The sequence below is a fragment of the Nothobranchius furzeri genome, chromosome 2 (assembly GCF_043380555.1).
Source record: "Nothobranchius furzeri strain GRZ-AD chromosome 2, NfurGRZ-RIMD1, whole genome shotgun sequence".
NCBI lineage: Eukaryota > Metazoa > Chordata > Actinopteri > Cyprinodontiformes > Nothobranchiidae > Nothobranchius > Nothobranchius furzeri.
The window spans coordinates 75,829,619-75,946,799 of NC_091742.1; the positions used below are offsets into that span (position 1 = coordinate 75,829,619).

General features: G+C 43.6%; 4 protein-coding genes across 11 annotated transcripts; 2 read left to right on the forward strand and 2 right to left on the reverse strand.

Annotated features, from left to right (window-relative positions):
- Positions 1-6,541: 6,541 nt before the first annotated feature.
- LOC129160147 (spectrin alpha chain, non-erythrocytic 1-like) lies at positions 6,542-11,274 on the forward strand. Of its 3 annotated transcripts, none has more exons than XM_070547972.1 (9): positions 6,546-7,038; positions 8,271-8,670; positions 8,755-8,859; positions 8,935-8,967; positions 9,900-9,947; positions 10,060-10,151; positions 10,232-10,496; positions 10,637-10,849; positions 10,932-11,274. In XM_070547972.1, exons 3-9 carry the CDS (start codon positions 8,827-8,829, stop codon positions 10,980-10,982), a joined length of 735 nt encoding a protein of 244 aa, XP_070404073.1. In that variant the 5' UTR covers positions 6,546-7,038; positions 8,271-8,670; positions 8,755-8,826; the 3' UTR covers positions 10,983-11,274. The 3 variants fall into 3 exon arrangements, with proteins under 3 accessions (XP_070404071.1, XP_070404073.1, XP_070404072.1); XM_070547971.1 differs by having other exon boundaries at positions 6,886-7,038; positions 10,232-10,542; positions 10,932-11,270; XM_070547970.1 differs by having other exon boundaries at positions 6,542-7,038; positions 10,637-11,274.
- A 4,068-nt stretch (positions 11,275-15,342) lies between these two features.
- LOC129160140 (putative nuclease HARBI1) lies at positions 15,343-16,306 on the forward strand. Its single transcript, XM_054737312.2, has 2 exons — positions 15,343-15,945; positions 16,032-16,306. The coding sequence occupies exons 1-2, from the start codon at positions 15,343-15,345 to the stop codon at positions 16,206-16,208; spliced, it is 780 nt and encodes a 259-aa protein (XP_054593287.2). The 3' UTR covers positions 16,209-16,306.
- Positions 16,307-19,144: 2,838 nt separating this feature from the next.
- Positions 19,145-25,141, reverse strand: LOC129160148 (spectrin alpha chain, non-erythrocytic 1-like). 6 transcript variants are annotated; one of them, XR_011519060.1, is made up of 8 exons: positions 22,707-25,141; positions 21,401-21,523; positions 21,112-21,330; positions 20,596-20,688; positions 20,381-20,485; positions 20,276-20,308; positions 20,156-20,191; positions 19,880-19,947 (listed from the first exon to the last, which is right to left on the reverse strand). XR_011519060.1 is itself a non-coding variant. In XM_054737323.2 (6 exons), exons 2-6 carry the CDS (start codon positions 20,659-20,661, stop codon positions 19,870-19,872), a joined length of 318 nt encoding a protein of 105 aa, XP_054593298.1. In that variant the 5' UTR covers positions 20,662-20,688; positions 21,112-21,201; the 3' UTR covers positions 19,145-19,869. The 6 variants fall into 6 exon arrangements, 1 of the variants encoding a protein (XP_054593298.1); XR_011519061.1 differs by lacking the exon at positions 20,156-20,191 and having other exon boundaries at positions 19,145-19,947; XR_011519058.1 differs by having other exon boundaries at positions 19,432-20,191.
- Positions 25,142-25,456: 315 nt separating this feature from the next.
- On the reverse strand, positions 25,457-75,820 carry LOC129160143 (zinc finger protein ZFP2-like). Its single transcript, XM_070547962.1, has 2 exons — positions 75,185-75,820; positions 25,457-28,652 (listed from the first exon to the last, which is right to left on the reverse strand). Exons 1-2 carry the CDS (start codon positions 75,351-75,353, stop codon positions 27,319-27,321), a joined length of 1,503 nt encoding a protein of 500 aa, XP_070404063.1. The 5' UTR covers positions 75,354-75,820; the 3' UTR covers positions 25,457-27,318.
- Positions 75,821-117,181: the final 41,361 nt, after the last annotated feature.

Sequence of the window (117,181 nt, forward strand, 5' to 3'; positions counted from 1 at the left end):
TTGGATTTGTTTTAGAGAGTGGACGGTTGAGGGCGGATCCTGATAAGGTCCAAGCTGTAACGGAGTGGCCTACCCCTACCACCAGGAAACAGCTGCAGCGGTTCCTGGGCTTTGCAAACTTTTACAGATGGTTTATCCGCAATTATAGCCAGACCGCAGCCCCTTTGACAGCCCTAACCTCTGTTGTCAAGCCCTTTTCTTGGTCTCCAGAAGCAGAAGCCGCATTTCGGACACTTAAGAAGAAGTTCACGGAGGCTCCCGTCCTCTCTAGACCAGACCCCAAGCGACAATTCACCGTGGAGGTGGACGCCTCGGACACCGGGGTCGGGGCAGTGCTCTCTCAGGTATCGTCGGAGGACCACAAACTCCATCCGTGTGCCTTCTACTCTCGGCGCTTAACTCCCACTGAGAGCAGGTATGACGTTGGGGACAGGGAGTTACTGGCTGTAAAACTGGCTTTAGAAGAGTGGAGACATTGGCTGGAGGGGGCTGAACTACAGTTGTGGTCAGAAGTTTACATACACTTGTAAAAAATATAATATAATGGCTCTACTGAGTGTCCCGTTATTTCTAAAACTCTGATTTTTCTCTGATAGAGTGATTGGAACAGATACTTCTTTGTCACAAAAAACATTCATGAAGTTCGGTTCTTTAATGTCTTTATTATGGGTTAACAGAGAAAAGTGATCACATTTGCTGGGTCACAAATATACATACAGCAGTGCTAATATTTGGTTACATGTCCCTTAGCCATTTTTACTTCAATTAGGCGCTTTTGGTAGCCATCCACAAGCTTCTGGCAAGCTTCTGGTTGAATCTTTGACCACTCCTCTTGACAGAATTGGTGAAGTTCAGTTAAATTTGATGGCTTTCTGACATGGACTTGTTTCTTCAGCACTGTCCACATGTTTTCAATGGGGTTTAAGTCAGGACTTTGGGAAGGCCATTCTAAAACCCTTATTCGAGCCTGATTTAGCCATTCCTTTACCACTTTTGATGTGTGTTTGGGGTCATTGTCCTGCTGGAACACCCAACTGCGCCCAAGACCCAACCTTCGTGCTGATGATTTTAGGTTATGTTGAAGAATGTGAAGGTAATCCTCCTTCTTCATTATCCCATTTACTCTCTGTAAAGCACCAGTTCCATTGGCAGCAAAACAGCCCCACAGCATAATATTCCCACCACCATGCTTGACTGTAGGCATGGTGTTCTTGGGGTTAAAGGCCTCACCTTTTCTCCTCCAAACATATTGCTGGGCATTGTGGCCAAAAAGCTCGATTTTTGTTTCGTCTGACCACAGAACTTCCCTCCAGAAGGTCTTATCTTTGTCCATGTGATCAGCAGCAAACTTCAGTCGAGCCTTAAGGTGCCGCTTTTGGAGCAAGGGCTTCCTTCTTGCACGGCAGCCTCTCAGTCCATGGAGATGCAAAACACGTTTGACTGTGGACAATGACACCTGTGTTCCAGCAGCTTCTAATTCTTGGCAGATCTGCTTTTTGGTGATTCTTGGTTCACTCTTTACCATCCTGACCAATTTTCTCTCAGCAGCAGGTGATAGCTTGCGTTTTCTTCCTGATCTTGGCAGTGATGAAACAGTGCCTTGCACCTTATACTTACTAACAAGTGTTTGCACTGTTGCTCTTGGGACCTGCAGCTGCTTTGAAATGGCCCCAAGTGACTTTCCTGACTTGTTCAAGTCAATAATTCGCTTTTTCAGATCCATGCTGAGCTCCTTTGACTTTCCCATTGTAGCGTTTGTGGGCGTTTGTATCCAATGAGCCCTATTTACCTGGCCTAAGAGAAGTCACCAGCTGTAGTCACTCATAATCACTCACAAGAAGTTAAGAGGCCATGCTATGAAGCTCAGTTCACTGACACGTTTCTAAGTCACCAAAATTGCTAGTTCATGTTGCTGTATGTATATTTGTGACCCAGCAAATGTGATCACTTTTCTCTGTTAACCCATAATAAAGACATTAAAGAACCGAACTTCATGAATGTTTTTTGTGACAAAGAATTATCTGTTCCAATCACTCTATCAGAGAAAAATCAGAGTTTTAGAAATAACGGGACACTCAGTAGAGCCATTATATTATATTTTTTACAAGTGTATGTAAACTTCTGACCACAACTGTACCTTTCATCATTTGGACTGATCATAAAAACCTGATCTATCTAAAGGAGGCAAAAAGACTAAATCCTCGACAGTACAGGTGGTCTTTGTTCTTCTCCCGTTTTAATTTTGTTCTATCCTATAGACCGGGGTCTAAGAACGTGAAGCCTGACGCCCTGTCCCGACAGTACGCCGCTGAGGATGAGACAGCTCCTTGCACCATTCTGCCTACCTCCTGCATTGTCGCAGGAGTAACCTGGCCCATTAGAGACCAGGTCCTGGAGGCCCTTAAGACTGATCCCGGGCCAGGTAACGGACCCTCTAACAAACTGTTTGTTCCCCAAGGATTACGGGGAAAAGTTATCCACTGGGCTCACACCAGGAGATTTTCCATCCACCCCGGAGTGGGACGCACAGTGGCTCTGATCAGGCAATCTTTCTGGTGGTCCTCCCTCTACAAAGACGTGAAGGAGTATGTGTCGGCCTGCCATGTCTGTGCTCAGCAAAAGGGCTCTAACCAGCCTCCTGCAGGTCTGCTCTGTCCTCTACCAGTACCGTCCCGTCCTTGGTCCCATATCGCCTTGGACTTTGTTTGTGGTTTGCCACCTTCGCGTGGTTTTACTGTTATTTTGACTGTGGTGGACAGGTTCTCCAAAGCCTGTCATCTGGTGCCGTTAAAGGCCCTCCCTACCTCTGCCGTTACGGCCCAGTTGTTAATAAAACATGTTTTTCGTCTGCACGGAATCCCAACAGAGATCCTCTCTGACCGTGGTCCCCAGTTCGCATCCCGCGTCTGGAAGGAATTCGCCACTGCCTTGGGTGCCCAGGTGGCCCTGACCTCGGGGTTTCATCCGCAGACCAATGGACAATGCGAGCGGATGAACCAGGAACTGGGCGCTATGCTTCGCTGCGTCTGTGCCACCAGCCCGTCCACCTGGAGTGAGCATTTGGCTTGGGTCGAGTATGCCCATAATAGCCATGTCTCCTCCGCCACAGGTCAGTCTCCCTTCGAATCCTCCCTCGGGTATCAGCCCTCTCTGTTCCCCCTTCAGGCAGAGACCACCCTCACCACTCCTCAGTTCCTTCGTCGGGCCCGTCGCACCTGGGTCGCCACGAGATCGGCCCTTCAACGGACCGCGGAGAGGAACCAGCGACTGGCTGACCGACACCGCCGCCCAGCTCCCACTTACTCTCCTGGTCAGAGGGTCTGGTTGTCTTCCAGGGATGTACCGCTGAAGGCTGCCTCTAGGAAGTTCTCTCCAAGGTTCCTTGGTCCCTTCAGAGTATTGGCGGTTCCTAGCCAGACGACCGTGCGTTTGGAGCTTCCTCCGTCGCTCCGGATCCATCCTGTGTTCCACGTCTCCCTGGTGAAGCCCGTCGTTTCCAGCACTCTGTGCCCGGCCCCGGCTCCGCCTCCTCCTGCTCGGCTCTACAGAGGGGGACTGGTGTACAAGGTTCGGCGCATCCTCGACTCCCGCCCCCGTGGTCGGGGTTTCCAGTATCTCGTGGACTGGGAGGGATACAGTCCGGAGGAACGTTCCTGGGTTCCCCGTTCCTACATCGAGGATCCCTCTCTGATCTCCGACTTCGAGGCCTCCAGATCCCGTGCTGGGATGCCAGGGGGCGTCCGTTGAGGGGGGGGGGCACTGTCATGTCCCTGAGCAGAGGTGAGTTCCATCATCTCCTCTCACCAGAACCTGAGTTCATTCTCCGCAGGTGGGGAGCAGAGGGAACTACAGCTGCAGACGATTCCCTAATCAGGAACGCGGGTTTAAAAGGAGGACGGAGACACTTCATTTCGCCGGATGATTGTACCAGTTCAGGTAGCACCAGCCACTCGACCTTGAACCCTGTTTAACTCGTGTTTGGATTATTGACCTTGGATCGTAGTTTCGGATTTGGATTTGGATATTCCCTTATACCTGTTTGTTTCGCTCAGGATCACCTCATCATCATCATCTCACCCTCGCTGTCTCCAATTCTGGATTATTCTACACGTCCCGTCCTCCTCCGACGTTCCGGCTCGGATTTCCCTCTGCTGCCTCACTCCTACGACATCTCTCATCCTCTGCTCAGCGCCCTTCCCGGCTACACTTCCTCGCAGCACCGACACCTCAAAGACTCGAGCCGTCTTGGCTCCTCAGCACAGGACTTCCCTGTTGCAGTTCTTAGTTCCGTTTATAATAAAGACATTTTACTTTATTTTTTGGACTTGTGTGATGATTCTGCATGTCTTGGGTTAGGCACTTACCTCGAGCCATGACACATTATTCTCACAAATTTGGGAATTTCAATATCCAAGAGAATAAGAAAGGGCAGTTAGATTTTTAGTACACACAATCTATATTTTTAATGTATGAAGGTTTAATTCTTTTAGTTTTCCATCGAAGAATATTAATATGCAAACATTTTCAAATGCTCATGAGTCATTTAATCTGTACTTTCAAGTTCAGATGTGGTAAGAGATAACATGGAGATTAAAATAACGTGTTCAGTTAGATAATGGAGACTTGTCAAGATCCTTCACAGACATTTTATACAAGTCATTGATGACAAGATGCAAAAAATGAAAGATTTTATTATAGCCAATGGTTTGCATGTAATGCCGTGTGGCTAAATAACTGTCAATCCCAAGATTGACCTCAGTGGACCCACAGCTGCACAGAGTCCAGAATATCCTCGTGGACTTAGCGGGCATTCAACTTCTGGAACTTGAACACAAGAGTTGTGTTCATTGTCGATGAGTCACTGGATTCCCATTCAATCTGTGGAATGTAAAGCTCCTGCAATAAAATGATTTTGGGCTAGGCACAGAATACGTTCTTCTGACCACACAACGGAGATGGGACATTCAGGAAACCACGCCTGCAGTGTCTACTCTGCGCATTTAGGACCGAACATGCTCCCACTGAACTCTATATCCTTGTGACTTCAGCAGACCTTTCATCACGGTGTCTTGAAAAGCGATATATAAGTTCAATGCATTATTATTATTATCAATCTATACCCTGCATTTGGGTTTCTGGCATGGATCTGTGACACTAGAGAGTCCAGCTCATCGTGAGTCATGGTGCTGTAAGTTTGGCTCACACACCCCATTCTTTCATTCGCCTGTGTAATGTAACTCTAGATATCCCCAGCAGCTGTGCAATACATGTGACAGGTAAACCTAAAGAAATGAGGTGTTGTGTGTATTTCTCAGGAATAAGTAGTTTGGGACGACCAATGGCTCCTCTTTCGTGAGCAACAATAATTTGTGCTTCTTTTTTATTTTGACTGCAGGTCATCTGATAAACTTGGGCAAGTGCATTTAAAATGTCCTGAGGGACGTCAAACTGGTTTGAGATAGCACTCAGAATAACCGGCTCCTGACAACATACAAATTCAAAAAAATTGAGATCTAGAGGAACTCGATCAAGCCAATTAGACACACGGTTGTAAAGTCTTTCAAGCAGATAGTTGAGCAGCAGTTCCTGAAAAACAAAAAACGAAGGGTTACTAAAAGAGCAATCAAATGCAGATTTTAAATATAACATGTAACAATTATTATTAATAGGATCCCTGAGAAAGGAAACAAGAGTTAAAGGTTTCAAATGATTACTTTTTATTGTTTTACTAGTGAATAAAAAAACTAATTGTAACTATCAGGCTGATATCTAAAATGTTTATAACTTTGCCGCACGTCAGGTGACCATCACGGGAGCCCTGGTCATGTGACGCAAGTCAGTTCCATTTAACTGTTTTCTTTGACCAAGGAAGGACAGTGCCCTCTAAGCCTTGACATTGAGAAACACCACTGGGATTATACCCAAGCACAGTGGCCTTAATGCAAGACTACAGTGTTAGCAGTGGCGTTTTTGTTTCTGCTAACTTAGCAAAGCAGCTCATATAAACTTTAGCTAGCCTCTGCAGTCAGATACACACAGCTGCAATTTGCAACACACAAACTGCCAGAAGTGTTTCAAAAGTCAGACTCGCGAGAGGAGAGTTGTGCGCTTGTAAAACAACAACTGAGCATGCGCAGAAACGTATTTGAGAAGTTGTATTTACTGGGTCGCAGAAGAAAATTTTACATATAAGTTTATTTTGTTTCACATACAATTTACTTTTTCTTACAAGTACCATTTATCTTCACAATTGCACACATGTTGATGTGCAGCTTCTCACGTTTTAATGCACAGACACTCACCTCAAAACTTCAAGCTCACATTTTACGGTACACACACTCACATCCAATCTTCAAGCCCACACTGTGTTGTACGGACTCAGACAACACATTTACAAACTTGTGCATTTTGACACATATTAATCGTGAAAATAGTTTCAAAAATCAGATGTGTGAGAGGGAAGCTGTGCAATTGTAATAAAAAAGTTGAGCGTGTGCAGAAACAGATCTGTACCAAGCCCCCACAATGCCGCTCTAAAAATGGTCCCATCCCGGAAGTAAGAAAAATTGCAGTTCCACCCTCATCCGCTGGGGGCTGGTGCCAGAAGCGAGCAAATCCTCATTGACTCCCATGTTAAAAATGCCGATTTCACAGCAGAAATAAACATGTTTACAGCCTGGTACCAGAACATGTTTTTTGTCTAAATTATCTAGTTTATACTCATGACAACTCTGAGGGGGGTGAATTTTTCTTCTCACTCTTCTGTTTAAGTGTATTGAAAGCCTAAAATTCTGTATAATTAATGAGCAGCCGACACACGTGACCGCCGCCTCAGACCCACGTGACCACAGAGCTAGCTCCGTGGAAAGGCCTCAGTACAGCCTCGGTCCCTCCTGGAAACTGTTTCGGGATTTTGAGTCTCTGTGCTTGTGAATTCTGTTTTGGATATTATTGGTGCAATTGTTGGACAAAATGACTTGCAGTGGTATTAATTGCACTAATAGAGCGTCCAAGGAGTCTCCACTTCATTTTTTTTCGGTAAGTTAAAATCTATATTCGTATTTTATGTCACTGCCGCCTTTAAACTAGCTGAGTTTACCGAAGTAGCTAGCTAACTATCAGTTTAACATGTAGCATGTACTGTTTAACCATGAAATTTAAATGTAAAATACGGTAAAAATAATTAATAGGGCATATTTAGATGGGTAATAGGGTAAAACCCAGTGCATTTAAGATAAAAATGGGTTGAAATATGACGGGGCGCGCCGCTTGGGGGGACACTTCTGTGCTCCATTCTTTCATCCGGTAATCTCCAGCGGTCAGGCCGGGCAGGCTGACCGATGCGGCGCCTCGCTGCTGCGGGCTGACCGCTCGTGGAACTCGGAGACAGATCTGACCGGAGAAATACTGCAGCTCGTTGAGAAGTCTATCGGGCATACAGAGTTTCCCTTATATCCCACCGCCACGCCAACAAGATCCCAAGTTTCTTTGTTTTTGTTGGCGCTGTTTACCGAAGAAGCAGCGGGAACACCAGCAAGTTTCATCAGACTCGTAAAGTTAGTTTTTGCAGGGGACCCCCTGTATTTTACCGCTCCCTCCTGCAGTCTTCCCCTATTAAAATTTAAAATGTGTAACTTCATGTATTGGGATGAATGACTGATATTCATGTTAAACTCAAACGTTAGGTATTTAGGGGGAAAAAACAAAATAATAAACATTATACAGATGTCAAATAAATCAAACTGTAATTAAACTATATATTTTCAAAGTCTCGATTCTGGATAAAATCCAACAACATATGCTTTATAAATAAACACTACACATGGCTTTTACACACACACACACACACACACACACACACACACACACACACACACACACACGTTACATTGTGATTTCTTAGTAAATATTCTATTTGGCGAGGGATAAACTTTATTGTATTTATCCTAGTGAATCTATAATTAAACGGGTAAACTAGCAGTAGTACATCCAACATCAAAGAAAGTAAAATGTTACTATCAGGAGAGGGAGAATGATTAAGTGGTTAGCAGCAGTGTGCTAGACGATGGCCCCCTCCATGAGGCCACCACAGCTCAGCAGAACATCGTTGTAGCTTCTTCTGGGGAGAAAAACACTTAGAGAAAAAATAAAGTTAACAGCTGAAATAGCAGGAAATAATACAGTTAAAGAGCAGATTGTAGAAGAAAGAAACCCCTGGGTTAAACTGGTCTGTCTACTGCATAATGCTGAACTCTAACATGTGTCCTCAGGGAAGGACCTGATTGGTGTCCAGAACCTGCTGAAGAAGCACCAGGCTCTGCAGGCTGAGATCACAGGTCATGAACCTCGCATCAAGGCTGTCACCCAGAAAGGAGAGACCATGGTGCAGGAGGGTAGAGCAGGTCTGGTCCTGACATGTTTCTGAGGTGTCTGCAGGTTCTGGCTCACTTTGTTTGGGTCCAGGTCACTTTGCTGGTGAAGAAGTGAAGACTAAACTGTGGGAGCTTCATGGACGTTGGGACAAGCGAACATCTCCACACCTGCTTTGTGTTTGTGTGACTTTAGGTTGTTGTACTTGAACTCGCGTCTTTAGCTGAATGAGGATGGAGAGACGGGTCGGACCTGGAGCAGGTCGAGGTCTTGCAGAAGAAGTTTGACGACTTCCAGAAGGTCGGACTTTTCCTCCTCTCCATCTTCCAGCAGCAGCTGTCAGATCAGCTCAGGTGATAATCAGCAGGTGCTTTTGTCCTGCAGGACCTGAAGGCCAACGAGTCCCGCCTGAGGGACATCAACAAGGTGCCATCTGAACTGGAGTCAGAAGGTCTGATGGCTGAGGAGGCTCCTATGGTTCAGGCTCAGGTGAGCGTCACCTGTCTGCAGCAGCTGGTCCCTCTCACTTCCTGGTTTGTTAACTCTGCTCGTCTCTGTTTGTAGCAACAAGAACATCTGGGTTCTGCTCCTGGAAAGGTGCGTGTTGTCCTCCGCCTCCACCAGAACCAGACGTGGTGTTTTTGTTACCACTCATTTGTTTGTTTACAGTATGAAGCCGACTCTGACCCCGGCTTTCCACAGGAGTCGTCAGCAGCACGTTACTGCAGCAGCACGTCATAGCTGCTGATAGGAACTGCTGTGGTCAACAGAACCTTTTCCACTGGAGCCGTCAGCAGCGCGAGTCGGCCGCGTCTCAGGAGCAGCATGTCGCGGCCCTTACGCGCCGGTTCTATTTTCTACGCGCGACGCCTCTGAAACGGGTCAAGTTCGACATTTTTGGGGAAGGAAAGACAGGAAATCGGACGCGGAAATTGAGAGAAGCTACCGAGATTTTCAGAATAAAGAACGTACTGCCTTCCGGTTGCTTTACTTTTAAAAACAGTTACTAACTGTGCGTCCCCGTGAGAAGTTATCACCTAGCTAGCGGTCTCCTTTGTTTTTCAGGTCTGCATTGGCGATTATAAAACGGACAAAACATAAAACACAAACCATGTTGTAGTTTTCTCCTGCTTGTTGTTGTGTTTACTGAGGAAGTCACTCGTGTGACTTCGTGCTCGGTCGGTGACAGCTGCTCCCCTGCTGCTTCGCGTCTCGTGGGAAGGGCCAAGCAGCAGCTTACGCAAGCAAGACGTGCTGCTGCAGTAACGTGCTGCTGACGGCTCCCGTGGAAACCCGGGGTAAGACGGCGTCACCCTAGAAGGTGAGTTCATTCAGCTGATCAGAGGTCACCTCTGATGGCCGCAGTCACGGCCGACCGTGCTGACATCACACAGGAATTCAGGTGACCCGGCAGGCACCAGGTGCTGGTGAAAGTGGGGACATGTCAGCTGGTTGCCATGGCTACAGTTATCTTTATGCATCTGTATGACTGCTGACTGGTGTGTGTTTCCTGTGACCTTTGACCTCAGACCGTACGGTTGGGCGTTCAGACGACGGCTAACTTTAATTCCATCAAGGTAAGAGGAAGCTCTTCCCTTCCTGTCTGAGCGATCCGTCTCCAGGTTTCCTCGTCCGGCGTCCAGCCCGCTGGCGTCCACCTTCATCTCACTGGGTTTGGTTTCTCTCCAGGAGCTGAACAACCACTGGCGCTCGCTGCAACAGCTGGCTGAAGACCGGAGCAACATGCTGGGCAGCGCCCATGAGGTGCAGCGCTTCCACAGGTACCCCGCACACTTATGCGCCGCTTACGGGTCAGTAGAGTTTGGACCCACACTCAGACGGAGTTCTGATGTCTTCTCAGAGACGCTAATGAGACCAAAGAGTGGATCGAGGAGAAGAACCAGGCCCTGAACACAGACAACTACGGCCACGACCTGGCCAGCGTTCAGGCTCTGCAGCGTGAACATGAAGGCTTTGAGCGTGACCTGGCAGCTCTGGGTGATAAGGTCCGCTTCCTGATTGGTACCAGGACCCGGGTTGTCTCTGGAGACACGTTCTTCATGGTTCTGGTGACTCCACCCCAGCCGTTCCTGATCAGCAATCAGCGGGGTGCTTTCCTATTTAAGGTGGATGGAGGACACAAGTTGACGCCAGAAGATTGCCTCAGTTTTGGTAGTAACCAGCCACTCGTGTTACCTCTAGTGTTCCTAGGATTAATGTTATTTCGTAGTGTTTTTGCTCTTATATTGGATTTACCATTCTTCAGGATTCCTGTCGACCTCATTGGATACTGACCTCTACTCCAGGATTTGGATATTCAACACACGGACCTTATCACCAGCCTCCATATCCCACCTCTCATCTCACCCAGTGCCCCATCCACCAGGACGCCCCGCTTCTCTCCACCTCTGCTCCCTCTCTTGCGCTTCCCCCGGCTCTCTACCTCTCCCTCCTCCAGCCAACACATACACCCACCACAGTAAGTCTGCTGAACACCTCTGCCTGCCTACAATGGATTTTGAAACCAGAACCTAAGCTCACCTGTGTTCTCCCTCCTCCAGATGCTGAGCTGTTGTTGCAGTTCCAACCACAGACTTATCTGTGCACCTTAAGTTCCTCCTTATAAATAAATCATTTTTTCCATCAGTTTTTGGTCAGTGTTGTATTCTGCATGTCTTGGGTTAAGTACCTTCCTCCAAACATGACACTCCTCTTCAAAGAGCAAATCTGTTCAGCACATTCTGACAGACAGACCACCATTCTTCTGTCATGATGCTGTACAGGACATTTTTAGAGTTTTTCTTTTTAAAGATAAATAGGATTACATTTAAATAGCAATACTTTCACATTATCATTTTCCCACACTTCTGTATAACTGTATTTTGTTGATTTTCAATAAAGAATGACAAATTATTTGGATTTGTTGCACACAAATATATATCTGTAAAAAATATCTACAAAGCTAATGTTTACATAACAAGTATGACTGGGTTTTGCAATACGGCACTATTTTAGTAAGATTTTTAAACCAAGTAAAGTTAGTAAAGAACACATTTCTATTGTCTGCTAAGAAACTGTTGGGATTTAAAATGGGCCTGTTGTACAAATAACTTGTAAATGATTATTCCTCACTTTTGTCTTAACCAAAGAAATTCCAGTAATTGAGCAAAAACATTTCTTTTTAACACTACATTTTATAAAACAGGGCGCAAAGTGTCGGCACATGTATGTATGTCGATGGTCCGCCCCAACCGAACCAGGAGACACAGACGTCAGGGAGGCCAAGGTTGTCTCTGCAGCTCTCTGGGCACCACGCCTCACTCAGCTGTCTCCAATTATCCAAATGGCTATGGAGAAAAAATAACAGGTTTGTCATAATTGTTTAAAGTACAAAACCATACATGAAGTGGTGAGACAGGTATGTGGAACTTACACTTGCTGCTTTGTGTAGCCAACGTTGGAGACACTGGCTGCCATGGTGACATTTAAACAGATCTAACAAAAAAATAAAAATGAAAATTAAAAACTCCCAGACCTCATGTCATATTTACTAATCAGCTATGGCTGATTTATTGTTTGGATCACAGTGAGTTACACTAATTCTAATATATTTTTATTTCTATTATACATACATACTTTTTAACTGTTATTTTCACATGACTGTTATCAGGCTCTCTTGTTCTGGTTCTCATGATAATCCCGTGTCTTCCAGTAAGTTATCTTGTGCTTACTTCATCTGTAGAATGTCTCTTTACTTTTGGTAAATTGTACTGAGTCCAGAATAAAGACTAGTTGGCTGTACAAGATACAAACAAGTATCACATTTTGGAAATATATGAAATGTATTTACGCTGCTAATTTAGCTCGAATACTAATAACTGCCATATTTTCCGGACTATAACTCGCACTTTTTTACATATTCTGGCTGGTCCTGCTACTTATACTCCGGAGCGACTTATATAACAAAATATGTAGGCTACACCGCGCTGCTGCGGGCCGACTCCGACCCGCCCAAGAATGAGTTCCCCTGTCCCGCTGGAAGGGTTTCAAACACCGCCAGCATCTGTTAGAGCCTGTGGCGGGGTGCTGAGGGCCGGCTCCAGCCCAGGAATGAGCTCTCCTCGCCGGCCGGGAGGGTTTGAAACACTGCCATCCTCTCCTCTGCTGGCTGTTGTTCATTCTGTTATGGTTACCGGTGCTTGTGTTGCAATGTGAAACGCTTGGTCTCAGATTTTGTAAGAAAGATAATAAAATGTCCCCCCAAAATACGACTTAAATATATTTTCTCTTCTTCATGATACATTTAATGGCTGGTGCGACTCAGGAGTGATAGCGCTGAAAAAAACTGTACTGAAAACTTGCTCAAAGCAAAATGTTTTCATTACGGAAATAAATTATAAACTTACCGATTTAAAACTTTTTTAATACAGGTACTTCTCACGAACAGGCGCAGAAAACCTCCACCTAAACTCCGTGTAAGGTTCAGGTCGATGGGTGTTCCAGTTAGCTCCGGTTGGGTTGAAGCTAGGTGGCTACATCCGTTAGCTCGGCTCCCACCTCCGGTTTAGCTTTGGGTTAGCCAGGGTTAGCTTCAGGTTAGCTCGTAGCTAGTTCGCCTGGGTGTCGTCACTCGAGCCCAGCCTTACAGCCACACCCTCAGCGCCTCCTCTCTTCCCTTTTATGGAATTGTCTGGGCTGGACGGAACCTGTGACACGGTCAAAATGGCGGTGGTGGCCACCTCCCATTATAGACAACAAACGTGTTATTGGAGGCAATGGAATCCGTTTGTCCAGTATGTACAGTCTATGATCTGTACACTTGTGTTTACAGACTTGTAGTTGAAAATGTCACACACAACTGTATTTTATTTCACATGCATGTGAGTGTTTCTTACAGGTACAAATTTAGCTTTGCAGGTTTACGGGTATTGGTGTACAGCTCCTCACACTGTACTGCACGCACACACACACACTGTTTTCAAGCACCCATCATGTAGTACAAATACACACAACAGATCTACAAGTTTGTGCTTTTTGAAACAGATTGACCTTCATAGTTATGCTTCTTTTTTCTGTCAATAGAGAGACCTACCAGTATATGTGAACTTGATGAGGGACAGCCAGCTGCCACATCTGCCCTTCATGATACGTCAGGTAAGTTTTGCACAAGTGTGTGTGAGTGTGTGTGTGTGTGTCCTGCAAACATTAGAGAAAATTGAATGTCACATATTGTATTTTAATAGAATATGTGAAATGGTCCTTATAGCAATGTGTTGAGTTACGCTTCTGTTTTCTGTCAATAGAGAAGCCTGAAAACGATCAACCAATGAGTCCCATTGAAGGTGATGAGCCTCTTTCTTCAGACTCAGCCAAGTGGCCATCAGTCAGGATGGATCACAAGGAGGTTATTGTGATTGACCCCCTTGGCCATGAGAGGATTTACCAAAGAAAAATTATCCATAATTGGAGGTAGTGTGAATCTGGTCATCAAAAGTCAGTTCCTAAGTTGTTTTTATTGTGCTAACAATGTCACTAATTTGAGTATTTATGTGCTACTACATAGGGATTTCTTGAGAGCCAAAGATGCCAGACAGGGCGACTGGAAGGTCAAAACTCTGCCGCATGGCCTACAGCACGATGCCAGCAGTTGCGGGGTCTTGATTTTGAGGGTACCAAGAATACAAATGCAATAATTTTTGTAAATAAGATTTAAAATTTAAGATAAAAATGTTGTGTAGTTTGCAGAAAGCTTCATGCAGGTGGGAGATCTGCAGTCTGTTAGCACTGCACCTGCTCAAATGTTCCAGGACAGGATAGACATTGCGACAAAACTCCTGCAATGCAAATTGCATACACTTTCAGTCATTTACACATTCTTTTTTTTTTATATTGTCTCTTTTAATCTCTGGGATTAAGCTAAGATGTTTGGAGATGGTGCATGGCAGACAAGACTTAGTTTGTGCATGCACAAAGGATACATTTTGAGATGTAGTAGAATAATGGATTACAGGTATGGTATATGGATGTGTTAAATGAGGACAGAGGCTGTGTCCGAATCCAGAGGTAGGATGCTTGTGAGTACGGGTCCTCGCCGGTCTAGCAAGGCCGGGTCCTTGCTAGACCGCTTAAACCGGAAGTCAGCGGCTCTGAATTCGGACAGTAGTAGCCTCGTTTTTATTCCCGCCCCCAGGTCCAGTTGCTTAGCTACCGTGACGGCGGCAAACAGGCTAACAAGCTAGTCAGAGGTGAAAATGGATCCACAGCAGTATTCCCTTTTATTTTTGGTTTTTGAGGAGCTGCGACTGCTTAGTAAACATCACCGGCCTTTGTATTTAAGACTGAGAAGCAGCCATATCCAGGTATAATTATTTTTTGTTTAGTGAACCAGCTTTCAGGCATTACATGTTAACTTTAGTGCTAGTTTCATTTATATTTTAAGCAACAGAAAGACATATGGCTGAATATACACATTAGTATAGAGTAGACTAACATGCATATAGTTAATTTAACCTATATTCATCTAAAATAATTAATGGAATGACATTTTAGAAGTTTGTATTTGATCATAATGCTTGGTTCTGTGCATAAAGTTCATAGTAAAAGTAGCATTACAATGTGTTTAATGTGTATTGTCCTTTTCAACTTATGCCTAATAATGCCTAGCTCTCTTCTAAAAATCTCAAGCATTTATACAGGTTTTTTTTAAAATTGTTTTATTGTTCTCTACTTTTCTTTTAACAGAACAGACCCCTGTACTGTAGGATAAACATGAGTGTGCCAGTCCTGGACCGGTTTTTTAACCAGGAAAATCCCAGGCCAGATTTTTGTCTGAGCAGGGAGTCTTTTGTGGTGTTGCTAAGTCTCCTGAACCAAGATCGGCGACATGGTTGGGGTGCCACAATCGAGACCCTGGTGTTTCTGTTCTGGTTGGCAAGTGGAACATCCTACAGGGTGGTCTCAAGAGTATTTGGGATGCCTCGCTCAACTGTCCACGACATCGTCCATCGAGTCACGGAGGATGTGGTCGCAATCCTCCACCAGGTCATTCACCTCCCCAAAACCCCAGAGGAGATGGAGATTGTGTCTCGTGGGTTTGCTGGGCTGGCTCGACACAGAGCTTTCATGAAAGCAGCAGGTGCGATCGACGGCTGTCACATTCGGATCAAGGCTCCGAGCGGTCCTGATGGTCAGTGCTACAGAAACAGGAAACTGTTCCCATCTATCATCCTGCAGGCAGTTTGTGACCATCAGGGCCACTTTATCGACACCTATGTGGGCTGGCCTGGGTCGGTCCACGACTCCAGGGTCCTCCGGCACAGCCCACTGTACAGGCAGTCAGCCTTTCCTCCTCCAGGGCACTTCATCCTCGCGGATGGAGGGTACCCATGCCTCCAACATCCACTCCCCCTCATCACCCCCTACAAACGGGTGGTTCAAGGTGTGGGAGCCCAGCGCTTCAACAGCCATCATTCCAGGGCACGCTGCATCATCGAGCGTGCTTTTGTAATGATGAAGACCAGGTTCAGGACCATCTTCCTGAAAGCGCTGGAGGTCCACCACACCTTTGTACCTCATGTAAGTTAACACAAAGTGGAAATAAACTTTGGGTGTAATCTTTGTTTGGGAATGAAATATAAATTAAATTTTTATCTCTATTACAGGTCATCACAGCATGCACCATCCTGCACAACATCTGCCTCAGTGCTGGTGACATTGTGGTGCAGGACGATGAACTGGAGGATGATGCTCCAGAAGATGAGGGGGAGGCTGGTTTGGAGGCAGTCAGTGGTGCCCTCTGGCGGGACCAACTTTCTGCTGAGGTGTCTGCTCTGGAGTAAGTACCACCAGATCACAATTACTGTTAACAGGCAAGTAATTTACGTAGGAATCTAGTTTAAAAATCATTTAGTCCTGTTATCTGCTAGAGTTACAAGTATTACAGTATACTCATGATCTCCTTTATTGCATATATCTGAATGTTAGTGATGTGACAGCCGTCGATTGAGCCAGCCCAGCAAACCCTTTTGATGGACGATGCAGTGGTCAGTGAGATGAGGCATCCAGAAGCACTCTCTGCAGACCACTCTGTCTGATGTTCCACTTGCCAACCAGAAACGTTCAGTCACGGATCTCGGTTCCTGCACTCCATCCACCTCAATGATCCATGTTCAGTAGATTTAGCAACACCACCAAAGACTCCCTGCTTTCCAAGTTTACTGTATATATTTTACTTTTATCTTTAATTTTATTCCTTACAGTGTTCCCTTACCATTTATTTACTATGTTGTTACTTGTTAAAAACTGAATAATAAAACTGTTAAAGAAAAAAAAGAGTTATCAATTAATAGAAATTTTATTACATTTAAACAAATAACAAAAACATTCAAACACATATATAGAACCTGAACCAGAAGAAACTAAAAGAAAAAAAAACCCATTTCTCTGCCATCCTTTCCATCAATGCAAAAAATCTGTCCATCCTTCTTTCTCTCCTCTCCTCCGCTTCCCTCTGTTGTCTCATGTCCTCCCTGATCAGGTCAAGGAGCTCATCAGCCCTTCTCCTTTTTCTCCCTGATGAGGACTCCGGCTTCCTTCCACCACTCTCCCTGTCCTCTGTCTCACCCACTGCTGCACTTGGCCCTGGAGTGTCCTCGGGAATGGAAGCAATAAGGACAGGAGGCATAGTGGAAGGCCTCTGTCCCAACACCTCATCCATGGGGACAAACCAGGGCCAGGTTTCAGCAGTGGGCTTTCCGCTGACTCCCTCTCCTGACCCTGGATACTTGCAGTCCTACAGACAAAGGGAATTAGAATTACAAGGCTTTATTGTCATTTAACAACAGAGAACACTGTGGGCATAATGAAATTACTGATGCACCTTAAAGGTACTGGTTCTGGATGAGAATAGAGAGGAATAGAAGAACAAAGTCAGATTATGAATCATAGTTGATAAAACATGCAATAAACAATATTTTAATTTATCAACATGGGAGATGAAAATTGTGTTCTGTGTTTTTTCCGCCTAAAACGAAATTAAAAACATTAAATCAGTAATGTGGTTTCTTAAATATTAACTTAAATAAACATTAAACTTAGTTTTCGCTATTTTTGGCGTTCGTTACATGATTACATAAGATGCAAGCTCTTTTACGGTGAGTTTTTTCCTATTAGACTTTCAAGCAAGTTTACGGTGGGGTGTTAACCTTAAAACAAATGATGAGAAGCTTTATTCGCTAAATAAACACACACACACGGGAATTATGACGGGACCACCATACAAGCTCGTTCTCGCTGATTTCTGCTTAAAATGTACTTATACAAACGAAAAATGTCTATAAACAGAACCGTTTTCAGCTTAGTTTTCTACCGCTATTTTCCTTTTAAAAAGCCTGCTGGGATCAAGCTAGTTTACGGTGGGTTTTTTCCTATTAAACATTCAAGCTGGTTTTCGGTGGGGCATGTTTTAGCCTTAAATTACATGAAAAAAAAAACAATTTGCGGTATTAGATCTTATATAAAAAACAAACCAAAAGTGCCCAAACACGTATTTTATTTTTTTGACCGCTATTTTTTTAACTAACTTACATTTTAAGCTGTACTGCTGTCCCGCTCCGTCCGCCGTTGTTGCGAGTGTCGAGTCCAGCGGCCGGCGCGCAAAGCATGCTGGGATACCCTTGCTCCTGTGAGGATCTATCAGACCCATCCTCGAAATGTGGGTGGAGCGAGGACGCGTTTGAGGCATAGACTGTACATACTGGACAAACGGATTCCATAGACTCCAATAACACGTTTTTTGTCCATAATGGGAGGTGGCCACCATCGCCATTTTGACCGTGTCACAGGTTCCGTCCAGCCCAGACAATTCCATAAAAGGGAAGAGAGGAGGCGCTGAGGGTGGGGATGTAAGGCTGGGATCGAGTGACGAACTAGCCACGAGCTAACCTGAAGCTAACCCTGGCTAACCCAAAGCTAAAGCGGAGGTGGGAGCCGAGCTAACGGATGTAGCCACCTAGCTTCAATTCAACCGGAGCTAACCGGAACACCCAACGACCTGACCCTCACACGGAGTTTAGGTGGAGGTTTTCTGCGCCTGTTCGTGAGAAGTACCTGTATTAAAAAGTTTTAAATCGGTAAGTTTATAATTTATTTCCGTAATGAAAACATTTTGCTTTGAGCAAGTTTTCAGTACAGTTTTTTTCGGTGCTATCACTCCTGAGTCGCACCAGCCATTCAATGTATCATGAAGAAGAGAAAATATATTTAAGTCGTATTTTGGGGGGACATTTTATTATCTTTCTTACAAAATCTGAGACCAAGCGTTTCACATTGCAACACAAGCCGGCCCTCAGCACCCCGCCACAGGCTCTAACAGATGCTGGCGGTGTTTCATATATTTCCAAAACGTAATACTTGTTTGTATCTTGTACAGCCAAGTAGCCTTTATTCTGGACTCAGTACAATTTACCAAAAGTAAAGAGACATTATATAGATGAAGTAAGCACAAGATAACTTACTGGAAGACACGGAATTATCATCAGAACCAGAACAAGAGAGCCTGATAACAGTCATGTGAAAATAACAGTTAAAAAGTATGTATGTGTAATAGAAATAAAAATATATTAGAATTAGTGTAACTCACTGTGATCCAAACAATAAATCAGCCATAGCTGATTAGTAAATATGACATGAGGTCTGGGAGTTTTTAAGTTTCATTCTTTTATTACATTTTTTTCTTAGATCTGTTAAAAGGTCACCATGGCAGCCTGTGTGTCTCCAACATCAGCTACACAACGCAGCGTGTAAGTTCCTGTCTTGACCACTTCATGTATGGTTTTGTACTTTAAACAATTATGACAAACCTGTTATTTTTTCTCCATAGCCATTTGGATCATTGGAGACAGCTGAGTGAGGCGTGGTGCCCAGAGAGCTGCAGAGACCGTCGGAGACAACCTTGGCCTCCCTGACGTCTGTGTCTCCTGGTTTGGTTGGGGCGGACCATCGACATACATACATGTGCCGACACTTTGCGCCCTGTTTTATAAAATGTAGTGATAAAAATAAATGTTTTTGCTCAATTACTGGAATTTCTTTGGTTAAGACAAAAGTGAGGAATAATCATTTACAAGTTATTTGTACAACAGGCCCATTTTAAATCCCAACAGTTTCTTAGCAGACAACAGAAATGTGTTCTTTACTAACTTTACTTGGTTTAAAACTCTTACTAAAATAGTGCCGTATTGCAAAACCCAATCATACTTGTTATGTAAACATTAGCTTTGTAGATATTTTTTACAGATATATATTTGTGTGCAACAAAAACCAAACTTAAATAATTTGTCATTCTTTATTGAAAAACAACAAAATACAGGTATACAGAAGTGTGGGAAAATGATAATGTGAAAGTATTGCTCTTTAAATGAAGTGAGATGAGATGAAGGTGAGATGAAGGTGGACGCCAGCGGGCTGGACGCCGGACGAGGAAACCTGGAGACGGATCGCTCAGACAGGAAGGGAAGAGCTTCCTCTTACCTTGATGGAATTAAAGTTAGCCATCGTCTGAACGCCCAACCGTACGGTCTGAGGTCAAAGGTCGCAGGAAACACACACCAGTCAGCAGTCATACAGATGCATAAAGATAACTGTAGCCATGGCAACCAGCTGACATGTCCCCACTTTCACCAGCACCTGGTGCCTGCCGGGTCACCTGAATTCCTGTGTGATGTCAGCACGGTCGGCCGTGACTGCGGCCATCAGAGGTGACCTCTGATCAGCTGAATGAACTCACCTTCCAGGGTGACGCCGTGTTAGAGTCGGCTTCATCCTGTAAACAAACAAACAAACAAACAAATGAGTGGTAACACAAACACCACGTCTGGTTCTGGTGGAGGCGGAGGACAACATGCACCTTTCCAGGAGCAGAACCCAGATGTTCTTGTTGCTACAAACAGAGACGAGCAGAGTTAAACCAGGAAGTGAAAGGGACCAGCTGCTGCAGACAGGTGACGCTCACCTGAGCCTGAACCATAGGAGCCTCCTCAGCCATCAGACCTTCTGACTCCAGTTCAGATGCCACCTTGTTGATGTCCCTCAGGCGGGACTCGTTGGCCTTCAGGTCCTGCAGGACAAAAGCACCTGCTGATTACCTTGTTGCTGTCGGGTTAACAGGTCTGGTGTTAGAACGTGGTGGATAAGAATGTTCTGACGGGCCGAGGGTTCTGAACTCACCCTGCAGGACTGGGCCTGCTTCTTCAGGGCCTGGATGCTGCTGCCGTAAGCCGACAGGTCCGACATCAGGGCCTTGTGCTTCTTCAGGAGAGCCTGTGGAGCAGAACATCAGAACCTTCAGCTCGTCTGACACAAGTGGAGCTTTCTCGCAGCGATGGTCCAATCGGATCCGCCACCGTAAAACAAACCCTGCTCAGTTCACCGCAGACGCAGCTCTGCGGGTGTTTAGTGGAAAAGCGTGAGCCTTCTGCCGGCTGCCACGTGTCATGGCTGCTCTGCAGCGGGAACACACATCACAGCTTGTAAACCGTTTGAAATAAGAGCGACGGGAACACGTTTGTCATCACTTCCTGTGCGAGGCCAGCACTTCTACCCCTAACCCATGAGACGCTCAAACGAGCAACGACGTCTGGTAGACAACCGAAGGAAATGACAAATACAGAAACACTAATTATGAAGGACTGGAAAGAGAGCAAAGAAAAGCGATTGGAGTTTCTCAGGAAGGGACTTCCATACCTCGGCCAAGTCCTCGTCTTTCCCTTAGTCTGGACTTCCAACGATGGGCTCCTTTCCCCGTCATCCAGGACTCGGCCTCATTAGCATCCGCAAAGTACTGCTGGGCCTGCAGAGAGTCCTCCAGGTCCTGCCTCCTCTGGGACGCCTTGGCCTTCAGCGTGTCCCAACGTCCATGAAGCTCCCACAGTTTAGTCTTCACTTCCTCACCAGCGAAGTGACCTGGACCCAAACAAAGTGAGCCAGAACCTGCAGACACCTCAGAAACATGTCAGGACCAGACCTGCTCTACCTTCCTCCACCATGGTCTCTCCTTTCTGGGTGACAGCCTTGATGCGAGGTTCATGACCTGTGATCTCAGCCTGCAGAGCCTGGTGCTTCTTCAGCAGGTTCTGGACACCAATCAGGTCCTTCCCTGAGGACACATGTTAGAGCTCAGCATTATGCAGTAGACAGACCAGTTTAACCCAGGGGTTTCTTTCTTCTACAATCTGCTCTTTAACTGTATTATTTCCTGCTATTTCAGCTGTTAACTTTATTTTTTCTCTAAGTGTTTTTCTCCCCAGAAGAAGCTACAATGGTGTTCTGCTGAGCTGTGGTGGCCTCATGGAGGGGGCCATCGGCTAGCACACTGCTGCTAACCACTTAAACATTCTCCCTCTCCTGATAATAACTTTTTCCTCTCTTTGATGTTGGATGTGCTACTACTAGTTTACCCGTTTAATTATAGATTCACTAGGATAAATACAATAAAGTTTATCTCTCGCCAAATAGAACATTTACTAAGAAATCACAGTGTAATGTGTGTGTGTGTGTGTGTGTGTGTGTGTGTGTGTGTGTGTGTGTGTGTGTAAAAGCCATGTGTAGTGTTTATTTATAAAGCATATGTTGTTGGATTTTATCCAGAATCGAGACTTTGAAAATATATAGTTTAATTACAGTTTGATTTATTTGACATCTGTATAATGTTTATTATTTTGTTTTTTCCCCCTAAATACCTAACGTTTGAGTTTAACATGAATATCAGTCATTCATCCCAATACATAAAGTTACACATTTTAAATTTTAATAGGGGAAGACTGCAGGAGGGAGCGGTAAAATACAGGGGGTCCCCTGCAAAAACTAACTTTACGAGTCTGATGAAACTTGCTGGTGTTCCCGCTGCTTCTTCGGTAAACAGCGCCAGCAAAAACAAAGAAACTTGGGATCTTGTTGGCGTGGCGGTGGGATTTAAGGGAAACGCTGTATGCCCTATAGACTTCTCAACGAGCTGCAGTATTTCTCCGGTCAGCCCGCAGCAGCGAGGCGCCGCATCGGTCAGCCTGCCCGGCCTGACCGCTGGGGATTACCGGATGAAAGAATGGAGCACAGGTGTCCCTCCAAGCGGCGCGCTCCGTCATATTTCAACCCATTTTTATCTTAAATGCACTGGGTTTTACCAATCAAAATATGCCCTATTAATTATTTTACCGTATTTTACATTTAAATTTCATGGTTAAAAAGTACATGCTACATGTTAAACTGATAGTTAGCTAGCTACTTCGGTAAACTCAGCTAGGCGGCAGTGACATAAAATACAAATATAGATTTTAACTTACCGAAAAAAATGAAGTGGAGACTCCTTGGACGCTCTATTAGTGCAATTAATACCACAGCAAATCATTTTGTCCAACAATTGCACCAATAATATCCAAAACAGAATTCACAAGCACAGAGACTCAAAATCCCGACACAGTTTCCAGGAGGGACCGAGGCTGTACTGAGGCCTTTCCACGGAGCTAGCTCTGTGGTCACGTGGGTCTGAGGCGGCGGTCACGTGTGTCGGCTGCTCATTAATTATACAGAATTTTAGGCTTTCAATACATTTAAACAGAAGAGTGAGGAAAAAATTCACCCCCCTCAGAGTTGTCATGAGTGTAAACTAGATAATTTAGACAAAAAACATGTTTTGGAACCAGGCTGTAAACATGTTTATTTCTGCTGTGAAATCGGCATTTTTAACATGGGAGTCAATGAGGATTTGCTCGCTTCTGGCACCAGCCCCCAGCGGATGAGGGTGGAACTGCAATTTTTCTTACTTCCGGGATGGGACCATTTTTAGAGCGGCATTGTGGGGGCTTGGTTTGAGGACGCGAGAATGAGTATTCTTGGAATTCGGACAGTACTCGTCGCTGCGCTTTGACGTCATCGACCTCAAAATGCGCTCTTACAAGCATCCTTCCTCTGGATTCGGACACAGCCATAGTGTCACGATTACAACACATTCTTCAAAACAAGGAGCTATTATTTTAGTTAAAATTCAAGCTAGACAGTGGGGTTGAAGTAGAACAGTTTGGCACTTTTAAATCATGAAGCCCTGGTAATGGGGGAAAACCCCAGCCTACCAGAGGCATGAACAACTTGCCCTTCATGTAGTCAGTGAAAACAGACATGAAGACTCAGCACAGTCATGGGTGACCTGGAAGCAGTGGCAGCAAGAGGGAACATGTGCCATGGGGCAAATGCAGTACCCTTTGCTGATAATTAGACAGTTCATTGAAATCAGGTGTGGGTGAGACCATCCTGCTACATTTACCTTGCTATATTAAGTCTGATTGTATTAAAAGAAATTCTCATATGCCTATCTTTATATTACAGATAAGGTGGAAGACTACTGTGTTTCATGCAACATGTTGCACTATGACGCATGCAAGGACATCAATGAAATGGTAAAAACACAGCCATAGAATTGTATACTTCCAATGCTTTAAACATGAACTTATAACTGATATTTTTTCCATTCTGCCTCATAGATACAGTGCGACTTCCGTCCAAGATGGACTCACAAAGTGTGCCACCCATTTTGTTGACCTTTTCAAATGTAAAATGTGTGAATTGCAATAAGTGTGTGTGTGTGTGTGTTTTACTTGGAAATAAAGTTTGTATTACCTTTCTTATAACTTTTAAGTTCTTCATGTTCAGTTTTTCATTCAAACTGAGACTGATCTTTATAACAGGAATCAGTGAATCAACTATTCTGCTTTCTTTTGCCATTGCACCAACTTGGTGAGCTTCACTGGAAAAAAATGTACTGATGAATGTGTATCACAAATTTATTTTTACCACCCAATTCTAAAAAAAAATTGCATTGAGCATCAAGGATGTCATACTGTTGTCAAAAACAAAAAGTATGACAATCAGACTAGTAAAACCACCCATCAGGGTGTCATACTGTTGTCAAAAACAAAAAGTATGATGATCCGACTGGTAAAACCACTCATCAGGGTGTCATATAGCAAAAAATAAAAATAAAAAGTATGACGATCTTAGAGTATGCCTGTCTGACTGACTAAGTCTGTCAGACAGGCATACTGTGTAATACTATACGGGTATGACAGTCTGACAAGGTATGGCGACTGGATAGAATGATCTGACAGTGTATGCCACCATCAGGGTGTCATACAGCAAAAAATAAAAAGTATGACGATCTGACCGAGTATGCCTGTCTGACTGACTAAGTCTGTCAGACAGGCATACTGTGTAATATGGGTATGACAGTCTGACAAGGTAGGGCGACTGGACAGAACACCGGCAGCACATGCGCGCTTTGTTGTTTACAACCAAAACTTTCTTGAAGCTAAAGCTGAAATAATGGCCAAAGGAGGAGACGGCAGCGCTAAGGACATTTTTTTTATCCCTCAAAGAAGACAAAGTGGGAAGAACGGGCATTTTTTGGATATTTGAAGAATGCTGAGGGACAGTTGATAGAAGACGGCTATCCTGTTTGCAGAACGTGCAGAAAAAGTGTCTGTGAAAGGCAGCAATGCTTCACATCTCATGACACATCTGCGTGACCATCACCCACAACTCTACAGTCAACTCAAGGCAAGCTAATGTTAGCGTTTTAGCTAAAATGCGTGATCAGAGGATTTGGGTTGAGGGAGAATGCAACGAGTCGCTATATAAAGCAGCCGCAGCGCCGCTACCTGCATATAAACCGTGTCGCGGACACCCCCATGTTGAAATGATGCAATGCATTACGGGGCTCCCAGGGGCAGATAAGAGTTGGTCTCTCTCCGAGAAAAATTATGAATTTATGACATTTTCCCAAATCTGCAAAACTCACTGGAAGTACACAAACAGAGGACAATAGTTTTCTGATATAGGGTTTATTACTCAAGTAAGGGTTAAAAAGTACCTGATTAAAAGGCTACTTGAGTACTGAGTATCATCTGATCTAATATTTTTAAATGACATCAAACAGACAAAAAATAAGTGATGGGCAAATATTGGTATTTTAAAGACTGAAGGGGAAAAATGTAAACAAATAAACAACATAATTACAAAATAACAAATTTTAGACACAAACTGAGGACAATATTTCCTGACATACAGGGTTTATTTAATTGTGTGAAAATGTAGCACGTTTAAAAAAAATACCGCGATAATACCGATAGCCGTGAGGTAAAATTTTCACACCGTGACAACCCTAGCCAATTGGCATATTCATAAAGATCAATATACTAATCAAAAACCATTGTTCTCTATATTTGAAAATGAGATCAAACTATATATGATCCCTCCATTAATGTTAACGCTGTTACAGTTGTTTACACACAATTCTTTTTACGTCTGGCACAGTGACTACAACATGTAACTGATGTGCCAACTCCCCTAACCAGTTCTGCTAAACTACCAGCACAATCTCTGCTTCACACTTACATTACAGTTTAAAAACACACGTTTGTCAAGGAAATCATGAAGGAAATCTCTTGTATTCACAACAAACACGCTGTCATTAAAAACTGTAGTCAGCTGGCCTACTTTTCATACCAACTTGTTAAACTGGAAAACACTTTTAACACATAATTAAAATTAGTTATTCACAGTTGTTTACTCATGTTTTTTGAAAGCATGCAACATATTTTTAGAACTCTACACGCGAATCCAAAAACACGCACATTCTTCTCAAAATGGTCTTTGGTTTCCAAATGACACGCAAACCATTACATGAGTAAACATTTATAAGAACCAGATTAACTCTGATGTGTAAAACATTATGACCACTTCTCCAGTCATCATAATGACTTACAGTGTTCAGTGTTACACCTACTGTACTACGACAGTGCATTGTAGATAAAATATTTCAGAATGTTTGTGTACAAAACTCACAAACACGTTACAAAATATACTTTTGTGTGTTTTAACACAAAAACAGCAGTGTTCATCCAAACCAACACAGAGTTGCCTATGCAGTGGTCTACATATACAAACAGACTATAATTAATAGTTAAGCTAAAACGAATAAAGAAAAAAATAAACAACTGTGCTGCATCCGCTCTTCTGTTTTTATCTGGCCACAGTGCCTCATCCACATCACAAGCAATGTGCTCCCTGGCCAAGCAGAGTAGAATTGAAAACTTGGACATTCTCAGGCCAGGTCTGGACCGCCTATTGAGGGACACTGGTATAAAGCAAGAACATTTTTAAGGCAGATGTGACCACAAGTTAAAGATCTGAGTAAAATAATGGCATGGGTTAGGAGTTTTCTCACTCCAGATGTCTTTTCAACCCTCTTCCCAAGGAGGTCCACCTGGAGCCGAACAGGGCCGACACGCCCACTGCTGACTGACTGGCTAACTCAAAAGCATGCCTACCATTACCAACTCCGATTGGCAGCAAGAATCAGCCTGCGGGAGGCTTCCCGCAAGCGCAATTCATTATCGTTGATGCTGTGGAGTTAACAAGCCTCTCACAAAAACTGGGTTTTTTTTGTCCCTCACACACACACACATAAACACACACTCTGCCAGACCCAGCAAAGCAGGATGCAATATGAAAGTCAGTCTCCATAAGCAAGACTACTTAGGCTGCTTTTGTTTAATAATGGACACTGCGGACTTCTGTGCGCTTTTGCCCCGCCCATGTATGCTTGTGACATCACAGACCACCCGTGTCCTAAATCACGTGCGCATGAGCTCAATCCCATTCGCATTCCTAAGGCAAGCTACAAATGTCTAAGCTACAAAATGTGATGTTGTCAGCTAATTAATTTTCAGAAGCGTTTTTCTAACAGGAAGTGTGGATGGAATAAGTCTCCACCCATGCCTTGAGCACTTTAAGGCATCTATGATATGTTGCCAAACATATTTTAATGAATATAATCTCAAGTGTGAATTTTCAAATCAGAAGGTAAATAAAGTACCTTAATGAATCTCATAGAAGATTAAATCACTTCTCACCTGTGTGAATTCTCATGTGTCTAGTCAAGTTACCACTTTCAATAAAACATTTACCACAAGTTTTACATGAATAAGGCTTCTCACCAGTGTGAGTTCTCTTGTGTGTAGTTAATTCACCACTGGTTCTAAAACATTTACCACAAGTTTTACATGAATATGGCTTCTCACCTGTGTGAGTTCTCATGTGTTTAGTTAATTCACCACTGGTTCTAAAACATTTACCACAAGTTTTACATGGATATGGCTTCTCACCTGTGTGAGTTCTCATGTGTCTAGTCAAGGGACCACTTTCAGTAAAACATTTACCACAAGTTTTACATGGATATGGCTTCTCACCTGTGTGAGTTCTCATGTGTCTAGTTAATTCACCACTGTCTCTAAAACATTTACCACAAGTTTTACATGGATATGGCTTCTCACCTGTGTGAGTTCTCATGTGTCTAGTTAATTCACCACTGTCTCTAAAACATTTACCACAAGTTTTACATGAATACGGCTTCTCACCTGTGTGAGTTCTCATGTGTTTAGTCAAGTGATCACTGACTCTAAAACATTTACCACAAGTTTTACATGGATACGGCTTCTCACCTGTGTGAGTTCTCATGTGTTTAGTCAAGTGATCACTGACTCTAAAACATTTACCACAAGTTTTACATGGATATGGCTTCTCACCTGTGTGAGTTCTCATGTGTGTAGTTAATTCACCACTGGTTCTAAAACATTTACCACAAGTTTTACATGGATATGGCTTCTCACCTGTGTGAGTTCTCATGTGTGTAGTCAAGTGACCACTGTATATAAAACATTTACCACAAGTTTTACATGAATATGGCTTCTCACCTGTGTGAGTTCTCATGTGAATATTTAAATCAGATTTGTGACTGAAAGATTTTCCACATAGCTTACAATAAAATGGTCTCTTGCCACTGTGAGCCCCTTTGTGCTTTTTTTGTCTTTCACCACCTACACTGTCTCTGTGATCTTTGCTTCGCTGATGCCTTTTATTCAGTTTCAGTTCTTCATTGCCATTTGATTCTGAGTTTTCATTCCTGCATCCACCCTGATCTTGGTTCGCAGGATCTGTAGAACTCTGACACAATGGCTGGTTCCTGTTTGGTTCTGGTTCATGACAGTCTGTTTCTTCAGACAGAGGAGTATCCGTGAAGGTAAGATTTTCCTGGTTCAGGAAGAGCTGTCCTTCATGTTGGCAAAGTTTTAGCTGTTCTGGTTTTTCCTGGTCTGAACAGGACATCGACTCCTGGTTAAAGAGCTGCTGGGCAGTCGAATCCTTCTCCTTTTCCCAGACATGATGCTGTGGAAGATCTAGACAGGATAAGAGAAAAAAGAAAATGTTGATTAATTTGACAATTAAAAAAACTTTTTTTTAAATCATCTAATGCATCTAAATATTTTTGGGGAAATTAACGAGCTCTCAGATTAATTTTCATTTTGTGCAAGTAAAAACTAAACACTCAAAACATTTGTTTGTGGTGACAGACAACCTCGCTTCAAAGGAAAAACAAACAGCAGCTTAATAATCGTCTTAGTTATTTACTGAAGTTTACAATGAGCGGAGTGGGAGCTGGCCGTCTGGGGTCTGGGGCGATGAGTTGCTTTGCTCAGAGTTGGGTGGGGTGCCTGCTCATCATCACCTCAGCAGAACGGGGCTAATTCTGGCCATGGGATGGTTGTACCATCTGTGCAGCAGTTCCAGGACCAGAGTGAATAGGGTGTGTATAGGGAGCGTGAATGGGTGTCTAGCGTTCATTTTTGTAAGTCTCCGGTTGTATGTGTATGTGTGAGCATGAGGGACGGAGTGTGTGACTGTGTTTGTGTATGACTGTTAGAGAAAAAGAGAGGTTAAGTTGTCTGGTTGCCATGGGTGAGTAGATGGTATGTTTTTCTTATTTCTGTAAACAGCACTCTAAACGCTTCTTTGTTATCTCAGAATTTGGTATCTCAGAAAAGGATGCTCCAAAAATTCTCAACTCTTAAGGTGCTCGCTCGGGCCATGAGTCGGGGGTGAGACAAATGTTTGTGCAACTTTGTAACTATGCCTATGTGTGAATAAAAATATGCTCTGAAGCTGAAAGATTTGGAGTCAGCTTGGAAACTCACACATGCAAATGCGTGTTCGGTCTGGCTCCTCTTTCTGCAGAAAGTGTAATCTGAAATACTCAACCGAATTTCCAGTCTGAGTTCTTTGGTCGATGTTAGTAAGAAAATTTACCTAAACAATGACTATGTATGTAAGGTGGGGTTTTGGACTCCTCCCTTCTCTTGGGTATTCTTGTGCTGCTACACATCTTCGCCTGCCCTCCCCCTGCCACATTTGCTGCCGAGTGTGGAGCCTCGGTCTGCCTGCGTGTTCGCAGCTCCCAGTGTCGGGGGCCTTAAGATTTTTGGCATCTGTCATTGCTCCCGGTGGCTGCCTGGGCTCAGATGGGTCACCGGCGGGGTTGGTCGCCCCTGGGTCCCGGGGCGCTGGGTCCCAGGCTCAGTCGACTTAAGAGGTGGGGGGCTCTGGGCGGGCCTGGGGGCTTGCCGTTGTTATCTCCTGCGACTCTGTCGGCTGCTGGTTGTGACCCCCGGTTATGACACGTCTTTAAATAAAGTAAAATTTTCTAGTGCAGAGAGGAGCCAACCCATAGAAGCACTGATTTATCTCATTTCAGAGAAAAATAGAACAGGTCAGATGCACCTAATGAATAAAATTACTAACAAACTCAGGAATCAGTTTCTTTGCTTCACTGCTCTGGTGCTGAGAACATCACTCATGCGGATCAAAGGAGATACACAGATGAATGCACCTCTTACTTATTATTTGGAGACAACATTTACTGCAACTGGCAGAGGGAGAGATTTTTTCTATTGATACACAGAATCATTTTAAATTTTAATAGGGGAAGACTGCAGGAGGGAGCGGTAAAATGCAGGGGGTCCCCAGCAAAAACAAGAAACTTTACGAGTCTGATTAAACCCGCTGGTTTTCCATCAGGCAGTCACGGGGCAGCTCCAATGACCCAGTGGCTGTGCTGGGTCAATGTTATCGAGCTCAGACCGGCTCGGCGGTGAACGAGTCGAGGCGACATCGTCCTCTGCATAAGAAGTGTTATGTTGCCGCTTCAGAAGAAGCGTCCAAAGTGTTTTTACGCTTTCTCCGAGGCATGTCATGTCGCTAAGTTGTTAGCGCCGCGCGCTAACACGTCAATAGTGCAGCGTAGACTGCTGGAGGTTTTAAGGGTTCAGATGAAAACACCCGACCTCTCACGCTGCTCACACATCGATCTTAAGTTGTGGCTGTTGCGCTCACGCTGTAATACAGTATTAGATGTGGTTAAAGTCAGACATGAAAAAATGAATTTTACATGAATAAGTGATGGTTAGCCTGGTGGGGGGAGGAAAACCTGGCCTAATAAGCACTGGAGGAAACCCTGTCAAGATCGTCAACACTCGTTTATCTTAATGCTATTGAAAGCATTATATCCACTGCTACCTTTCTAATTATAAACTCCGTAACTTATGCTTAACTTCACCTTGCCCTGCCTGCTCCTCCTTGCTGTCGCCGGCTGTGAGCACAAGCGACAACATAGTAATTCCCGCTGCTTCTTCGGGAAACAGCGCAAAAGAAAAAAACTAAACTTGGGATCTTGTAGGCGTGGCTGTGGGATTTCAGCCGTGGCGGCACGCACAACATCCCAGATCATGTGGCGAGACCACCGGGCTCCCCGTGGATTGTTATCAGGACTAAACGGAGGCGCAGACGGAGGCAAAGGAAGCAAAAGTGGGGCTGCAGGTCCGGCATCATGCTGAGGCTAAAAAGCAAACCACACAAGCCACCTCTGCCGAGCCTCTGTCTCTCCAACGCTAGATCCCTCGTGCAAAAACCAGACGACCTGGAATTACAACTAGTGGGAAATCGCCATGTTCGTGACTGCTGTGCCTTGATTATTACGGAAACCTGGCTTCACTTGGGAATACCCGATGCTAGCGTTCAGCTAGCAGACCGCACTCTGCTTCGCTGGGACAGGAAAAAGGACTCCGGTAAGAGCAGAGGGGGAGGGCTCTGTATTTACGTGCATGAAAGCTGGAGTAACAATGGGACAATTATAAACAGTCACTGCTCCCCGAACCTCGAGTACATGTCGGTAAGATGCCTGCCTTTTTTTCTACCGAGAGAGCTAACAGTAGTGATCATCATGGCTGTGTACATCCCACCCGATGCCAACGTAAACACGACGCTCTCTATCCTGCTGGACACCATTAACCAGCAGCGGGCCCACCCAAATGGGGTTCACATTATTGCAGGTGATTTTAACAAGGCCAACATAAAGACTGTACTCCCAAAGTTCTATCAGCATGTCAAATGTCCCACCAGAGGAGAAAACACTCTAGATCATGGTTACTCCAACATCAAGCAGAGCCATACCCCTCCCCCACCTCGGTCAGTCCGACCATTTCTCTCTTGTGCTCTCCCCAGCCTACGCCCCCATCAGGCGCAGTGCCAGGCCCACCAAAAGGACTGTTACAACCTGGCCAGAAAATGCTCTCAACAAATTACCAGACTGATTCACAGAGACAGACTGGGACATATTTGAACACCAGGACCTAGAAACTTTCACAGGATCAGTACTGGACTACATCAAGTTCTGTACTGCAAATGTGACAGTGGACAAAAGCATTTGGGTTTTTCCAAATCAAAAACCCTGGATGACCAGCGAGGTCCGCTCACTCCTCAAAGCCCGTGATGCCACCTTCAGGTCAGGTGACAGAGCTCTGTACAGGGCTGCTCGAGCTAACCTGAAAAGGGGGATTAAAAAAGCCAAGTCAGACCACAAAAGGAATATCGAGTCCCACCTGTCCAGCAACAACACACGAGAGGTATGGCAGGGAATGTGAGACATCACCAACCACAGAAGCAGCACTGCAAAAACTGAAAACCTGAGTATGCAGCTGGCAGAGGAAATAAACAGCTTCTTTGCCTGCTTTGAAACACCACAGCGGCAACACTCATCTGCTTCAGCCCTGCTACCATCCTCATCCTCACCTGGTTCTTACACCGCTCCACTCACTGTAACGGAGCACAATGTCAGACGTGTGCTCCTAGCAGTGAACCCCAGGAAGGCGGCCGGTCCAGACGGAGTGCCTGGCAAAGTACTAAGAGCATGCGCACACTAGCTCAGCCTCATCTTCACCAGACTCTTCAACCTCTCACTGGATCAGGCAACCATCCCGTCCTGTCTAAAATCAGCCACAATCATCCCAGTACCGAAGAAGTCTCCCATCTCCAACGTAAATGATTATAATTATGAAATGCTTTGAGAGAGTACTCCTTCAGCACATAAAGGATCACCTCCCTTCAGAATTCGACCCCCACCAGTTTTCATACCATGCAAACAGATCAACAGAAGACACCATTGCCACAGCCCTCCATGCTGTGCTGAGTCACCTAGAGCAGCGGCAGAGCTACGTCCGAATGCTCTTTGTGGACTACATCTCAGCCTTTAATACAATCATCCTGGACATCCTCATCAACAAACTGGTCACTCTTGGCCTCCCTCCTCACACATGTGCCCGGATAAAGGATTTCCTCACAAACCGGCCGCCGACTGAGACTCGGCCCTCATCTCTCCTCCACTCGCACACTGAGCACCGGCTCCCCACAGGGCTGTGTGCCGAGTCCCCTCCTGTATTCTCTGTACACCCACGACTGCAGTCCGACCCACAATAACACTCTCATCATCAAGTTTGCTGATGACACCACAGTAGTCGGACTCATTTCGAAGGGAGACGAGGCAGAGTACAGAGAGGAAGTCCTGAAGTTGGCAGCATGGTGTTGAGAAAACAACCTGTCCCAGAACACCAAGAAAACAAAAGAGCTTATTGTCGACTTCAGGAGACACAGCACCAACTTGGCCCCCCTCTACATCAACGGGGAGTGTGTGGAGAGGGTCCACACCTTCCGGTTCCCTGGCGTCCTCATCTCTGCTGACATCTCCTGGGCGGAAAACATCTCAGCGGTGTTGAGGGTATGCCCTCGTGAGAAATTGCTGCAGTAATTTTCTCCAAAGACTGCTAAATTGCTTTGAAAAGCAGATATTAAACATCAGCGCCAGCAGAAACTTCATTTCCCATGATGCTTTGCACCCGGAAGCAATGTGAAGACGTCACCGCCTAATACCAGAAACACGTTCTGCGCATGTGCAGGAGCTCATGGAGCCTTCCCGCCAGCTTCGAAGGTTATAAATCACAACAGAACAACGTCCTTGTTGTTCTTATGCCCAGTTCACTGGCTGTAAAGGATGCTCGTTGCTACTGCTCTGATCAACATGAGCAGCGGGAGGCTGGCTGCTGGAGCAGATCGTACACAGAACCGCTGAAAGCAGGACTTGGAAACCCAAAAAGCAACTCCAGCTCCATCAAGCTCGCTGTAAGTTATCAAACTCAGCACAAAAGAAACTTTGCTCTCTGTCCAGCTGATCCCGTGGAGAGACACTCGTGGGGAGGAACAATGGAGTAAATCACATATAACCCGTTTGAACGACGAGGGACGTCTGCCCCGCTCAGAGGCTTTGCTCCTGCAAGTTTTATTTCATTTAAACTTTTATCTTTCCCGTTCTTCTAGACCAAAATAAGCGATCGCCGCGGATCGTTTAAAAGTAGCTTCGTGTTTTTCTCTATCTCCGGACCAAACGCCACCCGGACACTCGTGAAGTAAGGTCGTTTCCTTTATTAATGTCTATGTGTGAAAGCTGTGGCCACAGCTTTCAACAGATCATTAGATATTGCCTAGGAGTGACCTTTTGTTGTTTTGTTAACTTTTGAAGTGTTTAAGTTTAATTTTACTGTGATTTTAAGCCACTAAATGTCAGGTAATCCCTTGAACTCTGCATCTGAGAGAGAAAAGTCACTTTGCTGTGAGAACAAAGGACTCCATTCATACATCCCCCTCTCTTCCACACACACACACACACACACACTCACACTCACACACTCATACGTGTTTTAGTGTTTGTTGGGACATCCTCCATTACACACACAAAACACCTTGAACACCATTTTGAATATTCATCTTCAATTATATCACATGGTTATTATTCATTTATTTCATTGTTTATTCATTTGACAAATTGTTTAATTAAATGTTATAAAATTCAGATTTGTCTCCAGTAAACTTCTTTGTGTTGATGTAAAATCTTTGCTCCTAGATTCCACCCTTTAAAGGCCCCGTGTGTGAAATTCACAGAAATCATAGTAAAAAGATCCGACTCTTTAGCACCACGCAGTTTAGAGTCGGTATTGCAGCTATTGGAGCCCCCGAGGATCAAAAAGGTTTTTTTTTATCATTATTTAAAACTTTATTAACAAATATAACAAATACAATACAAAATCGTGTTGCTGTAAACGGCAGCATGTCATCATCTAATTCCAGCTTTCAAGTCAGCGAACAGGTTAGTTGTTTTCATCTAACTTATTTTATTAATTTAATCTAAATAGGTTTTGAATAAGAAAAACTTTTTTATGTCAGTTATGTTTGCTAATAGCAAACGGCAGCTAGTTGGTGATGACTTCTGACTACAAAAAATGACAATATTTTGTTCATTTTATTTGAGAAATGTTATATTTCTATTTGCCATTTTGGAAATATACAAGGTAGTGTAGTCTGTAATTGTTTTCTCTCCGTAAACAGAGTCAGATATCATCCGATGGTTCATCAGTGGAGACAGACAGAGGACGAGGGAGAGGAAGAGGGCGAGGAAGAGGACAGACGTGTGCCAGCGCACAGAGAGGCAGAGGTGTTAGACATGCGACAGAAGCAGGGCAAGCATCCCAAGATGAAGGAGCCGAATTTGCTCAAACCAGCCGCAACGTCCCACGCACAAGAGGAAGAGGCAGAGCTGCAATAAAGTCTAGAAGATCGGCGTTCTCATGACGCCGGTCTTGTTCACTTTTCAAAATCCTTTTTCTTTTACTTGGATGAGACAAACTATCCCGTTTCTTGTAGAATATGTGTGATCCTCCATCGCTAGAAGTACGGTGTGGCTAGTTTCTTCTTCTTCTTAGTTACTTTGTCAGACTGCATGCTTACAAGGCGCACTTCTGCCCCCTGCTGTTTCTTTGAGGTTACATCATTAAAAACGCAAACATCAAATGCGAAGCTTAATATGTTGTATGTCCCTAAAAGGTCACTGTATTTTAAGATGGCGCATGCCATATGGAGCACCGGTCTGCTTCTTTTGTCTAAAATATTAAAATATAAAGCTAATAATAATGCTTAGAATAAATGCTTGTTTGAATTATCATTAAAAAAAAAAACAAATTTGAGAATGTGATACAAGAAATTTGATAACTTATAAGATGAAATATCACACATTGGGCCTTTAAGATAGACTGATAAGACTTTTGGATTCATTTCCCCGGTTAAAAGGGGAATGGTGCCCCGGGATATCTAAGAATATCTTAATTAATTAATAAATCAGTAAATATTCCCATATTTACAGAATTTATTGAAGAATCCAAAACGTAAGTAAAAGCTTACTAATTATTCGCTACCTAATAACCCCAACATTAATTGGTGCAGCCCGTGTGAGGCTAGGTTACACAGAGATTTTTATCCGACACAAACAAACAAATAAATCTTTAGCTTGGATTAAAATAATAAGTTGTTCATCCTTGAACCAGCAACAGAGTGGTGCTGATTTTGCTGAGCAGAAAGCTGCATCGAACTCTCACCAGTGTAGCGTTATGAATCTTATAATGGTCTGCCCTTAACAGCTGCCCCTTCACACAGTAACATCACCAAGGTCGGACGCTTGGTTCAGTATGTTTACATTCCAGGAGAAGAGACAGAAGAAGAGAAGAAGAATGCTTTCCTTTAATTAAAGTACTTTATTCGTGATAAAGCTAATCAAAGCATATGTTGATCATTAATAATCAGGTGAATGATCTGTGAAATAAAGATGTCATGAGTTATGTGTTTAATGAATAAACAGGGCTGCACCAGACAGACTGATCTCCATTACCATGGAAAAGCATGACACATTGTTTTCAACCAATCAGAACTTTCGTCTGTCGTAGGGCAGAATCTGGGTTGTTTAATGAAAGTCGTCCAATCCGGTTTGCTAAGATTTGTAAACAATTAAGGGATATAAAATAAGGCAACGCCATTTTATGGGCAGTTCCATTTCAACCTCAGCTCTGTTCGATCCGAGCTCCAAGGAGTTACATCATACTCTCAACATTGTTTTCAACCAGCTCTCAATCCATCACCGCCAAAAGAGAAGTACAGGCTGGCCAGCTGTACTTTCTATTTTAAGCTGAGAAATGTCAAGCTGGAGATTTCCGTCGTTTGAACCAACAAGACGACGTTCCTTCAAAATAAGAGTGAACTTGCTGACGCCTGCCGATGCTACCTGAGTCGACCCTTCAGACGGGCGTTGTGTGCTGTGACAGCTGTTTCAACCAGCTCCAGTACATCTGAAGGGGAAGGAGGGTGCTAACTGGCAGCCACCTAGGTCTGGACAATCAGACAGGAAGTGGCCCAACCAAAACCAACGATCTGCAGGTCGGACCAAAGGAACGTTTAAGGAGCGCCGCCCACAGGTAAGTCCCGAACGCGAGTCCGCGAGTGAGTCCCTGACCAAAGCCGACCTCCAGGAAATGTTTCAGCAGTTCCTAGCTAAACAGAAGGAACAGCTGAGATCTGCAGATGAGACCTCAACACCAAAGTCTTCTTCTAAGAAGCCAGACCCAGGGCCACCGTCCGCATTACTAGGCGTGGCTCAACCCCCCTGAGTGACCAGGACCTACCTGATCAGCTGGGGGAACACTACTGCTGGATCACAGGAGTCTCCTGAAATCTACCCCCCAGAGAAACCTGATACTAAATTTCTGATGTTCCTTGGTGACTTAAAAACCATGATCATGCTCGCCGTTTGTACTGTAGCACAAATGTAGGTGGATGAATACAGGTTGATGCTCTGCTGGATACCGGCTCAGAAATCACCCTGATGTGCTCCACACTGTTCCATGGCGTGTCTGACACCATGCGGTCGCTCGGGAAACCAGTCCAGGTAGAACCCTGTGACCTGAAAATCACCAGCTACACCCAGACCCGGGAGTGTATCACTAACCGGGCGTGGCTGGACATCACCTTCCAAGACATGATTCTGGTTCACCCGTTTTATGTCTGCCAGCTAGACACTGAACCACTTCTCATTGGTCAGGACCTGCTTGGACGTCTAGCTCCCCTCATCAACTGCCAGAAGGGTCAACTGTGGGCCCAGGTGGACACACCTAAGCCCTGGAACCCAGATAGCAGCCGACCATCCTCCATTCTTGAAGTCAGCCTAAGTGAGCCGCAAAACCCTTGTTCCAAGGTCATGCCCCTCCCTACGGCTCCCACAGACGATGTCCGCCTGCAAAGGCACAACACCGCTCCTGGAACTCCTCTCCGCACACATTCATCTTTTCTCTGCTCGCTGACGAACGTCAGCCTGCAGCCATATGCGCCACACAGTTGGTGGTCTCACCATCAACTGCACCCACATCTCAGATGCTCGCCTTGCTCTTTGGTCGGAAAAGTCAGCCATCAGCCAGCAGACGTTTGAACACCTGCGTCAGAAGGACCCCCGGCTGGTCAGTGTGACACGTAGTCATCGACTCTTGTCACCTACTTGGCCGCAGGGGCTCCTGAAAGCGCCAGAGGTCTGCTCTCTGACTATCCAGCTTGGAGCAAGACAGCTCACACATACATTCAGCATCATACCACAGCTTGAGCCACCTGCACTCATTGGAGCAGACCTGCTGGTTTGACTAGGTGCCCAGCTGGACACTTGCAATCAAGTCCTTTGGGCCCGGGCCACACCATCATCTGAGCCTCGCTCAGAAGGCCCTGAACACCTGCTGTCCGGACAGACCATTCCACAGGCCTGCCGAGCAGTGGTTGAGGCCAGCACGGTTCTGCCCCCACGGGTCAAAGGAGTGCCTGTTCGTCTGACTCTGATGAAGCATCAGAAGCTGCCAGGCACCCAAGCCTTCTTCCAGCCATCACCACATTTCTTGGAGCTCAACTTAGCCGTCTGTGGCACACCACTCTTGGAGCTGAACAATCGTTCTGCCTACTTGTTGGTCGAAAATCCGACCCGGAGTCCTATCCACTTGCCGGCAGGAAAGCCCTTGGGCATGCTGATAGATAGCTCTTTCCATGACTTCGAACTTTCAGTCCCCGTAATCGGACAACTTCCTTTGTTCGTGAACGACAGACAGATTGGTGCAGACACATTCAGTACTTTCCCCTCGCAAATGACTACCATCAAGCGGCATGAAGCCCTTCCTGAGGAACCCATTTGCAGTGCAATCTTAGATACTGACGGTGGTCAGTGTCTAATGGTTTTTGCAATAAACACTCAACCATCTGGGTCACCGGTTGAAAGCCCGGAACACCAGAGACCCTCCTCCTCTGAACCTTATGACGGCTTCAAGGCCGAAGTCAGCCAGCAGCTTGACAAAGCGGATGCGCTGGAATCAGAGGAGCAGAGAGCAGAGCTTAAGAGCCTGTTCTATGAGTTTCAGTCCATCTTATCCAGGGACTCCCTGGACTGTGGACACACAAACTTGCACACGGTTCGCATTCCAACGAACCCGAATGCCCCTCCTACTTTTGTACGCCAGTACAAGATTCCCCTCGCTGCTTATGAGTCGATCCAGGAGATCCTCGATCAGCTGAAGGAGAAAAACATCATCAGAGAGTCTAACTCCACTTACAACTCTCCCATCTGGCCGGTTCTGAAACCGACTGGGAAATGGCGTCTCACCATAGACTATCGTGCACTGAACAAACAAGTACCTCTCTCAAGGTGGCCTATGATCCATTTAGATCAAGAGCTAGCCAGAGTCAGAGATGCTCGTTTCTTCTCTACTGTTGACATAGCCAACGGCTTCTGGACCATGAAGGTTGAGCCGGCGGACCAGTATAAACTGGCTTTCTCCTTTGGAAATCGCCAGTATACTTGGAACCGCTGCCCCTTTGGCTACTCTAACTCACTTGCCGAGTTCAACATCTTCCTCCACAAAGCCATGTCAGATGCTGCTTCCAGAGGGAACCTCATATATGTCGACGACATCTTGATGAGGAGTCGAACCTTCGAGGAGCACCTGGCCGAACTCCGTCACGTGCTGCAATAGCTCGCTGACGCAGGAGCTAAATTGGCAATTCTCAAAGGACAGTGGTGTAGAAACAAAGTGGAGTATGTTGGACTGCTGGTGGGCCCTAATGGTGTCGAGCCCCACGCGGGACGCATTAGGGCCATTCAGGACATCAAAGCCCCAGCTACTCTGACTGAACTCAGGAGCTTCCTCGGAGTCTGCAACTACTCCAGGCAGTTCATTGAGGAGTACGCTGAAATAGCGAGGCCCCTCACTGAGCTGCTCCGGAACGACACACCTTTCGTGTGGGACAGACCCCATGAACTCTCCTTCCAGTTCCTAAAACAGAAGTTGGCGTCCGCACCCTGTCTGGCTTACCCAGACAAGGATAAAGAGTTCTACATAGAGGCTTCTTTCTCCTCTCACTGCCTGAGCGCTGCTTTGAAGCAGAAACACGATCAGGACATGAGAGTTGTGGCATACGCCAGCAAGCCTCTGAGCAAGGTGGAACTCCAGTTCTCAGACTGCAAGAGAGCTCTCCTCTCTACAGTCTGGGCCATCGAACACTTTCGTAGTTACATCGGTGGACAGAAAGTGATCATTGAAACGTGTCATCAGCCCATCACCTTCCTAAATAGCCAGCGACTGCGCGAAGGAAGAGTGTCAAACAGCCGCATTGCGACGTGGATGATGGTGCTCCAAGGATACAACATTGAGGTCAAGTATGGTCAGAACACCAAGCTAGCGCTAGGACAAGGGCTAGCAGGCTGCCAGCACTGTGACTCTGACTCCGTCATGGGCCCCCTGGACACACCTGCCGCAGTCTACCCAACTGCATCCAATCATCGCTACTTTGATGAAAATGTTTGCCAAGGGCTTCCGAAAGTCTACACTGACGGGTGCGCCTACCTTCACGAAGGCCAGCTCCGTGCTGGGGTTGGAGTCGTTTGGGTGGACTGTGACACTAAGCAACCAAATCACTACCGGTTGGGCCAAAAGTCTAGTCAGTATGCCGAAATTGCTGCAGTGTTGATAACCCTCCAGCAGGCGGCAGCCTTGGACATCACTCAAATCGTCCTTTGCTCAGATTCAAACTACGCTAGACACAGCTTCATTTCTCACTTCCCCAGGTGGAAGGAGAACCACATGAAAAACGCCAGGAACAGAGATGTGAAACACTCGGAGTTATTCCTAGCGTGTGATCTGCTCACCACCGAGAAAGGCATAATGGTCTACTGGAAAAAGGTCAAAGGTCACTCCAGGACCCTAGGTCCGGAGAAAGATGGTAATGACGAAGCTGACCGCCTTGCTAAGCTCGGTGCTGACCAGGTAACCTGCTGGGAATTCAAAGACGAGTGGCTTCCACCCAAGGCCGTTCACGAGGTCTGCGCGATTACTCGTCGCCATGCTAAACAGGCAGACGAACCTCGGACCGTTGGGGTACCTGTGTTTCTAGGCAGAAAACCACAGGACGCGGACCTAGTCACCATGCAGGAACAAGATCCTGACCTGAAACTCATCCGCGAGCTTCTCCAAAAGGGGCCGATGCCTGAACAACCGTCACCACCTACTGGCGCAAGCCGAGATTTGGTAACCCTGCATCGTCAGCTCGCACACCTGAAACTACAAAACGATTTGTTTGTTTACATGCATGGTGACCAAAGCCCGCCGCGCTGGGTTGTTCCACTCGACCACAGAGGAGTAATGCTTGCATACGCCCACGACACTCCGGTCGGAGGTCACCGCGGAGCAAAAGCTACCCTCGCGTCACTGACAGAAATAGCATATTGGCCGTCGATGTCCAAGGACGTACACAGCTATGTCCAGGGCTGCCTCATCTGTGCCCAGTTTCAACCATCCCAGCCGCTTGCTAGAGCACCACTGCATTGCAGGGGAATAACCTTCCCTTGGTCCCACCTGCAGATCGACTGGGTTGGACCGGTTCCCAAATCGGCAAGAGGAAACAAATATATGCTAACTGTAACTTGCAGTTTCACAAAGTGGGTGGAGTGCCTTCCAGCGCCAAACGACACAGCTGTCACGACCGCTGTACTGCTGATTAAGCACGTTTTCAGTCGTTGGGGACTTCCACTCTGCATTGACTCTGACCGGGGAACTCATTTCACATCCAGTGTAATGACGTCCCTGTTTGAACTTCTGGGAGTGAAAGTGAGATTCCACCTCCCCTATCACCCACAGTCATCCGGACAGGTCGAACGGATGAACCGCACGGTCGTCTCCATGCTCAAAAAGTACGTCTGCTCCACCGGGAAGGACTGGGACGTTAAGCTCCCTCTGGTCCTGATGGCCATATGGTCCACTCCCCAGAGATCCAAGGGGGTTACGCCCTTTGAGATGATGACCGGCAGATTGATGACTCTACCACTGCACCTCCTGCATCACCCAGAGGATGTCAGTGTTGCCACTGCCTATACTGCTCATCAGTATGTGGCAGACTTGAAAACGCACCTCAGAGCTACGTTCGCGCACGCTCAGAAGAAACTGGAGACCAACGTAGAAGGCGCTAAAGCCTACTACGACCAAAAGACAACCAGCCGCGAATACGAGGTGGGTGACAAAGTATTCTACTTCCGGTTCGCACAACCGGCAGGCAGAGCTAAGAAGTTCCTGTCCTGCTGGTCAGGACCATTTGAGATTGTGGCGAAACTCTCTCCAGTTGCATACAGGTTACGCATCACCAAAGCTAGACAGGAGCCTGTCTACAAATGGGTGCATGCAAACCAAATCAAACCCTACGTCAAACCATCCCTGCGGGTACGGAGACCAGACTCCCCGCAGGAGGTGGACATAGTCTCCACATAGTTCTATGCATGGAAATGGAAAGGGCGGGGAAAGTGCACGTTTAACCCACTAGCATGTACTAACCGACAAAGAACCAGGCCCCCCGCCGTTCTTTTCACTAACCAAGAGAAACTCCTCCTCCTAGACCGCTAACAGGATATACCTACTAAAACCTTACAGGGTACTCTGGTACCTGTCAACCTACACTCTGCTCTGATTAATGAATCGCTAGTGCAATCAAGACTTTGTCTGAAACCATACATCAGGATATTGTGTACACACGAGTGGTGAGAGATTTGGTGCAGGACCTGCTCAGGGAAGTAAGTTCCAGGCTGGACAGATTGGTTGAAGGTTGCATTCCCATGTACTTGGTACCACTGGACCTGCTCAAAGATAGTTTGACAACTGCTACCCCCTCTACTGTACATCACAAATCCACTTAGCGTACAGCCTAGACACTGCAATTCCCATTCACGTTAATGCAGAAAATTAGAACTCGGTTTCCTGTTAAATATTCCCATAGTTGTGACAACTCACATCTATAGGCTTAAGTCTACAATAAACAGTGGTATTTGAAAGGACGATAGGCATTTCCACCTTGAACTAGAAACCTGGCACTCCATCATCTCAACCTCGAACAGCATGATTCGGAGATTGAGATCGTGGACGCTTTCCAGGGTTATAACTTTACCATCGATTTAGAAATTGATCAGCAATTGCTGATTGAAGGAACCGAACTTGTTAAGTTCACACAAACCCCGCGTGATCTTACTCTGACGCCCATGAATAGATACCCAAGACGCTACATAGACACAGATTATACCACCTTAATCTGCACATTGGTCGCCCTGGGGCTGGGATGGCTCGTCACGGCTGTGATAGCTTATTCCGCCTACAGGCGTGTAAAGAAACTCCAAGATAAGATGGACCTGCTCGCCTATGGTCAGAGGTGGAAAGAGTACTAAAATGTTGTACTTAAGTACAAGTATAATTACTTTCATGAAATTTTACTCAATTACAAGTAAAATTACCTGCCTCAAAATGTACTCAAGTAAAAGTAAAAAGTAGCTTATTTCAAATGTAGTCAGAGTAAAAGTTACTTAGTTACTTTTTTGACTGTGCAAGGACGGGCTCTTCTGAATAGTTAAAAAAAGGCAATGGGGTATAAATGTCAAAGTGGCCGTTTTTTTAATTAAATGAACAAATATGCATATTGAAGTACAAAGGCAGTTACACTGCAAACTAGGAACATAAATTAGGTTATAGTCACAAGCCCATGATTTTCCCTGAATGCTTATTTAGAGCAGCTGATTTTTAAAGTTAGCAGAGTTCATCTTTGGTAGTGGGTTCACTCACTCATTTAAAGATATCGGCCAGAGGCAAAATTTGTTTGAACAGCATGTGTAAATGTGTATTAAAATCTCAGATGAAAAAGGTTTTTGGATTTTGACGGCTGGAATTGTAAGAAAATCTGATGTTTGTGACTGGCGCAGGAAAAACAGAAACTAACGTCCGGTCTAAGCCCTGGGCAGCTGGTGAAGTTTCACATGGAGCTCTGCTGAAACAGCTGTAGTAAACAATGCCTGGCTCCGCTGTTTCTGCGTTAGCGTTATAGCAGAGAACAATGAGTCATCAATCAGATGTAGCTTCTGAAGCCTCTACTAGTCCATCAGATTTGTTTTTTCTCTGGGATACGGCGACGAGAACGGATGTTAGATTACTGGAGAAGTTCAACCGAACTTCGACCCCGCCAGCTGGATATCACTACCAGAGGTGCAGACATGTTTTAGACCGTTTGACTCAGAAGACCTGCGACCTGATTTGGACATAGAGGAGGATTCTGTTCATCTTCAGAACCAAAATCGATACAGTTTGTTTACTTTTCTTAAATATTTCATTTCTGTGCTCCACTGGAAGCTCTAAGCTGGCAAGTTTTCAGCTGGTCTTAGCTCCATCATGTGTCCCAATATAGTTCAGTAATCTACAGTTTTACTGCTGTGTGTATTTATTGATATAACTCTGGAAAATAATGAACCTACAATTTACCAGAATAAATCTTCCTGATGCTGGAGTAACTCCTTAGCTCAATTCGTTGTTTGCACTAATCCAGGACGTCATGGAGGTTCTAATGTTGAAATATAGAGATCATCTTTTAGATTATATCTCTCTCTGTGTGTGTGTGTGTGTGTGTGTGTGTGTGTGTGTGTGTGTGTGTGTGTGTGTGTGTGTGTGTGTGTGTGTGTGTGTGTGTGTGTGTGTGTCGTAGCTTTCCCAAAGGACTTGTTCTTTCCTTACCGGAGCGAACACGGTTAGTTTTGCTGCAGTCATGCTAACGGGACTCGTCTGGAGTCCAGAAGTAGCGGTGCGGTTCTAGATGGATTTATAGATGTAGGTTATTATTTTAGATCAGACCTGTTATTTAAAAATGCGTGTAGGACACAGACACATGGCTCAGACCTTTTGCTGCAGCTGTAAACGCAATTTTACGTAATAATTAGGAGCATCAAAGTAAACAAATAACAGTGATTCATAATATTAGCATCAGCAGCTAGCTTGTTTTACGTGCTGGAGTGACGTATGTGAAACACAGTTCTTCACTGTCTGGAAGAGAGGATTTGGATTTTCTGTAATCATTTATGACAAAAGTCCTTAATAAAATGAAAAACTGGACCCAGTACATGTTTATATAGATAATAAAGTGTAGTTATTTTGCATTTCTACAATTTTAATGCCGAGCCAATACCTTTAACCCTTCACCACTGCAGTTTGTTCATTCCAGTCCTCCTAAATAATCCTCCAATCATCCAACTGGAATCCTTAAGGGTCCTGTAACATCCATCCTGTCAGAATAGGCCGTGGGAGCCCAGGTGTTACTAGAACTAATGGTGTCTCCTCACCAGCGTGAGCCTCCAAACTGTGAAGGTTGGTCTCCAAATATGAACTTCAAATTCATGCATTTATCTCCTCTTGTAAAACTTTAACATGTTTTAAAAGGCGTGTATCATGATAAGTTACACCTCCCAGACCAAAGATAGGTCCAATATAAGATAAAACATTATCATAAACAATGCAGAGACGTCATTGTTTATTAAATACAAGTTATTTTCCTGAGCCATTACTTCAGCCAAGATATAGGATGCATGGATTTGATGAAGCCATGCTGTCTTATGCAGTCACACACACACACACACACACACACACACACACACACACACACACACACACACACACACACACACACACTGCAGCATGTTAGAATCATGTGAATGACTAATTTAACTACACTGAACTGCTTTTGTAATAATTTAATCTCTTATTATGGAGTAAAATAAAGAAACAAGCTAAATCATCACATATCTGTGGCATCAAGGAGCAACTTCTGAGTTCAAACACAGGGATGGAGCACAATGTTTACACCTGAACAGCATCAGGATTAACTCACAGAGGCCTGCAGGTCTTCTGTTTTATGAGCAGAGCGCTGAGAATCCGCTTCTTAGGAGTGCTAAATGTAATTTTGCCGCTTCCGTGCGCGGTATGGAAACACATTTCAAACACGGAACCGAGTCTGGTTGCCGAACCGAGCAGAATTCTGATGACGTCACACCGGTGCGCGAAGGTGCGGGTTCCAACCCACAGGAGAGGAGGGAGAGAGGAGGTAAACAGCGAGTTGATCACAGAACTTTTGTTTTTGAGCAAAACTGCGGTAAAAATGGCTGTTTGTCCTCATCATAAAGCGTGTAGCCCCCCCTCCCTCCCGGTTTAGACGTGGTGCTCATGCAGGTGTCTCTTTCTGTTCTGACGCTGCTACACGTAATATTTTTAATTTATTAAGCCTACAATTTATTTTTACTCAGTAACGGATATGATTTAAAATGTAGCGAATTACAATTCTTTTTTAAAAACTTACTCAAGTAAAAGTAAAAGTACAGATTTTAAAAACGACTTAAAAAGTATAAATTTACAAAAAAGCTACTCAATTACAGTAACGTGAGTAAATGTAATTCGTTACTTTCCACCTCTGCCTACGGTGTGCCCCGTGACCGCGATCGGGGAGAATCCAAGCGTGAATGTACCACACCTGTCTAAAGGGGGTGAGCAACATTTTCTTTGTTATTCTGTAACCCTACGAGTAGTTTCACTTTAGTCTACCTCACATATTTATCTGAGTGTTGCAGTATGTCACATTCTTTATGAGCTACACACTGAATGTATCACCTAAGAATGTATTTTATGAGACCTCAAGGTTGCTATGAATTTTCTTGGATGTTAAATGTTTTTTTATTTTTTTGGGGTTTTCTGTATTTTTGTTTCATACTTGGTCACATTTTAACTAGTGGTTATGTGCCGGCCCAGCTCAGTCTGTCAATGACTGTCTGCCGCACCAGCACATTGTAGTACCTCTTAGTTTTATGGTCCTTGTTTTAGCCCAAAGACTGTCCTGATCCACCCTTTGGACCAAAAAGGGGGGAATCTTGGGACCACATAGGTCAATGCGCGTTTGCGAACCATGGACCTCGTACATCACCGCGTGCTCCATGAACTGAAAGGTATGGCCGGCGGTGAGATGCCCCTTTATCCCTGACGGATGCCCTTGTGTCCCCTCTTGGAGTTAATCGCCCACCGACCTTCCTCCTTCTACACTACTACCTCTCGCATGGACGACATCATCATTGCGTACCACCTGCGTGGGTGGCTTCTTCTCGTTATGCGCGTTGGGGACTATCCCGTTTCCTATCCTCTTTTGTTTTGTGTCTGACCAGGATCCAAGACAAAGACAAAGACCAAAGGCGCCAGGATCCAAGACAAAGACAAAGAACAAAGGCGTCCAAGGAGACCAACGTCCTAAGGGACAAACACCATCTGTGCTTCCGACAACCAAGTCGACCGACATCATGAGGGACAAACCCATCTGTGCTTCCGATGATCGAGCTTTGGGCGCGATCCCCGAAACCAAAAGGGGGAATGTTGAGGGTATGCCCTCGTGAGAAATTGCTGCAGTAATTTTCTCCAAAGACTGCTAAATTGCTTTGAAAAGCAGATATTAAACATCAGCGCCAGCAGAAACTTCATTTCCCATGATGCTTTGCACCCGGAAGCAATGTGAAGACGTCACCGCCTAATACCAGAAACACGTTCTGCGCATGTGCAGGAGCTCATGGAGCCTTCCCGCCAGCTTCGAAGGTTATAAATCACAACAGAACAACGTCCTTGTTGTTCTTATGCCCAGTTCACTGGCTGTAAAGGACGCTCGTTGCTACTGCTCTGATCAACGTGAGCCAGCGGGAGGCTGGCTGCTGGAGCAGATCGTACACAGAACCGCTAAAAGCAGGACTTGGAAACGCAAAAAGCAACTCCAGCTCCATCAAGCTCGCTGTAAGTTATCAAACTCAGCACAAAAGAAACTTTGCTCTCTGTCCAGCTGATCCCGTGGAGAGACACTCGTGGGGAGGAACAACGGAGTAAATCACATATAACCCGTTTGAACGACGAGGGACGTCTGCTTCGCTCAGAGGCTTTGCTCCTGCAAGTTTTATTTCATTTAAACTTTTATCTTTCCCGTTCTTCTAGACCAAAATAATCGATCGCCGCAGATCGTTTAAAAGTAGCTTCGTGTTTTTCTCCATCTCCGGACCAAACGCCACCCGGACACTCGTGAAGCAAGGTCGTTTCCTTTATTAATGTCTATGTGTGAAAGCTGTGGCCACAGCTTTCAACAGATCATTAGATATTGCCTAGGAGTGACCTTTTGTTGTTTTGTTAACTTTTGAAGTGTTTAAGTTTAATTTTACTGTGATTTTAAGCCACTAAATGTCAGGTAATCCCTTGAACTCTGCATCTGAGAGAGAAAAGTCACTTTGCTGTGAGAACAAAGGACTCCATTCATACATCCCCCTCTCTTCCACACACACACACTCACACACTCATACGTGTTTTAGTGTTTGTTGGGACATCCTCCATTACACACACAAAACACCTTGAACACCATTTTGAATATACATCTTCAATTATATCACATGGTTATTATTCATTTACTTCATTGTTTATTCATTTGACAAATTATTTAATTAAATGTTATAAAATTCAGATTTGTCTCCAGTAAACTTCTTTGTGTCGATGTAAAATCTTTGCTCCTAGATTCCACCCTTTAAGATAAACTGACAAGAGTTTTGGATTCATTTCCCCGGTTAAAAGGGGAATGGTGCCCCGGGATATCTAAGAATATCTTAATTAATTAATAAATCAGTAAATATTCCCATATTTACAGAATTTATTGAAGAATCCAAAACGTAAGTAAACGCTTACTAATTATTCGCTACCTAATAACCCCAACAGCGGTCATCAAGAAGGCCCAACAGCGGCTGCACTTCCTGAGAGTCCTCAGGAAGTACAAACTGAACTCTGACCTGCTGCTGACCTTCTACCGCTCGTCCATTGAGAGCCTGCTAACCTACTGTATCACGGTATGGTACGGCAGCTGCACCAAGGTGGATAGAGTGAGGCTTCAGAGTGTGGTAAAGACAGCACAGAAGATCATCGGCTGTCCTCTTCCATCCATGATGGACATTCATTCCTCCCGCTGTCTCAGAAGGGCAGCAAACATCATCAAGGACAGCTTCCACCCTGGCTTCAACATGTTCAGACTGCTTTCCTCAGGGAAGCGCTACAGGTGCATTAATACAAAAACCCACAGACTCAAAAACAGTTTCTTCCCCAAAGCAATAACCACCCTGAACTCACACATGCACCGATAACACAGTCCCCCACTTCCCACTTCCTCCATTGACCACCACTATGTATTTATACCAAATTCTATGTGCATTAATTGTATATACATAACATTACTGTCCATATGTACATAGCGCTGCAGAACTGTAACAATACTGTGAAATAATTTTTATATAACACTTACTGTCGAATATGTACATAGCGCTGCAGAACTGAACCCCCCCCCCCCCCCCCCCACAGTATGTTTTTTTACACTGCGTAGGAGATGCTCTGTATCTCACTTTACACCTGTATAGTGACAATAAAGGCATTCTATTCTATTCTATGTTGTTCTCATTAAGTATGGACTCGGGCATTCTCAACACACGTCTTTAAATTTAAATTTTAAATGTAAATTCACTGAGATTTATTATTGTGCGACTGTTCAGCAGAACAATGCTGACTTTATATTTCCTCGTGAGGTTGACGCAATGATATTTTACTCTTGTTGTATGTTGTGTGTCCCTTTTTTTGTTTGTCTTCCTCTTTCTGCAGGTCTAGAAGCAGATTTTTGTCCATTATTGACTGTTTTTGTTAACCCATCCCTCTCCCTTTTCTCTCTTCCTTTCTTTTGCACCTCTGTCTCCATGTCCGGTCGGAATTAAAAAGCATCTAAAAACACTGACAATAATGTTTTTGTATCAGGCGTGACATTACAGCAGAATCTTTAACGCTCCACCTGAGAGTAAATGTGTAAGGCTTGTCTCCAGCATTCACACATCAATTCTGTTTCCTTCACAGCCAGACAGGACAAGAGGGGGGGGGGGGGGGGGGGACTTAATTATGAGCCCAAGAAGGGACTTCACAGTTCACATGAACAACAATGGAGTTCAATAGCACTTCCACTTATGCAGAAAGTTGTCTCCCACCAAAAAATTGAGGATATAAACATATTTACCAGTGATATAGTATTGTCTAATGAAAGCAGAGCACAAGTGATAAAAATTAAAATGGCAAAATAACGTCTTTTTAATCATTCAAAGAGAATGACCCCTCCATTATTCCTTAAATTGGTACGGTCCACAAGCTGCTCCAGCTGTCGCTGCTCTGAGGCTCTGGAGCTGGGAGCAAGCAGGAGGAGAGGAACAGCCAGTCAGTTAATCACCACCAAGCCCCCACACTCTTCTGTTTAAGTGTATTAAAAGCCTAAAATTCTGTATAATGAGCATCAGACCCACGTGACCGCAGAGCTAGCTCCGGGGAAAGGCCTCAGTCTGAGCCTCGGCCTCGCCTGAAAACTGTTCTGTCATTTTCAGTCTCTCAACGTAGACCATTAGTTGTGCCGTTTGTGCGTTCTTTTTCTGGATATTATTTGTGCAAACGTTGGACAAAATGACTTGCTGTGGTATTAATTACACTAATAGAGCGTCCAAGAAGTCTCCACTTCATTTTTTTTTGGTAAGTAAAATTACATTTATGTGTTTTAGGTCACTGCAGAGCTGAGCTTAGATTTTAACATGTACTGTTTAACCATGAAATTTAAATTTAATAGGGTAAAACCCAGTGCATTTAACATAATGCTGCACTTTAGAAAATGGGTTGAAATGTTGGTGGAGCTGGGTTCCTACTATCGGCTTGTGGAGCTCTCAGGAGACCTCTGTTTTCCACCCGGTTCTCCCCTCCCCGCAGCTCAGCGCATCTGTCTGATCGCAGCTACTGTCTGCTGCGCGGGCTGCCAGCTTGAGGAGCTCTGGGATGGAAACCTTTCCACCCAGTTCTCCCCAGCGGCAGCTCTGCGCATCTCAGATCCCAGTGGCGCTTGTCTGCTTGCGGCTGCCGGCTTGTGGAGCTCTCGAATGGAAACCGATGCTTTCCACCTGTTCTCCCCTCCCCACAGCTTGGCGCATCTCTGATCGCCGTGGCTGTCTGCTGCATGGGCTGCCGGCTTGTGGAGCTCTCGGATGAAACCAATGTTTTCCACCCGGTTCTCCCCTCCCCACAGCTCGGCACATCTCTGTCTGATCGCGGCCCCTGTCTGTTGCGCGGGCTGCCGGCTTGTGGAGCTCTGAGATGGAAACCTTTCCACCCGGTTCTCCCCAGTGGCAGCTCTGCGCATCTCAGATCACAGCGGCGCTTGTCTGCTGTGCGGCTGCCGGCTTGTGGAGCTCTCAGGAGACCTCAGTGTTCGACCTGGTTCTCCCCAGCGGTCAGCCCGGCGTATCTCTGACTCAGAAGCTCTGGTGTTGTGCACAGTTAACTCCGGTTGTAGCTAGGTTGCTACCTCCGTTAGCTTAGCTCCCACCGCCGCATTAGCTTTGGGTCAGCTTCAGGTTAGCTTGTAGCTAGTTCGACCGGGTGTCGTCAGTTGATCCCAGCCTTACAGCCCCACCCTCAGCTCCACCTCTCTTCCCTTTTGTGGAATTGTCTGGGCTTGACGGAACCTTTGACACCGTCAAAATGGCGGTGGTGGCCACCTCCCATTTCTCCTCAAAAACTTGTTATTGGAGTCTATGGAAACCCATTGTCCATATATGTATATGTTGATGATCACCACACCACTTATTGAAAAGGTATTAAAATATATATTGTTCTCTGCTAAATTTAGTAAATTTTCCATTCAAAAGTCCCTGTTAAGGAGCTGCAGTTCGTCACCCAATATGAAGTCTCACAGTTTGTTAAAACTTCTTCAAGTTGGCACACTAAGAAAATGCCGGGGGAAAAAATATCGAAGCTTTTGCAACATTTTGTTTAAGTAAAAGGAAACAGAGTAAAGTTGTGTCACAAAATGTGCAATTACCAGCAAATTAATAAAGCAACTTGTTGTGGCACCAACCTGTAAGCCAAAACATGACCCGTCTGTGCCTAACCCATTGACAATTATAGCCAAATTTCTATTTTACATAACAGCATTATTGATCCTAGTCTAAATATTATTTTTACTAGTCATCATTGAAACTAAAGGTATCAAAAACTATTTTATTACTAATATAAATTATTTTTAAGGACATGTTAACACTTGCATAACGGTTACGTATTGTAACCCCAGATTCTATGAGTACAGCGTAGCCCGTTAAGCCATCACCTATTGGATTACTCCTCATCCCTTATCCAATCATTGAAGAGCCTTTGTGGACACATGCCTTCAGAGGTCCTGGCCCTATAAAAGTGTACAGCGAACATAGCTCGTCTCCTGAGGGATGGAGTGACTGAGGTACTTTGGTAATGCCTTTTAAACGTGTCAAATTCTGATTTACCTAATTTATCAACAAGGTTGATAAAAACAGGAATTACTTCCTGATCTAGTTAGTCTTCGCCATGCACTCGATAAGGCCAATCGGGTGAACAAGCATTTTGAGACCATCTTATCTTTTGACCTCAAGGTCAAAGCCTCTCTGAAACGCTTGCAAGTGATTTTAGACACAATGGCTCTTTTAAGAGCCACCAAACAGTCTTACACACAAAACAGACTCTCCAGCTGTCACCTGAAGATAACCCAGACTAGACGGGTCATACTTAGGGCTGGGCGATATGGCAAAAATAGAATATCACGATTTTTCCAATATTTTATCACGATTTCGATTTTATCACGATTTTTATCCATGAATAGCATAACTTCAATTGCGTATTAAAGAAGAGAAACATTGAATAAATAAACATTTATTCATATTAGGGATAATCAGCACAGTGCTAACACACTTATATTTTAAACTCGCACCAGAGATGATAAAAGCCCTGAGAGAAACAATTACAAAAATCTGTTTTTCTCGTTTTTCAAGTAACTTAACATAAATTAAAATCGTAAACATATTTAAAGTGCAAACATGTCAATTGCAAACGTATTGCGCAAACATTAACTTGTTCAAAATACTATGTAGCTCCCAGTTGCTCATGTAGTGGATAGTTAAGCTCAAATACGGCTCTGATGTGCGGCTGGACCAGAGATCGCTTGTGTTGGCAAAAAACTGTGCATTCTGAATATTTTCTGCAACAAGTCTCTAAATAAAGTAAAATTTTCCAGCGCAGATTGGAGACAACCCATAGAAGCACTGATTTGATCTCATTTCAGAGAAAAATAGAACAGGTTAGATGCACCTAATAAATAAAATTACTAACAAACTCAGGAATCTTTCTTTGCTTCACTGTTCTGGTGCTGAAAATATCACTAATGCGGGTCAAAGGAGATACACAGATGAATGCACCTCTTATTATTTGGAAACTACATTTACTGCAGCTGGCAGAGGCAGAGATTGTTTCTATTGATACACGGAGTTTACAGAATCATTTTAAATGTTAATAGGGGAAGACTGCAGGAGGGAGCGGTAAATTACAGGGGGTCCCAGCATAAACAAGAAACTACGAGTCTGATGAAACCCGCTGGTTTTCCATCAGGCAGTCACGGGGCAGCTCCAACGACCCAGTGACCGAGCTCAGTCCGGTACAGACACCGGCTCGGCAGAGGGTGAACGAGCCGAGGTGACGTCGTGCTCTGCTTAAGAAGCGGTGTTATTTTCCTGCTTCAGAAGAAGCGTCCAACGTGTTTTTACGCTTTCTCCGAGACATGTCACGTCTCTAAGTTGTTATGCGCCGCGCGCTAAGGAAACCCTGCGTTCCTCTTCGGAACGTGTCGCTCAGCCACGGCGAAGCCATGTTTGTTCACACACAGGTGAAAACAAGTGGGGCACTAATATATTACTATGACTCACTCTGATTGGTTAAGGGTCAAACAAAGGCGTGTCATTCGCCTGAGGTAAGTTCCCTTTTCATTCAGAGGCAGAAATTCAACAGCAGAGCTGTGAATCGTGATAAAACGGTCTCTCAAAAATGACAGACCGTCAGATGTGTAGATCATAAAACGGTCTAAAATCGTCATATCGCCCAGCCCTAGTCATACTCTGAGTTGGCTACTAGCTCCAGCACCAGAGATCCACACTATCAACAGCTATCGACCTCCTGACCCCCTGGATCGATTGGGGATCTTCACACAAGGGTGTGTAGACCCAGCACAAATTGTGTCGGATGGTTTTATAAACAAATCTCTAGCTCATAAAACCATACAGCCAAAATGATTTTACAACCCAGACTTCACAAGCTCTCTCAGATACTTAAGAAAGGTTTAGCTAAAACATCTAGCTCACATTCCATCATTTCATTCATCATCAGTTATCTGTATAACCATTATTTCATTCATACTTTGTCATGTACAATCATTTAGTTTAGGAAAATATAATTAAAATAATTTTCATAAAAACTATATTCTCGACTGCCTGAATGTGAAGTGTGTATGTTACCTAAATAACTCAAAGAACCTAAAGGAATATTCAATAAAATATTCAAAGACCAATTAGATTGATATTTCATATTTATATGGAACACCACATCTTATTTATCATTTAATAAATAAGTAGCCAATGCTTAATGCTACTTGGGCCACTTCTGGACATGATGTCCGCTCCAACATTCAAAATGCCTGCGACGTCAACCGCTTTTAGAGACAGAAGTTGTGTCTGAACCCAGCACAGAAGTGTTCTGGGTACCCTCAGAAGCACAGCAGAGCGAACCCCGCCTTGGCGATTCACATATGTAGCTGCAACTTGATTGACCGTGTGAACAACAACATTGCGGTTGTGGAGCAGAGGCGCAAACATGTGTATAGCACCAAATCACTAGAGTCGTCTCAAGGTTCTTAACACAGTAAACATTCCAATACAGTTCAGTTCATAAAGCCAATCAGTAAAAAGTTTCCTATATAAGGAACCCAGCAAACTGCATCGACTAGTGTCAGTGTCTTTACAGCAGTCCTCATACTAAGCAAGCATGCAGCCAGAGTCAACAGGAAATTTTAACAGGAAGAAACCTCCAGAGGATCCTGGCTCAGTATAAGCAACACACGGTGGAAATGAAACTGCTAGATGAGTTCAATAAACTCTCAGACCACTTCAGGAGACTGCTGGAGGCATCTTATTACAAAAATGGTCTACTGGTTGAGGCCAGAGGCAAAGAGGAAGATGGAGATAAAGGAACAATTCTAGATGAATCCGACATCATAAAGACTACAACTGAGGCTAAATGCAAATTTAAAGAGCTCAGTGACCTTATCCAAATAAACCTGTGGTCAACCTCTGAGCATTATTTCCTCTGCCCAAAAGCAAACATCAGGGAGAAAAGCAGGAATGATGGGCACGGAGGAATGCCTGGAAGGAAGAGTAAACTCACTGATGAGCAAGAGAACTTCCTGTCAGAACTTACTCCAGAGATGACTGACAGATGCAGAACAGCATTCACCAACAACTCACAAAAACCCAAGTCTGACCACAATCGGTCTGTACTTTTAGAAAAGTACAGGCTTTGTGAGCTTCCTGTAATCCTAATGCTGATGGAAGTGACTGCAAATGCAGGCCAAACAACTGGGACACTGGTGGATCTAGCATCTGATACAAATTCCATCATCCATAAGGCTGCTGACAGGTTGAAGTTACAAAGTGAAAATGTGACTTTAGTGTTGTATGGTGTGGGTGGAATGACTTTGGAGGTGAAGACTAAAAGTTATCTTCTCGGGGTCAGAAGAGTGACACCTGCTGGAGCAATCAGAGCCCATCAAGTGGTCTGTTGTGAACTAGATGAAATCGCAAAGGTGAATAAAACCATTGATTCTGAAAGACTACAAAGATTCTTTCCGCAAGTCAAACAAGAAGAACTAAGAAGGCTCAAAAAAGTGGAACTTCTCATCAGTCACAGAGAGGGAAGACTTGCCCCACAAAGGGTATAAGATGTTGGGGATCTTGTTTTGTGGCAAAGCCCACTCGGTTGGACTGTAGGAGGAGCTCATCCAGATCTTTTTGAGAACGTGGAGGTGACAGCACAAGAGTCAAAGACCCACTTTGCCAGGTCAATGAGAATGGCTGCTGTTAAATACAAGGAAGTTATTAATAAATCAGATCCCGGAACATCCCAGCTTTCCCAATGCAACTAAACATATGACCATGACCAACCGTGAGTTTCTTGAATGGTGGAGATGGGAGAGCGTTGGAGCAGCCTGTGAGCCAAAATGTGGAGGCTGCCATAGTGGAAATTGCTAGCCTGGTGGGAGAGAAATGACCCTATCAGAGGAGAAAGAACTCAAGATCATCAGAAAAGGACTCACTTATGTTCATCAAGATGAACATACAGATTCCCCACATTAGGATGCCAAGTATCCATTAGGGTTGTCACGGTGTAAAAATTTAACCTCACGGTTATTGTGACCAAAATTATCACGGTTTTCGGCATTATCGCGGTATTTTTTTTAAACGTGTTATATTTTCAGACAACTAAATAAACCCCATATATCAGGAAAATATTGTCCTCAGTTTGTGTCTAAATTTTGCCTAAAATTTGTTATTTTGTTATTATGTTGTTTATTTGTTTACATTTTTTCCCCTTTAGTCTTTAAAATACCAATATTTGCCCATAACTTCTTATTTTTTGTCTGTTTGATGCCATCATTTTAAAAATATTAGATCAGATGATACTCAGTACTCAAGTAGCCTTCTAATCAGATACTTGTTTTACCCTTGAGTACTAAACCCTATATCAGGAAAATATTGTCCTCGGTTCGTTTTATTTGTTTATATTTTAGTTGCAATGTTTATTTTCTGCAAAATATTTATGTCTCTAAAAGTTCCTTTAATTTGGTCGTTCCTAAACAGCATTTTAGTTGAAACTCTGCTCACAAATGAACTCACACTGGCTAAATAAACAAATAAATAAAAAACAAACAAACACATTAGTCATTATATTTTAAACGGTATACCAATAAATGGTTGTAAACATAGTACTGGCAAGTGTAGCTAGAAAGGAAGAAAAAAGTTTATGCCGCTACCAGGAGGCGAACCTGAGCAAAACTTCATGCCAATCTGGCTCTATAACCACTTCACCACTACATCTGATAAGAAGCAAGTGACGTCACATGTAATGGTGCCATCCAGTGCATCTTTGTAGATGGGATGTATGGTTTTTCTGGTGGTGCCTCAGTAGAAGTCATTTCAGAAATAATTTGCAAGAAAATTCACAGAATATACAGGGGGAGGAGACCAAATTGAAGCTGAGATGGGAGGAAAATGTGTGAATGAGGCCAAAAATGGCTTTGGGGTATTTCTTATGAGGAAATGACAATATAACATGGTAAATGTTCTGTATTTGATATAGTGCCTTCTAGAGTCCTGGAACCCCCCAAGGTGCTTTACAACACAACCAGTCATTCACCCATTCACACACTGGTGGGGATGAGCTACGATGTGGCCACAGCTGCCCTGGGGCGCAGTGACAGAGGCGAGGCTGCAGAGCACAGGTGCCACCAGTCCCTCTGACCACCACCAGCAGGCAACGTGGGTTAAGTGTCTTGCCCAGTGTCTTGCCCAAGGACACAACGACAGCGACAGACTGAGCGGGGCTCGAACCTGCAACCTTCTGACTGCGGGGTGAGCACTTAACTCCTGTGCCACCGTCGCCCCACTTTTTGGTAAAAAGTTCCAAAAATTAGCTATTTAATTATATGGAACCTTTACAAAAACTGTTCAATTAACCTCTCAACTCAGTCCTCAATGTTGCTCTTTAGATGATACTAGCTGTAACACCCTCTTTGGTTCCAGAATGCTATTAAGTCTGACAACTGGAAGGAATCGGACTGACTCTGATGGAATGGGCAGGGCTGACTCTGGTGCAGCTCCACCTTCTGGTGCAGCTCTGCCTTTGTGGTTCTGCAGCGAGCACTACTTGGTCTATATGGAGAAGCGAGTCAGGTCACGGGGGCGATCTCGTCCCACTAAGGAAAAATGGACAATAAGAAACAAAAGTTGCCCACTAGGTGGGGCTGTGGCAGCATAATTGATTCACAGCAGTTGTAATAATTATTTTCCCCATTTTAATTATTTTGATACTTTAAAAATTGCATACTGCGTACTAAATACTTTTATTTATTAATAATGAAAAAGCTAAACTGCACAACTATAAAGGAACAAAAAGTTACTAAACACAAAGTATTTCAGATACAATTGTCTATTTTAAAGTTGACTACAAAGAGCTGCATCATGTGAATTTTGTTTATCATTAACAGATGTTAAATGTGAGTCATGAATGTCTCTATGCAGAATTCTAATTAAAACTTTTTAGAATATTTTCTGTTTTTGATACTAACTGTTGTTGTAGAAAAAGTTAAATGCCAAATTGATGTTTTCTTTGTATATTTCTGTGTTTCAGGCATATAGGTCCACAGCATGGAGATGCTGGACAGCTTCTGAGGGATCCAACACAAAATGGCTTATCACTGCACGCTAACCAGTTTTATTAGAATCATTTAGGTCTTTGATAAATGTAGAATATTGATACTGGATACTGAACACTACGTAGAGTAGACGTTTTTCTTATGGATGTGTTTAACTTTGGTGTTTGGAACAAAGAATCCAAGAGTTGTTGTTTTAATTAAACTTTTGCATTTGAAAAACAAATGAAACACCCTGCAAAATGAAAAAGGAAAAAAATAGAAATTACTACAAATATACACAGTGATCACATATGGACAAAGGTAATTTAGCAATGGTAAATAAAATTAATGAGTGTCCGCCATAGTCTTTGTCTAATGTAGTTAGCTTCTGTTAGGGATAACAGCTTTATATTGTCCATGTGGGTCTGAGTATCTGTCCCGAGTTCTTCGGACACAACAACTTGGTGTTACAACCCTGTGGCCATGTCCCTCTGCATGGACAGTCCATTCACTGTCGTCTGGGAAGCCGGAGGACCCCCTCTGTAAAACATACTCTTCCATTTGAGGATGCTGCTGTTCTCTATAGGTTGTGCAAATACACCAGGTTCATCTGATGCAGGAGGAGCCACTGGGTGATGTTTCATCCATGATGTCAAACAAGAGACTTGGGTCAGGTATTCAGCAACTCTCCAGCAGTCTGGGATGTTTCCATGTTCAGGAATCTGATGAAAGATGATGGCTAATAATTGCTACATGCTAACGAAGAGTGGTAAAAATAACCTGAACATAATATTTACTTTCCCAATGTGGAATCCAATTTTCACCTACATCATGGCCGCTCCTTGTAGGAAGCCGCCGTTTTTGATTCCCGCACGTAAACCTGCATGCCTCTAGTCACGTGAACCTGCGCACGGCACTATAAAAGATGGAGTGGAACCACGCTAGAAACACACAAGCACGCAGGAAGATGGCGCCACTACAGGGATGGGATTTCTTGATGAAACCAAAATGGTTTAAAACTGGTGAGGAGAAGCGAGACAGTTTGAAACGGTATGAAGGACAGAAGCGCTCACAGAGAACAGTCGCTTCTGCCTCTTGCTCCCTTATCCGTGTTCTCCCAAGGCTCTTTTTGTCCTGTCTGCCTACAGAGCGCTTCTCTGCATTTCCTCTGCAATCACTATTTTTCAGCATTGATTTAATTAATTGGTCATTCAACGCGATTGATAAGATTTTTTCTACAATGAGAACGGAGGAGGGGGCTCGCGCTTGTCCTCAGGGGACACATGCAGCGGGATATATGTTCGATTCCTGGAAAAAGTGGAATATCACCTGTCTCTCTCAGCTGTCCATTGAGGACGTCGAAGATATGTGCAGTGTTTCCCCTAGGAATTTTTCCAGCTGTGGTGGTGGTGGTGGTGGTGTTGGGGGGGGGGGGGGGGGGGGGGTTCAGCGCAGGGCAGATCTCACGAGTCATGTGCTCACTGTACGTCTGGTAGCAACACGCCGGACCTAAAAATATGCTAAAAATAGCAGTTTTTACACATCACGACAGACTTTTTTGTCTTGTTTTGCCTGATGTCCTTCGGGAGTGCTGCAGGAGGACACACGGGGATTTATGGGGGTTGGATGAGGAAAACGAAATAAAGAAAGTAAATCTGTGTTTTGTGATCAGTTTAATTTGACATGAACACGACAAACACGCTTTCTTGACAATCTTTGTGAGTAAAAAAACTGAAATAAAAACGAACAGCATGTGTTATTAGGGAAATAGCGGGTGAGCGGAGTTGATGCAGGATGGCGAATGCGCCGTGAGCGGTTCTGGTACTTTTTGGGTCGCAGCTGCTCGCTGCGCCGCTTCAACCCTCATGAGGAACGAGATAAATATTAAACACTCCGGAAGTCCGTGCGAGCTCACGATTGCTGATCGGTAGCTGGTCACGTGGTGTTAATCGCCTCTTGTAACCCCCCAGTACACTACACGACGCTCAGCGCAAAACTCGCCCCGATCGTGTGGATTCTCGCACGAGTGGAAAATCTGCTCAAAAAAAGTGAAAAAGTCGCACAGTGTCCGCCCGGCTTTACTGTCTGTGTGTGTGCGTTGATGCCTGGGCCAAGCTGACGGAGCTCCCGGCTGCAGTTTTGTGTGTAGGGAGGGGCGGGCGCTCTATCTGACTGGCCAATCACAGAGCGTGAAGACAGTCAGTTACCCAATGAGGATTTCATTCAGCACGATTACGGATATTTTCGAGTTTTACACTCGTTTCTTGCTCGTATTCGTCAAAAATGCTTTATCCGTACGCTCATAGCTGTAACCACCCTGCCCTGCCTCCTCCTCCTTGCTACCTGCCGGCTGTGATCACAAGCAACAACACAGTAGTTCCTGCTGCTTCTTCGGGAAACCGCGCAACAAAAAAAAAAAAAAAAAAAAAAACATCAATAAAACTTGGGATGTTGTAGGCGTGGCGGTGGGATTTCAGCCGTGGCGGCCCGCCACGGCTACGCCTATGTAAGGGAAACCCTGATGTGGATATTTGGCCTGATGATCGCTGGATTTCTTCTGATTAGAGTGGGAGGATATCTGGCTTTCCGTAAAATTGGGATGACGGGAGCGATTGGAGGGCAACCCACAACCATGGACGGCACCGTCCGTGTGGATACCTCACAGACTGGGACGTTGCTCGAGGTGAATCGCACGCTGGACAATGTCTTAGCTGCATTACCGGTGTTAGCGCGCAAGATTGATATAATCACGGAAAGGGTCACCGGACGGTGTGGAGATGTTTAATCACCGAATTGGCTTCACTGGAGAACTTGAATGATCAATACAGACTTAAGGCAGAGAGGAAAAATTATCTCTGCCTGACCCAAACAAAGTTCTGTTATCGAATCTGACGCCATAAGCAGCCTTGGAGCTGCGTGCACCAAACCCACGATGGAAGGAATGCAGACAAATGCTGTGAAACTCTAACCACCCCCCCTCAGTCTCTAGCGAGGTCATACATTGACGGCACTCTCTGCTCTCTGTGCTTCCCCATGACCTCCCTCCCACCTGCAGATTCAGCTGGTTGAGCACCACAGGCAGCCCCCGCTGAGGAAACCAGGGTCCCAGCCCCTCCCTCCTACCTACCGGGTCTCATGTTGTGAACTGTGACGTCCGTGCTACATGTTGGGTGTTTTTTTTTTTTTTGCATTGAGTGCTACACCCTGCCGGTGTAACCCTGTTAATGCCTTTTTTCTCCCTCCCCTGAACTCTCCTCATGTATTCCCTCATTCATCTGCTAAAGGAGCGCCGTCATGGCTGCTCCCATGGTCTGCCTGTATCTGTCCTGTCTATATGTTTGTGTGTAACCTTGGTCAGGTTGTACTATGGAGTCAAGTTTCTATGCTCTGGTTCGCTGGAGCGCTGGCAATAAAATTCATTCTGATTTTGATAGGTGGAATGATTCTTGGCAGTTTAAAGAAGACGGGAGGTCTACCTTTCTTCTGAAAGGTAGATAATTGTTTTTCTCTTTTCTTCAAAAGATCTTAATTTTCTCAATAAATTGATGAATTCCCGATGAAGGTTTCTGACCAAAAGCTTGACCAATAAACTCCTACGTCGTAGATTTAGTGTGCGGATTCTTATTTTGTTTATTCCATGAACATCCTAATAAAAAAAGATTAGATCTTGTGAAATGTGATGAAAACGGTTGTGTCTCATTGGTCTAGTTTAGTAACATCGTTGAGAAATGGTTTTGGGTATTTAGAGCAATTAATATAGGACCTATTGAAAAAAATCTCTTAATTTTTGATAAAAATTGTAAGAAAATAGATTAGATAAGGGATTCCCAAAGTGTGGTGCGCACACCCCTGGGGGTGCGCGAGCTGCCGCTAGGGGGTGCGTGAGGTGAAAAGTGTAATGGCTGCGGAGCTCAGAGAAGTCTGTCATGTGTCACCATTATTGTAGAAACTCATTTGTGGGTGGGCCAAAGAAAAAGTAAGCGGGCACAATAAATGTAATTGAAAACAAGTATATTTTTGCACGCGCGTGTCCTCCACATGTGCCATAGCTTCATAATAACAATGCGTCGAGCTTCAGCACTCTGGACTGCGCACGCCGATATGTTCCGTGTTTGATCATTTTTAACGGTGTTGGAGAAATCTGAAGGTGGTGAGTCATTCTGGCAGATTGTAATTAACACCTGTCTCATGCAGGTGTTCTGACGTTGTAAACCTCACACACAGAACATTGTGGATGTAACTAAATAACAAGAAATGATTCCCATTCAGGCTATTGACAGCGCGCTGAAGATCTGAAGTTCAGAGTGCGTCTGTCAGAGGTCAGACGCGTTCCAGCGGAACCACGGCTCACGGGTGCACATGTGAGCACATCTGGGCTGGGCAGAAGTTTAAATAGCGCCAATAACGAGATGCGGTGACTTGAGCGGCTGTGCCGCGCGCGCGCGCACACACACACACAGATTCAATAAGCGCGCACGCTGCTTTAACTGCGGCGCGCCGTCAGACTGAAGGCAGAAATGAACACTGCCTCCACCACAATAAAAACTTTTAAGAGGTTATTTTTCATTCAAGGTCAAATTAAGATATTAGCTTCTGGGATGAGTCGGGTCCGCTCCAGCCAGTGACTCCTCATGAACCTGACCACATATCTCATGTTACTGCAGCATTTGTTATTCCAGTCAGCGTGGCAGCGGATCGCAGATTCAGCCACACCATAAAACAGCAATGAGTCGGTCTGAGGTAAAAGTGAACATCATGGCTATATCTTGTCCCCTATTGACATTTGATTACGCACAAGTAGGTGATCAGCTCAGGTTTACGCAGAGCAGAAGGAAGGAGAGCGCTCTGGCCGCACAGGTTAAACGTTCCTACTTTAAGAAAACCGTTAAATTGCATTGTTGATGTGCTACCTGGGCACTCTAAATATTTATTTAAAATGAAATCAAAGGAAATTGCAATGGTATCGAATGTTTATTAATTACTATTTAAAAAATGAAAGTGATGGGGAATTTTTTTAACCCCGTCTGTTTAGCTTGACATCTGATTCTATATATATATATATATATATATATATATATATATATATATATATATATATATATATATATATAGAGAGAGAGAGAGAGAGAGAGAGAGAGAGAGAGAGAGAGAGAGAGAGAGAGAGAGAGAGAGAGAGAGAGAGAGAGAGAGAGAGAGAGAGAGAGAGAGAGAGAGAGAGAGAGAGAGAGAGAGAGAGAGAGAGAGAGAGAGAGAGAGAGAGAGAGAGAGAGAGAGAGAGAGAGAGAGAGAGAGAGAGAGAGAGAGAGAGAGAGAGAGAGAGAGAGAGAGAGAGAGAGAGAGAGAGAGAGAGAGAGAGAGAGAGAGAGAGAGAGAGAGAAGAGAGAGAGAGAGAGAGAGAGAAAGAGAGAGAGAGAGAGAGAGAGAGAGAGAGAGCTATGCCCCGATGTGGGGGGGGGGGGGGCGTCGACATGGTCGGGACATAGAAGGGGGTGCACGGCTAAATAAGTTTGGGAACCACTGGATTAGATTGTATGAAATGTGATTAAAAACTGCTGTGTCTCATCGGTCTGGCTTCGTAACGTAATTGAGAAATGGTTTTGAGTAGTAACATCAATTAACCTAGGAGCTATTGAAGAAATCACTTTATTATTAAAAAAAATCCAAATAAAAATGAACAGATCTTGTGAAACGACAACTGCTGTGTCTCATTGGTCTGGCTTAGTAACATCATTGAGAAATGATTTTGGGTATTTTGACTAATTTACCTAGGAGCTATTGAGAAAAATCCCTTAATTTTGGATAAAAATCCTAATAAAAAAGATCAGATTGTATGAAATGTGTTATAACTGTTGTGTCTTGTAAATGTAGTTTAGTAACACAAGTCAGAAGTAATTTTGAGTCATTTAGGAGATTATTATGGAAGCTTTAAATTTTCTTTGTACTCGTTTACAGAGGACTACAAATTTGTTCATAGTTCCTAAGCGAACCACCGTTCCCAACAGCGAGTCCAATGTCTGTTGAATATCCAACGCCCAAAGCTAACTTCACCGAGGTGTTGAACTATAACATGTTGGTGGATCTAGGTTCCGACTATCGGTATGGTCTCCTCCCCAGCTGCAGCTCTGCGCATCCCTGATTGCCACTGCGCTTGTCTGCTGCGTGGTCTGCCGGTGTCGGTACAGGATCTGCTCGGGTGCAGGATCGGCTCGGGGTCCTTCGACTGCCGATCATGTCACATTACTGCAAATCTACTCGGCTTTCACACATACGTTTTGGAAAGACATCAGCAGTTTTGTTAATAAATTCTTGTTAACACTTAAATGTTTTCTTTATAATTGTAATCTGTTAATAAAAGAACATATTATCTTTGTTTTGTAAAGAATAATAAACTGCATAAAACCAACATCGGACTGACAAAAAATAGAACAGTTCTAATATGTGAAGCCATATCTGTTTGTATTAATGTGGAGTTCGTCTGTAAATTTCCTTAGTTGTTATCTAAATACATTCTTTGACTCAAAATATTGCTTGGTGTCTTTCAATAAAGTTCTTATATTTCATTTTGTCCCATTTCATCAACATCAAGAGCTTTTGAGGGTCACCGTTTATCATTTGCTTATATTTTACCTTTCCTTTAGAAATTCAAACATATTTTCTCCCAAAAGTTTCTCCGCAAATTTGTTCTGACCAATCAAAATCATAATGTGATAACGTAACTAGGGCTGAAACGATTCCTCGAGTACCTCGAATAATTCGAGTACAAAAAATCCTCGAGTCAAATTCTCTGCCTCGAGGATTCGTTTAATTCATATTTAATTAATTCAGGGCTTTGCAATCGCCCGGGGGTCATGTTTCACCCGGACCGAAATAAGTGACGCACATTCCCACTGGGCTGAATGCACACGCGGGTAGCGAACGTAACTTAACTTTCTCTTAAGCCATGGCGGACAACGTGGACCCCGGTGGAGTGCGAAAAAGACACAAAATGTCAAAGGTGTGGAACCATTTTTCACGTCGTAAGGCGGAAAACGTAGTTCAGTGTAAATACTGTAAAATGGATTTAGCCTACCACAACACCACATCCTCCGTGCTGCAGCACCTGTAAATGTCACTTCTGCAAGCGGACTCGGAGCCTCTACAAGATAATGCTTTTTAGCCTGTATTTCTATATATTCTGCAGACACTGTGCGACTTTTTCGTTTGTAGCACTCAGTTTTAGCTCACACCATACATCTGGTAGCAATACGTCGGACTTAAAATGTGCTAAAAAATAGCAGTTTTACACAAGTCGGACTTTTTATTGTGTTAATGACGTCCGTTGTCCCTCGGGGTTTCTGCAGGAGGACACGGGTATTTATGAGTGGCGGAGGAAAACGAAAGAAAGTAAATAAATGTTTTGTGATCAGTATAATTTGACAAAACCACGGCAAACATGCTTTCGACAATCCTTGTTATTGTGTGAGAAAAAAAGTGTAGAAATTAAAACGGACGTGTGTTAATAGGGAAACAGCCGGCGAGCTGTTTGCGCCGTGAGCGGTTCTGGTTCTGTTTGGGCCGCAGCCGCTCGCTGCGCTACTTCAACAGTTATCCTCTGGCTTGCAGGCTAGCAGATTCTCGCACGAGGGGAAAATCGGCTCAGGTTGTATACTTATTTTTTGCACAGGCATTTGTTTACTGTGAAGTAAAGTTGAAGTGCTGAAGTTTTGAAAACTAATTTTGAATAAAACTTGAAGAATAACTGGCGATTGCTTGCTCATTTTAAGAGATATTTCATATTTTATAACATGCTATTTGATATAATGGTTTACAAACACAAAAGGGTAATTTATTAGAGTACTCGATTAATCGATAAAAAGATTCGATAGAGTACTCGATTACAAAAATATTTGATAGCTGCAGCCCTAAACGTAACTTCCGTACGCTTCATGTTCAGCCAATCAACTACTTTGACGTCATCCGCAGTCGAAGGACCCAGAGCTGATCCTGCACCCAAGCAGATCCTGTACCAACACCGGCTTGGGGAGCTCTCGGATGGAAACCGATGTTTTCCACCCAGTTCTCCCCAGCGGCAGCGCTGCGCATCTCTGATCACAGCGGCGCTTGTCTGCGGGGTGCCGATGTCGGTACAGGATCTGCTCGGGTGCAAGATCGGCTCGGGGTCCTTCGACTGCCGATGACGTCAAAGTATGGCAAACCCACTGGGACAAAATAAACTACACATCTTTATACTGTTGGAAAGAATTTAGCAGTTTCGTTATTAAAATAATGTTTCTTAGGACGTAACTTTGTGTTTATAATGGTATTTGTAAAATAAAACACTATATTGTATTCATAATGTTGAACGCCTCTTTGAGCACATCCCTTGAAGGATCATAGTTATTAGCAACACCTGTGAAATTATATTCGCAGGAAAGAAGTGTGTCACGTTTATTGAAGTATTTTGTGTTTAGAGTTTTTGACATCTTGTCTATGCGTAGTTCAGTTACGCTCATAGCTGCTAGCCAAAACTCGAGTTTTAACTGGAGTTAAAAGCTTTCTGGCTTTACTAAAATACCTGTCTGTACTTATTTGATTGATGGTAGTTTTACTTTCTATCGGACTCCAAATGTAATCATTTGGCACGTTTCTAATTCATAATTAGTAATAATGTAATCAGTGATTTTAGCATTAGCATTCCTATGGGTTTTTCCATGTATATTAGCATTGCGCTAACCACTCGCTGTCAAATTGCAGCCTTTGCGATTAGAAAATCTCATTTTGTCACATCGCAATTTAATTGCACATGAAGTAAATCGTTCAGCCCTAATATACATGCAGCTCTATGCTAAAAGTGTATTTTCAAAGAGGTAATGATGGATTTCTTCGTAAAAGTTGTCCATCTTTCCAACAGAAAAATTTGCCTGGACCAACGTAACGTGATAACAATGTAACGTGATTACGTAACTTCCGTAAGTTTCATGTTCAGCCAATCAACTACTTTGACGTCATCAACAGTCAAGGACCCCGAGCCGATCTTGCACCCGAGCAGATCCTGTACCGACACCGGCATGTGGAGCTCTCAGGAGACATTTGTGTTTCACCCGGTTTTACCCAGCGGTCAGCCTGGCATATCTATGACTCAGAAGCTCTGGTGTTGTGCACAGTTAACGCCGGTTGTAGCTAGGTTGCTACCTCCATTAGCTTAGCTCCCACCTCCATGTTAGCTTGTAGCTACATTAGCTTCAGTTCGACATTTGATCTCAGCCTTACAGCCCCACCCTCAGCTCCACCTCTCTTCCCTTTTGTATAGCCTACATTACATCATTCTGGGTCATTTTCTGAATTTAAATTAACTCCAAAATGAGATTTGAGGTGGCACGGCCGAACAAGATGGTGGCCGAGTAGGACATTTTTCACCGTTCTGGTCACACCCAAACATTTTTTGAACGAGTTTAACTGCTTTTTCGTGTTAAAAATAACCTACCCAACAGTCTACCAACAGTTTAAGCCTCTCTGGCTCCTTCTGGGCAGGTAACCATGCCTAAATCAGCTCTTAAAAGAGGCATCTATGGCTACAAGATGGAAGTTAGCTTGGCAGCTAACAACAACGACCATAACTATGACGGTACAATGGTCGGCAACTCTAAAGTAGTGGATAAAGACGAATTTCCTCCTCTCCCGGTTACACCGAGCAAACCCCCAATTGTGAAGAAACCAGCTGTCGGTAATTCCCCGCTCAACAATTCCCTAATTTCTGAAGATGCCGCTTCGATGCTTGCTAACTTGATAAATTCCAGAAGTGATCTGCTAGAGAAAAAAGTGGAAAGTGTGCATGAAGAAATTGTTGAGATAAAGAATAAGAGGCTGCGTTGAGAAAAGAGTTGTCTCAAATGAAAAAAACATTGCTGTGTGAATGGACCGAGTAGCAGAACTTAAGCGTTACGGGCGGCGGTGGAATTTAAAGCTCCAAGGTGTTGCCGAGTCTGACAGAGAAAATTGTCGACAGGAAATAATACATGTTTGCCAAGAGATTTTTCCCCAGGAGAAAGAGAAGATTCCCGACTTCATTGATGTGGCACACCGCGTTGGAAAGAAGCGCTCAGGTGATCCCAGACCAAGAGCCATCATCCTGTGCTTCACTGCCAGAAGACACCGAGATGACATCTGGAAAGCGGCCAAAGGCAGCAGCTTCTTGCAGAGGAATAATTTGCACTTCTCGGAGGACTTATGTAAAGTCGACCGAGACTCATGTCAAAAACTGTGGCCCTCCATCCGGAAAGCTCGAGAAGAAGGGAAAGCGGCGTACTTCATTGGAGGCCGGGGCTTTGTTGGCGGTACTGAAATCTCGCAGATCGCCATAATGGAACACTTAATTAGAGCCTCACAATCGTCTTTTGGCATCACTCGGTTCTTCTATTCAAAGAGTGGCTTTTTGGCCATCTGCTAATATGGGTATGTTAACATAATTTCAAGTTAATGTGTTGCAGTTTACTTATTGGTTTAGCTGGGTACCAGTTATGGTGGTTCCATTTTATACACTTTTCAACACAGGTTGTTCAATAATATTTGAAATTTATTGTTAGTGTTCTTTGCTGTTGTTATGTTATCTTTATTTTCTCTAAATGCCAGGGGGTTACGCAATGTAACTAAGAGAAAAGCTTTATTTTTATTTGCTAAAATGACCAGATCAGATTTTTGTTTTTTTCAGGAAAGTCATTCTACAGTAGAGGATGTTAGTTTTTGGAAAACACTATGGGGTAATACTATTTGGTTTTCACATGGGTCTGTACATTCTGCAGGAGTTGCAACTCTAAAAAAACAGATTTAATGGAGAGATTCTTTTAATGGAAAGTGACCCCTTTGGGCACTATATATGTCAGATGATTGAGGTGGAACATAGACATTTTTTCTATGCAAATGTATATGGTTATAACAGAAAGGATAACATAAGTTTATTTCGCTCTCTTGAAAAGACAGTTACAACGTGGTTTAAAAACTTTCCACATGCTCTAATTTGTTTGGGAGGTGATGTTAACACTATTATGACTGGGGGAACTGACAAATGGCCACCAAGGAAACCAAATGAGTCCAGCTCCATTGTTATGTCTTTCATGGACAAATTTAATTTAGTAGACATTTGGAGGGTTAAAAACGATGACACCAGTGTGTTTACCTGGTCTAACAAAACTGGTTCAAAACAATCTAGATTACATTTCTGGTTGATCTCTAAAACTATAAATAAAGACTGTGTCGATATTAAGATATCCCCTACTCCTCCCACCGATCACAAAGCCATTCAGATAACCATCAATCTCTCAGATTATAAAAACTCCAACTCCATACACACTTATTGGAAATTGAACTGTCAATTACTACAATATGAAGAGGTTAAGGTAAAGATTTCTGAGTAAATTCATACATTCTGGTCAAAAGCTAAAGATGAAAATAGTTTTGGATCTAACTGGGAACTTTTCAAGTTTGAATGTGGTGAGTTTCTGAGGAAATTTGGCAGTGCCAGAGCAAAATCATCTAATGCCGAGGAAGCAAATATTATACTGGGTATTTCAAAACTCTCTCAGATTCGCCCCTCTTTATTGACTAGTGAAGAACAGCAAGAGTTAGCTGAACTACAACTTAACTAGATAATATCTATACCCAGAAGAGTATAGGTGCCTTTGTCAGATCGAGGAAGAGATGGCTCGAGGAAGGAGAAAAAAAATTCTCATTATTTCTTTAATTTAGAAAAGCGCAAGGCCACAAACAATACACTTGGCACGCTAAAAATCAATAATACAATCACAGAGGATCATAGATTATCCAATTCTGTAGCTCCTTTTATGAAAAGATATATTCCTCCAAACATATCATCTACTGATTCCTTTCTAAGCTCTTTGACTGCTAACACTATTTCTCAAACTGAACAACAAATTTGTGAAAATTTGATTACAATACAAGAAATTTTGGATGCAATAAATTGTCTAAAAACTAACAAATCGCCCGGGGTTGATGGTTTAATAACAGAATTCTACAAAACATTTTCCAAAGATTTTGCCCCTTTTCTACTTAGAGCAGGGGTGTCAAACTAATTTTAGCTCAGGGGCCACATTGAGGGAAATCTAGTACCAAGTGGGCCGGACCAGTAAATAAAAAAAAAACTTCAGATTGTTTTCTTTGTTTGATTCAAGTTCTTGTGTGAGCCTTGAGCGCAGCTTTGTTTTATTTATACTCATTACAGAGGAAACTTGCTCACAAAGATACGTTTATTTTAACTCTACATTGTTAAGTATGAAAATAAAGTTTACACAACCATCTCGCGGGCCGGATTTAAACCGCTTGCGGGCCGGATTCGGCCCGCGGACCGCATATTTGACACCCCTGATTTAGAGGTTTTCAATGAAAGTATCGGAAGAGGTGTCCTTCCACCCACCTTGACACAAGGTCTAACGATATTAATTCCTAAACCCAAAAAAGCTCATTGATAATTGGTGGCCTATCTGTCTTCTCAATAATGATTATAAAATCCTTGCTGTCGCTCTTGCTAAAAGGTTAAAATCAACTCTACAATCAATCATTGTTGACACACAATCAGGCTTTATGAAGAACAGACATATCACCAATAATATTAGGCTTGTTTTAGACCTCCTAGATTACCCAGAGCTTGTTCAAGACAATAGTTTCATTTTATTTTTAGACTTTTACAAAGCCTTTGATACCATTGAGCATAATTTCATTTTCCAGTCTCTTGACAAATTTGGTTTTGGGCCTTTCTTTAAAGCTGTTATTAAAACTATGTATAAAAATGGTAATAGCTCCATCAAGTTGAAGGGCGGTACTTCTGCCAGATATTTGTAGAGGTATCCGTCAAGGATGCCCCATCTCCCCCTATTTATTTCTTTTAGTGAGTCAAATTCTGGCCTATCACATACATTCTATTCCTCTTAGAGGTATAACAGTAGCTGGTAGAAGCTTAATACTAACACAACTGGCTGATGACACAATCTTATTTTTAAGAGATCAATCTCAAATTTCTGTGGCAATCAATGTAATAAATACCTTTTCCAATGTATCCGGCCTCCATTTAAATATTAAAAAATGCGAACTCATGGCAATTAAAAATTGTTCTGAATGTGAATTTGAGAATATACCAGTCCAAAATGAAGTTACTTACCTAGGGGTAATTATCACAAGAAAATCAACATGAAAGATGTTCAAGAAACTTTAATCCTTTAATTAAAAATACTCAGAAGAAGCTTAATCAATGGCTCATAAGAGACCTCTCTATAAGAGGTCGCATTTTGATTAGCAAACCTGAGGGTATCTCCCGGCTGACTTATGCGGCCCTGGCTCTAGATCTTAATAGTAAAGTGTGTAGGGATGCACCGATGGATCGGCATTTGATCGTAATCGGCCGATAGCGCCCCTATCGGTTTTGATCTGAGTTTTCAAAATAGATCAAAGCAGACCGATCAGGTAGGGTTGTCACGGTAACCAGTGTAACGGTAAACCCCGGTAAAAAAAAAAGTTGACAATAATAATAACCGTCTTGTTTTTTTAAAAAAAACTATATTATCTTGGTGGGTTTACCGTGGCTGCGGTGTAGGCGCGGTGACCCTTACCACCGTATCATCTGCTGAAGTTGCGCGCTTCGTTGTTTACAACCAAAACTTTCTTGAAGCTAAAGCTGAAATAATGGCCAAAGGAGGAGACGGCAGTGCTCAGGAGGACATTTTTTATCCCTCAAAGAAGACATAGTCGGAAGTACGGGCATATTTTATATATCTGAAGAATGCCGAGGGAGTTTATAGAAGACTGCTATCCTGTTTGCAGCACGTGCAGAAAAAGTGTCTGTGAAAGTAAGTAAGTAAAGTTTATATAGCGCCTTTCACAGATATAAATCACAAAGCGCTGAAAGGCAGCAACGCTTCAAATCTCATGACACATCTGCGTGACCATCACCCACAACACTACAGTCAACGCAAGGCAAGCTAGCGTTAGCGTTTCAGCTAAAATGCATGATCAGAGGATTTGGGTTGAGGGAGAATGCAACGAGTCGCTATATAAAGCAGCCGCAGCGCCGCTACCTGCATATAAACCGTGTCGCGGACACCCCCATGTTGAAATGACGCTATGCATTACGGGGCTCCCAGGGGCAGATAAGAGTTGGTCTCTCTCCGAGAATAATTATGAATTTAACAATGATTACTGCCTGATGACATTTTCCCCACATCTGCAAAGCTCACTGGAAGGACACAAACCGAGGACAATATTTTCCTGATATACGGTTTATTACTCAAGTAAGGGTAAAAAAGTATCTGATTAGAAGGCTACTTGAGTACTGAGTATCATCTGAACTAATATTTTTAAATGATGACATCAAACAGACAAAAAATAAGAAGTTATGGGCAAATATTGGTATTTTAAAGACTAAAGGGAAACAATGTAAACAAATAAACAACATAATTACAAAATAACACATTTTAGGCAAAATTTACACACAAACTGAGGACAATATTTCCTGACATACAGGGTTTATTTAATTGTGTGAAAATGTAGCACGTTTAAAAAAAATACCGCGATAATACCGAAAACCGTGATAATTTTGGTCACAATAACCGTGAGGTTAAATTTTCACACCGTGACAACCCTAATACAGACCATTTTAGATTAGGTTACATTTCCTTTATTCCCAGATTATGTAGTTTGTAGCGCTCATTATAATGTTGTAGAAAATGTCTGGCCAATACACGTGATCGGTATCGGTGATCGGCATTCTTTGATATCGGTATCGGTGATCGGCAGCAAAAAAACCTGATCGGTGCATCCCTAGTTAAAAGTTGGGTTAATGAAAATTCATCAGTTTGAGATCGAATAATTCAGAGACAGAAATCAGAGTAAGAAGAGAAGATGGAGACAACAGATAGAGAAGCACAAACAAGAGCAAAGATGCAGCCCAGAGAGTTGGACAACAAACTTCAGCAATCAAAATTGTTCAGATAATTTCTAATACCAGTGCAGCAAAAAGGAGCATTTTTATTTTATGTTTATACTTCAAAGTTATTACAATGGAGAAGGATGCAGTGTTAGAGGCCAAGAAAAAAGACAACATTCGGACAAAAGAAAAGATGGCCACAGATGCAGCTAAGAGGACCACTAAGGAAGATTAAAAAAATATAATAAATGCATCAATCTGAGGTAAGAATACAACAATGTTAAGGCCTGTTGTTAATCCCACAAGTAATTCCTGGAAAGTTTATATTTATTTTTTTAACTTCTGTGTGAGGAAAGAAATCAGGCAGAGGAGATGAAACAAAGAAAGGGACAAGAGCAACGAAGATGAGAATGCTGCAGGAGTCCAATGAAAGCTGCTTGTAAACGTGATGTAAGGTATGATTAGTACAACATAAGACTGCACATTCGGTAATTACCCCCCCCCCCCATATATATAAATTCCCCCTGTACAGACATATGTGAAGGAGGAATTCCCCCCTGTTTTTAGAAGTGAATTTCAGGCCCTGATAATGTCGAAAAGCTCCCCGTTAAGTTATCAGCCTTCCATCGTCAGGCCTTCCTCTCATGAACACTCATGTACAAGCACAATTTCTCACCTCACCGCGACTTCATCTGGAATAATAAGGACATTCTTTATAAACACAAGTCTCTGTTTTTCAACTCATGGTTCCAGAATAACATACTTTTAGTAGACCAACTCTTTAATGCAGAAGGTCAGTTACTTTCCTATGGTGAGTTTTTACAACAGTATAATATTCCGATTACGCCGGGCGAATACGCAAAGGTTTTTGGAGCCATTTCTCCAGGAGTGTGTATGTTATTCAATCAGAGACCTAGATTAGATTATAGTTAGTTCTCTCCTGTTTTTTCTCCAGTTCTGTCCCCAATCGGTGAAGTTTGTTTTAATTACTCTCCTAATAATAAAAACAAAGCAATTAGAACTCTCTTTCTTAAAGACATGACATCTCTTCCATGTGCTGTATCATACTGGAATAGATTTGTGGATGACTTGACATGGAGGAAGGTTTGGCTTCTACCCGATCAATTTCTGATCACTAACAAGGTTAAAGAAACTTCCTTTAAACTATTACATAGATTCTACCCCTCTAAATGTTATTTAAATTTTTTTTAAATCAGACCTGGATGTATCTTGTACATTTTGTGAAGATCTTCCAGAAACAACAACTCATCCTTTTTGGCTGTGTACTCATTCCAAACGGTTTTGGCAGTGTTTCTGTGACATCATCTGCTGTAAATTCTGTCAATTTTAACATTTATTGAAAGCAGGTTTTGTTTGTCCTTCACCAGAATATTTTTAATAACTATAAAATTTTTTATTAATCTGTTATTTCTCTTGGCCAAATTTCATATCCATAAATATAAATTTCTTAAAAGCAAACCCAACTTTAACTGTTTCTTAGTGGAGGTCAAGCATTATATGGACTCTATCCGGTTCTCACAAAACCAGAAGGCTGTAAAGACTACTCAAATATGTACCCGCTTTAAGATAATCTGATGCTGATTTATTACTATCTCTGTGTTGATGTTCTCTCTAGATATATGCTACTGTAATCAGTATTTTTCTGTACACCCATCTTTTTTATATCCCCTGGCACTTTGTTTACATTCTTGCACTTCTCACTTTTCTTATACGTTGTCAACTGTGAGCTTGTAAACTTATTGTCACATTGTATATTCTATTTTTGTTAATAAAGGTTCATAAAAAAATTAACTCCAAAATATCTAAACTGGAGTACTTCACTTGCCAAGAGTGATTACAGCATCCATTTTGACTCTGGGAGGTTGAATCAGTCTTTCTTTATAGAATTTGTTCTACACTTCACATCACACAGGGGCCTTTACGTCACCTTTATTTACCATAAATGGCTAAAACTGGTCCTTTTCTGCCACAATAATCACGTAATTTATGCTAATCCTAAAGCTCTTCCCCTCGGTAACCGCTGGTGTTTCTTACCTGCTCTGTGCGAGCTGCTCTGTGGTTTCCAGCTCATATCCGACAGTCTGCGCTGGCCACCGAGCCCTTCCTCGAACTGGGCCATGGCTTCTTCAACCTTCCTGATTTTTTCTCTAGCAGTAGCCACTTGCTTGGTGACAAACTCCATCAGAGACTCTCCTGAATACATGTTTAATATTCACCTCACAAGGCTAAACAACAATAAACTAACGTTGCTAACGGTCTTCTTTTTCAGTTCCTTCCTCTTGTCCACGAGGCTGAAGTTATCTTGCGTTCCCAACTATTCGGGAAACGGCTAAAATGGGCAATTTTGTTTGTAAACAGGAACGCCCCCTGTTAGCAGAGTGTCGTTTCACGCAGCGGTCGGTCCAAATATCCCAAGCGGAGTCCCAGATTCAAAGGTACGGAACAAACGATAGATACAGAGCTTCTTGTTTCAACGGGCTTTCACTGACGCTAGCAACTTTGCAAACACAATGCTTCCCTTTTATGGAGTAAGGTCTAGCTGCAGACGAAGCCCCGACAAACCACGCCCCCATGTGTCTGTTGTGCTCCTCCGAGCTCCCCTGGTGGTCAGAAAAGGGAAATATCTCAATTACGGCAGCCCTCCGAGCGAGTAGCCCCTGACTGCATCCCGGAGATCGGGGCGGGGCTAAATGTGGGCGGGGTTAAACGTTTAGAGGTGGGTGGAGACAACTATTTGGCTGTGGCTGTGTCTCAATTCAGGGTCTGCATCCTTCGAAGGACCCAGCCCACCCGGCCGACGTGGGCTGCGTCCTCCGTCGGCCGGGTAGACCGGATGTTAACGGCTGTGAATTTGGACAGGCCTAGCCTTCATGAACTCCCTCGGCGAACGTTCCGTCGCCTAGCAACCGTGGAACCGCTGGGCAGAAGGCAGAAGGAACCTTAAACGATGGAGCTCGACGTTTTATTTAGCTTTTTAACCCCCAGAAACCCAAATTTAGAAAACAACTGCAAAATATTTTTTAACCTTTCACATGTTGTTCTAGGAGGCCAGATAAACGGGCCTATTTACACATTTTAACAGCCAATAGTGTTGCAGAACTGAATAGGACCTATTAGCAATGTAAATGTGGTTTTAAAAAGAAAAAAAATGGGGAAGGTTTATTTTTGTAGACTTAAATCTGATGTTGTAATACTACAACCGTGGGTCTCTGGGGGTTAATCATTTCCTTGACTGTTGGAGAGCTAATTCAGAGAAAATACTTTAGACTAGCTGAGCCTGAGCAAAGATGTGATAATAGTTTTTAATACTTTCTAAGGGTCTTACTTTGACCAAAACCGATTTATCACCTTTTAAGACTTTTCAAGACCCAGCGGATACCCTCTAGTAAACAATTCTCATTTGTAAACAAAAATAAAATTCAAGAGTTTAATGCAAAACTGATTTTATTTAGATATTTCTTTTACATGTACATGTTTAATCTTCATTAACCATTTTTTTCTAGCAAAGTAAAAAGCTGTCAAAGTTCTTCCTTCTCTCCTGTGCTCTCTGCTGCTCTGCAGCCTCATGTCCTCCCAGATCAGCTCCAGAAGCTCATCGCTGGCACCTTCCCCTGGATGCCCATTTTCTCCAGAATAGTCTTAACAAACATGTAAGAAAAGAAACAGGAAGAGAAAAGAGGACAACGGGTTATTCCTTTCATGTTTTCGCAGAAAAAAATATACTCAAACGAGTTTTTAAAATATGAGATGTTATTGTACCTCCATGCCACAGCCGCCGAATACTTTGCTCCGGTGATCATGTGGTCCATCTCCGCCCTAAGCTTAATAAATTCCCTGGTTTTCTCTTTTGGTCCTAAAATACAAACTTCTATTAAAATCAGGGGGAAACGTAGCGGGAGAAGTACGACACCGAGCGCGGCCGAACATACGAGCCGAGACCGCAATACAAGCACTTTTACTGTAACATTTCTAACTAAAATAACGTTCATGTATCACAAAAAGTCCTTAAACTGACAGTTTTCAAGTTTATACTTACATTTATAAGCGCAATCCTCTCCGACAGCTCCCGCTTCACTGTCCGCCATTGTTTTTAAGTTTTTCTGCCGGCCGGCCCGCAAGGCATCTTGGGAAATGCTACCTATTGAAGGATACACCCGACCCATCCTTCATTCAGGCGAAAAGAAGGCCGCATTCGTCGACCGCATTTGAAGGAGTCTTCGAATTGGGACAGGCCGAGTCGCGGCGCTGTGACGTAACCGGCCGACGAATCCGGCCGAGGTAGGATGCAGACCCTGAATTGAGACACAGCCTGTGTCTCAATTCAGGGTCTGCATCCTACGTCGGCCGGATTCGTCGGCCGGTTACGTCACAGCGCCGCGACTCGGCCTGTCCCAATTCGAAGACTCCTTCAAATGCGGTCGACGAATGCGGCCTTCTTTTCGCCTGAATGAAGGATGGGTCGGGTGTATCCTTCAATAGGTAGCATTTCCCAAGATGCCTTGCGGGCCGGCCGACAGAAAAACTTAAAAACAATGGCGGACAGTGAAGCGGGAGCTGTCGGAGAGGATTGCGCATATAAATGTAAGTATAAACTTGAAAACTGTCAGTTTAAGGACTTTTTGTGATACATGAACGTTATTTTAGTTAGAAATGTTACAGTAAAAGTGCTTGTATTGCGGTCTCGGCTCGTATGTTCGGCCGCGCTCGGTGTCGTACTTCTCCCGCTACGTTTCCCCCTGATTTTAATTGAAGTTTGTATTTTAGGACCAAAAGAGAAAACCAGGGAATTTATTAAGCTTTGGGCGGAGATGGACCACATGATCACCGGAGCAAAGTATTCGGCGGCTGTGGCATGGAGGTACAATAACATCTCATATTTTAAAAACTCGTTTGAGTTTATTTTTTCTGCGAAAACATGAAAGGAATAACCCGTTGTCCTCTTTTCTCTTCCTGTTTCTTTTCTTACATGTTTGTTAAGACTATTCTGGAGAAAATGGGCATCCAGGGGAAGGTGCCAGCGATGACCAGCATCTGGAGCTGATCTGGGAGGAATTCAGGCTGCAGAGGGAGGCAGAGCAGCAGAGAGCACAGGAGAGAAGGAAGAACTTTGACAGCTTTTTACTTTGCTAGAAAAAATGGTTAAGGAAGATTAAACATGTACATGTAAAAGAAATATCTAAATAAAATCAGTTCTGCATTAAACTCTTGAATTTTATTTTTGTTTACAAATGAGAATTGTTTACTAGAGGGTATCCGCTGGGTCTTGAAAAGTCTTAAAAGGTGATAAATCGGTTTTGGTCAAATTAAGACCCTTAGAAAGTATTAAAAACTATTATCACATCTTTGCTCATGCTCAGCTTGTCTAAAGTATTTTCTCTGAATTAGCTCTCCAACAGTCAAGGAAATGATTAACCCCCAGAGACCCACGGTTGTAATATTACAACATCAGATTTAAGTCCACAAAAATAAACCTTCCCCATTTTTTTTCTTTTTAAAACCACATTTACATTGCTAATAGGTCCTATTGTTCAGTTCTGCAACACTATTGGCTGTTAAAATGTGTAAATAGGCCCGTTTATCTGGCCTCCTAGAACAACATGTGAAAGGTTAAAAAAATATTTTGCAGTTGTTTTCTAAATTTGGGTTTCTGGGGGTTAAAAAGCTAAATAAAACGTCGAGCTCCATCGTTTAAGGTTCCTTCTGCCCAGCGGTTCCATGGTTGCTAGGCGACGGAACGTTCGCCGAGGGAGTTCATGAAGGCTAGGCCTGTCCAAATTCACAGCCGTTAACATCCGGTCTACCCGGCCGACGGAGGACGCAGCCCACGTCGGCCGGGTGGGCTGGGTCCTTCGAAGGATGCAGACCCTGAATTGAGACACAGCCTTTGACTCCTGCGTCCTGCCCCCAGTAGCGGTTTTAGGCACGGGCAGACAGGGCAGTTGCCCGGGGCGGCATTTTTTCATGACACAAAAGGGGCGCACAAGCGCTGAGAAAAAAAAAAAAAAAAGGAAATCTGCGCCGCACCGAGGTTTTCTATTATCTGTCATATGACAGTGTCTGGATTGGAAACAGCAAGTTGGCGCCCCCTGCAGCTGCAGGCGCTCCTGCTGACTGAGAACGTTCACGTGCACCGTGTGTCTATGAAGAACAGGAAGGGGAGGGGTGCGGCGGGAGAATTCACCTCTGCGTCTTTCCCAAATGAAATGAGCGCAAAATGAGCGTGCAGGGGCTGAATCAACTGTATTAACGTGGCTAAAGTCAATCACATCTTAACGTTCTTCCATATTTCATTCATAATATCATAAACACAGGCCTATCATTCTTTCAGGTTTCTCTGAATTGTGTGAAATGGCCGAATAAAAAAAGGAAAAACAAAACGATTTTGTGGTCACCCCCCCATCAAGATAAAATAGTTTAGTCCCGACTAAAGGAAACTTACTGAGTCAGGAGCCAAACAGAAGAGATGAACATAAAAAGGCTAAAACCACCAGGTGCCCAATTCAGGGGGAAAAAAAGAAAAAAGAGGAGAAAGATAAAGGTATGTAAGCTCTCATGATGCATGTTGCATGTTTAACGGTTAAATGCGGTCAACTAATTGCTAACAGAGCTAATAGGGCTGAAATATTGAAACGAATATTCAAATGGTTCGAAAAAAGTCCTTGAATCGTTTTTTACTGATTCAAACTAGGATTTGTTAAATGCTCGCTGCAGCCTGTGGCCTGCCTGAACAACAAACACAAGTTGATCATGTTCACATAATAATAAATAAAACAACTCTACAAGCAGAAGAAAACACCCCAGTCACCACTAACTATCCTGTTTATTTATTGCAGATGGCTGCACTGATTATTTTTACATGATTTGTTCTGTAAAAGTTGGCATTTTTGGTGGTCTACAGTTTTTTTATGTCAGTTTAAATTACAATTTCAGAGGCAATTCTAAAATATGGATCATGAGATCTATTGGAGATCTACCCCAACTTTTGGACTGCTCTGCCAGTCACTGTGGCTCAAGCTGAGGGGAGCTTTTCAAAACTTGATCAAGTCATACCTGAGGTCAACTATGTTTCAGGGGCGGCTCACTAACCTGGCTCTGATTAGTATCAATCACTCAGTAGGGGAGCAGATTTCATGTGATGACATTATTGATGACGTTGCATCAAGGTTAGGTTTTAATTTTAGTTTGTGTTTTCTGTTCTAAGTGCAATGCTGTAGTGATTATCTTTGGTTTGTTATGTGTGAAATATTTTTGCTATTTAGAATATTTATTATCTATTATGTTCATATATTCTTAATATTTAGTGATTGTTTGTTTTTGTATATTTGATTCTATATATTTTGATACAGTATATAATGTATATTGCTGTACATTCTGACAACTTCATAGTAATTAATGTAAATATGTGCAACTTAAAAAAATGAATGTTCAATAGTCGTTCTAATTAAACATGCCTGTTTGTAGAAAACATGCGTGTGTTCGTGCAGGTGGGGTGGTGTGGTGGTGGTGGTGGTGGTGGTGGTGGGGGGGGGGGGGCGCTCAAAGGGGGCCTCGCCCGGGGAGTAATTCGATGTAGAACCGCCACTGCCTGCCCCTCTCTCAATGGAACCAGGAAACTGCGAGTAGCCCCTTTCTAAGGATTAGAAAGCCCTAAAAACCCACAAAACCCATGTAAAGCATAACATTGGTAATCAAATGACTTGTTTGCTGGATGTCATGATAATTTTAAAGAGCAGATAATTACAGGTGCCATTTTTGATCCAATCTGTTCTGATATTTTTATTCTTTTTCCTACTTTTGTATGGTATGTGTATTTATAGCACATAGGTATTTGTGTCTTTTAGCTATACTTTTGGTACCTATATAAAAGGTTCAAGCATTTATAAGACTTTTCTTTGAACCTGTCAAAACCATTTTAATAGTTGATTTTATCAATGCTGCCTTTATTTTAATAGTCATTTCTCAAGTGAGTGTAAAACGGTATAGACAGACACGGGTACATTTGTTGTACACTCAGTTATATCAGCTACATTAAGAGGAACAGAGACTTAAATTGTGCTGATACTTCTTAAAACACGCCACGGTTTGAGGCGGGGTGGTGAGACATTGTGTGAGACACCCAAGAATGCAGACTAAATTTTTCAAAAAAGGTAAATTTAATAGAGCAAACAGCCAACACAGGAATAAAAAAAAAAGTACAAACAAATGAACCAAAAAGCACACAAAAAAACAAGAGAACCTCCAAAAAAAACTATGTGAGGAGGAAAAAGAATGCAAAAACTGTGACACCGCTGTACTATGGCATTTCAAAACCAGAAAACACCTTCATCTTCCTTTTTTCCTCAATTTCTCTGCAGAACTCCTCATAGTCTGACTGAAAACTAAACATGAACAGGAACGGAACGGTTCCCTGCAATCATTCATCTCCTCTTCATCCAGGCCATCACAGAAGCATAACCTCTCCACTGCCCTCCGGCAAGCTTCCCTGTCCATGGTGATGACCTGGGGAAGGGAAAGGCTTCCTTTGAAGGACCTTGTGGTACACCAACTTGCTGCCTCAAAGGTGTCCTCAAGCAGAGAATTCTCCTAATCAAAAATAAAGACAATATTAAAATTACTGCTGTCAAGAGATTAAAAACATATTTACATTAATTATGTATGATCTGAAAGTAATCTAATCTTTCAATTTAATCTAATAACTGTACATAATATAAGCCTTATTTTCAATGCTAACAGCTAGCCAAACAACTGATGCTGTGGTCTTTCCAAACTGCAGCACGGAGGTGCGCCTGATACAGGAGAGAAGCTGTCAGCAGCCTTGATGCTCAGTGACACACCCATTACATCCAAATGGTAACAATAACTTTGGAAAAAGTTGCAAGAAGGGTGAAAAAAACAGAGTAAAGATAACAAGGTCGCTGAAATAAACACTGCTGCAGCTAATCTCTCACCGGTCTCGTCACTGTAACGTCAACCCTTCAACTTATGAGTTTACATCAACCCTTCAAGAACAAGAAAAGAAATTGGTTTATTTAAAAGTCCCATAAAGAAGCAGTAGATTAAAAATGATAAACATAATTAAAATATATAACACGTTAATCATGGCTGTAAAAAATTAATTGCAAGTAATGGAATTATTTGACACCTCTAATTAAAATAGAGGTTGGAGAAGAAACAATGACACAAGAAAAGTCCAGTTCCAGCAAGTTCTCAGCCTCTGCTAGAAAGGAAAAAGATTGTGGTTCATAAAAAGCATATTAACGATGCAAGTTGTAAAAAAGATCAGTTGCTTAGTATTCTGGTTTAATGAAAATAGAGAAATGACTGAAAAACTTGCTTTGAAAAAAAAAGTGCTCTGTCTGGAACGGTCTTAATTTTCTAATCTTGGCAAAGTAATAATTTCATTGTGCAGAAAGCGTGTTTTTCTAGCTGTGCATATGACAAAAAGTTGAATCTTGAATCTTCCCACATCCCATTTCGACAACCTAGGGGGTTGTGTACAATAATACTTGTTTGAACAATACCTGATGCTGCACAGACTAATTCAGTAAGGCAGTACTTCTTAGGAAGGACCACTTCCAGGCCCTGAAATAAGTGAAGGAATTATGCTTTAGTCTGCAAGCAACAGTTAAACTACAAGAATTAATCAAATTGTCTCTCACCTGTTTTACTCTTTCCTCTCTCCGTCTTTTTCGTGCCTGCACTCTGTCTTCCTCAGACCTTGGTGATACAATGACAACATTCATTCACTATGAAAACATTCATGTTATTCTGTTGACACTTGACTGAGCAAAACGTTTATATAATTACACATATCAGATTAGCACTCTAACCATAATAATAAAGCCCATCAGGTGTAGAACTCAGATACGAACATAAAAAGCTTAAAAAACTAACATATTTCCCTCTGTAAAATATATTTTCCACCAAAAAGTAATCATGACCACACAACATATCTCCCCAAAGCTATAAAAGTGTTCCTACAGGTTTCTTCAACTTAAATTTAAGTCTGTTTAAGATCTTTCTAAAGCCATATAGAAAATTAATACCTATTTCACGACACTATCAGCAAAAAAGTAAATAAATAAAATAAAATTATTGAACTAGTTTTCATTTATTTATCTATACAACTTTACCAATATATTTTGACAAAACACTGGGTGGGCACTTGGTAGAAGATCGGTTATATTTTTAAACAAATGGTTAAAAATATAACCGATCTGGTTTGACATTAGAACCTTAATAATTTTTGTTGCCTATATTTTAGTTTAATTTTAAGACATTCTTTTTTATTATTGCTAATTTTATTACCCTAATTTCTTGCAGTATTTCTATTGTATAAAAGCAACAGTGCAAACAGTAAAGACACAAAATTGAAATAAATGTCTAAAAATAGCCTTTATTAATACTAGTGCTTCTCTTGGTGTCATCACTTGTTTGGAATATTTTGATGAACTTCAGAAGAAAAATGCAGTACAGAAAACATATCCAACACAAATTTTAAGACCCAGATGCCAAAATTGAAGGGTTTCTCCAGTCTTTTAAAGGTATTACTTTCAAATTCATAAATTCGATGCTTTTAAGACTCCGTGGGAACCCTGTAAACATTTCTCCTCAAAAGTAAGTCGCCCCGCATGTGTAAAATGGGCTATATGTATCATCTAAAACTCATAATGGGAAAAAAAACCTTTAATTTCCAAGTTTATAAAACGTTCGCCCAACATTGGTCCTCGATATTGTTAAAACAGAGAAAGAAAAATCCTAGCTTACCTCCATTATGGCAGCTACTTCCCTCTGTCCCGACACCTGTCACAGCATTGCACACACACATAGCATAGCGGTTTCCTGGTTCCATTGAGAGAGGGGCAGGACGCAGGAGTCAAATAGTTGTCTCCGCCCACCTCTAAACGTTTGACCCCGCCCACATTTAGCCCCGCCCCGATCTCCGGGATGCAGTCAGCGGGCGGGGAGAGCTGAAATCTGGGTCAGATCCAGGGTGCAGCACCCCGCCTCAGGCTCCAGCAGAGGAGATTGGGGTTTGATTCATATCTCACAACTTTCAATCGCGAACAATACAATTGAAATAATACGTTTATACAGAAATAGTAACAATGTAATTAAACAGACAGGACTCCAGTTTTAAATATGAATGTAAGGATTTTTTTTCTTGCATACACACTTTATGGCTAACCCCAGTGGGATTATAAAACATGACACCACCAACAAATAATCAGTTGCCGGACAATAGGCACAACATACCTATGCTTATTTAAGTTAGCAGGTGAGTAATGTATGTGCAAGTGTTTATTTTAAATGCAATAAAATAAAATATCAGAAAAATTAATTAGTGGTAATTGTTTTAATTAACCCCTTAAGCCCACTAGCCCCCAGTGTTGCCAACTCGGCGACTTTGTCACTGTTCCTAACGACTTTTTGACCCCCCTCAACGACTTTTTTTCCAAAAAGCGCCTAGCGACAAACTTAGCGACATTTCTCAGGACCCGTTGCTACTTTCTGTAGAACTTTCATGTAGATATTCCCTACAGGTTAGCAACAAAGAAACCATTTGCACTCTGAACCGTTCTTCCGGGAGTAAGGAAAGAGAATGATAATCTGCGCATGTGCACGAGGACTGACCAATCATAAACCGTTTTCGGCCGGTCTGATTCGCTGAAGACAGAGTACAGCTGCAGAGCTGGAGACCGCCGATTTACGTCTGCTGCTTTCATATTGCTGCAGGCTCACGCTTCTACTAGAGACGGCGCGGGCGTCAACCTGCCATCTCTGGTTCTGCAGCCGTCAGACACTTTGGTTTTTCCTGCATTTGGCAAATAAAGTCATCGGGAGTTTCAACTACCGTCCCGTTTACACACGCAGCTCTGTGGCTCATCTGAATTTCCTTCAGTGACACAGGGATGGTTATACTATGAAACACCCGCTCCCTTTTGCTCTGAGCGCCGTTATTATCACGATGGAGAGAATACACAACAGAGAAGTTGAGAAACTATGAGGTGTAAAAAAACAGCTTTTTAGGAAAATGTCTGTGAGAATGAGGAGAGCAGGAGGTCTGAGTTATATCCTACAACAGAACTGTTTGGATCACCACACCATATCTGTTTTAATGCCACTTTATTGGTAGTTTTGGAATTTATTGTACATATCAAAGCAATTTGGGCCATTTTAATCATACTAATTAATAACTTTAACATATAACATAGTATTTATTTTCCTCCCTTTTAGTCCTATTATATATATATATTAGATGCCATAGAGAAAACGAACGCTAATGTGGCGTGATGACGTCATCAATATGTAAATAAGCACGTGACGTCATCTGGCGACATCTAGTGACTTTTGGGGGGAACTTCAGCTACTTTCAGTCAAAAACAGTTGGCAACACTGCTAGCCCCCATTTTTGGGAGCATGCCTTCTACAGCAACATTTAACTTTCACCATTTGTTATTACAGGCACTAACAGTGGGTCTAAGTTCATACGAGTGAGTAGTTAATATTTATGTTACTATTAATGATTTTTTATTGCTTCTTTACAGTGAAAAGCTGCTGATGTGTAATTTTTAGGCATATTTTCATGTGTATATATGTATTTCATATATTCTGTTAACAGGAATAATTGCTGGCCCTTTGACACAAAATGTATTATTTAGAAATTACTAAAATATTTTGAATTGAGTAAACAATTCACAAGACTAGTAAACTGATATTGACCATACACTAATCTTTAAAAAATATGCTGTAAACACAAAAGCAGAAAAGTTTTGCTTTAGAAAAAAAGTTCAGACAAATGAAATAACCAGCAACAGCTTTTATTGGCCTTACAAATACCTTCCAAAAAAATGTCAACACAATGCTACAGCCTCTTCAAAAAATCAGAAGAGTCCAGAGCTTTTCTGAATTTCTCCATGTATATGAGCAGTTTCTGTTTTGCCTCCTTGCTCATGTTTTTTTTCCATGGCATAGGACATCAGCTGCCTCTCACTAATGAGACAAAGACAAATAGCAATTAGTAAAAATGGCATTTACACCTAGAGGCTGTCATAAACAATGTGAAAACAATACATATAGGCATTAGCACTGTTCTTGTGTTAGTAGAATACCTCCAGTCATACTGCAGCCCACTGCTGTACATTTCTGTGGCTTTGTCTGGTCAACATTCATGAACAGCTGAAAGCACATGGATGGTTGCCTGAGTAATGAGGTGAACAAAAGGACATCTTTCATGTAGACATTAGTCTGTCATGTAGCAGGTAACAAGATATTAACCATGAGTTATAGACTGACAACAGTAATGCTACAAAATATTTTCATGTGATACATAAAGATTTTCAGAATGTACCTCTGGCAGAAGCACATCCATAATGAATGCCACTTGATTGTGACATCCAGCAGTTCATTGCTGGTATGGACTCATGTGGTCGGTTCTGGCAAATGGTGAAAAGATTCTGGAAGCAGTTCCTTCTTGTATTTACAAATACAGGACAGAAAGTTACAAGGAACTGCTTCCAGAATCTTTTCACCACTACCTGGAGACCTGCAGGAAGCAACCGACGAGAAGAAGAAGAAGCCACTATTTTCCAGTGGGAATGGTGGCTTCTTGCCATTCAAGGTGTGTACACCAAAACACCAAAAATCAATTTTGTGTGTGTGTGTGTGTGTGTGTGTGTGTGTGTGTGTGTGTGTGTGTGTGTGTGTGTGTGTGTGTGTATGTGTGTGTGTGTGTGTGTGTTTACAGAACACTGTATTATGGAACCAAATTGTTCCACTATAAAGATGGCCCTTGCGTTGAACATTGGTGAATGTAGTTCCTGTAGAGGTGATGCCAGAATTGTCATTAAGAGCAAACCTGTCTACTCTGAAACAGTAGTTAGTGTATTTCTGAAATTATTAAGAATCTGTTTTGTTTTTCACTCATATTGACCAATGATATTCATCTTATTAATAACTACAAAGCATTTCACTATGATAATGAAAATTAACATCATACAAATTTTATTTGTCAGTGCGCTCCAGGGCAGCTGTAGCTACATTTTAGCTACTCACCACCAGGGTGTGAATGTGTATGTGGGCGGGTAAATTTCTGATTGTGTTGTAAGGTGCCTTGGGAGGTTCCAGGACTGTAGACGGGCCCGGATGTAGGCATGGGCTAGGAGGGGCAATGCCCCCCTAAAAATAGTGACTACCCTCCCAAATGCTATGACATGTAGAAATCCCAAATTTGAAAATCTCTCTCTCTCTCTCTCTCTCTCTCTCTCTCTCTCTCTCTCTCTCTCTCTCTCTCTCTCTCTCTCTCTCTCACTCACTCACTCACTCACTCACTCACTCACTCACTCACTCACTCAAAGTAGCTGCTGATTGGTAGATGCATAGGGAGTGTGTGGCCAGCCACTGCACTTCGTTCTCTGTGTCTCACTCGCTTCACACGCCTCAGACAGCAGCAGAACACAAAGACGCACCGTCATTATCTGAGCTTAGCCACTGGTTGAAGTTTTCTTCTTCTGTCGGTCACTGGAATTATTTGGTACTCTTTCTCAAGGTTTTAGTTTGCCTCGTTCTCTTCTTGAAATTGTTTTTGAAGTGAACCAAGTCGACAACGCGCAGATTTCTGGTTTCTTAACCGTGCAACAGTGCTAAGGCACTAGCGGATGAAGCCGGCTCGTTGGCTGCTGCTTCTCAACCATCGACATTAATATATGGACAATGGGTTTCCATTAGGGCTGCAACAAACGATTATTTGGATAAACGATGAGTCGGATGGGGTCTCGACACGATTAATCGGATTACATGGGGAAATTTTTAAAAACTGCTAGGGAAACGTTATTTCTCTCCTTCCTTCACTTTATTTAACACAACATTATTAGAAAACAGTTCAATAGACTCTTCTTCTGTGGACGCCTCCAAAGACTTGATGATTTCTTCTAACTCCTGAATACGTTTGTTTTCCGTTTTTTTCTTATGTGATGAGAAAGAGATTATTTTACCTCTCATCACTGCCTTTCCTGCCTCCCAAAGAATAGATGCTGATGTTCCAGGCAGGTCATTATGTTCTAAATATAAAGCCCACTCCTTTTTAAAAAATTCTATAAAACCTTCGTCTTTAAGCAGTGATGTATTAAACCTCCAGTTTTTGCTTGGTGGGATTGTCTTTTTATTTACCAGAGTTAAAGAAACCGGAGCATGGTCGCTGACAGCTATGGGGTGTATCTCAGTGTCTGAAATGTCAGCCAACAATTAGCTGCTGACTAGAAAATAATCCAAACGTGAATGAGAGTGATGGACGTGCGAAAAAAAAAAGTATATTCTCTACGGTTAGGATGAAGAGATCGCCATGCATCACAAAGCCCATAATCACTCATGTACTGTTTAACTATGTTAGTGGATTGCCAATTGTGCTGAGTCCCAGCTGTACTGAGCCAGTCTGTTAAGGAATTCATCCAAAAATTAAAATCACCTCCAAGTATAAGTGGACAGTCCAAGTGTTCGGAGAGTACAGAGAAAAAATTATGAAAGAATGGAGGGTCATCAATATTTGGACAGTATATGCTGACGATACATAAGCGTTGGTTCTGTATAGATATTTTTAACATTATAAATCTACCCTCTGGATCAGAAACTGTGTCCAATACTGTGAAATTTATGTTTTTGTGTATTAAAATAGCTACACCTCTTTGCCTAGAGTTATAGCAGGCAGAGAACATGCTGGGAAACTCAGGTGTGTTAAGTTCATCTGCAGATGTGGCAGATCTATGAGTCTCTTGTAACAATATTACGTCTGCTTGCACTCTCTTTAACTGATCAAAAATTTTTAATCTCTTCTCTCTAGCGCCAGCCCCATGTACGTTCCATGAGACAAACCTTAGTGCACCCATAGATGTGTGTGTGAGTAGCTATAATATGACGCCTTCATGTGTATGAGATAAGATAAGTAATTAAACGCATATATTAATCTTATAGTAAATAATAATAATAAGGGTGTTGTTATAATCATTATTATCAATTGCAACATTAAATATAATAATAATAGTAGTTAAAAAAAACAATAAAAAAAAACAACTTTAATATAAAAATATTAATGCTGATGATGATAACGTAAAATATATAATAAAAAACAATAGTAGTAATAATAATAATAATAATAATAACAACAACAACAACAACAACAAGACAAGCCCAACAGTGTTTTGATTGTGCAATGAAACGCCTTAGGCTACTTATCTGTGTGACTGCGTATGGAATCTATGTGTTTGCGTCTGCGTATGGAGTCTCTCTCTGTGTGTGTGTGTGTGTGTGTGTGTGTGTGTGTGTGTGTGTGTGTGACTGCGTATGGAGTCTGTGTGTGTGTGTGTGTGTGTGTGTGTGACTGCGTATGGAGTCTGTGTGTGTGTGTGTGTATGTGTGTGTGTGTATATGTGTGCGTGTGTGTGTGTGTGTGTGTGTGCGCGCAAGTTGTGTGCTGCAGTGTGCAAAGGGAAAAAAAATTGTGCCATGCAGATGTAAAAATCCAGAAGCAGATTAAAAAAAAGGGAAAGAAAGGAATGATAATGGTTTAAAAGAGAAAAAAAGAAGAAAGAAAAGAAAAAGTGTTGTGGTTGTGAGGTGGTGAGGGAATAGGTGAACATTTCTAAACGGATCTAGCAGCTATTAATCCTGACATGTTCAAGTGAGTGATTTTAATAACAATAAAGTTGTACCTGGAGTTTGTCTAATAAAGCCAGTCTGTTACTCCTCGTTCTTTGTAGATCTTACCGTCAACAAACAGTTTATCCACGGAGATCACAGCCCGCTTCCCATCTTGGATAAACTTCTTGCGCAGCGGGAAGAGAATTCGGCGGCGATCCAGAATTTCTTTAGGAAACTGATCATTTACGCTGTAATCTTTACCTTTAAGCTCTCTCCCGGGGCTTTTAACAAGATCCTTCTGCTTAAAGTGCTCAAATTTAGCCACGATGGGACGAGGTCTTCTGCTGTCTGTTCTCCTGGCTCCAAGACGATGTACCCGGTGAAAGGTGATGTTCCTCACCGTTTCCTCCGGTACCTTCATGTGAGTGTGGAGAAAGTTCTTGATGGTTTGTTCACAATCCTCCGCTTCTCCTCCGGTCTGCTCTGGGAGGCCTGCGAACACCAGGTTATCTCTCATGCTGCGTGATTGGAGATCCAGAACCGTCTCCTTTAGAGCTTTATTGTCCTGGGTGATCCGATCTAATCCTGCAGTTAAGGAGGAAACCGATTCCCGCAGAGACGCGTTCTCAGCCGCGAGACGTTCCACCTGCTCCTGGCTAAACTCCAGAGATGTTCGGAGGTCCTGGAACTCCTTGTGAAGCACCTCAAGCAGGTGGAGTCGTCCCTCAAATCCCAGAAGCCGTTTATCTATGGACTGTAGTAGATCTAAGACATCCTTGTGGGGAGATGAGGCCTCGGGCGAGTCCTGGGGACGGCTCCTCTTGGTCAACGGCGTTTCCGCCTCAGCTGCTGCTGCTTTTTTCGGTCCCATGAAAAAAAACTCAAAAACCTCGTCAATATATGTTTGCAAATTTTCCAGATTTTCTCCACTTACCTCCAGATTGAGTGTGTTATATTTACCAGATTTATAAATTTTTTTGCATTGTCAGTGAGTAAATTAGGCGAAAATCTGTCTTAATTGTTTGTGGAAGTTGAGTAACAAGCTGCCATCTGCTTCAAGACGCCGCCGTGTGTCCGGTGATCGGGCCGTCAGCGCATGCGCATGCTCCGTCCCTTCATGGAATTATTGACAAAAAGACACAATTTTTAGCACAAAGACTACGAATAGAAAACTTTGAACATAGTAATAAATCAGGTAAATTCTTAGCTAGCCAATTAAAAATAAATAAAGAGAAAACTACCATATCTGCTGTTAAAGACTCAACCGGGAATATAGTATATGATCCTGAAAGAATAAACAACACCTTCAGAGACTTTTACCAAACGTTGTACTCACCACAGATAAACCCATCAGATAATGAGATCAATGAGTTCCTTGACAGGATAACACTTCCTAAATTATCAGACAGCCAAGTTACAGTCCTGGACTCGCCACTAACATCAGCGGAGCTCCAGGAAGCCCTTAAATCCATGACTAATAGGAAAGCTCCAGGTCCAGACGGGTTCCCAGTAGAATTCTACAAAGAATTCTGGATCATTCTGGCTCCAACATTTTTCAGAATGGTGAGGGAAATCGAAGAGAGCGGCAGATTACAACCAAACATGAATTCAGCCAATAATAGTCTCTTGTTAAAACCAGGCAAAGACCCGGCATTTCCTACCAGCTATCGCCCAATTTCTCTTATTAATGTTGATCTCAAAATAATTTGTAAAGCCCTGGCCAAAAGATTAGAGAAGGTAACCCCCTTCATAATACACCCTGACCAAACTGGTTTCATTAAGGGTAGACAATCACTCACAAATTCATGCAGATTACTTAATTTGATAGATTTATCTTACAGTAGAAACATAGAAACTAGTATATTATCTCTAGATGCAGAAAAAGCTTTTGATAGAGTTAACTGGAAGTTCTTATTTGCAACTTTACATAAATTTGGTTTTGGGAACTTCTTCATAAAATGGCTACAAACATTATACAGTTCACCAACAGCACGTGTCAGGACGAATGACCAAATATCAGCTAGCTTCTGTCTTCAAAGGGGGACCAGGCAGGGATGCCCACTCTCCCCCTCACTATTTGCTATCTTTATTGAACCACTAGCAGCAGCAATTAGGCAAACAACAGATATTAAAGGGATAAAGTGTAAGAAAATAGAACATAAGATCAGTCTTTATGCAGATGATGTTTTACTCTTTCTCCAGAATTCTCAATCCTCTCTCTCCCAAGCAATAGAACTGATAAACTCTTTTTCCAGAGTTTCAGATTACTCTATAAACTGGTTAAAATCCACAGTTCTACCAATTAATTTCTCATTTGTCAATTTGCTTAATACACAATTGGAGTCAGGGAGAATTAATATCTCTCCCAAGTTAGCAGATCTAACCAAACTAAATTACATCCCACTTTTAAGGAAAGTGGAAGATGATCTTGCTAGATGGAAATGCTTACCAATATCACTCATGGGGAGAGTTGCTACAATTAAAATGATGGTCTTACCCAGAATAAATTACCTATTCTCGATGATCCCAAACAAACCTCCAGCTGACTGGTTTAAATCTCTGGACTCCTCAATTACTAAATTCCTTTGGCAGGATAAACCCCCAAGAATTAGCTTAAAAACGCTTCAGAAGACCAAAGACAGAGGAGGACTGGATTTACCCAACTTTTATTATTATTTCTTAGCCAACAGACTGCAATATATACCAAGATGGTTGCAAGATAACCCATTAGACGAGTCCTGGTTAGATATAGAACAGACACTTTGCAATACGATAGAGCTTTCAGACTTACCATTCAGTAGCGGTTTTAGGCACGGGCAGACAGGGCAGTTGCCCGGGGCGGCATTTTTTCATGACACAAAAGGGGCGCATAAGCGCGGAGTAAAAAAAAAAAAAAAAAGGAAATCTGCGCCGCACCGAGGTTTTCTATTATCTGTCATATGACAGTGTCTGGATTGGAAACAGCAAGTTGGCGCCCCCTGCAGCTGCAGGCGCTCCTGCTGACTGAGAACGTTCACGTGCACCGTGTGTCTATGAAAAACAGGAAGGGGAGGGGTGCGGCGGGGGAATTCACCTCTGCGTCTTTCCCAAATGAAATGAGCGTGCAGGGGCTGAATCAACTGTATTAACATGGCTAAAGTCAATCACATCTTAACGTTCTTCCATATTTCATTCATAATATCATAAACACAGGCCTTCTTTCAGGTTTCTCTGAATTGTGTGAAATGGCCGAATAAAAAAAGGAAAAACAAAACGATTTTGTGGTCACCCCCCCATCAAGGTCAAATTGTTTAGTCCTGACTAAAGGAAACTTACTGAGTCAGGAGCCAAACAGAAGAGATGAACATAAAAAGGCTAAAACCACCAGGTGCCCCATTCAGGGGGAAAAAAAAGAAAAAAGAGGAGAAAGATAAAGGTATGTAGCTCTCATGATGCATGTTTTCAATGTTTTGAACCAGTTAACGGTTAAATACGGTCAACTAATTGCTAACAGAGCTAATAGGGCTGAAATATTGAAACAAATATTCAAATGGTTCGAAAAAAGTCCTTGAATCGTTTTTTACTGATTCAAACTAGGATTTTTTAAATGCTCACTGCAGCCTGTGGCCTGCCTGAACAACAACAAACACATGTTGATCATGTTCACATAATAATAAATAAAACAACTCTACAAGCAGAAGAAAACTCCCCAGTCACCACTAACTATCCTGTTTATTTATTGCAGATGGCTGCACGGATTATTTTTTACATGATTTGTTCTGTAAAAGTTGGCATTTTTGGTAGTCTACAGTTTTTTTTATGTCAGTTTAAATTACAATTTCAGAGGCAAATCTAAAATATTATGGATCATGATAAAGATCTATTGGAGATCCACCCCGACTTTTGGACTGCTCTGCCAGTCACTGTGGCTCAAGCTGAGAGGAGCTTTTCAAAACTTGATCAAGTCATACCTGAGGTCAACTATGTTTCAGGGGCGGCTCACTAACCTGGCTCTGATTAGTATCAATCACTCAGTAGGGGAGCAGATTTCATATGATGACATTATTGATGACTTCAATGATGTTCAATAGTCGTTCTAATAAAACATGCCTGTTTGTAGAAAACATGCGTGTGTTCATGCAGGTGGGGTGGTGTGGTGGTGGTGGTGGTGGGGCGGTTGGGGGGGGCGCTCAAAGGGGGCATCGCCCGGGGAGTAATTCGATGTAGAACCGCCAGTGTTACCATTTATTAGCTCAAGCATAAGAAAACATGAAAGCTTCAAAAGTATTAGTATCAGCACTTCTCTGACAGCATGGTGGGAGTATCTTAAAATGACAGAGTCTTCACTAGTACCATGCAATCGCACACCTATCTGGAATAATCCTGACATTTTGCAAAACAACAAAATGATGAACCTTCCGGACTGGAAAAATAAAGGAATCCTATACCTGGAACACATATATGAAGGATTGGACTTCATTCCATTTAATCAAATAGTCTCCCAATTTGGAATGGATAAGAATAGCTTTTTAGAATATCACCAAATTAAATCTGTAGTCAAACAAAAATTTAAGCTCAATAAAATAGAATTACAAACACCACCAAGAGTATTAGACTTTTATAATCTCAAACCCCCCAAACTACTGTTTAAAGTATATAAGACACTGTCCAAAATAGACGATAAAATTGCAGTCCCTATTGAAAAATGGGAGGTGGATCTATCAGTCAGCTTTGACCAGGACTTCTGGTCCCAAACTTGTTTAAAAACTTTTAAAATGATCAGACACCCCAATTTACAATTAATTCAGTACAAAATTCTACACAGAGTACACTATACAGGTCATCGGATGTTCAGGATGGGGTTTGTGTCGTCTGACACCTGTACACACTGCACAAACAACATTCCTGACAATTACATTCATGCACTGTGGTCCTGCCCACGTGTCCAGGAATTTTGGGGTAGAGTATGTGAGGATCTGTCAAATTGTCTGAAATGTCATATCCCAACTTCCCCCTCTCTTTGTTTACTGGGAAACCTGGACGATGTCCCGATTGCAACATCTTTGGTTCACGTGGTTCTGACTGCCATATGCATCGCTAAGAAAACTATCCTCTTGAATTGGAAAAATAAAGAAACTCTCTACATTAACCAGTATAGAAATATTTTGTTAGATCATATTGCACTTGATATAGCCTCTGCTTCCACTTAAGATGAATCTCTCTGGGCTCCTTTGATCGGTTCCATCACATAGCGAGGGTGGGGGGCCGTTGATGTTGTCCTGCGGGATGGTGTGGGTGGTGGGGGGGGGGGGGGGGGGTCTGAGTTTGGAGTATCCGGATGTTCCCTGGAGGTGGGTTCACTGGGGGTGTCTGGGACTGGGGGGCCGTTGCCCCCCTCTGGAGGTGCTTGGGTTGCCTCGGGGGGTGGACTACTGGCGGTTGTGAGTGGGGCCCCTTGGGGATCTTGTCGGCGGCCATGGGTCACTGCCTGGCGGCCGCAATGCCCCTGGACGGGTCTGGGTGGGGGCCTGGGGGCTCGGGGTTTGGGGGTGGACGGCCCCGTGTGGGGATCTGGGCGGGGCCTTGGGGGTCGGGTCCTGACATGTATGCTGCCGGGAAGAAGGCAGGGACACCCAGCAGTGCCTGGCTCGGGTTCGGGGGCTTCAGGTAGACCTTGGCTCCTCTGCCGTTCCATCACAGGGGAGGGGGTGGTCCAGGAGGGGGAGGACCCAACCTTACCTGGATGTCCCATGTCTTATATATTCTGGAAGTTGTGCAAATGCAGGGGTGGGCATAGATATTCTGCTGGGGTGGGGCTGGGTTGGTGCCCTCGGACTCCGTGAGGCTCTGTAATGCTGCTGCTTTGGGCCCTGGCAGGATGGGCTGGGGTCTCCATGCCCTGGGTGGCAGTTTGACAACAGAGGTGCCTATTGGGGCCAGTAGGGGAGCTGGCTCCCTGGAGGGCTAAGCCCAACCAGCCATTCCTCCCCATCCCCGCATATTTCTCTCCTCCTGCTCCCTCACATCATCACACAAACATACACATAGGACCTTGGGGGGTAGGCAAGTCAGGGAGTGCGGGTATGGACCCCATTTCCGCATTCCTGTGGAAACCTGCCCCCCAATTTTATTTGCACCTTATACACTTCCACTGACGACATTCCACACAAACACACACTTAGGGCCTTGGGAGTGAGCACATTCAACGGCATTTGGCAGGGGGATATTTCAGCCTCCTCCCGAGTGCCGGTGCCCACTTCCAATTTTAAACCGCACTTAGACACTGATGGCTGAGGGTGTAAGTGGGGTGGTGCAGTGGCATCAGCTGGCATATGCTGGATGATGCCCGCACTGCCCACTCACCACAGCCATGGAATACACCTCATGATCACACAACACTATATTGGAGCAGGCGGAGGGAGACTAGGGGTCTTAGCCACCTCTGTTGTTGCTAGGCTTCCTGGGGCTGGAGGCTAGGAGGGAGATCTGGCCGTCTGGTTAGGGTCTGGGGTGGTGGGTTGCTGTGCTCAGCGTTGGGCGGGGGAGCCTGCTCATCAGCACCCCAGCAGAAAGGGTCAAACTCTGGTTACCGGTGATGGTTGTACCCAATGTGCAGCAGTACCGGGACCAGAGTGAATAGGGTGTGTATGGGGAGCATGAGTGGGTGTCCGGCGTGCATTTTTGTAAGTCTTGGGTTGAATGTGCATGTGTGAGAATGAGGGAGGGAGCGTGTGACTGTGTTTGTGTATGACTGTATATGTCAGGTGGGGCCTTTGGGTCCTCCCCTCTCCTGGAACTTCTCTTGATGATATAGATCTCTGTCCCCCCTCCCCCTGCCACACCTGGTGTGGGGGCTTGTGCCTTGGTCTGCCTGAGTGTTCGTGGCAACCGGGTCTGGGGGTTTAAGATTTTGGCATCTGCCTGTTAGATCCCGGTGGCTGCCTGGTGGGGTCTGGGTCCCTGGGCTCTGCTGGGTCCCCGGCGGGGGTGGTCGCCCCTGGGTCCCGGGTCGCTGGGTCCCGGGCTCGGCCGGCTAGGGGGTGGGAGGCTGCGGGCGGGCCTGTGGGCTTGCCGCTGATATCTCCAAGGACTCTGCTGGCTGCTGGTTGTGGCCCCCCGGGGCGATCCTCTGTGCCTCTCGAGTGGGGCGGGGGCCTTCCTGGTTGCAGTCTCCTTGGGGTTCCTGCGTTCTGGGGCAGCACCTGGATCTCTGGGACTTGGAGCTCCCCCCGTCTCCTGCGCATCTTTGAGGGGCGGATCTGTGGTCCCTCACACTCTCTGTTGGGCGCTCCTATAGAAAAACCTTAAATAAACAAGCGCGTGTACACACACAGGTGCTCACATGGTGCTCTCAAAAGTATGGGCTTGGGCACGTTAAACACAGGTCTTAAGACTATGGTGGGCACTTAATGCGTTGTGATTTATTATCGTGATTCTTCAGTTAAGCAATATTGATTATATATATATTTTTTTTCTTTTCATCAAGTTGACGCAGTGATAGGTAGATCTTGTTGTATTGTTGTTGTGTCCCTTTTTTTTGTGTCCCTTTGTTTTTTTTTGTCTTTTTTTTCTGCAGGTCTAGAAGCAGACTCTTGTTCATTTTTGTTTATTTTTGTGGACCCCCCCCCCCCCCCCCCCTCTCTCTCTCTCCCCACCTTTTCTTTTCCTTTCCCTTTCACCTCTGTCTCCGTGTCTGGTCGGAATTACAAAGCATTCAACAACAATAACAATAAAGTTTTAAGTATCAGGCGTGACATTAAAAGCAAACGCTTTGATGCTCCACCTGAGAATAAATCTGTAAGGCTTGTCACCAGCATTCAGACATCAATTCTGCTTGCTTCACAGCCAGACAGGACACGTTAAAAAAAAAAGAAAAAAAAAAGAAAGAAAAGAAAACAGTTCAATAGCAGAAAAACAACATGCCATCACCTAAATTGTCTTATAAGGTGTATAGACAGAGACCATAAGCTAACCATCGACATTAATATATGGACAATGGGTTTCCATTAGGGCTGCAACAAATGATTATTTGGATAATTGATTAATCGGATGGGGTCTCGACACGATTAATCGATTAATCGGATTACATGGGGAAATTTTTTAAAACTGCTAGGGAAACGTTATTTCTCTCCTTCCTTCACTTTATTTAACACAACATTATTAGAAAACAGTTCAATAGCAGAAAAACAACATGCCATCACCTAAATTGTATTATAAGGTGTATAGACAGAGACCATAAGCTACATCTATCTGTGACCTAAAATGCTTGGTCCAATTAAACAGCTTAAGGGCAATTCTCATCTGTTTTGTTTGATCTCATCTGTAGACATTTATTATAACTGGGGATGTCAAACAACTAATTTTTAAATGTAATTAAACATAGGCTGTGAATTAATCAAAATTGATCACTATTTCCAAAAATGACTGAAAAAATAAGTTGTCACACACTCCATGGAAACTTTCAGAGGATCCACAAATAGTGGCTTTCAAATGGTTTTGTTACTTTCAGCAAGTTTAGAAAAGAAGCAGATGAGACAGCATGTCTGATAATTTAGTTATTCATCTGATAATATTAGAACATGTCAGTAATGCCTGAGGGGCTTTTATAAACACTGTATAACTAACACTACTGGAGAGGGTATGAATTACACAGAGGCTTCTGGGGAGCCCAGTTATGGGGGGGGGGGGGGGCATTTTGCCTTGGCCCCCAAAATGTCTTGAAACGGCCCTGGGTGTGTGACTGAGTGTTGAAGGTGACCTGAATAGTATCAAATTTATAAATATTACATGTGTGTAACGTATTGTTTTATAGGTAAAAACGTGTAGTGGAGATAAATCTATCTACATTTTACTTTTCAACACTTTGTTTTGTTTTGTTGTTTTTATTGAACTATTTTCCTGTCCTGTCTGTCTCTCATCTTCCTGCATCTCCTCTTAATTCTCCAAAAAAACTGCTGCCTGGATTCTTACTTTTTCACCTCATCAGTTACTTCTGAGCATCAAAGGGATCTCCTGACCGCAAAGCGCAGAGCGCGTTTTCGATGCTGCGTGTGGTGAAATCACCGCAGCACAGGTGATGAGCTCCGCAGTAGCAGAGCGCTGCAGGCACAAATAAGACAGAAAATAGAGAACATGTGCAGACATGAACGATCGTGTGCTAATTAAAGTTTTTTGGTTGCGCCACTTTGAGAATGGACCATGTGCTGGAAGCAGCTGCCTGGATCGCTGCGCAACATTGCGCTGTGCCGCTCTCTGCTCAAAAGAGTCCAAAAATGATATAATATAGAAAACTTTTTTCCGGTTCCCCTGGATGTGTAGGATATACAGCTCCCCCATAATTCGATCCCTGCTCCTGGATGAAAATCCGGACATTTTCATCACTACAAGAACCCGCAGTCCGGACGCGCCGGACAGAGAGTGAAAAGTGGACACGTCCGGGGAAAACGGATAAAGCGGGAAATTATAGATACAGTATTTTACTCGTGCCCTGGCAGGGGCGGATTTAGGACTGAAGAAGATCCGGCGCTTAACACACACGCGCACACACACGCGCACGCGCACACGCGCACACACACGCATGCGCGCACACACGTGACACGCACTAGTCAACATCATACGGTATATATATATCTTGTACCACATAATGTTTAATCTGAAGCTACATATTCAGCATATTCAGGGCAGAGTATTGTTCCTGTTAGTGTTTAGTGTGAGATGATAGTAAATATTCCCTTTCTTTCTCCAGCAGCTTTACCTGATAGTAAGCTAACTTTAGGCAAACCAGCAGCACAACAAATATTTTCAAATAAGACTCACAAACCTGAGTCAACACCAGTCTCATCAGAGCTGGGGTTCTGTCGTTGTACTTTTGGTCTAAAAAACGTCCTTATGTCCATCTTCACTCATGCGTTTCAGGCAGAGACTGTAGAAGAAGCCAGCTGCTGAAGGGCTTTTCTTCAGTGGTGGAGACTCAGGCAGGCTGTATACCGACTCAGTGCCCTAGTGGTAGAGTGTCTGGTAAGAGATCGGGAGATCAGGGGTTCGACTCCTGGTCGGGTCAAACCAAAGATTTTGAGGAAAATGGGACCCAGCATTAAGGGGTTGGATTGGGGGGTTAAACCACCAAATAGTTCCCGAGCGCGGCGTGTCTGCAACTCACCGCTCCCCCAGGGGATGGGTCAAATGCAACTACCCCTGACTGCATCCCGGAGATCGGGGCGGGGCTAAATGTGGGCGGGGTTAAACGTTTAGAGGTGGGCGGAGACAACTATTTGACTCCTGCGTCCTGCCCCTCTCTCAATGGAACCAGGAAACCGCTATGTGTGTGTGCAATGCTGTGACAGGTGTCGGGACAGAGGGAAGTAGCTGCCAAAATGGAGGTAAGCTAGGATTTTTCTTTCTCTGTTTTAACAATATCGAGGACCAATGTTGGGCGAACGTTTTATAAACTTGGAAATAAAAGTTTTTTTTCCCATTATGAGTTTTAGATGATACATATAGCCTATTTTACACATGCGGGGCGACTTACTATTGAGGAGAAATGTTTACAGGGTTCCCACGGAGTCTTAAAAGCATTGAATTTATGAATTTGAAAGTAATACCTTTAAAAGACTGGATAAACCCTTCAATTTTGGCATCTGGGTCTTAAAATTTGTGTTGGATGTAAGTTTTCTGTACTGCGTTTTTCTTCTGAAGTTCATCAAAATATTCCAAACAAGTGAAGAGAAGCATTAGTAATAATAAAGGCTATTTTTAGACATTTATTTCAATTTTGTGTCTTTACTGTTTGCACTGTTGCTTTTATACAATAGAAATACTGCAAGAAATTAGGGTAATAAAATTAGCAATAATAAAAAATGTCTTAAAATTAAACTAAAATATAGGCAACAAAAATTATTAAGGTTCTAATGTCAAACCAGATCGGTTATATTTTTTACCATTTGTTTAAAAATATAACAGATCTTCTACCAAGTGCCCACCCAGTGTTTTGTCAAAATATATTGGTAAAGTTGTATAGATAAATAAATGAAAACTAGTTCAATAATTTTATTTTATTTATTTACTTTTTTGCTGATAGTGCCGTGAAATAGGTATTAATTTTCCATATGGCTTTAGAAAGATCTTAAACAGACTTAAATTTAAGTTGAAGAAACCTGTAGGAACACTTTTATAGCTTTGGGGAGATATGTTGTGTGGTCATGATTACTTTTTGGTGGAAAATATATTTTACAGGGGGAAATATGTTAGTTTTTTAAGCTTTTTATGTTCGTATCTGGGTTCTACACCTGATGGGCTTTATTATTATGGTTAGAGTGCTAATCTGATACGTGTAATTATATAAACGTTTTGCTCAGTCAAGTGTCAACAGAATAACATGAATGTTTTCATAGTGAATGAATGTTGTCATTGTATCACCAAGGTCTGAGGAAGACAGAGTGCAGGCACGAAAAAGACGGAGAGAGGAAAGAGTAAAACAGGTGAGAGACAATTTGATTAATTCTTGTAGTTTGACTGTTGCTTGCAGACTAAAGCATAATTTCTTCACTTATTTCAGGGCCTGGAAGTGGTCCCTCCTAAGAAGTCCTGCCATACTGAATTAGTCTGTGCAGCATCAGGTATTGTTCAAACAAGTATTATTGTACACAACCCCCTAGGTTGTCGAAATGGGATGTGGGAAGATTCAACCTTTTGTCATATGTACAGCTAGAAAAACACGCTTTCTGCACAATGAAATTCTTACTTTGCCAAGATTAGAAAATTAAGACCGTTCCAGACAGAGCACTTTTTTTTTTCAAAGCAAGTTTTTCAGTCATTTCTCTATTTTCATTAAACCAGAATACTAAGCAACTGATCTTTTTTACAACTTGCATCGTTAATATGCTTTTTATGAACCACAATCTTTTTCCTTTCTAGCAGAGGCTGAGAACTTGCTGGAACTGGACTTTTCTTGTGTCATTGTTTCTTCTCCAACCTCTATTTTAATTAGAGGTGTCAAATAATTCCATTACTTGCAATTAATTTTTTACAGCCATGATTAACGTGTTATATATTTTAATTATGTTTATCATTTTTAATCTACTGCTTCTTTATGGGACTTTTAAATAAACCAATTTCTTTTCTTGTTCTTGAAGGGTTGATGTAAACTCATAAGTTGAATGGTTGACGTTACAGTGACGAGACCGGTGAGAGATTAGCTGCAGCAGTGTTTATTTCAGCTACCTTGTTATCTTTACTCTGTTTTTTTCACCCTTCTTGCAACTTTTTCCAAAGTTATTGTTACCATTTGGATGTAATGGGTGTGTCACTGAGCATCAAGGCTGCTGACAGCTTCTCTCCTGTATCAGACGCACCTCCGTGCTGCAGTTTGGAAAGACCACAGCATCAGCTGTTAGGCTAGCTGTTAGCATTGAAAATAAGGCTTATATTATGTACAGTTATTAGATTAAATTGAAAGATTAGATTACTTTCATATCATACATAATTAATGTAAAATATGTTTTTAATCTCTTGACAGCAGTAATTTTAATATTGTCTTTCTTTTTGATTAGGAGAATTCTCTGCTTGAGGACACCTTTGAGGCAGCAAGGTGATGTACCACAAGGTCCTTCAAAGGAAGCCTTTCCCTTCCCCAGGTCATCACCATGGACAGGGAAGCTTGCCGGAGGGCAGTGGAGAGGTTATGCTTCTGTGATGGCCTGGATGAAGAGGAGATGAACGATTGCAGGGAACCGTTCATGTTTAGTTTTCAGTCAGACTATGAGGAGTTCAGCAGAGAAATTGAGGAAAAAAGGAAATGAAGGTGTTTTCTGGTTTTGAAATGCCATAGTACAGCGGTGTCACAGTTTTTGCATTCTTTTTCCTCCTCACATTGTTTTTTTTTTTGAGGTTCTCTTGTTTTTTGTGTGCTTTTTGGGTCATTTGTTTGTACATTTTTTTTATTCCTGTGTTGGCTGTTTGCTCTATTAAATTTACCTTTTTTGAAAAATTTAGTCTGCATTCTTGGGTGTCTCACACAATGTCTCACCACCCCGCCTCAAACCCTGGCATGTTTTAAGAAGTATCAGCACAATTTAAGTCTCTGGTCCTCTTAATGTAGCTGATATAACTGAGTGTACAACAAATTTACCCGTGTCTGTCTATACTGTTTTACACTCACTTGGGAAATGACTATTAAAATAAAGGCAGCATTGATAAAATCAACTATTAAAATGGTTTTGACAGGTTCAAAGAATAGTCTTATAAATGCTTGAACCTTTTATAGAGGTACCAAAAGTATAGCTAAAAGACACAAATACCTATGTGCTATAAATACACATACCATACAAAAGTAGAAAAAAGAATATTAACCCTCTGATGCATGAATTATGAGATCTTCAACCATGATTTTTCAAACAATTTTTTTCATTCATCTTTAGGTGTGAATTAAACAAATTTCAACAAATATTCTTTGTAACATTTTGTTAATTTACAAATACTTTATTACATGTCCATCTCAGCGGACAGCGTGCATTCTGAACATGAAATATGTTGGCTTGCCTTACTGAAGTCCAACTGGAGAGGCTCACATGCAATAAAGTCTTCAACAGCTGTGCTTAATAGCAAAAATAAATAAATAACTATTTTGAGTACCTGTCCACTGTAGTGACCATTATGCATCAAAGGGATAAAATCAGAACAGATTGGATCAAAAATGGCGCCTGTAATTATCTGCTCTTTAAAATGATCATGACATCCAGCAAACAAGTCATTTGATTACCAATGTTATGCTTTACATGGGTTTTGTGGGTTTTTAGGGCTTTCTAATCCTTAGAAAGGGGCTACTCGCAGTTTCCTGGTTCCATTGAGAGAGGGGCAGGAGTCAAATAGTTGTCTCCACCCACCTCTAAACGTTTAACCCCGCCCACATTTAGCCCCGCCCCGATCTCCGGGATGCAGCCAGGGGCTACTCGTCAAATGCGGAGACTAAATGGGACTTTACAAACTACTGCCAGCTGCGCTCTCTCTGTTGGACTTTGGTACTGCATGTTACTTCCGCGATTTAGATCCGGGGCTTATCATGAAAGATCCGGGGCTTCAGCCCAAGTAGCCGGGCCTAACGCCGCCCCTGTGCCCTGGGCCCTTTAGAGTTCGTGGGCCCTGGGCAATTGCCCAGTAAATCCGGCCTTGGGCGGAACCGGTTCGCAGCAGCGCGAGTCCCCCCGCTCATCTAATAAGCGTCGTGCTCACGACTTTAGACTCTTTTTTTTACGAGCTTAGGGCATGTCTAGCCTGTGTAATAATCCGGGACTTGGATGAATCACTTTTGAAAAGTTTTTAATTTACCCGGACACAGAGTTCTCGCCTTCCTCGCTGATGATCCCGACATGCTTGCGTAAGACGCTGCATCATCCCGTGCCATGCTAAGTCTGATCTAAACGTTGCAGGTAACGCATGTCTTCGCCTAATTTAACTGAAAATGCTCCCAAACTTAAAAAGCTTTTACTTTTTTGACTCTCGCTGCTTCTGCCATGTTCCTCTTCCAAACAACTGCTGGCTCTGCCTCGCGCTGATCTGCCGGCTCTCCCTCACGCTGATCTGTCTGCGCGCAACGGCGGGCGGGAAGAGGGTGGGGCGCTTTTGGAAGAGTTGTGCGACACAACGAATCGATGACGCAATTCGTGGCCAACGCTTTTAGTAATCGATTTTCATCGAATTTATCGATTCGTTGTTGCAGCCCTAGTTTCCATAGCCTCCAATAACAAGTTTTTCTGCTAAAATGGGAGGTGGCCACCACCGCCATTTTGACCGTGTCACAGGTTCCGTCAAGCCCAGACAATTCCATAAAAGGGAAGAGAGGAGGAGCTGAGGGTGGGGCTGTAAGGCTGGGATCAACTGACGACACCCGGTTGAACTAGCTACAAGCTAACCTGAAGCTAACCCAAAGCTAATGCAGAGGTGGGAGCAAAGCTAACGGAGGTAGCAACCTAGCTACAACCGGAGTTAACTGTGCACAACACCAGAGCTTCTGAGTCAGAAAAACGCCGGGCTGACCGCTGGGTAAAACTGTGTGGAACACAGAAGTCCGGAGACCTCCACAAGCCGGCAGCCGCACAGCAGACAAGCGCTGCTGCGATCTGAGATGCGCAGAGCTGCCGCTGGGGAGAACTGGGTGGAAAGGTTTCCATCCCAGAGCTCCACAGCCGTCAGCCCGCGCAGCAGTCAGGAGCCGCGATCAGACAGATGCGCCGAGCTGCTGGGAGAACCAGCCGGCATTCCGGGTGGATAACATCGGTCTCCCGAGAGCTCCACAAGCCGATAGACGGAACCCAGCTCCACCTACATGTTATATTTCAACCCATTTTCTAAAGTGCAGAATTATGTTAAATGCACTGGGTTTTACCCTATTACATTTAAATTTCATGGTTAAACAGTACATGTTAAAATCTAAGCTCAGCTCGGCAGTGACCTAATATACATAAATATAATTTTACTTACCGAAAAAAATGAAGTGGAGACTCCTTGGACGCTCTATTAGTGCAATTAATGCCACAGCAAGTCATTTTGTCCAACAATTGTACAAAAAATATCCAAAAAAGAATACACAAACACAGAGACTCAAAATCCCGGAGCAGTTTCCAAGCCAGACAAAGGCTCTACTGAGGCCTTTCCACGGAGCTAGCTCTGTGGTCACGTGGGTCTGATGCTCATTAATTATACAGAATTTTAGGCTTTTAATACACTTAAAGGAGACGTAACATGAAAAACCCACTTTTTTATCCATTAACACAGTGTGTTTCACATTTTAAGTGTCTAAGTGAGCAAAAAGGCTTATATTATTCACTGGAGTTGCTATTTAGATATTTAATAATTAAGTTTTGGGCATATTTGTCCACCCGTTCAGTTTTTCATCAGTTATTTATTTCGTCAGGATAACTACCAAATATGGTCATGGCCCTCGGCTAAACACAGAGCCAATCCGCCATTTTTTCTTCTCGCTAAGATTTTTTGTAGTCCTATTGGAAAAATGCAGAATGTTTGGTTATTTTAGCCACACACAGCTCAAAACTGTTCCTCGTTTTAAGGAAGGGTGGTGTGGCAGTATTTAAAACCCAGAAGCTGATGACACTACTGCTAAAAAAAAAAAAAAGAAAAATACAGAAGAAAAAAGTAGCGTGTTTCTGTGTGTGTGTGTGTGTGTGTGTGTGTGTGTGTGTGTGCGCGCGCGCACGCGTTCGTGTTTCCCAGGCTAGTAAGTACTGAGGGCTTCATCTATCTAAAAGGAGTCATTTCCTTCTGAGTGTGGCAGCAACGGGACACAGCAGCAGAGCGGTAAGCTTCATATCACTCTAAAATGTCGACAAACTTTACTTTAGATTTACGGGCATTAGCAGCACTAAAGCGTTAGCATCCGACTTGCTATCGCCAGCACAGTATGCTAGGAAAGTTAGCACCCAGATTAATGTGGATTTGGCCGATTTTCTTGGAATAAAACGTCATCTGGGATTTCTGATCAACGCCTTTTTTACACCAGATGATAACCTTCCACTGATTGTAGCAGCAGAGAGCCTGTGTGTTATTCTACGTGTGATGTAATCTTAGCATCCAATCCATCCAGTAAATAAAGTCCCATATCAGCTAAAATGCAGCGTGACAAAGTCATCAAAGTGCGTCAACACAGTGGATTTAATAGAGTTTTAAAGAACAATCTCTGAGTGAAGTGAGGTTAGTTTTTTGTCTCACTGCAGATATAAAAACTAACTCTGCATCAGTCAGAGCACACTTCCACCAGCTGCTAAAAGACAAAAAAACAACAAAAAAAAACAAGCTCACTGCAAAGGTGTGCAGCAGATAGAATATCAGGGGGTGCAGGTCTGAGACTGGGAACTAATTTTTCGGATATCACATACCCCCAAATCCCTAAAATGCATAGAAAACTATGCTATCATCATTACAGTTCTTCTATCCATATATCTATCTTTTCCGTATATCTATCTTTTCCTTTGATCCATTCCTTACACTGCCTGCCTGCTTGCTTTTATCAGTCATTACAGCATCAGCCGTCTGCTTTTCTGTGCAAAAGTCCTAACAAATGAATTCATATCTAGGCCTGTTGTCATGGCCTTCTCGTGAGCCAGAATGACTACATTGCTTTTTCTCTCATGTAGCGTAGTACGGCGGAACGGGGTCAGAACACGAGACAAAGTGGAGAAAGAGCTCTCGCATGATGCTGCTGATATTCCAATCACAAGGGAGGTCACATACATGCGATGGAGCTGAGGAAAGGCATTCTTATACCCATGTAGATATTTGCAAACGGTGGAGAGGCCTACAAACTCTTCACTGTTATCATCATCAGTCTTTATGAATTCTTTCTCCAACATTATTTTTGCAACAAGAATCTCATTGGAAAGTTTGTCACTGTCACTTCCTGTCATTTTCTGCAAAGGACTTAACATGTCAGGATCCAGAAAAGAGGGAGACTGAGGTTAAAGGCAGTTAACTGCTTTCATGAAATCAAGATTGCTTTTGGAGAATCTTGTTTCCATCTCTACAATGACTATATCCAAAATGTTGAGAACAGCTCTCTTCAGAGCCTGGCTAGGAGTTGTGGAGTCTTCTGCGTGGCCCACAGTGGACTTTAAAACACTACCTCTTTGTAGGGCTGGCTAAATCCGGCGGCAGGCAACAAAGGTAAACAAAATGAACGAGATCGGTTTGGAACTTACTCCGTCTGAGTTTACTTCACACTTTAAAACTGAAGAAATCATTATATATAGTCAGAAATTAAATAGACTAAACATCTCCAACCCTTACCATGCCCCTGGGATACTTTTTAAAAACGCCAGAAGCTGTCGGAGCGGACCTGGCCAGGGAATGCCTTGAGATTTTCCCGGAGGAGCTGGCCCAAGTGACTGGGGAGAGGGAAGTCTGGGCCTCTCGACTTAGGCTACTGCCCCCGTGACCCGACTCCGTATAAGCGGATGAAAATAGATGGATGGATGGACAAATAACATAGATTTACATGTAAGTAGTTTAAATAGAGTGCTGTGCTGTTTGAATGTATAAACTGAACGCCAAGAGAAATCACTAGTCTGATTTTTTTCCGTGAATAAAATAAATATGTCAGGCAGGAGCGTCTCAGGATCTGTCTGAGATCTGTCTCGGTGAGACAGATAATAGCAATCCAAAGTGCTTTTTATGTGTGATCTGACAATTGATCAACCATTGCTTAAAATGAAATACAGCTTAGCCGCTTATTTGCTGTGATCATAAAACACGTAAACGGCAGCACGCAGAAATCACGAGGCAACGTTTTACGTGATGTTTACTTGTTGCTATGAGTAATAAGACAGAAAAAGTCACGCCAAAATAAGTTTAGGAAGCCCACTAAGAATCATAATAAAAACATTTAAAATAAATACCATACACAGTTGAGGATGCAGAGGTCACCACTGGCCACTAGGGTGGGCTGCGATCAAGCCTCGAGGGAAAAAGGTGTATTCAGGGATGTGCCTGAAGTCACGTACAGGTGACTATTCCCCTGCAGGGACGTGCCTGAAGTCACGTACATGTGACTATCCCTCACTGTACATACTGCTGCCTCTCATTTGGATTGCTGCTGCTCAACCATCACACTGCTGTCTATAAATGCTACTGCTGTCTATCTATGCTACTGTTTGACGTGTATCTGTAAGTCTTCAACTGCTTGTTAAGCTAATGGTCACATTGTCAGTATGCATGCTAAGCTGCGCTGCATTTATTTACCTATTTTATCACATTGGTTAGCTTTGTTCTTCAGCCCATGCTGCTGCTTCACGCTGCCGTTAGCTTCTGCTCACTCCTTTGTATGTCGCCGCAGGGCTCCTTCATCCTTGTCATTAAAACCATTTGACATCGAGGAGTGCATTTCTTCATGAAGGAGCCATGGTGGTCGTCAGATGCTCCGTTCCAGCCTGCACGTTCCCCACCGATGACGTGTCCGAGGCTCTAGCCGTGGCGCTGCTGGCAAACCATGGCCTGGCCCACCAGAGCCGGACCGAACCTGCTGCGCCCGTTCGGGCCCCGGGCCTGTCTGGTCCTGCGCTGGATCGACCGAGAGTGGATGTCGGCATGTCCATCGAGGAATGGAACGTCTACACGCCGCTTGGACCTCTTCCGCGCTGGCTCGGGCATAGGTGATGCCCAGGCCCCCTTCCAGCTGTTTCAGTGTGCCGGCCCGGAACTTGAGGACAGTTTGCTAAAGGCTAACCCGGATGCTGCAACTGGACCGGTTGAGACTCTGCTGGCTGCCATGCGCTCTCTGGCGGTGATACCGGTTGCCACATGTGTTCTGAGGACTGAACTGCTTCAACTACGACAGGATCGTGACGAGCCCTTTCGTGCATTTGCCGCCAGGGTGTGTTGCAAGGCAGAAACCTGTGCCTACAACGCTGTGTGCGGATGCGGGCAGTCAGTTGACAACTCTGATCATATTATTTGTGATGTATTGATTAATGGGATTAATGACTCTGATATACGGAGGGCCATGTTGGGGACTCATGATGTTCTGTGTAAGTCTGTGACTAATATTATAGCACTGGTGGAGAACAGAGAAATGGCTCGCAACCCCCTCCCCTCCTCCAGCCTGTCAGCTATGTCCTCGTTCATGCGCAGACAAGCTATGCCACCATCTGGGCCTGGTACCTCTCCGGCCCCACCAGACAGGTCTGCTAGGGCTATATGCCCTGATTGTAAAGTGTCTTTCTGTGTCTTTTCTGAGGGATGTCGGGGTTGGAACACCAAGCCTCATCGAATGTGTGCCGATATCTTCCGGGCCCGGAAGAGACAGGCACGGCACCAGCCACACATGGACGGACAACAGGCTGCTGTAGGCCATGACGTGATATCGCAGGTCTCATCCGTCACGTCGGGCGTCTGCTCTAATGGACGCCGCAGAGACAGGCACCGACCCCGCACCTTGGGGACGCATAGCTGCAGTGATGGGCCCACGCCGATCAGGCTCAGCCATCACATCTTCTCCAAGGGCGAATGGCGGCGCTCAAAGCTCAGGGACCACCCCCGAGTGCCCATCTCCATCCAGATTGATGATAAGGTGAGGTTCACTAGTAGAGCCGGTGCCGGATGCCCGGCTGCAGAGGCCACCGTGTCCGCCATTGCAGACACGGGCGCTCAGTTGGTCCTGTGGTCCCTGGAGGAGTTTCTGGCGTGCGATTTAGCACGCAGCGCCCTCCACCCGGTGGTCCTAAACCTATCGAACCAGTGACCTGGTGCAACCGGATGGTGGTCACCCAGAAGCACAACGGAACGCCCCGCAGAACCGTCGATATCTCACCTCTTAACAAATTCTGCAAACGTGAGACTTTCGCAACCGAGTCACCATTCCACCTGGCGCGCCGGATCCCGAAAGGGACCTGGAAGACTGTCACTGACGCCTGGAATGGGTATCACAGCATGCCACTGCGCAAGTCAGACCGTCATATCACTACCTTCATCACTCCCTTCGACCGCTGGCATTACACCAGAGCCCCACAGGGCTTTCTGTCATCTGGCGATGGCTACAATCGCCGCTTTGATGCGATCCTCTTCGACTTTGAATGGAAGGAAAGGTGCGTGGATGACACCATCCACTATGACACCAACCATAACACTTATTGGTGGAGAACAATCGACTTCCTGACGCACGTTGGCTGATCCGGCATCGTGCTGAACCCATCAAAGTTTCAGTTTGCTGAGTGGGACGTTGATTTTGCTGGTTTCAGGGTCGCTGATGCTACAATCGAGCCCCTCCCGAAGTACCTGACAAGCATCAGGGACTTCCCCACGCCTACCTCGACCACGGACATCAGGAGCTGGTTTGGTCTGGTCAATCAGGTGGCCAACTACGCGCAGCTGCGTGACATAATGGCGCCATTTAAACCCTTTCCGAGCCCTCGATGCAAATTTGTGTGGTCACCCGAGTTAGAGGCAGCATTTCAGGCATCCAAGCTGGCCATCGTGGACTCTATCCGGGCAGGCGTAGAGATCTACGACATGGAGAGGCGCACTTGCCTCCGCCCAGACTGGTCCAGGCGCGGCATTGGATACTTCCTCCTCCAGCAGCACTGCACCTGCAGCTCCGGTGTCCATGGCTGCTGTCCGGATGGATGGAAAATTACTCTGGCCGGCTCACGCTTTCTCTCCTCCGCTGAGCAGCGATACGCCGCTATTGAGGGATAGACCTTGGCTGTAGCATGGGGCCTGGAGCAGACCAGATACTTCACGCAGGGGTGCGACAACCTGGTCGTGGTCACCGACCATAAGCCCGTGGTGAAGATCCTTGGGGACCGGACATTGGATGAGATAACTAACTCTCGCCTGTTCAGGCTCAAACAGCGCACACTCCCATGGCGCTTTGACATTGTACACTTGCCTGGCAAGAGCAACTGCACTGCCAACGCAGCCTCCAGGTATCCCTCGCCTTCTGGCTCTGATGAGGGCCGCAGCATGGGCGTATGGAATGTAACCGATAGAGAGGAGTCGGTGCATATGGCGTCCATTTGCAGCGAAGCACTGGAGTCTGCTGCCATTGCATGGCCACTCCTCGCACAGGAGACGGCCGCATGCCTCTCCCACCTCCTGCACCTCATCGAAGACGGGGGCAGAATTGACCCAAAGGACCCGGCACTGGCCGACCTGTCTAAGGTCTGTGAGTCAGTGTATGCGGAAGATGGGGTCCTGCTGTACTGTGACTGCGTTGTTGTCCCCATGTCCCTTCGTCGTGCGGTACTTCAGCACCTCCACGCCGCCCATCAGGGCAAGTCGGCAATGGAACGACGGGCCTGCTCCATCGTATACTGGCCTGGGATGTCTAACAATTTTCAGTTGACCAGGGAGCGATGCGCAGACTGTAACCGCAATGCCCCCTCGCAGGCGGCCACACCTCCCATGCCGGCATCACCGCCATCCACGCCATTTGAGGAGGTGTTCGCAGACTTCGACTACAGGGGTCACCACTACCTGGTCGTTGGCGATCGCCTCTCCGGCTGGGTGGAAGTCATGAGCTCTCCCGCGGGCACAAATCTCGGGGGCTCCATTGGGCTTATCCATCACTTAAGGGCTTTCTTCGCCACGTTTGGTGTGCCCGAGGAGTTGTCAAGTGACGGAGGCCCGGAGTTCTCGGCAGGACGCACAGCGGATTTCCTCCGCTTATGGCAGGTCAAGCACCGCGTGTCCTCGGTTGGGTTCCCCCAGTCTAATGGAAGGGTGGAGGTGGCTGTCAAAACGGCGAAGCGCCTACTAGTCTCAAACACCGGCCCGACCGGGAGCCTCGACCATGACCGCTTTCTGCATGCGATGTTGCAACTGCATAATACGCCTGACCCCAACTGCGACCTGTCGCTCGCGCAAATCATCTTTGGTCGCCCCCTCAGGGACTCGCTGTCATTTGTTAATAGGCTGGAGAAGTTCTCCAACCCTCACATCCATCCGCTCTGGCATCAGGCATGGGCGGCGAAGGATGAGGCCCTCCGGACTCGGATGGCCCGTACCACTGAGCCTCTGAGAGAACACGTACGACCGCTCCGCCCTCTCGTAGTCGGGGAGGCGGTGTTCCTCCAGAACCTAGTTGGCTGTAGCCCGCGGGCATGGGACAGATCTGGGGTGGTAGTAGATTCACTAGGACACGACCAATACCGTGTCAGGGTCGATGGGTCTGGCCGCCTCACCCTGCGCAACCGGCGCTTTCTCCGCGCCTTCACCCCGGCCACCCCTCGCACTCACCCAGAGAGTGCTGTGCCCCTGCCTGCGTCCAATGACGAGACACACGACTTAGGTCCCACCAACCCGGGGTCAGCGGAACCCCTGCCAGATCAGTCACACACACCACCCGAGCCCCAAGGCACAAACCCCGGCACCGCTCAGCGGGTACCGAATCCTCCAGACGTAGCCAATGGGGACGCTGCCCCAGCGGCGCGGACCCCGGAACAGTGCCCATCACCCCCTTCCTCCCAGCCAGCGAGCTCCGGTAGGGTAAGGCAGCCACCCAAGCGGTATGTACCTGAAACTGGCCAGTGGGTTAGGTCATGAGTCCATTGCGCCGGTGTGTCACACAGCTTCCTGGACTGGGGGGATGCAGAGGTCACCACTGGCCACTAGGCTGTGCTGCGATCAAGCCTCGAGGGAAAAAGGTGTATTCAGGGATGTGCCTGAAGTCACGTACAGGTGACTAATCCCCTGCAGGGACGTGCCTGAAGTCACGTACATGCTACTGTCCCTCACTATACATACTGCTGCCTCTCATTTGGATTGCTGCTGCTCAACCATGCTGTCTATCTATGCTACTGTTCGACTTGTATCTGTAAGTCTTCACCTGCTTGTTAAGCTAATGTAATGGTCACATTGTCAGTTTGCATGCTAAGCTGCGCTGCATTTATTTACCTATTTTATCACATTGCTTAGCTTTGTTCTTCAGCCCATGCTGCTGCTTCACGCTGCCGTTAGCTTCTGCTCACTCCTTTGTATGTCGCCGCAGGGCTCCTTCGTCCTTGTCATTAAAACCATTTGACATCGAGGAGTGCATTTCTTCAGAGGAAACGTTGGTTTAATTACCTGATATGAAGTGGTCGCTACATAGGTGAAAACCTTTACTCTCGGGATCCCACAGCTTTATTTTAGCCCGGTCACTAGCGCTTTTTACTGCAATGATCCAACGTTTGCGGCGTTCTGGATCTTGGGGAATCCTGTAGATGGCTCATCCTTTATGTCGTCCGCGTCTGTTCTGGCATCCTGGGGCACAACAGGAATCTACCATATTTCCCATTTCAGTTTTCTGACAATAACAAATAACCCAGCGTGATTCTGCTTGCCAAGATGGCACTGTTTTGATTTGAACTGTTGCATAAAGGAAATCTGTTTTTACAACAAACACGCTGCCATTAAAAACTGTAGTCAGCTGCCCTACTTTTCATACCAACTCGTTAAACTGGAAAACACTTTTCACACATAATTACAATTACAGTTCTTCACAGTTGTTTACTCACGTTTTTTGAAAGCATGCAACATATTTTTAGAACTCTACACACGAATCCAAAAACGCACGCACATTCTTCTCAAAATGGTCTTTGGTTTCCAAATGACACACAAACCATTACATGAGTAAACATTTATAAGAACCAGATTAACTCTGATGTGTAAAACATTATGACCACTTCTTCTCCAGTCATCATAATGACTTATTGTGTTCAGTGTTACACCTACTGTACTACAACAGTGCATTGTACATAAAATATTTCAGAATGTTTGTGTACAAAACTCACAAACACTTTACAAATTATACTTTAGTGTGTTTTAACACAAAAACAGCAGTGTTCATCCAAACCAACACAGAGTTGCCTATGCAGTGATCTACATATACAAACAGAAGACTATAATTAATAGTTAAGCTAAAACAAATAAAGAAAAAAATAAACAACTCTGTGCTGCATCCGCGCTTCTGTTTTTATCTGGCCACAGCGCCTCATCCACATCACAAGCAATGTGCTCCCTGGCCAAGCAGAGTAGAATTGAAAACGTGGATGTTCTCAGGCCAGGTCTGGACCGCCTATTGAGGGACACTGGTATAAAGCAAGAACATTTTTAAGGCAGATGTGACCACAAGTTAAAGATCTGAGTAAAATTATGGCATGGGTTAAGAGTTTTCTCATTCCAGATGTCTTTTCAGCCCTCTTCCCAAGGATGTCCACCTGGAGCCGAACAGGGAAGACACGCCCACTGCTGACTGACTGGCTAACTCAAAAGCATGCCTACCATTACCAACTCCGGACTGGGCTCAAGATGGCGACCAGTGCGGAGGTGTTGTGAGGAGCTCCGTGACTGCGAGTTGTACCACGTTAACAAAGGCAAATAAACCATATATTACCGGCATTGTTGTTCAAGGAATCGTTTATGCAAAAGATAAGAGGAAGAAGAACTTGTTACTGAAAGGATACTCACCTCCACGTCGACTGTTTCTAGCTGGCTAGCTTACAGTACTTCTCAGCTCAAATTTTGAAATGGCAAAAAGAGGACAGAAAAATTCCAAAGAGGAAGCCTCTTTACTGCAGCGAGGTATGCAGGACTTTGATGCTGCTTTCACTCCACTACCTGTTACACCCACAAAGAGCCCTGATACAAAAAAAGCAAAATAAGCTACCATCTCACCTGAAGGAACATCTAACGATGACATCTTGAAAGCCGTAATGGAGCTATCTGGCCGCTTTGCAGCGCTAGAGCAAAAAAATAACTAAAAATACAGAAGTCATCGCTAATGTCTGTGATCAGCTAAAAGCAGTTGAAATGCATGTACAGAAGAATGAAAACATGATTAAAGTGGTATCGGAGCAGTTGGTTAAGGAGCAGCAAAGAAGTGATGATGCCGAATGATACAGCAGACGCTGGAACCTGCGGCTGTATGGCAAGAAAGAAACACCGGGGGAAAACATCAGAGAGGAGATAATGAAGCTCTTCGTTGCGCTTGCACCAGAGGATAAGGAAAAATTGGGTTTCCTTGTTGATACTGTGCACAGGGTTGGTGTAGTCCGGGACAATTCCACTCGACCTGTCATTATTCAGTTCACTATGCGAGCTTTCAGAAACAAGATCTGGAAGGTATCCCGTGACAACAACACCCTTAAAGAGAAGAAACTGTTCCTGAAGGAAGATCTGGCACAGGCTGACCGGATGGAGCGAAATCGGTTGTGGCCGATAGTGGAGGAAGCTAGGAAGCAAGGAAAGCGTGCTGGCTTTAGAGGCCCTCATGCTTACATAGAAGGGAAAAAAGTTACTCGCTAGATGTTGATTTAAAGCTGTGTAACGATGGATGCTGGTAAAATTATTTTCAGTTAATACTTGAAAAAGGTTTAAAAATGCGCATAAAGCAAATGGGTACTTGCAGTTAAGGTTAAAGGTTCGTAAGTACTATTCTTTTATTATTTTTCTTTTTTCTTCTCAGTGATTGTTATTGACATCAGCAATTTGTTCAAAAATGACAAGTTTTAGTTTTAAGGCACTAAATATTTGTTCACTTAATGTTAGGGGTCTACGGGAAATCACAAAAGAAAGGCAATTTTCAGATTTTGTAGGAACTGCAATGCAGACTTCGTTTTTCTGCAAGAGACTCATTCATGCAAGGATGACGAAAAGTTTTGGAAGTCACAATGGAGCGATTCCATATTGTTTTCTCATGGCTCAAATCACTCTGCTGGCACGGCAATTCTGTTAAATAGATTTTGTGGTGACATACTGCAGTCTGTAATGTCAAATGAAGGTCGCTGGCTTATGTTGGCTGTGAAATTGGATAACCAACATTTTATTTTGGGAAATGTTTATGGCCCAAATAATTCATCTCATGCAAGAACTGTTTTTCAGGAATTTTCTTTAAAGTTGGATTTTTTGAAAGCAAAATACAATAACCCCATTTTAATTATTGGTGGTGACTTTAATGATGTTTCAGATGATATTGTGGACTGGCTTCCACCAAGGTTTACATCAATAAGTTTCAAACCTACTGAATTTTTGAGCGCAAATTACCATCTTACAGATGTGTGGAGATATATGAACCCTGACGCTACACAATATACGTGGTCCAATTCTAGCAGGAGTTCCCAGTCACGAATAGATTTATGGTTAATGTCTACACATGGATTACGATATGTCACAGATGTTTCTCACTCACATGCCCCATTATCTGATCATAAATTAATAAGTCTTAGATTGAAAGGAGTTAAAGAACAACCAAGTATTAGGGGCTATTGGAAATTTAACAATGACCTTTTGGATGATAGAAAATTTAAGGAAAGTGTTTCTTTTTGGTTGAGAAAATTTTTAAGGAAAGAGAGATGAATCCAATTCAAAAGTGGGAGTTTTTCAAATATAAGGTTCGGGAAACAGCAATAAAACGTTGTAAAGTAATAAAGAAACAGAACACAAATAAAATGCAAAATTTAATTGTTAAATTAGAGCCCCTAATATCTAAGCAAGACTTGTCTGAAAGTGAATTAAGAGCTCTGTCCAATCTAAAAGATGAACTTGATAAAATGTATGTCCATTTAGCTAGAGGTGCATTCATAAGGTCTAGAGCTAAGTGGTTCGAGAAAGGAGAGAAAAATTCTAGTTACTTTTTTGCTCTAGAAAAAAGAAACAGGAAAAGAAACAACATTGTGGCTCTTAATATTAATGGTATAATAAACTCAGACCCTGCTTTGATTGCCAATTATACTACCTCATTTTACAGTGATTTGTATTCTACAAAATTTAATCAGACTAATTGTGACAGATTCTTAAATCATACTAGGATTACACCTCTGATATCGGAGGCCTTTAAAGACTCTTGTGACGCTGAGCTTTTATTTTCAGAAATTATACATGCTTTGCATTCAATGAAGTTAGGAAAGTCACCTGGTAGCGACGGGCTCTCAGTAGACACTT

What these genes read in the sequence shown, in the direction of transcription:
- LOC129160140 (XM_054737312.2), top strand. Translation starts at nt 15,343, where the DNA reads ATGCCTCGCTCAACTGTCCACGACATCGTCCATCGAGTCACGGAGGAT. An exon ending in ACCACACCTTTGTACCTCAT is followed by an intron (nt 15,946 to 16,031) that starts GTAAGTTAACAC and finishes TCTCTATTACAG; the next exon opens with GTCATCACAGCATGCACCAT.
- LOC129160148 (XM_054737323.2), bottom strand. Translation starts at nt 20,661, where the DNA reads ATGTCGGACCTGTCGGCTTACGGCAGCAGCATCCAGGCCCTGAAGAAG. An exon ending in CTCCTATGGTTCAGGCTCAG is followed by an intron (nt 20,309 to 20,380) that starts GTGAGCGTCACC and finishes CTCTGTTTGTAG; the next exon opens with CAACAAGAACATCTGGGTTC. An exon ending in ACACGGCGTCACCCTGGAAG is followed by an intron (nt 19,948 to 20,155) that starts GTGAGTTCATTC and finishes CTTTGACCTCAG; the next exon opens with ACCGTACGGTTGGGCGTTCA.
- LOC129160147 (XM_070547970.1), top strand. Translation starts at nt 8,827, where the DNA reads ATGGCTGAGGAGGCTCCTATGGTTCAGGCTCAG. An exon ending in TGGGTTCTGCTCCTGGAAAG is followed by an intron (nt 8,968 to 9,899) that starts GTGCGTGTTGTC and finishes CTTTGACCTCAG; the next exon opens with ACCGTACGGTTGGGCGTTCA. An exon ending in GAGGTGCAGCGCTTCCACAG is followed by an intron (nt 10,152 to 10,231) that starts GTACCCCGCACA and finishes ATGTCTTCTCAG; the next exon opens with AGACGCTAATGAGACCAAAG.
- LOC129160143 (XM_070547962.1), bottom strand. Translation starts at nt 75,353, where the DNA reads ATGTATTCAGGAGAGTCTCTGATGGAGTTTGTCACCAAGCAAGTGGCT. An exon ending in GAGCAGCTCGCACAGAGCAG is followed by an intron (nt 28,653 to 75,184) that starts GTAAGAAACACC and finishes TATCCTGTCTAG; the next exon opens with ATCTTCCACAGCATCATGTC.